Source organism: Anolis sagrei, chromosome 1 (assembly GCF_037176765.1).
Source record: "Anolis sagrei isolate rAnoSag1 chromosome 1, rAnoSag1.mat, whole genome shotgun sequence".
NCBI classification, from domain to species: Eukaryota; Metazoa; Chordata; class Lepidosauria; order Squamata; family Dactyloidae; genus Anolis; species Anolis sagrei.
The window spans coordinates 148799049-148943227 of NC_090021.1; the positions used below are offsets into that span (position 1 = coordinate 148799049).

At 41.5% G+C, this 144179-nt stretch overlaps 3 protein-coding genes across 3 annotated transcripts in view; 1 reads left to right on the forward strand and 2 right to left on the reverse strand.

The window, feature by feature from the left end:
• The window catches only part of MEP1A (meprin A subunit alpha), a 20986-nt gene extending 14561 nt beyond the window's left edge, over positions 1–6425 (forward strand). The window contains exons 11-14 of the mRNA XM_060769985.2: positions 1–267; positions 2689–2862; positions 4498–4690; positions 6278–6425. The exon at positions 1–267 is cut by the window's left edge and continues 207 nt beyond it. Coding sequence (XP_060625968.2) covers positions 1–267; positions 2689–2862; positions 4498–4690; positions 6278–6425 — 782 coding nt within the window. The remainder of the gene's footprint in view (positions 268–2688; positions 2863–4497; positions 4691–6277) is intronic.
• Positions 6426–9988: 3563 nt separating this feature from the next.
• Positions 9989–64200, reverse strand: ADGRF5 (adhesion G protein-coupled receptor F5). The gene is made up of 21 exons (XM_060785283.2): positions 64027–64200; positions 55020–55148; positions 52446–52512; positions 48295–48465; positions 44436–44618; positions 43166–43284; positions 40576–40634; positions 39673–39809; positions 38029–38238; positions 35377–35592; positions 33579–33743; positions 32053–32274; positions 29995–30213; positions 26905–27066; positions 23501–23703; positions 20386–20565; positions 15861–17240; positions 13233–13274; positions 13077–13136; positions 12193–12277; positions 9989–10833 (listed from the first exon to the last, which is right to left on the reverse strand). The coding sequence occupies exons 2-21, from the start codon at positions 55119–55121 to the stop codon at positions 10754–10756; spliced, it is 4062 nt and encodes a 1353-aa protein (XP_060641266.2). The 5' UTR covers positions 55122–55148; positions 64027–64200; the 3' UTR covers positions 9989–10753.
• A 34690-nt stretch (positions 64201–98890) lies between these two features.
• Positions 98891–132825, reverse strand: TNFRSF21 (TNF receptor superfamily member 21). Its single transcript, XM_060785270.2, has 6 exons — positions 132291–132825; positions 121885–122539; positions 119201–119707; positions 114965–115230; positions 102161–102380; positions 98891–100282 (listed from the first exon to the last, which is right to left on the reverse strand). The coding sequence occupies exons 1-6, from the start codon at positions 132333–132335 to the stop codon at positions 100053–100055; spliced, it is 1923 nt and encodes a 640-aa protein (XP_060641253.2). The 5' UTR covers positions 132336–132825; the 3' UTR covers positions 98891–100052.
• Positions 132826–144179: the final 11354 nt, after the last annotated feature.

Sequence of the window (144179 nt, forward strand, 5' to 3'; positions counted from 1 at the left end):
ACTACTCCATGAGCAGTCCCCGGTTTTATAGCCCTGAAGGTTATGGTTATGGCATAAGTTTGGCTCCCAGAGGGCCAAGAGATTCTGCCTTTGCTAACTACACGCGCATTTCTTTTCACTTGATTAGTGGTGAAAATGATGGTATTCTTGAGTGGCCAGCTTTGCACAGACAGGTTACCATCACTCTGCTTGACCAAAACCCCAATGCTAGGAAAAGGATGTCCGCAGAAAGGAGCTTCACAACAGATGCAACACAGGTCTTCCCAGGTATGTAGCAGTCTCTGGACAGGAATGATTAGGGTGACAAGAGGGTAGAGCTTGCTCATTGCTCCAAAGCAGAGTCTTACAGAAGTCTACCTTCTCATTCTTGTTAGATAGCCAAATCTTCATTTCCTGAATTGGTATGAAAGATTCTCCAGGTAATCCCTGGTTCTTGTTGCAGGATTTGCAAGAGAACCTCTTTGGCCATGTTGGAGCTGCGGTTAAGAAGGTTATGTTAGTGCTCTTTCCAACATAGTGTGATTGATTTTTTATCCTTCAGAAGTTTGGTTCCATCTGATGAACGTAGAGGGTGTATGCCATGATTTGTTGTGGCTTAAAAGAATGCTCGAGCATCAAAGTGTTGGATTTCTTGAGCCTTTTTTGTCCACCAGATGTTCTTGAGTTCTCTCGTCTTTTTTTGGACTTCAGCTTTTGCACTCGCTTAGCTCTTTTTCTTAGCAGCACAGTTGGTATCTCTCTGCCATATTTGGAAGTTTTTTCTTTTCTTATAGATTAACTGTTGAATCTCATTATCGTTATCATTTTCATCAAACCAGTCTTGATGTTTCTTAGTTTGGTACCAATGGATTCTTCACAGACTGTGATGATGGAGGTCTTCAGTTTATTCCAATGTTCCTCATCATTTTTAGGGTGTTCGATGGGTGATCCTTGACTGTTGATTGGAGAAGGGCTCATTTAGAGGGTTCTTAAAGGGCTTGGGTGTTCATTTTATGCCTTATCTTTCTTCCTTGGAGTCTGTGTTTGGGGAAGATCTTGATGGCCATTGTGGATCGAATTAACCTGTGGTCTATCCAGCAGTCATCAGCACCTGTCATGGCTCTTGTGAGGAGTAAATTGCTGCAATCTTTGGCACATTTAGTCTAAGAGGTGCCAAGGCTTTTTCTGGGGGTGCTTCTATTATGTCTTAAGCTTGTTTTTCTGGCAGAAAAGTGTGTTTGTGATGACAAAGTTGTGTTCCACACATTTGGTGAGAAGTAGGATGCCATTCAGGTTGCTGTTTCCAACCCCATCTTTTCCTATGGTCCCTGGCCACAAGTCCAAATCTTGTCCAACTGTTGCATTAAAATCTCCCGAAAGGATGATTTTGTCCTCCTTAAGTATCTCCGATAAGATGGTGTCCATCTGGTAATAAACATTTCACCCCATCTAGTGTTTGTGCATAGACGCTTATGATAGTTACCTTCTGGATTTGTCAAGATTAATTTGTAAGGATGAGAGTCATTAGTTAATGCCGATGGGTGCTTCAGACGGATGCTTCACCAGAGACTAAATTTAAGGAAAGACCTAACAGAAGAAATGTCCAAGATGAAAAGAGAAATATCAGTGGAAATTGGAGAAATGAAAAAAGGACTAGATATATTGCGAGAAGAAATGAAAGAATATAAATTGGACAAAGCTAAACTGGAGGAAGCACAGGAAAAGATAAATATCAAAATGGAACTTATAGAAAACAAAAGTCTGAAATTTGAGATGAAGCAAGATATGATGGAACAGCGAGAATTGGAGTACCAGCTAGGATTTAGAAATATTCAAGAGGAAGCCAAGGAAAACATCAGACAAATAATAACACTAATGACAGCAGAAATACTACAAATCCTGGAAGAGGAAGCGGATTCAAATATTGACCGCGTCTACCGCATTTCTACAAGTTACGCTAAAAGAAACAAGGTGGATAGAGATGTAATTGTCCAATTTAGCAGAAAAAGATTTCAAGACAATATTCTGAAATATAACAACCAAAACCCAACATTCTTCAAAGGGAAAAAATAGCAATCCTCAAGGAATATCCCCACGCAACAATATTAAAAGGAAGGAAATATATGTTCCTTACAGAAGAACTTAAAAGGCTCCAGATCAGGTTTCGGTGGGAGAGAAGAGAAGGAATAATAGTCACATATAAAAATGAGAGATACTGGATAACATCTGAGGGAAAGGCCCAAGACTTCTTCAAAAGGATTAAAAAACACCAGGTTGTTTCTGATAGCAAGACCAACTCAGTGTATTCTTCATTCTAGTTCAGCCAATCCCTTCCAGAAGAAGGTATAGTCCCCTTTTTTAAAACTTCGGCTGTCCCCCTCCTGGTCTTTTGAAGTGTTGCTTTATCAATGCTAAAGCATTTCAGCTCTCTTGCAATATAGTCCTGCATTTTAGGTATTTGGCCAAGGCAGACCTGTTTCTTATGGTTGGCTCCATTCTTCTATGATTGGGGACCTAGTTGAAACCTATAGGAAACTTGAAACTTGATAGGAAACTTGAAAGGGCCTTTGGAGTAACTCTGGAGGCCCAAGTCTCCCCTCCTCACCTTCAGATTATGCAACGGCGATGTAAATCATGACCAGTTTTAATCCAATTGCGGGCTTCCAGCTGTTGTATTGACACAAATATATGTTTTGGATCATTTTGCAGAAAAAAATAATTCTTCCAGATGGGGGAAACCCTCTCTTCTTGGCAAGTTTGACGCTTCATGCAACTGCAGTCGGAGTGGAGGCTGGGGATGGAGTAAATTTATCTCACATGCACAGCTAAGGAGAAAGAATTACATGAAAAATGGCAACATTATTATCTTTGCAGAGTTTGAAGGTATGCAAATATCTTTTTTAAATGGACTGAGTTATTTTTCAAATTTTGTTTGCTTCCTCTCTCCGAAATATGCAAAAATCTGCCAGAATGTAACTGCTCCCCCTCCCCATATTGTTGCTAGCCAGAGGGATGGGTATGTACTAGGGGGTTATTGTACAGCTGACAAGAAGGAGGAAGAGTGGAAGTACTCTGGGTTGGAGTTTGGTGATCCATCAGAGCACTTTCAGGATCTTGACTGTTCATTCTCTTTTTTTGTTGAATATATGCATATGTATGTATGATGTGTCTGCATGGAGAGAATCATAACGGCATTTTCAGAATTGAGGTTGAGCCTCCTCTCTAGAGGTTTTCAAAGAGAGGCTGGGTAGCCATCTGTTGAAGGTGCTTTGATTGTGTTTTCCTACATGGGAGAGGGCTAGATCTGTAATCATCATCAACCCATCTTTTGCATAAGAACTGAAGGTAGTTAATACTCTACTTTAAAATACAACCCTTTTAAACACTCAAATTGCAGACTTGAAATCATGATTTATAAATAACTGATCAAATAGAATAAGAAATAATAAAGCTAAACAAAACCAGACAGATATAAAATAACATGTATAAAATAAAATGCTTGTTTTACGAAACACACACACACACACACATATATATATACACACTGCCACCTTAAATGTAAAAGCATGGTGTGACGATGTGTATTTTTATTCCTATAGTTGTGTGTTGTTTGGACAATAGTTAATAATGGTAAGTATGTAGAATTATATTTTCTTAGATGGTGACTAGCTTGGCTTGTCTCTAGCTGAGTTGCCATAGCAACGGGGATGGAGCCAACTGTCACTTAACAGCGCAGCTGTTTGAAAGTGGGCAGTCTGTAAGCCGGTGAGCTACAGAGAAGACTGGTTGTGTAGTGGGAGAATCAGGGAACTGTGGCCTGGGTACCACAGAAGTTGATCCTGTGTGCATGTGGAAATCCAGCAGGAATCCTGTAGTGGTAGAACTACAGGGAGGACTGATTCCTTGGTTAAGAATCAGGGTTTGGCTTGGAGCCAATACAGTTAAATAAGTGAGGTGGCTTATTTGTAGTAAAAGAACGCTTGTAAAAGAAAGAAACATCTTCCTAAAGAAACCTTTTGAAGTCTGTTTAGTACCTAAAGTTATTCAGGAAACCTTATCAATGTAACCAACTAAGTTTGTGCCTCTAGAGAAGTAATAATTGAATCTGTTATACTCCTGTTAAATAAATTTGTTACTGTTTTCCTCAAGCCTTGCCTGATACAGTTTCTTCTAAGTCAAACAGCCCTGCGTAAGAAGTAAGACCAAATCAGGGACATTAAACGCTACGCTATCAAATAAGTAAACCCTTTTTAATTAGCGGTCCCTTTGTAAAACAGTTCCTAAGTTGATATTGATAATTACTGGTCTTCCTCACACATGGGGAAACCTAACTTTTCAGAGAAACCTTATCGATGTCTAAGCTTTACTGTTTTTATTGCTGCTCTTTGTTAACGCATTCAATAAAATTAAATTGTCTGGTTATTTAAAATATGAAATGCATGCTTTCAGTGCATTTTTAAAATTGAAAATGTTTGTCCCACTTGTTTGGATGATCCTCCTTCTTTCTCTTTGAATAAGATTTAACACATCTCAGGAAGACTGAACATGTCCCTCCCCAAACTTGGCCCATCGATGAAAACCCTCCTTTGGGAAAGAAGAAGAGGTCAGCCCACCTGAAAGACTGGCAGCTCCATCCAAGAGAACACTGTGATCCAAACCCATGTCAGAATGGAGGCATCTGTTTAAACAACAATGGAGATGCGATCTGCAGGTATCCAGCATAATTTTTGCTTGCCATTCCCCACTCTCATTTGTATGTCATTATAGTGTAATCAACTCACATGTCCATAGTTTACTGCGACTGTGTTTTTTGTTTATTGTAATGTTACTTTTTTCATGTAATTTTGCTGATGTTGCTTGTTGTTTATGTTTTGGTTTTATTTTGATGTAATATGTTGTTCGGGTGCTTGGTGGTCCCTATGTAGACTTGTCCACAGCTGCATGGTACACGGTAGACTCCTGCAGAAGTGAGAGGACCCGTCTTGTCCTTTGCTGAATGTAATCCGCAAACCAGATCAACAATTGGGTCACACCGTTTACAGAAAATCCTCTCATTTCTGCAGGAGTCTACCATGTACCATGCAGCTGTGGACAAGTCTACATAGGGAGCACCAAACGCAGCATTGCCCAAACACGAATCAAGGAGCATGAAAGGCACTGCAGACTACTTCAACCAGAGAAATCAGCCATAGCTGACCACCTGATGAACCAACCTGGACACAGCATTTTATTTGAGAACGCAGAAATACTGGACCACACCAACAACCACCATGTCAGACTACACAGAGAAGCCATTGAAATCCACAAGCATGTGGACAATTTCAACAGAAAGGAGGAAACCATGAAAATGAACAAAATCTGGCTACCAGTATTAAAAAAATTCTAAAATTACAACAGCACAACAACAGAGAGGAAACAGACAGGGACATCTAATTACCTCTCAACAAAAGTTTGCTCGAGGCACTGTCAGGCCATTATATGCTAATCAAGGTGGTCAGTTGAAACATTCACACCTAGCTCCAGCAGACAAAAGTCCTTTGTCTCACCCTGGTCATTCCAGGGTGAGACATATAAACTAGGGCTGGGCGGTTTCGTTTCGTAATTTCGTAATTCGTTAAAAATTCGTTATTTTTTTTGATAACGAAGCGATTTTGAACCATTCAGGAGCATCTAAAAAACGAAACGATTTTTTCAATTCGTTTCGTAATTGTTTCGTAATTTACGAAATTTAGTAAATATCGAACTTTTTTAAAGAAAAATTTCGGAATTCTTTTAAATATCGAAACGCAAAAAAACCCAAAAAACGAATCGAGTTTAGAAACAAATTTTTCCGTGGTTGCCCAGCCCTAATATAAACCCTTTTTCCTACTTCCAACAGACCTCACTACCTCTGAGGATGCTTGCCATAGATGCAGGCGAAACATCAGGAGAAAATGCCTCTAGACCATGGCCATATAGCCCGAAAAAACCTACAACAACCTAGTGATTCCGGCCATGAAATCCTTCGACAATACACTTTTGAACATCTGTAGAATATTTTGAGCCAGTTTTCTTTCATATCTGTCAAATATGTATATTTTATTATTTTCTTCCATATTTGTTCCCATTGATCTGCCAATATTAGTTGACCATTTGATCATGCATTCTTTTACATTTTCTGTTTCCGTAGCCCAACCTAGTAATTTATTATAAATTTTTGATATTGATTTTTTTGGAATTTAATAAGTTCTTTTCCATTTGCAGATGCAACTTTTCAAAGTGATGGGAGAAGCCACTCACTTTCCCCTTTTCTTTACAGGTGTGCTACAACCAAAATCTTCCTTTACACAGGGGCGAGATGCCAGGTCACCCATGTCAACTGGAACACCCTTGGCTTGCTGCTTGGTGCAACTGCTGGAACCGTTATACTTGCTATAATATCTGTTGCCATTGTCGCTACAAGATGAAGACCTTTTCAGAGTTTTGGTTTCAGTGTGATTTCAGAAATGTCACTTTTCTTACATGAGTTCATGCCTCACCTCTTGCTTCCAAGCTGGATTTTTTTAAAAAAAATGTGAACTGTATGGCCGCCCAGAGATTGTTGATTTACATTACCTTGCCATTGACTCTTCTGGCTAGAACTGATGGAAAGTGCAGCCTAATAATATTCGGAGGACTGTATGATTTCTACTCTTGCTCACATACCTGGGAGCTGGTTATACTTAAAGCAGTGGGACTTACTTCTGAGACCTGTCAGAAGGCCATGAGGAGGGGTGTCCTTTTGTACCCTCCTTTCTCCTAAATTCTTTGCCACCTCTTCTTTGCAAGTGTTGTCCTTACAAAGAAATTTAACAGGAAAAAGGAATAACTGGCGAAAATGCCTTCCAGCTTGCTGTATAAATTACAGGGTGGGTTATATAATAGGGATGGGCAATCCGTGGTTCTAAATGGTTCTGAAGCAGTGGTTCTCAACCTTCCTATGCCGCTACCCCTTAATACAATTCCTCATGTTGTGGTGACCCCAACCCTAAAATTATTTTCGTTGCTACTTCATAACTGGAATTTTGCTACTGTTATGAATCGTCATGTAAATAACTGATAGGCAGGATGTATTTTCATTCTCTGGATCTTGGGAGTTGTAGTTGCTGGGATTTATAGTTCACCTACAATCAAAGAGCATTCTGAACTCCACCAGAGATGGGATTGACCCAAAATTGGCACATAGAATGCCCATGACCAGGAAAAAATAATGAAAGGGTTAGATGAGCATTGGCCTTGAATTTGGGAGTTGTAGTTCACCTATCTCCAGAAAGCACTTTGGAATCAAACAATGATAGATCTGGACTAAACTTGGCACGAATACTCAATATGCCCAAATGTGAACACTGTTAGAGTTTGGGGAAAATAGACCTTGACATTTGGGAGTTGTAGTTGCTGGGATTTATAGTTCACCTACAATCAGAGAGCATTCTGAACCCCACCGATAGAATTGGGCCAGACTTCCCACACAGAACTCCCATGACCAGCAGAAAATACAGTGTATCCTGATGGTCTTTGGCGACCCCTCCGACACCCCATCGCGACCCCTCCAGGGGCCCAACCCCCAGGTTGAGAAACACTGTTCTAAAGTACTTACAAAACGACAGTTCTGCTGATGAACACTAGGGGGCACTGGTGCTTTGCTTCTACTGTGTTGCTAAAGTTCTGGTGGTGAAAATTTCGGAACACTAACAAAACTTTCAAAATTTCATTATTATTTCATTATTGGCCATTTTTATGACAGAACCAATTAGGAACTGCCATTTATAATGAAATTTTGAAAATTTTGTTAGAGTTCTGAAATTTTCACCACCAGAACTTTAGTTTTGTAAGTACTTTAGAACCATTTAGAACCATGGATTGCCCATGCCTATTATATAACTCTGCCTTGAGGATGGGAAAGCACTTGAAATGCTACCCTGCAACTTTCTCCTGTCCAGCAGCCAGGTGCAAATGTGTAATAAATTTGCAACACAATATGCAGTGTACTGTTTACCTTTTCACCCAAAGTCAAAGGAACTGAGCTGTTTAAAAGTAACCAAGGAATCAGGGAGAAAGAACATTTGCAAGAAGATTGGATTCCTTTCTTAATGGATTTCTGGCCTTTTTAGATATCATCTAAAACTGATTCTCATTTTTGAAAAATAGAGTTCATCTGCACCTATACCTCTTGTACATTGCTGGATGTGTTCACTGATGAACACTATGACGTGGGTAGAACCTGCAAGACCTTTCAGGCCACTTGGAGATAAGAACTTTGAACTCACCACACAGGCAGATCAGTGGGCGCTCTCTAATGTCCCATCTGAAGCTGTACCTCATGTTCCAGGTACACCCCCAGTCTGGAACAGGATGAAAGATGTCTACTCCTGGGCGGTGAGTGGACACCTACTCCTTCCCATTGCCAATTAAAGTAACATCTGAGGGCCCTTCCACACAGCCATAGAATCCAGAATATCAAGGCAGAAAATCCCACAATATTTGCTTTGAACTGGATTATCTGAGTCCACACTGGCATATATTCCAGTTCAGAGCAGATAAACTGGGATTTTATTCAGATGTGTGGAAAGGACCTGAATCTCTTCAGTTTGCTCTGTCTCACTTGAGGAATAGAACTACATAAAGCAACCCTTTTTACTACTTTTCTCCCCTTATGTTTTCTATCATTTTGATGGAATCTGCAGAGTTCACTTTACTGACTTCATACTTTCATCCATTTTTAAGAATGCATGTTGTCCCAGAGCCCTATATACTCAATTGGGATTTGATCTTGTTACCTAGGTCATGTTACCACATGACCTAGGAGGAATAAGGGCTCCATAACCCCCGGTGGCACAGTGGGTTAAACTGCTGAGCTGCCAAACTTGCTGACCAAAAGGTTGTAGGTTCGAATCTGGGGACCAGTGTGGGTTTCCACTGTTAGCCCCAGCTTCTGCAAACCTAGCAGTTTGAAAACATGCAAAAGTGAATAGATCAATAGGTACCGCTCCGGTGGGAAGGCAACGGCGCTCCATGCAGTCATGCTGGACACCGGCTCTTCGGCTTAGAAATGGAGATGAGCATCAGCCCCCAGAGTATGACTCGACTGGACTTAATGTCAGGGGAATTACCGACAATTGTTATTGTTCATTCGTTCAGTCGTTTCCAACTCTTCGTGACCTCATGGACCAGCCCACGCCAGAGCTCCCTGTTGGCCGTCACCACCCCCAGCTCCTTCAAGGTCAATCCAGTCACTTCAAGGATGCCATCCATCTTGCCCTGGTTGGATCTTCTCAGTCCAAGGCACTCTCAGAACTTTCCTCCAAGACAACAGTTCAAAAGCATCTATCCTCCTTCGCTCAGCCTTCCCTATGGTCCAGCTCTATGTTTATTTATACCCTGCTTTTGACTACGGGGAATACCATTGCTTTAACTATGCGGATCTTTGTTGCCAGTGTGACTATTTTATCAAGATTGCTCATTGCTCTCCTGTGGTGTTGGAGGAAAGTGCTGAGAGTGCCTTGGACCACCAGAAGATCCAACCAGTCCATACTTCAGGAAATAAAGCCTGACTGCTCATTGGAGGGAAGGATAGTAAAGGCCAAGATGAAGTACTTTGGCCACATCATGAGAAGAAAGGAAAGCTTAGAGAAGACAATGATGCTGGGGAAAATGGAAGGAAAAAGGAAAAAAGGCCAACCAAGGGCAAGATGGATGGTATCTTTGAAGTGACTGGATTGACCTTGAAGGAGCTGGGGGTGGTGACGACTGACAGGGAGCTCTGGCGTAGGCTGGTCCATGAAATCATGAAGAGTCGAAAACGACTGAATGAATGAACAACAACAATAGGTCTATCAATGGGTAGTCTACCTGTTGAAACAACAAGTGTGAACTGTATGCCTCTAGAACATGGCCATATAGCCCGGAAAACCTACAACCCTGTATGTATATAGTTACAAAATTCACATTTCTTTTAAATGAAAAAACAGACCAAATGACCAGAGGGCATTGCTTAGGGCAGGGCACTTTGCAAGCATTTTTTATTAAAGACCATTATAAATATATCTTTATATTAAATAACATTAATTTTAGTAAAGGAGGTGTAACTTGAAAAAACCTGATAGTAAAAAAAATTAAAGTGCTTTTGATTGTATAGTGGACACTTCACATGATTGACACAGCTCTATCACATACAGACATATTGCTCTATATCATAAAAAGAAATTTCACTAATTTTCAGTAGGTTTAGGACCACTTTGGGAAATGAGGATCATGATGTGGAGTGCAGTCTCATACCCTGCCTTGGGAATAATTCCCATGGAATAGAGGTTTATCTCTGAACTGACATACGTAGGATCCAATGGAGGTGCCTTAAACATTAGAAAAACTAAAATGCAAATGCCTCAGCCCAACATGTAAATAATAGTTATAGAAAACCCTATGTCAGTCTGGGCACATATTTTGATATAACTGAAGTAGATATCCCTCACTTATGAACCCTAAGTTAGGATCGCCAGCTGTAATAGACAACTATCAACCCATTTCCTCTATCTGTGGAATGAATGATTACCAACACCTTGGCTCACAGAGGACATCCAACATCTTGCAGCACTGGAGCTCTAACATAAACATGGTACGGAAAGGAGTCACCTGTGCATCATTAGCTATGAAATAATATATTCAGTTAACAAATCATAGTTCAATGGAAAATCAAATGTTTCAATATCGACTTCTTGTTTGTCGCTTGATCTGGATCTTTGAACCCTTATGCATGTGTTCATGTCAACAAAGAATATGCCTTTGAAGTACTTTCAGAAGACGAAGATGTTGGTTCTGTAGAAGAAACTTGATATTTTCCTGCAGAACAAAATAATATTGTATTCAGTTATTGTAAATATAAGGTACGAAATACTTCATATAGAACAATTGTACCTTTCTTCTTTTGGATATTCTAATGCCTGCGTACTAAAATGCCATGGCCAGAGCAAATCAAATTGTAAACAAAATGATATACTGAATAATAAGCTTTAAAAATATTAAAGGTAAAAGGTAAAGGTTTCCCCTTGACATTAAATCTAGTGCAGGGCTGTTGATGACAGGGTGACTTGGAGATCTCTCATTTGTAGGGTCCCTATATGTCAAAGCTGACTTGCTCAAAGTCAATGACAAAAAAAATCTATATAAATAAAAATGAAATGTTCAATGTATTGTCGAACGCTTTCATGGCTTGAATCACTGGGTTGTTGTAGGTTTTTTCAGGCTATATGGCCATGTTCTAGAGGCATTCTCTCATGAATGTTTTGCCTGCATCTATGGCATAGATGCAGGTGAAACGTCAGGAGAAAATACCTCTACAACAACCCAATGTAATGTTCGTTTGTGGGATTAACATAACTCAAAAACCACTGGCTGGATTGACACCAAATTTGGACACAATACACCTATCAGGCTAAAGAGTGGCCATCATTCATAAAAACACTGAAAAAACACTGAAAAACACAGCAGAAGACACTTAAGAGGTAGAGAAGGGAGAAAGGAGAGAAAGAGGTAGAGAAGGGAGAAAGGAGAGAAAGAGGTAGAGAAGGGAGAAAGAGGTAGAGAAGGGAGAAAGGAGAGAAAGAGTTAGAGAAGGGAGAAAGAAGAGAAAGAGAAAAGGGAGAAAGGAGAGAAAGAGGTAGAGAAAGGAGAAAGGGGAGAAAGAGGTAGAGAAGGGAGAAAGGGGAGAAAGAGGTAGAGAAGGGAGAAAGGAGAGAAAGAGGTAGAGAAGGGAGAAAAGAGAGAAAGAGGTAGAGAAGGGAGAAAAGAGAAAAAGAGGTAGAGAAGAGAGAAAGGGGAGAAAGAGGTAGAGAAGGGAGAAAGGGGAGAAAGAGGTAGAGAAGGGAGAAAGGAGAGAAAGAAAAAGGGGAAGAAAAAGGGGAAGAAAGGGAAAAAGAAGAAGAGAAGAAAGGAAGGAAGGAAGGAAGGAAGGAAGGAAGGAAGGAAGGAAGGAAGGAAAGAAAGAAAAAAGGGAGAGAAAGGAGGGAAGGAGGGAAGGAGAGAAAGAAAGAAGGAGAGAAAGAGGGAGGGAAGGTTGGCCACAGCAACACGTGGCAGGCACAGCTCGTAATGTATATAAAGATCCTATGCTCTGTGCATTCGAAAATCCAGTTTATGAGAGAATCTAAAAATTACACAAGGATATTGCATGTAAATCATCTAAGGCTTCGTGTGCCTTACCTGCTTTGCCAAACAAGTTGTTTAAAGTTTTTGAAAAGGGGGAACTGATGGAAAGCATAGGCGCTGACATGCCCTGGGATGTTGACTGCAAGATGAGAAAACGTATCAATAAAAAGTTAGTATTTTCAACAGAACTTGGATTTTGTTATTGTTACTTATATTGTTGATGGAAGTAAGCCACACCCAGATCAATGAGACTTACTTTTAAATATATATCAACGATAACATGATACGTGATTCCAGAAAGCAATACAGAGAAATTGTTCTCATGTTTTTATTTGCAAGATATACTGTGAAAGTACTTCCTCAAAGAAAAGAAAGGGGAATTCTAGAGAAAGAGTTTCATTTCACGCATTGATTTTTTTATTGTGTCTGAACAGACTTGAGTAACTGCAAGTTGCTTCTGGTGTGAGATAATTGACCGTCTGCAGAGACATCCAGGGTACACCTGTGGGAGACTTCTCTCATGTCCCATATGGGAAGCTGGAGCTGACAGATGGGAGCTCCTCCCATCTCACAGATTCAAACAGCTGACCTTCAGGTCAGCAGTTCAGCTGGCACTAGATGCACCACCCGTTGCATCTAGTGAAGGGATGGGAATCACATGGCCCTCCAGACAGTAGGGCACCTCAGTTCCCAGCATTCCTCCCCATGGTCTATAATGGATAAACTACTGGGATTTCAAGTCCAACAACACCTGGAAGGCTATATATTTTTCTTCCCTGCTCTTGTGTGTGTGTGTGTGTGTCAGGAGCGACTTGAGAAACTGCAACTTGCAGTCCCTGCTCATGAAAGGTAGCCTTTGCATGAGAAGTTGACATTTTCTGCAACCAAAATGGAACATTTGGACCCAGCCCTTTTTTCATCTCTATACAGACTTTTACCTTTGTTTGCTGTGAACTCCATCTGGAAAGAGGAACTTTATTCAGCACAGCCTCTCGTACCTACATGGTTGAAACAAGAAGAATTAAATCCATGATCTAGTCCTATTTACAACTTAACTGAATCAAATATAAATTAAAAATTAATTATCATCCTACCTTTCTATCCCAGAGAGTTCCACAGAGGAAAACGAATAATCCCTGAAAAATACTTGCAGGTTAGAATTGCATAAATTATCCTAGATACTCATGTACAAATAAACACATCCTAAAGGCTTTCTAGGATCACTCTAGACAAAGGAAGAACAACATTTCTTAACTCCGACACATGAAAAAGAAAGCAAAAATTGATATCAATGCATCAGTGGAACTAGTCTCAAAAACTTGAGCAAAGGACACAAACTTATTGGAATATAAACTCATTTACACACACAAAGCTGTTCTTCAGGCCAAATGAGAAAACACAACTACTATACATTTGTGATGGATCAGGGCCAATTAAGTGAAAGTGACCAGCGCTCGAGTGATTTTTGAATCTGAAAATTTCTTAGATCATGGAATATATATCATTATATTTCCAGTTAATTTCTCCTCAAAACTGAGGTATACATTACATTTGATAGCACGTTATACTTGAGTGATGCTACAATCTATCATGGAGATTAAGGTCTTTCGTGGAGGCTCTGCTCTCACTCCCGCATCCTTTCACAGGTGCAATTGGTAGGGACAAGAGACAGGGAATGGCTCTGTAGTACGATTTTGGACTGGCTCTGTAGTACGATTTTGGACTGCGTGGTTTTTAAGGGTTGCTGCTAAGATGTTTTTAATCCTTTTGCTTTTAATGTAATTGTCTATTTTAATCGATTGTTTGGTTTATAAGGCATCAAATTCTTGCCAACCGGTAAGCCACTATGAGTCCCCTTCTGGGTGTGAAAGGCAGGGTATAAATGTGATAAACATATAAATACAATCAACATACTGTGGAAATTATATATTCTTGGTGGGGGGAGGAATAACAGTGGCATTGCTAGTGATGCATGAACACTAACTGCTTATATCAGGTTAGTTTAGAAAGATGATGAGTTAGTTCTGAAAGGGTCTTTGAGTGAAATTAGCAAAGCTAAGAAAGGGGCTTTGAATGAAATTAGCAACAAAGGAGAAATGTACCCTTTCTCTATAAAAAAGGAGAAACACGGAAGAAAATGTTTTAAAAAACAAGAGGTGACATGTAGAGGTCATACAAAGTTCGGTTGTGGTTAAGCACAAAGGTTGTGGTTAAGTACTAAGTCTGCAGGTGCAAGAAGGCACTTTCCATCAAGAGGTTGATGGGACAAGAAGAATAAAGGTCAAAGTACTTTCCATGACAAAAAAATATTCTTTTTTACTTGAGGATATATAAAGGTTTACAAAAGCTGGGGGGGGGGGGGCAGTCTGTAGAAGCCTATGCAAAAGTGCTGTCTGTCCGCCTCATGCTAATCAGCTTGAATAAATGGTGTCTTACATAAACCTATTGGACTCTGTGGATTTCTTCAAAAGGGGACCCCACACCCTAAACCCGTGATCCCTTACAGTTCCAGAATTTTGAGGGAAGGATAACAATCCCAGGACTCTAATGGTACATCTACACTGTAGAATTAATGCAGTTTGACATCACTTTAATTGCTATGGCTCAATGCTGTGGAATCCATGGCTATTGCAGTTTTACCAGTGATGGCGCATTACCAAACTATAACTCACTGGATTCCATAGCAGTAAGCCATAGCAGACAAAAGCAGTATTAAACTGCTTTAATTTTACAGCTTCATATAACGTTATCATATTCAAAGGGAGACCCTGTGCAAATCATTTCTTACACCCCCAATAAAACAATGGCATGTGTGCTGGTACAGCTGTACCAGGAGCTCCAATTTTGTTTGCTTTGCATTGAATGTTTGTTATAGACCTAAGTTTCAGGGACTCTGAAGATAGGTGGCTTCTTTTGGCTGCAATCATAGGGCAAGCCACCTGTCAATTATAGTTAGGTTCCCTGGTCCCGCCCCCTTTTGGGTTTTTGGAGAGAATAGGAGCCTTTTTGGGTTCAGTCCTCACTGAGAAGCCTTTCGCACAGGACATAAAACGAAGAGCTCCTGTAGAAAGCTTCGTCTTCTACGGCTTGGCCGGGAGACATACAGCTTTACAGCTTGGCTGGGGAGAAAAGGCTCTACAGCTTGGCCGGGGTTATACAGCCCACAGCTTGGCCGAGGATCATACAGCCTTACAGCTCCTTTGCTGAGGGACTTCAGCCAGCCATCACCTAAACCTGAACTCCTTCTTTTCCCCTGGAAGTCTACAAAGCTCTGCTTGGTAAGGGTCGCTCGCGGAAGCCAGACACAGTTGGTACCGGGTGCAGGGGCTCCACGCCAACAGAGGTAAGTACAGACTGCCCAGATTAGAAGTTAAGGATTTCCCCATTAGTTACAGTTAAGAAGATAGTGCCTGTTCCCTGTGGACAAGATTGAAAGAGCCTATAGACTGTTAAGAATGCTTTAAAGTACCTGTTTGTTTTCATCAATAAAGAACTTTGTTGGACTTACTTTAAGCCTCTACAGAACTTTGTTTTGGGGAGGTCCAAGGGCCTTTAATCTGAGGCAGCCCCAGCGTCCCGTTGGGCACACAGAATTTATGTCCTGTCTACAGTCATATGCACAGGCCCAGCGTGCGACAGCACAGCATGTGCATCCTGATAGATCTCAAGACAACTGAGACATTTTGTCTGCTACATATAAAAAATAGCTGGTATCTACTTACCTGAAAAGCATTGAAAATGGTAAATAATATGTGGAATATGCATGGGCTTCCTGGTATAACTGTGGCAAGACCAAATCCCCATGTAAGTCCTAACAAGGGTGTTAGAACACCAATACTCTTGGCAATCCGATACAAAGATTTCTTTTCTTCGCTTATTGATTTTTCCCCAATGGAACGTCTTGATATTTTCGCTATAACCACGATAGTAACTACAGCATTAATAGCAACAATGACCACAGCCGGAATGACTAAGGCCAAAAGAGCTCTGCTCTCTTCCCAGTTGAGCAAACAGATATCTTTCTTTGTGTAAGTCCCAGACGAAATCGTACTGGCTATTGTGATGACTGCTATAGCCAGAGGGCAAAGGTATCCCAAGCCAAAACCGACACTTTTCATGAGAGTCTTGCTTGCATTATGTAAAATGAAGACCAGGTGGTAGAAGAGCATAAGGCCCAAAGTGAGCATCCAGAAGAAGACACAGAGGTAGAAATAGTGAGTGAAGAAAGTTGCTGCAATGCAGATTGGCCGATCTAATTTATCATTTCTGCTATGTATTATTGCAACAACCAGGAACCAGAGATCTGCAATGAGGAGAGACATTGCAATGTTCAGAATACAAACATGGCGTATGTAAGATATTCTTGTTTTGGTGACTGATTTCCAGACAACAAGTTCAATTCCAATGCAAGCCACCAGGCTCAGTATTGAAATACCCAGGCCAATGTATGTCAAGTAAGTCAGTGGCAGGGCGTCGTTGCACGGGTCCTCATGGCTAGGAGACATCAACACGGAGAATGACGTCAGGTGGTCACAAGTGCAAATGATATTGTCCCCATCCTCTCTGCTTTCACATCCTGCGCTATCCCAGCCGCCTCCATCTGCTGTGAAATTAAAATTCCAAAAGACACACTGTGGATTTCGTAGGGTTTTTTCACGCTTTGTAAACACCATATTGATCTGGAAATCTTCCTTCAGTTTGTTGTTGTCACTCACTACAGTTGAGAGAACCAAACCATTGATTATTGGTCCTTCTGTCTTATTGGACTGGGCAATAATATGGTCCAAAGTTGAGTAAGCCACGCTGATGATGGTGAAAGCTGATGTCTCATTTTCAAGTTTGGGTTCATTGATTAGAACGCCGCCACTAAGCCTTGAGGGTTCTGAAAATGTAAAACTCTTGTTATAGTCTTCTCCTTGATCAACAACTGCTCCTTCAAGTTGAATGTTGCCATAGCTGACTGGAGGAATTGTGTTATTGACAGGCTGGAGGGACCTTGAAAACTGCTCCACTGAATCTAGTAGCTGAGAGCTTCCATTCTTAAAATCATTCCATGTTCCTGTTGGAGTACTCATAATAGTATCTACCGTGGACAAAAAATTCTGCAATAGTGAGAAAACAATCAATCATTACCAAACTTGAATCACAGAATTGGGATAGTATATAAAACATTGGTTCCTTATCAGTATACCCAAATCCACAAAATTCTTACATTTCATGGTTTGGGACCATCCAACCTGCGTGACCGTATCTCTGTTTATGAACCCACGCGCTCACTTCGTTCATCCGGAGAGGCCCTGCTCGTGATCCCGCCAGCGTCACAAGCGCGTTTGGTGGGGATGCGAGACAGAGCCTTTTTTGTGGTGGCCCCCCGACTCTCGAACACCCTCCCAAAAGATCTTAGACAGGCCCCTACATTGGCAGTCTTTAGAAAGAACTTGAAGACCTGGCTGTTCCGATGTGCCTTCCCAGAATAGGAATCTCCAATAACAAGTCCCAGAAGCACTTTACTAGAGCTAAGATTCCTGCACACTGCACTTACCCTATAATCCTTACATATCACCTGTCACATCAGCACTTTTAATCCTGTACCCATTACTCTGGCCCGGCCCAGTTTTATTGTGTTTTGGTGTATTGTTTATTGCTTGTTATTTAATATTGCTTTAATTGTTTTTAATTTGCTTTAGGTGTTGCATTGTTATGTTGTGTTTTGAGGCCTTGGCCTTTGTAAGCCGCATCGAGTCCTTTGGGAGATGCTAGCGGGGTACAAATAAAGTTTATTATTATTATTATTATTATTATTATTATTATTATTATTAAGTACAGATATGAGTTTTAAAGGAACAATTTATTATTGGGTTGTTGTAGGTTTTTTCGGGCTATATGGCCATGTTCTAGAGGCATTCTCTCCTGACGTTTCGCCTGCATCTATAGCAAGTATCCTCAGAGGTAGTGAGGTCTGTTGGAACTAGGAAAATTGGTTTATTTATCTGTGGAATGATCAGGGTGGGACAAAGGACTCCTGTCTGCTGGAGCTAGGTGTGAATGTTTCAAGTGACCACCTTGATTAGCATTTGATAGCCTGGCAGTGCCTGGAGCAATCTTTTGTTGAAAAATGATTAGATGTCCCTGATTGTTTTCCCTCTGCTGTTTTGCTGTTTTAATTTTAGAGTTTTTAAATACTGGTAGCCAGATTTTGATCATTTTCATGGTTTCCTCCTTTCTTTTGAAATTGTCCACATGTTTGTGGATTTCAATGCCTTCTCTGTGTAGTCTGACATGGTGGTTGTGAGAGTGGTCTAGCATTTCTGTGTCCCACGCTGGTCTTTCCACAAATATATAAACCCATTTTCCTAGTTCCAACAAACCTCACTACCTCTGAGGATGCTTGCCATAGATGCAGGCAAAACGTCAGGAGAGTTTTGACTACTGTAAGACCAAAAGATTTGTTGTTGTTGTTATCCTGTCAGTCTGCCAGATTACCCAAAGGCCTGGTCCCATATCCATGTTTTTAATTTCCTTCTAAAAGAGAGGAGGGATGACGATGATCTAATTTCCCTAGGGAGTGAATTCCACAGGCGGGAGGCCACCACCGAGAAGGCCCTGTACCTTCTGCAGGGCCTCTCCAGAAGATCTTAAATTCCTAGGCGGGATGTAGAAGGAGATACGTTTGGACAGGTACGCTGGGTTGGAGCCACATAGGGTTTTATAGGCCAAGACCAACCACAATAACAACAACAAAAACAACAACAAATCTTTATTTATATCCTGCTTTTCTCCCTCAGGGACCCAAAGCAGTTTACAAAGTATTAAAATCATGTAAACAAGAATTCTAATACATCGATAATAAATATGAAACATCATAAAATAACAATTTAAACCAACAAAAATAATACAAAAATAATTGATGTCTTTAATGGACTATTTCTTTCATAGAATCATAGAATCCTAGAGTTGGAAGAGACCTCATGGGCCATCCAGTCCAACCCCCTGCCAAGAAGCAGGAATATTGCATTCAAATCACCCCTGACAGATGGCCATCCAGCCCCTGTTTAAAAGCTTCCAAAGAAGGAGCCTCCACCACACTCCGGGGCTGAGAGTTCCACTGCTGAACGGCTCTCACAGTCAGGAAGTTCTTCCTCATGTTCAGATGGAATCTCCTCTCTTGTAGTTTGATGCCATTGTTCCGCGTCCTAGTCTCCAAGGAAGCAGAAAACAAGCTTGCTCCCTCCTCCCTGTGGCTTCCTCTCACATATTTATACATGGCTATTATGTCTCCTCTCAGCCTTCTCTTCTTCAGGCTAAACATGTCCAGCTCCTTAAGCCACTCCTCATATATCACTGAAAATAATCCTGCCAAGCAGAATGGATCATCAACAATGAGGAGCCTATGCTGAACTGCTAGACATATTTGGTTTTTGGCTCCCACAGCACAAGTGGGCAGAGTGAAGTTTTTGGGGATGCATCCAGCGTTCCTTTAATATACCTGCCATCCTTCCTCAAGTGCCGCCCTGAAACCCCCACCCAAAGTGCACAGCCAGCAATTCGCAGGATTTGCCATTTAAACCAAAGGCCAGTTTTAGACGGGCATTTTCCATGCCTCCTATAAATGGCCCAGGAGATTAAATTATTTTTAAAGGCATTACAATCTCTCCCCCCACCCACCCACCCCCCAATATGGGCATTGGAAAAGAGACGATTAATGTTGGAAACTGGTGTCCTAAATCAGGCATGTGGCGGGGGGGGGGGGGGGGGGGGGGCTTGAGGGGCTTCAGCCCCCCCCCCCGAAATTCTCATGGTGGTTCGCGAAAAGGCCTTACTGGTGCATTACTTAAACTGTTATGTTTATTCATATCATGATCTGATCACCATGCTCAATATATCCCATATGCATGGGGGTATTGGAGTAATGATACAAAAGGTTTGCTAGGCTAGACCCTCTTTCACTCAGACTCACCCCCCCCGAAACTCAGCCCCCCCCCGAAACCCCCCCTGAAAAAAAACTCAGCCCCCCCCCTCCCCCCCGAATTGAAATCCTGGCTACGGGCCTGTCCTAAAGCATACCGAGCAAATAAAACTGTACAAACTTGATTTCTCTTCCATTCTTACATTCCTACCATTTTCTATTTCCAGCTGCAAAAAACCAACCATTTGTTTCCTTATCCCTCTCTTAATATTAATGCTAAGTTTATTTAAGTATAGATGGAAAGAAAACAAAGGCTTTCAGAATATATATTTTTAACTCACCTTCACTGTTGTCTCCTCTGCATTTACGGGAATGGTTGAAACCAAGCTCAAGATTTCAACGACTGCTTTCAGATTTGCAACTGAAGTGTTTACATTTTTCTGCTCCTTTTTGACAGTTGTATTCAGATGTGAAAGGTATGTGGGCAAATTCCTCACTGACTCAGGACTAGACACCAAAGACTAGAGTTAAAATTAAATGCATTAGAAACAGAACAAATTGCAGATAAGATTGATGGTCAGTTAAATATTTAAAACATTTAAAACTTTATGTACAGTGAACAATAACCACAGTGTGTGATTCATCAGCCCCAGGGTGACTAAACACGATGAAGAACTAATCTGGGTTAAACCTAGAGAAAACCCGAATCCTGACTAATCCTGACGAGGCTGGCGAATCATAACACTGGACCTCATCCATATGATGACATCCTTAAACACTGGTCCAGTTGTCTTGACTGTTCCTAGCTCAGGGAACAGTCAAGACAACTGGACCAGTGTTAAAGGACCTCATCACATGAATGAGGTCCATCGTTGTGATTCGCCAGCCTCTATAGTGAATCAGGGCAGCATGGAGAAGGCAGCTGGGCAATCTCAGTGCCCTGACTGCCAGCTGACACCCATCCCATGTGGGAAAGTGCCACCACAAGGGTTGAGTCTGCTAAAGCCTCGTTGTTCCTTACACAACACAGGAAGGCTTCTGTGTTGTCGACAGCAGTGTCCCACCATGCTGCCATCTCAGTTCACCCATGGAGCCCCACCAGAAGTCACCCTTCATCATCTGATGGATGGCATGGTGGGGCTCCATGGATGAACTGAGATGGCAGCATGGTGGGACGCTGCTGTCAACAACACAGAAGCTTTCCTGTGTTGTGTAAGGGTGAATTGGGGCAGAAGCATCCTAGGACACTTTTTTGCCCCATGTGATAAGGCTGTATGTGGAACTGGCCGCAGCTGTCTCAACAGTCATCCTGTACTCTGAGAACACAGGATGGCTGTCCCCTTTCATCCCCTTCCTCTGTGTTGCTGTTGGCCAAAACAGCAACACGGTCATCTACCATACTCTTGGGGGTCGAGCAACCTTCAGGCAGGGCCCATGAATCATGAAGGTGGCTGGGAGGAAGAAGGAGTGGGATTTGGGTGCGGTTGGGCAGTAGAGTCCCTTTCAGGCCCCCAAGCAGACTCAGTCCAGCACCTGATAAACCAGATCAAGCCTGCTTAAATAATCATATAGAAAGGTTCCTTGAATGTGGTTTCTAGAAGTAGATTCTAGAAGATAAAGATAAATAGTATTGTGGTATTGTTTTACTGTAGTCATTTTCTGGCTACACTTCTGGGAGGGCACTTTTACTGGCATGGTCCATATACCTTTTGCAGCCATACAATAGAAAAACATTGAAATGGCACATATTCCTTTTAATTGGCCATTTACAAGGAAGATACAGCTCCCTTGGCACAACAGCTTCACTGTCTACTTGTCTATTTCCAGGCTCAGTGCAAACTGCCTAGATTAAAGCTATCTTCTCACATTATAGTAGGTATGTAATATAAATAAAGTTGTTGTTAGCAATAATGCTGCTTATCAGTCGGGAAGGAGACAGAACTGCTGGATCTTTGTCTCAACTTCAAACCCTGGGAGTGTAAAAGAAGTGCCAGACCAAATTGCTAATGTGCTATTAAGTTCTGAATCCATTTCTGATTCAACACTTAAAGTTCGTAATGGGTATGTAGTTTTGTGCTGATGAATCCTATACAATTATAACATTGTAATTCATCTTCAATAAGACAGGGTCTGCATCCTATAAACAAACAAATTTAAAAAGCACAACTGGATCAAAAGGAATGGGAATTCCTTAAACTATTCATTTTCAATAATAATAATAATAATAATAACAACAACAACAACAACAACAACAACAACAATCATAAGCAAGCCATCAGAACAAATGCAATTAAGGCCAGGATTGTAAAATCTGCTGATGACCCAAAATGCAGACTGTGCAAGGAAGCTGATGAAACTATGGATCATATCCTCAGCTGCTGCAAGAAAATCTCACAGATGGACTACAAACAGAGGCACAACTCTGTGGCCCAAACGATTCACTGGAACTAATGTCACAAGTACCACCTGCTAGTAGTAAAGAACTGGTGGGATCATAAACCTCCAAAGGTAGTGGGAAATGAACACGCAAAAATACTGTGGGACTTCTGAATCCATACTGACAAAGTTTTGGAACACAATACACCAGACTTCACAATTGTGGAAAAGAAAAAAGGTTGGATTATTGATGTCGCCATACCGGGTGACAGTCGCATTGAGGAAAAACAACAGGAAAAACTCAGTCATTACCAAGATCTCAAAATGAAACTGCAAAGGCTCTGGCATAAACCAGTACAGATGTCCCGGTGGTAATCGGCACACTGTGTGCCGTGCTAAAAGATCTGCTGGCATTGGAAACAATAAACATTGACAAAATCACAGTCTGTCAACTGCAAAAGGTCGCCTTACTTGGATCTGTGTGCATCATTCATCTTCAGTAAGACAGGGTTTGCATCCTATAAACAAACATCACACAGTCCTAGACGCTTGGGAAGTGTTCGACTTGTGATATTTTGATATGAAATCCAGCATATAGGTCTTGTTTGCTGTGACATATTATGCTTTTGTGTCAGTAAAATAATAATAATAATAATAATAATAATAATAATAATTTCTTTATTTTTGTACCCCACCTCCATCACCCCAAAGTGACTCAGGGTGGCTTACCTATGGCACAATGTGCCTAGAACAAGGCATAAAATAAACATGCAATACAATACAAGATAAAACCAATAACATATAAAACAATAGTTTAAGCTCAAAACGGCCCCCAATAGCCTATGGTGAGAACTGCCGTACAACATGGCCAACTGTAAACAAGAACAAGGGGATAGGATAGTGCAAGTTGGAGCTAATGAGGGAGGGCATGGGATGAAAGTGCAGTGCTGTGTCATTAATTGCATTGTTCCAGTGCATGCTCGCTTCCAGGCCATGGATATGAAAGTGTTGCCAATACCTCTGGAAAGCAAACAAGCAAGCAAAGAAAAACAGACATCCCAGACCAAGAGATGTTCTTACCTCAGCACTAGTAAGAAGGTCATTAAGTGGGACAGCTAAGCAGTCATTTCTAGCAACAATCCATTTGTTTTGGTGACACCTATAGGTAATTTGTCCTCTGACATGATTGCTCTTCTCCCCCGGTGACTGCAAGCATGGCTTCGTAATCAGAGCACCACTCTCTCCAGTACCAATCTCTGAAGAATTACACGCCACCTTCTTAGCTGCGGAAGAAAAGATGAAGAGAAGATGGGTCTGGTCTCCTGAGATATCCCATAACTTGCTGTGTGTTATAAGCAAGAAGTACACAGAAATGCCTCCAGGTATACACATTATCTAGAGAAGAGAAGGGTTTCAGTGCAAGGGTGGGCATCTTTTTGTCCCTGAAAGCCACATGCCACAAGATGCAAGAGAGGACAGACATAGAGCCCCTTTGCACACACATATTCCCCCACCCCGCCGTGTGCAAGCACGAGAAAGGTTGAATGTCTTCCCATGCTCTGAAATTATTTTTGTGCTGAAATAATCTCTTCTCCAGAACAAATCAAATTTACAATTAAATAATTAAGGCTATAAGAGCCCCTGGTGGCGCAGTGGGTTAAAGCACTGAGCTGCTGAGCTTGTTGATCGAAAGGTCGCAGGTTTGATTCCAGGGAGCGGCGTGAGCTTCCGCTGTCAGCTTTAGCTTCTGCCAACGTAGCAGTTCAAAAACATGCAAATGTGAGTAGATCAATAGGTACCGCTCCGGCGGGAAGGTAACGGCGCTCCATACAGTCATGACCTTGGAGGTGTCTACGGACAACGCTGGCTCTTCGGCTTAGAAATGGAGATGAGCACCACACCCCAGAGTCAGACATGACTGGACTTAATGTCAGGGGACAACCTTTACCTACCTTTACCTATAAGTATGCCTTGTTCTGCATTAATATTAAATATTTATTATCAACTAGCTGTACCCGCCACACGTTGCTGTGGTCAGCCTTCCCTCCCTCTTTCTCTCCTTCTTTCTTTCTCTCCTTCCCTCTTTTTCTTTCCCTTCTTTCTTCCTTCTCTACCTGTTTCTTTTCTCGCTTCCTTTGCTCTTTGGTTCCATCCTTCCTTCTCTCTTTCCTTCCTTCCCTCCCTCTTTCTCTCTTTCGTTCCTTCTCTCCTTCCTTCCCTCTTTCACTTTTTTATTTCCTTCTCTCCTTCTTTCCCTCTTTCTCTCCTCCTTTAATTCCCCCCTCCCAATAAAGTGGACTATCCTTTTCTCTCTATTGCCTCCTAGTGGCCTCCACCCGAATAATGGTACAATACCTCTCATATTAAAAGCAATCAAGTGGTGGTGGTGGGAGGCAGGCATGTAGCTTCACCCCCCCCCCCCAAATTCTCATGGTGGTCCATGAGAAGGCCTTACTGGTGCATTATTTAAACTGTTATGTTTATTCATATCATGATCTGATCACCATACGCAATATATCCCATATGCATGGGGGTATTGGGGTAACGATACAAAAGGTTTGCTAGGGTAGACCCTCTTTCACTCAGACTCAGCCCCCCCCCCCCCCCCGAATCAAAATCCTGGCTACGGGCCTGGTGGGAGGCATGTATTTCAGGGGTAGTAGAAGTCTAGCGTTTGGTGCAGCAGATTCATCTCCCTCTGCTGGTGGCTCCCATGATGCCAGTAGGGTGATGAATCTCCTCTGGGGCTTGGTCTACTCTTTAAAGAAGTTAGCCAAGGTATTAAACCCATTTCAGTGACTGATTTAAGCAAGTTAGTTGGTGTTTTAAGTCCGATCTAAAATCAAGAGCAAACTCAACTGACCCACTAATATGGAAGCCACCAGCCAGCACTGCAACCTGCATTACAAATGAGGAAGACCCAGGAAACAATAGTTTTCCATTGCTTTCTATTGTGGTATACACAGTCACACATACAAAGAAAAAGTAACGAATTCCATGATTTTGCCTGACTTGCATAATTTCCATAATAAGCACATTTGATTGTTGAAAGCTGGAAATCTGGGAAATGGCAATAAAATCACATATAGAGCCCTTCCACACAGCTATATAACCCAGAATATCAAGGCAGATATCTGCTTTATTTATTTACTTATTTATTTCAGGTACTTTTACCCTGCCCTTCTCAGCCCCTGAGGGGGGACTTAGGGCGGCTTACAAAAAAAGGCACAATTCGATGCCTATACAAATTACACATAATGTACGAAAACCATAGTTAAAACAGTTATCACAGTTAAAACAATCAAAACAATCAGTATATAACACATCATATAAAAACTATTCACATGCTCAGCGTTTGTCTTTCCAAGATCCATAATTCCATTCCATTAGCCATTTCCTGACCATTGTCAAAGTCCTTTCTTTATCTTCCCGATTAACCGAATGCCTGGTCCCAAATCCATGTCTTCAGTTTTTTCCTAAAGGAAAGGAGTGATGTCGCCGCTCTAATCTCCCCGGAGACTGAATTCCACAGGTGGGGGCCACCACCGAGAAGGCCCTGCTCCTCGTCCCCACCAACCTCACTTGTGATAAAGGCGGGGTCGAGAGCAGGGCCTCCCCAGAAGATCTTAGACTCCGGGGTGGGATGTAGAGGGAGATCTGTTCGGACAGATACGCTGGGCCAGAGCCGTATAGGGTTTTGTAGGTCAAAACCAGCACTTTGAATTGTGCTCGGAATTGGATCGGCAGCCAGTGGAGCTGACACAACAGGGGGGTGGTATGCTCCCTGTATGACGCTCCAGTGTGCAGTCTGGCTGCCTCCCGTTGGACTAGTTGGAGTTTCCGAACAGTCTTCAAAGGCAACCCCACGTAGAGTGCCTTGCAGTAATCTAAGCGGGATGTAACAAGAGCGTGGACCACCATGGCCAGATCCGACTTCCCAGGGTACGGGCACAGCTGGCACACAAGTTTTAGTTGTACAAAAGCTCTCCCAGCCACCGCCGAGACCTGGGTTTCCAGGCTCAGCGATGAGTCCAGGATCACTCCAAGCTGCGAACCTGCGTCTTCAGGGGGAGTGTAACCCCGTCTAACACAGGCTGTAACCCTATGCCCTGTTCGGCCTTTCAACTGACCAGGAGGACCTCTGTCTTGTCTGGATTCAATTTCAATTTGCTAGCTCTCATCCAGTCCGACACAGCAGCCAAGCACCGATTCAAGGTCTGGACAGCCTCCTTGGTGACAGGTGGAAAGGAGTGACAGATTTGGACATCATCTGCGTAGAGATAACATCTCATTCCGAAACTCCGAATGATCTCCCCCAGCGGCTTCATGTAGATGTTAAATAACATCGGGGACAAGATGTATTCCTTTGAACTGGAATATCTAAGTCCACACTGCCATATATCCCAGTTCAAAGCAGATAATGTAGGATTTAATTCAGCTGTGTAGAAGGGGTCATAATTACTTACCCTTGTTCTCATTCTTACCTGGGACAAGCTTTAGGGTAATTGGTGAACTCTTAACACTATCACCAATTTGGTTGGTGAACTCACAAAACAGCTCAAAACCCCGTCCGAGGGCACTGCAGGAAACATCTGTGTTCACTAGTTTGGTATAGTAGCAGTAGAGGCTGCCTTCTTTTCTAACTTCTGTAGAGGAAAAATAGATTTAGAATAGGGAAATGTCATCCATCCAGGCAGCAAAAAGCATTAGTGGAGGAGATGTAAATTTTGAGACACTCGTGCAAGCTGTGTGTCACCATTCCGATGGGCCAACTTATTGCTTTAATTTTACTTTATGATTTTAATGAACTATTCTGAGGTGAACGACGAATCCGATGCTCTAAAGATCAACACACCATAGAAAGAAATCGTCCATTATTTATTTATTTATTTACTTTATTTACTTTATTTGTATACCGCTGTTCTCAGCCCTTAGGCGACTCACAGTGGTTAACAACAGAACAGCCAAAAATACAAGTACACGGTAAAAAAACAATAACATCATAACACTTAAACAATCCTATATAATTAACAACAATAGCCATTCACTGGCGACTCATCACTGAAAACATGATCCAAATCCGTCATCCATTGTTCCATTCCTATGTTCATTACACTCATTGAGCTAGCTATTCGAACGCCTGCTCGAACAACCAGGTTTTCACTTTTTTGCGGAATACCAATAATGATGGAGCTAGTCTAATATCTGTGGGAAGGGCGTTTCACAGCCGAGGGGCCATCACCGAGAAGGCCCTATCTCTCGTCATTAAAGACATCAATTATTTTTGTATTATTCTTGTTGGTTTAAATTGTTATTTTATGATGTTTTATACTTATTATCGATGTATTAGGATTCTTGTTTACATGATTTTAATACTTTGTAAGCTGCTTTGGGTCCCTGAGGGAGAAAAGCAGGATATAAATAAAGATTTGTTGTTGTTTTTGTTGTTGTTATTGTGGTTGGTCTTGACCTATAAAACCCTATTCCACACCTGGAATGTAAGATCTATGAGCCAGAGCAAACTGGATGTTGTTATTGGTGAGATGTCAAGACTAAAGATAGACATTCTGGGGGTCAGCGAACTGAAATGGACCGGAATGGGCCACTTCACATGAGATGACCACCAGATCTACTACTGCGGACAAGAGGGACTCCGAAGAAAAGGAGTAGCCTTCATAATTAATAAGAAAGTCACTAAAGCAATGCTTGGATGAAACACAAACAATGACAGAATGATCTTACGTCAGGAGAAATGCCTCTAGAACATGGCCCTATAGCCCGAAAAAACCCACAAGAACCTAGAATGATCTTAATTCAAGTACAAGGAAAGCCTTTCAACATTACGGTGATCCAAATATACGCCCCAACCACAGCTGCTGAAGAAGCAGAAGTAAATCAGTTCTATGAGGATATGCACCACCTACTGGATAATACACCAAAACGAAACATTATTTTCATTACAGGAAGTGTCCTGTAATGAAAATAATGTTTCTTTTTGGTGTATTATCCAAAAAGCCAAGGTGGGAAGTCAAAAGACAACTGGGATCACAGGCAAGCGTGGTCTGGGAGAAGAAAATGAAGCGGGACGTAGGCTGACAGAATTTTGCCAGGAACTAATTGCTTGATCCCCATTTGTCTTTTAACTCCTCTTTTGTTATTCCGACTGAATTTATAAGGTCCCCTATCTTTGTTAAACTATTTTTAATTTTTATTTATTATCACTTTTCCATATATGTTCTTTTTATTATCTAATATTCCTATTTTGTTCAATGGGAAATTATTTTGCAATTTTTCCCCAGCATTCTAATGTTGAAGATAGTGAGCTTCCTTTTATTTTCTTTATTTCTTGACTGTTTATCCTTTCCTTTAGACACAAACAGTGCTTCCACCCATATATTGACTTCTCAATTCTTACCCATCTTTTTGCATCATCAAAACCTAATTCTAGTAGTTTTACTAGTTAGCATGTGTAATGAATCCCTTACCTTAGCTGGCTGCCTGAAGTCTAAAGCCTGGCATCCATTTTAGAAAAGGGAGACAGGGAGAAGCCATTTTAGGTAGATTTGCCTGGGGGGGGGGGCGGCGGGGCATGTTCAAGTCTTAGAGGGAAAATCAGGATTGGTCTAGAGGAAAAAAGTGTCTTTTAAACAGAGCCTTGAAGTCCCAGTTTAGTCAGTTGGAGTTAGGGTTTGGAGCTGTTAGAGAGAAGAAGAGTTGGTGTTAGTGAGAGCGAGTTTGGGTTTAGAAAAGAAGATTGGGTTAGTCTTTTGTGAAGTATTCAGAGTAGCTATTGAGTAAATAGCTAGAATACTGTGGAGGAGCAGTACCCAGTTAGTGGACTGTTCATTTCCTAAGGAAGTCTAGTTCAGGGTATTTTTGGCTAGATTCCTAAGGGGTATTTTTGGGAGTTACTTTCAGAGATTCATTTCCTGAAGTAATTTTCTGTGGTGGAACTTTGAAGACTTGTAACCCAGAAGTTTTTAAGATTTTGACTCTAACGCAACCACAAGCTTTTATACCAGAATTTTACTGCAACCATTAAGCATTTGTACCTGAATTATTCAAGCTTGTTCAATAAACGTTCTTGTTCTTTTATTCAACTTATACCAGCCTCAGTGTGAATACCTTTGTGGTCAAAGTATTACTAAAGACAGCTTTACAGAAGAAACTATTGTGGCACAGTGTATGTTACAGAACAAACTCTCAAATATTACCTCAGCCTGATTAATAATAAAATGGTGGCAGCAGAATTTATTTGAAGAATCATTTTAAGTCTCTCTGTTCTAGTGGTTCCCAGTTCCTAACTTTTAAATATATAGCTGATTCATAAATCATTCTCCCTCATCCTTTTGAAGGCTTCATAATTTTGGCTGAGCAGGGGTGGGATTATTTTATATATTTCCCCATCTGATAAATTTAATTAAAAATCCTACATCATTGCTTTATAATTTGGGTGAGCAGCATGTTGTTATTATAGCATGCTTCAAAATAAAATGAAAACAAAAAACAAAAAGACCTCAATGTTCAGGTCCTCAGACATCTGCTTTTCTCTCTCTGACCCAGAGGCTGCTTACCTGCAGGAAAGATCGGAGACCCTTTTGGACCAGAGAATGTTACAATATAGTTTTCCTGTTTCCTGATGCAGCATTTCAGGACTTGGTTCACTGGACAGGAGACAAATGTTTCTATGGGATTTCTCGTGATCTCTTGTTTCAGGGGCAAAGGAAAAACTTGAATTTTCATATGTGCTTGGCTGTTCAAAAAACTTTGGGAAAAGGTGCATTTATAGGTGCCTAAAAACAATGAAAGCATAATATGTAAGTATTAACAAACACCACTGAAATAGTAAATGTAAATAAATGAGGTGCTTCTAAATTCCAGCCACTGAAATCCAGTAAGTGTACCCTGTAGCTGGGGGTCACAACCAAATACAGTGAAGACACCTGCCCTTTTGCTTACTCTGCTGCCCTTTTGTTACTCTGCTGCTGAATATGCATATCCAGTGTGGAATACATCTCACCGTGTTAAAACAGTGGGTGTGGCTCTTAATGAGACATGCCGCATGATTGTAGAATCATAGAATCATAGAGTTGGAAGAGACCTCATGGGCCATCCAGTCCAACCCCTGCCAAGAAGCAGGAATATTGCATTCAAAGCACCCCCAACAGATGGCCATTCAGCCTCTGCTTAAAAGCTTCCAAAGAAGGAGCCTCCACCAAACTCCGGGGCAGAGAGTTCCACTGCTGAACAGCTCTCACAGTCAGGAAGTTCTTCCTAATATTCAGATGGAATCTCCTTTCTTGTAGTTTGAAGCCATTGTTCTGCGTCCTAGTCTCCAGGGCAGCAGAAAACAAGCTTTCTCCCTCCTCCCTGTGACTTCCTCTCACATATTTATACATGGCTATCATATCTCCTCTCAGCCTTTTCTTCTTCAGGCTAAACATGCCCAGCTCCTTAAGCCGCTCCTCATAGGGCTTGTTCTCCAGACCCTTGATCATTTTAGTCGCCCTCCTCTGGATACATTCCAGCTTGTCAATATCTCTCTTCAATTGTGGTGCCCAGAATTGGACACAATATTCCAGGTGTGGTCTAACCAAGGCAGAATAGAGGGGTAGCATGACTTCCCTAGATCTAGACACTATGCTCCTATTGATGCAGGCCAAAATCCCATTGGCTTTTTTTGCCGCCACATCACATTGTTGGTTCATGTTTAACTTGTTGTCCACGAGGACTCCAAGATCTTTCTCACACATACTGCTCTCGAGCCAGGCATTGTCCCTCATTCTGTATCTTTGCATTTCGTTTTTTTTTCTGCCTAAGTGGAGTATCTTGCATTTGTCACTGTTGAACTTCATTTTGTTAGTTTTGGCCCATCTCTCTAATCTGTCAAGATCGTTTTGAATTCTGCTGCTGTCCACTGGAGTATTGGCTATCCCTCCAAGAATGCCTACGCCCTACACCACTGGAGACATTATACTGTGTAGCTGGTATTGCACCACCTGACATCTTTCAGGAAGTAGCAGCCACTAATGAAAGGACCAAGGCAGTGACATCGCCAGCTCATCCTCTGTTTGGATATCAGCCAGCATGGCAATGACTTAAATCAAGAAATAGCTTCCTAAGATTTACAGAGATACTTGCAGGAACACCTCAGCAAGCAAGAGTCCAAAAGTGGCAGGTTAAAACCCAGAACCTCAATCAGTGGCTGATGCCAGATGAGAGACTCCCTCCTGGACACACAGACTTGGAAGGTGCTGAACAGGCTGTGCTCTGGCACAAGATGCAGAGCCAACCTTAAGAAATGGGGCTACAAAGCGGAGTCCACGACATGCGAGTGTGGAGAAGAGCAAACCACAGACCATTTACTACAATGCAGTCTGAGACCCGCCACATGCACAGTGGAGGACCTTCTTATAGCAACACCAGAGGTACTCCAAGTGGCTAGCTTCTGATCAAAGGACATTTAGTGTAATGCTAAGTTTGTAGTTTTGCTATCTATTATACTGTATTCTCAAGTCGCTTCTGACACGATAAATAAATAAATACCCTGTGGCTATCAGTTCAAAATCAATTGTGAAGGCTTTACCTACTGAGTGATTTTTGCTAGTACATATCTTTTTGTTGCTGCTTACCTGCCCAATCCTCATTAGCACTGCCTATATTCAGCACAGATTTAGCACCTCTTGGGGTCTTTCTGGTAGTGAACCACACACGATCTACTTCCTTAATAGAGCTTCCACTTTGGATTTGCCAGGTGACTTTGTCATAGTTGCTCACATCACTGAGACACGTCACTGAAATATGGTGCCCTTTAGACACCTTACCATTTGGGTTGGAAGACATGACCACATTTGCTAGAGAAACAAAAATGAAAAAGGTTGCATTTAGGATGTGTTTGAACAGTATTACAAATACAGCTTAGAAAGGAGCAGCATGGTGTTGATTTTCAAAATATAGATTGGTGCAGAGATGATGTAGTCTTGCACCTTCCATGTTTTGGTTTTTTAATCTCGTATAGCACATTAAAAACATATAAATTGACCATTATCAGTCTGGAAAGAAACCTTGCCGAATCTTGCTTCCCAGCCATTGCTCTGCTCTTAAGAGATTTGCTTGAAGACACTCATTCACACACAAGTAATATTAATATTTCAGAAATGAGATCAGTGTCAGTTCAAGGCAAGGCATTTGGGGGTGGGTCAGTTGGGTCAAAGCCATTGTTGGAAAAAAACATTTACTGGTGATTAATGGTTTCGAAACCAAGCTGAACACTGGTGTCTATATCTAAGAAATGCATATAATACACATACTTATGTGTACATCTGGAAATGGAAGCAAAACTTCCATTAGCCAGGGTGGTCCATGCCTCAGTCACCTCCAGATTGGACTACTGTAATGCACTCTACATGGGGCTACCCTTGAAAACGGCCCGGAAATTTCAATTGGTTCAACGAGCGGCGGCCAGATTGTTAACTGGTGCTCCTTACAGGGAGTGGTCAACCCTCCTGTTTAAGGAGCTCCATTGGCTGCCGTTCATTTTCGGGTCCCAATTCAAGGTGCAGGTGCTTACCTACAAAGCCCTAAACGGTTTGGGACCCGCCTACCTGCATGATCACATCACTATATACGAACCCACGCACCCTCTAGACACCTCCTAGATGATGTGGCCAGCATGACAGCATGGAGCGCTATTTATCTTCCCGTCGAGGTGGTACCTATTGATCTATTCCCATTCGCATGTTTTTGAACTGCTAGGTTGGCAGGAGCTAATAGCAGGAGCTCACCCGTCCCACAGAATCGAACCGCCAACCTTCCAGTCAGTAAGTTCATCAACGCAGCGGTTTAACCCATTGCACCACTGCGGCCCCTACTTATAATTCTATGCAACAGCCTCTACTTTGTTTCATTCTGGATCCATTACTACTCCAGTCCTTAGTAAGAGAATAAAAGGAAATAAGTCTCCATAGGCTTTATAAAGAGTAAAGTTTTGACCTTTGTATAGTATATGGAGCCTTGTCTCCTTTTCTTCTTTCAATGTGATGACGTGCTTTTCAATTCTTGGTTTTGTTCCCACTTCAGTACAGCTAAAGAATACATTTCATTTCAGTTATTAATCACCAACAAGTTAAATTTGGAATAATTCCCAAAGAATACTTACCCACTCGAAAATAAGTCACGCTGATTACTCTATTGTTTCGGGCACCATATGTAGTGTTCAGCTCACATGTATAATCTGTTTTGGACCCAGACTTGTCCGCTGGGCATTGAGACTCATTTGCCTGAAGTATATATGTTGTACAGTTATGAGTGGAAGTGGTACTACCTGCAATAAGAAGAGATGGTTTCAATGCACTAAAGACAGGCAGTGAAATTTTAAGTGCTTCTAAATCCTGATTCACTACATGCCCTCTACATCTCTACTGCCTATCAAGACGCATAATCCATGAAGATCCGTAGTAGAGCACAAGTTTTGGTCATGTAACCCAATGGGACTTATTTCTAAGCGGATTACATACCTACCATGACCAACTTTATACTGGTGGGTTTTTGGAGGGAGGTGAATTAACCCTAGATGATGAGAGTTGTAGTTCACATCCAGCATTCACCCATCTCCAGAGAGCACCGTGTGCATGAGTTTCAGTACCCAGCGGTGCCCGGGTTAGATATTCAATAATGCTATTTATTAGAAATAGTTTTTTATTTCATGGATGGTCCCATTTGAAAATGCATAAGGATGTGGGTAACTACAACTCCTCTCATCATCTCCCATTGCCCCCAAACTAAACAGTAGTGGTCATGATGGATATGTGTGTCAAGTTTAGTCCAGATTCATCATTGGTGGTGCTCTCTGGAGGTGGGAGAACTCTGGATGTGAACTATAATTCTCATCATCTAGGGTTAATTCACCCCCTCCAAAACCCCACCAGTATAAAGTTGGTCATGGTGGGTATGCGCACCAAGGTTGGCTGAGACCCATCATTGGTGGGGTTCACAGTGCTCTCTGGAGGTGGGTGAAAGCTGGATATGAACTACAACTCTCATCATCTAGGGTTAATTCTCCCCCCTCCAAAAACCCACCAGTATGTAAAGTTGGTCGTGATGGGTATGTGCACCAAGGTTGGCTGAGACCCATCATTGGTGGGGTTCACAGTGCTCTCTGGAGGTGGGTGAACACTGGATGTGAACTACAACTCTCATCATCTAGGGTTAATTCACCCCCTCCAAAACCCCACCAGTATAAAGTTGGTCATGGTGGGTATGTGCACCAAGGTTGGCTGAGACCCATCATTGGTGGGGTTCACAGTGCTCTCTGGAGGTCGGTGAACGCTGGATGTGAACCACAACTCTCATCATCTAGGGTTAATTCTCCCCTCCCCCCAAAAAAAACCCACCAGTATGTAAAGTAGGTCATGATGGGTATGTGCACCAAGGTTGGCTGAGACCTATCATTGGTGGGGTTGACAGTGCTCTCTGGAGGTGGGTGAACTCTGGATGTGAACTACAACTCTCATCATCTAGGGTTAATTCACCCCCCTCCAAAAACCCACCAGTATAAAGTTGGTCATGGTGGGTATGTGCACCAAGGTTGGCTGAGACCCATCATTGGTGGGGTTCATGGTGCTCTCTGGAGGTGGGTGAATGCTGGATGTGTAGCGGACTGATGGTGCTAAAATGCATCCTTTCTGTGCTCACCCAATCCAATATTACTATTTATTTGCAAATAGTGATTGGCTGAGCATGTGAGAAATCTCATTGTTTGCTAGAGTGCACTTTGAGTGACGTATTTCATAGCTTCAAAGCACAAGTGAAACCCCTATCTAGTTTCCTTGGTATTCCTTGAAATTAGATATATTTTTGGATCAGTCCCACCAACTTCTGAGACAGTACTTGTAGACATATGTAAAGTGATGAAAAAAGGAAACAATTTTTTTTCAGCTAGCACAATAGAAATTTACCTGAAATATTTATTGATCCATTTGGTTTCCAGTAAAAATTGAATTCTCGGATATCTCGATCAGTGCAGCAACTCAGTTCGTGCCTCTCGCCATTGCATACAATTGAAATATTATCCGATTGTGCAATTTTGATTGGTGAGACAATTATATTCTCTACAGCTTTGTATATTAATGACAAATTCGTTTTCCATTCCATAAAAGAGCAACTATAGTTACCTGCCAAAAGACCACAATGTTGTTAAATATTTTTCATATTTCACTAAAACAGTAGTCCCAAATTGAATACATATTCGCTCTCTGCGCTAATATAGACTTGTCCCAAGAACAGAAAACTGATGTTAAAACCACCACAGCTCCACGGCCCAGGTCAGATCTATAGTGTCTCTCCATTGGATACAGATAAGGATTTCCTGCAGAATGGATCTTTTGTCTAACAGATCTTCAGATCATTAACAAATCATTAGCAGTTACTAATGAGTGATGCTGTAGCAAGATCCAACATAATAGTGAGACCTATTAAGCACAGTACCGGATAATCTGTGGGATTTACATTATTTTCATTTCAAACTAGCCATCCCCTGCCACGCATTGCTGTGGCCCATTCTGTATATATGTTGTTTTGTGTGTGTATATGTGTGTTTGCATATAGGAGTGTGGTTTTGCACATGCGCTGTAATGTATTTTTGGCTTTTTAAGTCTCTTCTGCTGTGTTTTTCAGTGTTTTTATGAGCGATGGTCACTCGTTGGCCTGATAGGTGTATTGTGTCCAAATTTGGTGTCAATTCGTTCAGTGGTTTTTGAGTTATGTTAATCCCACAAACTAACATTACATTTTTATTTATATACTAGCCATCCCCTGCCACGCATTGCTGAGGCCCACATGGGGGTTCTGTGTGGGAGGTTTGGCCCAATTCTAGCGTTGATGGGGTTCAGAATGCTCTTTGATTGTAGGTGAACTATAAATCCCAGCAACTACAACTCCTGAATATCAAGATTCTATTTTCCCCAAACTCCACCAGTGCTCACATTTGGCCATATTGAGTATTCATGTAGAGTTTGGTCCACATCTATCATTGTTTGAGTCTCTGGATGTAGGTGAACTACAACTCCAAAACCAAAGGACATTCCCCTCCAAACCCTTCCAGTATTTTCTGTTGGACATGGGGGGTTCTGTGTGGGAGGTTTGGCCCAATTCTATCATTGGTGGGGTTCAGAATGCTCTTTGATTGTAGGTGAACTATAAATCCCAGCAACTACAACTCTCAAATGACAAAATCAATTTTTTTGAGTGAAGGACATACATTGAGTTGTTAGGTGTCTTGTGTCCAAATTTGGTATTAATTCGTCCAGTGGTTTTTGAGTTATGTTAATCCCACAAACGAACATTACATTTTTATTTATATAGATGGCAAAACACCAGAAAAAAATCCTAAAATAAGGAGTAGTAAAGAAAGAGGCCTTTTAAAAAAGGGACTTACCATATTTTTCAACTGTTAGGCCTCTTCTACACTGCCATATAAAATTCAGACTATCTGCTTTGAACTAGATTATATGGCAGTGTAGACTCGTATAATCCAGTTCAACACAGATAATGTAGATTATCTGCTTTGATAATCTGGGTTATATGGTAGTGTAGAAGGGGCATAAGATGCACTTTCCCCCATATAAAGAGATTTGAAAATGTGGTGTACCTTAGAAAAACAGGTACTATGTGTGTGTGAGAGAGTATATGTGTATATATGTGTGTGTTGTTGTTGTTGTTGTTGTTAGTGCTGAAATTTGTGTGCATCTGATGGTGTCTTAGAATTGAAGAAATATGAACTTTAAACTGGATTATATGGTCAATGGAGATGTGCCCAAGGACATCGGCTTCAAACTTTGGTGGCTACAAACTACAGTGGCTAGCTTCAAACTGTGCTGGCTACAATATGCATGCTGTCAAGGTGTCACCATCCTATATGTATTCTATTTTTACTGTGAAACCATCCAGAGCAATGTGGGGCCCTCCTTACTACTTTAAACAATTACAATTATGGGTTGTTGTAGGTTTTTTCAGGCTATATGGCCATGTTCTAGAGGCATTCTCTCCTGACATTTCGCCTGCATCTATGGCAAGCATCCTCAGAGGTAGTGAGATCTGTTGGAACTAGGAAAATGGGTTTATATATCTGTGGAATGACCAGGGTGGGACAAAGGACTTTTGTCTGCTGGAGCCAGGTGTGAATGTCCCACCCTGGTCATTCCACAGATATATAAACTCATTTTCCTAGTTCCAACAGACCTCACTACCTCTGAGGATGCTTGCCATAGATGCAGGCGAAACGTCAGGAGAAATGCCTCTAGAACATGGCCATATAGCCCAAAAAAACCTACAACAACCCAGATCAGAAAGAAACTTTACTAGCTACTAATGAAAGTTTGTAGCATCACCTGGACACAAGTCTTATCAATCCTGTTGCAGCCCCACCACCATCACCATCCAGGAATGGTGATTCCTGGAACAATGCTGGTCCCTTTCTCCTTACTCATTCCTTCTTCCCTGGTCCTCGGTAGAAAACAATCCAGATATTTAGATTGACACCTGTCCTGGCACTGCACTGCAAATCTTATACCTCTTGACACATATACTTTTCTATTTAGATTTAGAATTACCAGATTCATTCCGCTTAATGCTTGTGATTGTCAGTGTTGACGTTGACTTTCCACTTTTAAATTCATTCAGAACAGAGTGCCGGTTGCTGGAGAGCAAACGCCCCGAAAGAGTCCATGTCACGTTGTTTGTCACTGCGCTCGACTCACAGAACATTCGTACTGTATCCCCCTCAAAAATGTTCTCGGGGGAAACAGAGAAGTTTACATTGCCTGGAGAAAAAATTAAAAAGCACTGCTTAAAATATGAATCATTAAGAATTATTTAGTTTGAGAAATAATCAGAAAAACGTTCGAAAATTGGGCACCATCTGAGCACCATGTTGGGATGGAGTAAAATGGAACTACAAGTCTTTCATCAGTATTGACCATGGTATTCTTCTGGGATGCCTAACTGAGATGGGACTTGGAGGCACTGTTTTTATGACCTCATCATATAGGCTGATTTGCCCATTGTACGTCGCTTCCCCATTCCTTTCTCCATGGAGCCCATACACAACTCACATCTACTTTCAGTCGGACACCATGGTGAAAGGGGAAGTGACGTACGGTGCCACAGCGGTAACACAGGAGACTTCCCATGTTGCCTTTGCTACAATGGGGGGAAACAAGGCAGTGGATGAGGTCGACATTAAGTTGGATAATGCAGGGTACGGGGCAATCCCACGGATTTGCCATGATGCATGGCAAAACCCTCACTTAATGTGATAAGGTACTTACAGTGGTCATATTTCTTCCAGGAGGGGCAAACCCAGAAGGTGGTGCTGGAGGAACTCCTGATTCAAACCCTGGCCATTAGCCTATGGGGTCTCAGTGGGCTCTATTTCATCCCCCATGCTGTTTAACATCTACATGAAACCATGAGGAGAGATAATCTAGAGCAGGGGTCTTCAAATTTTTTAAACAAAGGGCCAGGTCACAGTCCCTCAAACTGTTGGAGGGCTGGGTTATAATTTGAAAAAAGCATGAATGAATTCCTTTGCACACTGCACATACCTTATCTGTAGTGCAAAAAACACCACTTAAAAACAATACAATAATTAAAATGAAGAACAATTTTAACAATATAAGCTTATTAGTATTTCAATGTGAAGTGTGGGCCTGCTTTTAGCTGATGAGATAGGATTGTGGTTGTTGTGTGCTTTCAAGTCATTTCAGACTTAGGTTGACCCTGAGCGAGGACCGGGTAAATTACTTTGGAGGACCGTATCTGGCCCTCCGGCCTTAGTTTGAGGACCCCTGATCTAGAGTTTAATGGTTCAGTGCCATCCATATGCATATGACACCCAGCTCTATCACTCCTTTCCACCCAAAACCAAGGAAACTGTCCTGATCCTGAACTAGTGTTTATTATCAGTAATGGACTAGATGAGAGAAGCTGAAATTTAATCCAGACAAGACAGAGGTGCTCCTGATCAGTCAGAGAGCAGATCAGCGAACAGAGATCCAGCCTACGAAAGGTAGGGTTACACTCTCCCTGAAGACAGAGGTCCACGTCTGGGGCTACTCCTGGACTTAGGGTTGAACCCAGAGGCCCAGGTTTCTGTAGTGGTGCACCAACTGTGCCCATTCCTTGCAACTTTGGATCTGGCCATGATGGAATACAGCTTAGTTACACATTACAGCATGGAGAATTGTAAACATTACCGGGGATTTCCTTTGCAAATGAGTTATTTTTCAGTTTGTAGGAATCGCCTATAGCTTCAGCTACTTTTGCATTGGCCCTTTCAACAGGCATGTCTCCGGTTGATGTTATTTCATAGTGAACCACAATGCTCCCAGGCCTATGGAGATAGAATATCATTTTTTAAAATTATTTCAGAGTTTTATATAGTTATAGTATCTTCAGTCCTAGAGAAAAGAGCAACCACAAGGCACCAGTTCCATTTTTGGCTGTTTCTACCATTCTTTCCCTCATAAAGAAAAAATGACTAACAATGTAAAGGTCTACATTCATCATTATGTAAATGAACTTCTGCTCATCCCATTCCTCCTCCCACAGCTCCGAAGAGACTTATAACAATCCCATTAACTACTGGTATATCTCCTAGCACTCTCATCACCCTGACTTACAACTTCATCACATTAGAGAATTAATCTACTTTAAATCTGGTTTCTGCCTCCTGCAGAATTCTGGGGTTTGTAGTTTAGTGAGGTTGTTAAAGGCTCCTCCTCGGGATGAGCAGTAGGAAAAAGGCAGGTGCCTTATCATGGCTGGAGACCACTACAACATTGGGCGGGGGGTGAGGGGAGGTCAAGATAATGCCATCTTGCATCCCCAGGCCACCTCAACTCAGGAAATGCAGTCAGAAGCAGAAGAGTTGTTGCCGCCAGTTCCAGTTGGGAGTTGGCTCAACTGTCCCCACGCCTGTAAGTCGGGGAGCAGGTGGGGGGGGGACAGGGACCCTGCATTACCATGGGTCTGTCACATGCAGTCTGACCAATTTCTACACCAAACTAGTCAGTATAGATATCCCCCAAGATCAAAACAATGTTCACTTTCGTTAGATCCTCCTAAAGCTTATAAGAGAAGGTAAATGTTTTCAGTACCTGAATCCTGTAACTGTTACAGTTCTGAAGCCTTGTAAAGATCTATAACCTATAGCAAGCTGAAAAATAAGAATATATATTACAAAAAAGGTTTTTTTGCAGTACATTAACACATCAGAAAAGATTGAGCAGTTAATTTTATATCATTCAGTAGGTTATGAATCAGCAATGAGCAGCTGCTAAAGGTTGAAAGGCTGCATTTACGTCTCTGGGACCTCAGTAACCCAAACATACCAGAAATAAAAACCACACAAAATCAACTAGTCCAAAGTTCCTCAAAACAGACAAGAGGAAAGCAGACAACAATCTCCCAAAGGAAACAAGAACACAAAGCATGGAGGCTGCTTCCTTGAAGCCCTAAAACACTGTACTCTCGCGCTAACTCTCCCTCTGACGATAGCTCTTAACTCAAAACACTACTTGTATGTCAAAGTAAAACTTGGGCTGAGCAACAGCTCTTGACTCAAATGCTCTTAAGTTAGGATGCTCTTTAGTAGAGGTTCCATTGTATTCATATTCATTGCATAGGTGAGCCCCCAGCCCCCAGCCCCCGCCCCAAGCCCTTATTGTTTTGAATCAGGAGGTGATTGATTTCTAAATTCCTTAGGTACCAAATGTGACAGAAAAAATATAAGTTCATAGCAGTGTTATAATCCCCAAGTTTTAGAGTTTTTCTATTTTTGGTCTCTTATCTTTCAGTTTATGTAACCGTATTGAGGAACTCTCCACCTCCAAATTTATGTTATTATTCTCATACGCCTGTATTGTAAAATATACCAGGAAGTCATCTTTATTTATATATAATTTACTTTAAAATATTGACAAAGTTAATACTATAGATTCAAAATGCAAGATAAACATCTCAAAGAGACTAATATACCATATTTACATGGTCTACGAAAAAAATACTCAGTCTGTATAAGAATTTGCATAAACAGGTAAATTTTCAACAGTATTTCATTGATACTAGTCGCCGCCTCATAATAATCACACGCCTCCTTTTGGGAAGACAAAATTCATATTTTACCTTTCCTCGTGTAATAGTCGCAAGCTTAATTCACTCACCCAGTGACTGTTCTTTTGCACTATGGTGGTTGACTTAACTGGAAGCTGAGTCAATCTCTGAAGTGATCAAGGAAAGGGGCAAGAAATGAGTTCACTCATTCCGCCCTGCCCACCCACCCCCCTCTGCAACTACATAGCCTTGCCTTGCTTTGGCAAGCCAGAGGGGACATGTAGGCGAATGAGTGGGTTCACCTGAGTGAGTGCAGAAGTCATTGTTATTATGTTTGTGTTTAACTGTTAGAGTATGTATTTGTGTTTGTAACAGTAGCTAAAACTGGAGTCATCTGGTTTGAATCCACAGTGAGCATTGCCAAGGAGACGAGGTTGGCTAGCTCATGAGAGAGGCTGGGGAAGACCGGGGAGAGAGAGAGGCTTGTGTGTGAGTGGCTGGTGTTTTTCAGTCTAGGAGGGCTGAAGAAAGAAACCTGGCCAGATTCTTTAGTCAAAGAAGACTAAAGGAAGCCTAGTTAAGATCCCTAGTTAAGGAAGGACTAGAGATCAGAGATTTGATCGAGGGAAGATCAAATAGAAAGGCTATTTATAGTAATGAAACATTGTTCACTAGAGAGCTTCACCTCAGTGAAAGTTAGCCACAAGCTGTGTTATCTGGAAGAGTGGACTGTATTATAAACCACGTGTTATTCAAAGTTCCATAAGTTATTTAACAGCCTGCAACCATAAGCTTTGTACACAATAAACTTGTTATCTTTTGTTGAAAACCGTCTCATCTCAACAAATCTGCGTCTGTAGAGCGTCTGTACCTCAAATACCTCACGTTGGTGGCAGTTACCTTAATTTACAAATAATAATTGGCCTCCTCCATAATATACCCTTCTACACAATTGAGGCCTGAGGTAAATTCCCTCCATAACATCCACATCTGTACAATTGGTGGCAGCGGTGAGATTAAAAAGTGCCTGAGGTAAAATACCTCCATTATTAGGGTCTGCCGTTGCCAACCTCAGCAACACACAAGCACCTCCTCGCAATTGGTGATAGCGGTGGGTATCTTCAAAGATAAAATCCCTATATCCTGTCCATCATTGTGTTTACATCTTCCCACCTGCCCACCTGCTTGTCCTCTCCAAGCTAAAGAGAAGTATTTGTTGTTCAGAAGGGAGAGGGTAGAGAATAGGTAAACTCACCTGCCCACCAGCCAGTAGCGAAGGGCACCCACTCGCTAGTGTCTCCCCTTCGAGCTGCAGAGGCTCCGTAACATGGAGGGGAAAGGTGGGTGGGCGGATGAACTGTCTCTCCCTTTCACCATTGTGTGGTGTATTTCACCACATTTCACCACATAATAGTTGCCATCAGATAATAGCTGCACTTCTCCCCAAAAGGGTGTGTGTGTGACTATTATGCGGTGAAATACTGTAGTTGGAATCTGACAAAATTCTGAGGGCTTTCCCCATGGATAGCCACAATACTAAATGACTTTAATCCTGGATATCAGTTACCAAAATAAGTAGAAATGCACAACACACTTTCCACACAAACATTATTTTAAGAACCAATTCAAACATACCGCAATTTCCAGACTGTATTTGTATCGGTTAAACAAAACGGAAGATGAATCCCACAGATCATCAGAAAAGGGTTCGTCAAGCTCAAGAGACATTTTTGTTATGTGTGTGGAAGGATTACCTAAGGCAGAAAAGAAGAGGCAATATAGTACCACTAGTAGTAGAAACCAATGCTCAAAAGCGATAACAATGTCAAATATATTAATATTTCAGAATCTAACTTTTTATTTCTATGCTCATGTCTCGATATTTTATTCGTTGCTGATATTTTTCAAGGCAGGGCCTAGTTTGGGGATTGATGTCTGCAAATCTATGTCAAATATAGTAAAAATGGAGGAAAACAATATGGGTCAAGCCTGTTTCGTGAACTGCTATTGGCCCAAGCTCTTTGGAAGCAGGTCAGCAAATCTGTCTGCAAATCAGATGTTAAAACTAACTTCATGTAATTTGACATTCAAAGTACATGCATATGTTACATGCATATCTACAGACAGATGGGCCATTTTAGTGGCACCTCTCAATTTCTTATTTAGTCTGGATTGTTGTAGGTTTTTTCGGGCTATATGGCCATGTTCTAGAGGCATTCTCTCCTGACGTTTCGCCTGCATCTGTGGCAAGCATAGATGCCATAGATGCAGGCGAAACATCAGGAGAGAATGCCTCTAGAACATGGCCACATAGCCCGAAGAAACCTACAACAACCCAGTGATTCCGGCCATGAAAGCCTTCGACAATACATCTGATTTAGTCGTTTTCAAAGAGGAAAGAGTATAGGGCAGGGCTCACTACATGACTTGTGGTATATGGAAGACAGAACAAGAGCCACATTTACCATAATTTGTGTGGAAGAATGTTTTGTTTTGATTGACTAACGTTTAACATTTGCAAGATATACTCTGTATGATAAAATTACTTAGTATGTGACCTTTTTATTTATTTAGTACTGACGACATGCATCATGATTTTCAAAGAATCGGGGGAGAAAAGAAACTGTGATCTACAGAAAAGGAGAACACAGAAAAGGGAGTGAAACAGACACATACTAAATGGAGACAAATATGTGGTTGTTCCAGTTATGCGTATTCCTCATAAGCTATTAGTTATTTTCTGTGCTCACCACCACATAAATAAATATTGTCAGAGAGAAAAAAGAAAGTGATAGGTGCTGCATAACATTAGAAATGGATTAGCCTACAAGTATTGTTCATCCCTGCTTTGAAATGACAGCTATGGAAAAGGGTAGCCACAATGTCCATTTCCACCAGCTCTTACTTGCAGACTGAGGCTGGCAATAGCCCCCCTGTGAAGGCAGCAATGCCAGGCACTTGCAGCTCTGAGTTCCTGCAGCTTTTGCAGATTCAGGACAGGAGGGATATGCTTCGCATGTGTTGGCAGGCCATTCATAACCATGTTCACAGTAGCAATGAGACGTATCAGTGACAGTGGAGTTGCACACTAATGTTAAAAAAAAAACACACAGAGAAGATAAAGCATTATTATTTGCTGAACATGGCTGATTTAATTCATTACATTCATATTACAACAACAACTCTTTGTTTGATGAACCAACCTGGACAAAGCATATTATTTGAGAACACAGAAATGCCGGACCACTCTAACAACCACCATGTCAGGCTACACAGAGAAGCCACTGAAATCCACAAGTGTTTCAACAGAAAGGAAGAAACCATGAAAATGAACAAAATCTGGCTAGCAGTATTAAAAAATTCTAAAATTATAACAGTAAATAAAGAACAAAACTCAAACATAGGGGAACTCCAGACAAGAAATAATCAGGAACAGCTAATCACCTCTCAACAAAGAATTCCCCCAGGCAGGAACAAGCCATACTTAAAAACTGTCAGGCCATCAAATGCTAATCAAGGTGGCCAATTGAAACATTCACACCTAACTCCAACACACAAGAGTTCTTTCTCCCACCCTAGACTTTCCACAGATATATGAACCTAATTTTCCTAGTTTCCAACAGACCTCACAACCTCTGAGGATGCCTGCCATAGCTGCAGGCGAAACGTCAGGAGAGAATGCTTCTAGAACATGGCCACACAGCCCTGATTGTCTATGAATTTATTGCGGTTTACACATAGATAATGGCAAAAATTCAATGCCTTACAACTACAATAGTAAAGCCATACTTTAAACGTAAATCATATTAAAAACAGTACATCATCAAATATCAAAACAGTTATTAAAACCATAAAACAATCTCATCAGTCAAGTTGCCATTCCAGTCCTTGTCCCACTAAAAGCTGCATACATCTATTGTCCAAAGGCCTGGTTCCAGAACCATGATTTTAATTTTTTCTAAAGGTCAGGAGCGAGGGAGCAGATCTTACCTCCTTTGGCGGGGGCCACAGCCGAAAAGGCTCTGCTCCTCGTCCCCGCCAGCCACATTTGCGCTGTTGACGGGAGCGAGAGCAGGGCCTCCCCGGATGATCTTAAATTGCGTGGTGGGACAGAGGGGCAGATGCGTTCGGACAAGTATGCACCATAATCGATAAAAACAAAATTTAAAGCGCACTATATGTTTGTGTGTAAAAAAAATTCTCGGAAGGTCTAAATGCAGCCAAAGGAGACGTAAGCGCAATTGTGGAGCTGGTTTCCAAAAAATACCAAATGAGTAGAATATTCAGGAAAAAAGAAAATATTGAAAAATATTGTGTACAGATCAAAATTATCAAAATGTATCAAATCACTTTGGTAGAGGGCTTGAAAAAATGCATTTTCTAAGCACAAGAGTGCATATCCTCTGCGGGTTTTTTTCCGATTCCTGTAAAATTTGCTCAGATGGATTTGGAACTTTTTGGAAACTGTCTCCACACTTGTATGACTGGGCTCTTCCCTCCCTCCCCAAAACAGGTCACACAACTGCAAATTTCCTTCTGAAAATGAAATAAAAACAACCTATAGTATAATCAGGATTTCCAAGGAACTTATATTTTTTTTATAGCAGAGGGAAAAAATTCCTCAGTGAAACAACCGTAACAATATTTTGGAAAATGGGGTGAATAAATGTGTAAACACAGCCAGTTGTTTCTGGAAGCAGACACTTCCTCCCACAGGATAAATCTCCTGCCGAACTGCTGTAGAAATACCTTCGGCTAGTGCTTATTTCCTGCTCAGAGTTAATTCTCCCAAACACGAAACTACTCCTTAGTAACATCCAGGAGAAATTCTGGCCCTTTGCCCCAAAGTCAGATCATGCACTTAAGAGGAAAGGAAATAGGCTGAAAGATAGGGCTGTGACTTCCTAAAATATTAAAAACCAAGTCAAATTGTTGCCAGGTCAAATTACAACAAACTATCATTATAGGGTTTTTTGATGTTTTTTGTTTGTTTTTTTTGTACCAGCAGACTTCCTTTCTCAGGGCAAGAAAAACACTAGGACCCAGCAAATGATGATAAATGACACTTCTTCTGATGCATACTGGAAAGTGCAAGGGCTTTTCTGTACTATATTGCTTCTCCATAGAGGCATTCTCTGTGCATATTGAAAACGGTAGCCCAAAAGTGATTTATCTGGCACTTGCACCTAGCCAGCTGTTGGACCAATTAGATTTTGGCCCCTTCTCCACTGCCATATAATCCAGATTATATACTTTGAACTGGGTTATATGAGTCCACACTGCCATATAATCCAGCTCAAAGCAGACAATCAGGATATTATATGGAAGTGCAGGTTTGGATTTACACTGCCCTACATCCCAGGATCTGATCTCATGCAATGTAGATTCATATAATCCAGTTCAAAGCAGATAATCCAGGGGCCCTACCACAAAAGTCCTTACTTACTTACTTAGGCGATCCCTCATTGTCCAAGTAGGATAGTCTTCCAGGATCAGTGTGCTGGAGGTGGGTCCATAGGTGACTGTGGAGCCCTATTCTTGATCTGCATCTTCTCCCGCAGTGAGGGCATCAGTTTCCAGGAGGAAGGCAGTCCCGGATGCCTTCCTCTTGGCACGTTTCTCTCTTTTGCCCTCCATTCCTGCCTCTTCGAATTCTACATCACTGCTAGCTACAGCTGACCTCCAGCTGGAGTGCTCAAGGGCCAGGGCTTCCCAGTTCTCAGTGTCTATGCCACAGTTTTTAAGGTTGGCTTTTAAACTTAAAATTTGAACTTAAACCGGAACAGTTTTTGCTAGGCATCACCGACTTTGTTATGGACAATAACTCAAACAAGATCTTCTTCTACCTAATAATAACAACAGCAAGAATCAAGCTGGCTCAGCTGTGGAAATCTCAGGAAATTCCCACAATAGAAGAGTGGACACTGAAAGTCCTGGACATAATGAATATGGACCTACTGACACAAAGAATTTCTCAAAATTACAATACGGGAGATGGTGGTCAGGCATCCGGACAACTTGGCTGGTCCAGCAGAGTTGATAGCAGAGGACCATCGCTTCGATGCTGGTGGTCTTTGCTTCTTCCCGCATGCTGACGCTTGTCCGCTTGTCCTCCCAAGAGATTTGCAGGATTTTCCAGAGGCAGTACTGATGGAATCGTTCCAGGAGTTGCATGTGACATCCGTAGACAGTCCACGTCTCGCAGGCGTATAGCAGGGTTGGGAGGACAATAGCTTTATAAACAAGCACCTTGATAACCCTACGGATATCCCAGTCCTCAAGCACTCTCTGCTTCATTCGGAAAAATGCTGCACTCGCAGAGCTCAGGAGGGGTTGAATTTCAGTGTCAATGTTGACTTTTGTGGAGAGGTGGCTGCCAAGGTAGCAGAAATGATCAACAAGCCCTATATCCCAGAATATCAAGGCCGAAAATCACACAATATCGGCTTTGAACTGGGTTATCTTAGTCCACACATGTAGGATTTCCTGCCATTATATTCTGGGATATAGGGCTGTGTGAAAGGGCCCTAGGATTATATCCCATGACATAAGGCAGTGTAGAAGGGGCCTCTGTGTCCAGGCCACAAATACTAAAAGCCCTATCTCCCAGCGGCATACACATGAAGAATGCCTGCAGGGAAATACAATTGAAAGAGTGTCCTATATCATCTTGGTGAGACTCCTTTGCTTGATTCGGGAATTTCTTTTTTTATAAACAAAACAACAACTAAAGCAAATAAATCTTGTAGTAGTAGATGACCCACCTGTTGTAACATTAATACTTGTTATCTTCATGGCTGGATCAGACACATTTACCAAAAGTGGAAAGTTAAGGCTGTTTAAATAACTCCGGAGTGTCTCCTGAAGTGAGGAATCTGCAAAGCTTATCTCAATCACAAAAGTATGTTCTTCAGTTGAACTATCCAAACCAACAGCTGAAAAACAGTGGCATGTTAGGACATATGACAATCAGCCAAGGGCTTCCAGTTTCTTTCACACTTGCCATTTCTGCGTGTACATACAAGGCAGCCCTAGAATCAGGAATTAGGAAGCTTTGTATGATAATATATTTATAGACCAGCCCCACAGTCTCTTTGTCCAGAGAGAAAATGAATATTCCCCAGAGTGGAAATTGAAACAGATGTACTAAAAGCCAAAGATCAGAGGCCATCAAAAATATATTTAGAATTGCTGGAATAAAAACCAAAGAAAGCTCCTGCACCTTGAATGGTTGTGTAAAAGAGGAACTTTCAGTAGGAGTTTCTTATCACACAACCTAAGGACATTTAATAGAATACCAAGTCTGCAAACTTTATATTTTGTTGGTTGGTTTGTTTATTTTTAATGCAATACAACTGTTTTGGTTTGCTCCTGACACAATAAATAAATAGATCACACAACCAGATAGTAAGAAGCTCCCGCTGAAATTCTCTCTTCTACACAACCATTCAAGATACAGATCCCTTCTACACTGCCATATAATTCAGATTACCAAAGCAGATGATCCACATTATCTGCTTTGAACTGGATTATATGAGTCTACACTGTCAGATAATCCAGTTCAAAAATAATCTGAATTTTGTCGAAGGCTTTCATGGCTGGAATCACTAGGTTCTTGTGGGTTTTTTCGGGCTATAGAGCCATGTTCTAGAGGCATTTCTCCTGACGTTTCGCCTGCATCTATTGCAAGCAGACCTCATACCTCTGAGGATGCTTGCCATAGATGCAGGCGAAACATCAGGAGAAATGCCTCTAGAACATGGCTCTATAGCCCGAAAAAACCCACAAGAACCTAATCTGAATTTTATATGGCAGTGTAGAAGAGATCTGTATCTTGAATTTGTAGTGCAGAAAACACTTTAAAACAATACAATAATTGAAATGAAGAACAATTTTAACAAATATAAACTTATTAGTATTTCAATGGGAAGTGTGGGTCTGCCTTTGGCTGATAAGATAGGATTGCTGTTGTTATTGTGTGCTTTCAAGTCCTTTCAGACTTAGGTTGACCTTGAGCGAGGGCTGGGTAAATGACCTTGGAGGGCCGTATCCGGCCCGCGGGCCTTAGTTTGAGGACCCCTGATCTAAAAGGAACAAAACTGCATTTCCAAAGAGCCACAACAGGCTGGAACTTGTGCGTCATCCCAGCAGCTTCCTCATCTCTACTTGAATTGCATAACACAGTGTTCCCTCACTACTTTGTGGTTCGCTTTTAGTGGACTCGCTGTTTTGCGGATTTTTAAAAAATTAATTTAAAATATACGAAGGGTATTTTTTAAGTAAGGTCCGTTTTGTTGTAGACACTAGTAGTTCGCGCGCATACCGCAACAAGCGCATGCGTCGTGTACCAGCATGCCTCGGGAGCAACTGTGCTCAGTTTCCGCTCTGTAGCTAACCTGTATGGTTCTGTTCTGTGCTTTAAAAATGTTTAAGACTATCAGCTCACCCTCCGCATGTGAGGTTCGCTCAGTGATACGGTTTTTGTCAGCAAGGAACCTGCCTGCTGCAGAAATTCATCGACAGATTTGTGAAGTGAACGGTGATACTGTTATGAGTGAAAGCAAAGTGCGTAAGTGGGTACGACAATTTAAAGATGGCCGTGACAACGTCCATGATGAGGACCGCTCCGGTCGCCCTTCTTTGATTACAGACGATTTGGTAGCTTTTGGTGGCGGCAAGTTTTTATGAAGAAGGTATTTTAAAATTGGTTCAGAGGTATGATAAATGAACAAACTTGGCAACTATGTCGAAAAATAGAGTGAAGTATGTACTTTCTGAAAATAAATTTACTTTTTTGAAATAAACTTTCATTGTGTACTTATGTTCAAACGGACCTTACTTAAAAAAATACCCCTCATATATCACAGTATTTTTGCTGTTTCGGGGGTTTTTGCCACTGCCGCTCTCCAAGGCGTTTTCCCTCCTCAGTCCTCCCTCCCTCCAGCCTTGAAGGGCCTTTCCTTCCTTTTCTTCACTATATTTTAAGTTTATAAAGACTTAAAATAGTGTATAATGATTAAAATAATGTATAAATATTAAAATAAATATAGCGTCCCTACATCACGGTTTTTCACTTATTGTGGGAGGTCCTGGAACGTAACCCCTGCAATAAGTGAGGGAACATTGTACAGGTTGAACATCCTTTATCCAAAATACTTGGGGTTAGACATATTCCATATTTCAGATTCTTTTCATGTTGCAGAATATCTGCACATATATAAGAAGGTACTTTGGGATGGGGACCCAAGTCTTCATACATACCTTGGGTATATAACCTAGAGGTAATCGTATCTAAAATAATTTGAATAATGGTGTTCATGAACAGAGGTGGCCCTAGGTAATTTTCAATGGTAAGCAAACAGTACCCCCCCCCCCCCAAGCAATCACTGATATATATTTTCTGTTTGTCATGGGAGTTCTGTGTGCCATATTTGGTTCATGTGACGGCATGAGTGGCGCCACCTATGTATAGAACTGTTAGTTGTAAGATTTCAACTGTTGTATCATGCTTAATCCTGCCCCTTTTTATCCTGCTTATGTATAATTGTATGGATTGGTTGCTTGTAGCTGTCAATCAGTACTGTCTGGCTCCACCTCTTCCTGCAAGAGGGGAGAACTTCCTTTTTCTTCATTCTGCCATCAGAGTTCGTACCAGATGGACGTGAGTAAAATACTTGATTCTAAAGGACCTTGATTTAAGTTACCTCTTAGCACCAATTCTGAGGTTTTTTACCCCTGGGACTCATGCTTTACATCTAGATCGTCCTGGACAATTATTGAGGAGACCCAGGCGCCTTCAAGCCGGTTCTTTTGGCTCCAGAGGAAGATCCTGAATCTTCAAAACATAGGCCATCTGAACTGGAGTTGTGGTTTGCTCTGGCATTCACAGCCATTGAGGAAGGAGGAAATTTGGTGAGGCTTCTCAGCTTCAAGCCCCTTGGACCCAGGACTAATTGAGACTGTAATGTATATTTTCCTTCACCCCTCTAAAGTTTTCCAGCTCATTGCTTTAAAGAAATGACTTTGTGATCAATAACACTTATTTTGAGCTATTTACAGCGTTTTGGGTGTTTGGGAGTTCCAGTTTCCTATAGGAGGGCAAGAAGCAATCCCTTGGGGGAAAGATGCCACATCCATCTCTCCTTCATTAAGAATAATAGCCCCCAAGAGTGACAGCACAGTTCAATTCCATCATTGGTGGAGTTCAGAATGCTCTTTGATTGTAGGTGAACTATACATCCCAGTAACTACAACTCGCATATGTCAAGGTCTATTTTCCCCCAAGAGCGCCTCAAGAGCGCCCCTGGGCGAACTCAACTATACTGCAAATGCTTACTTTGTGTAATGGGTTGAGCCGCCCCTGTTCATGAAACAAAGTCTGCCTGTACTAAAGCACCAGAAAACAAAGGTATCACTCAGAGCCCTTCACACAGCCACATAACCCAGAATATCAAGGCAGAAAATCCCACAATGTCTGCTTTGAACTGGGTTATTTGAGTCCACACTGCCATATATCCCAGTTCAAAGCAGATAATGTGGGATTTTATTCAGCTATGTGGAAGGGGCCTCTCTCAGCCACCCTTGAGGAAGATTTTGGACCATTTTGGATTTACGACTTCCAGATAAGGGATGCTCAACCTGTTCTCATTACTACTTATGCCCATGATTCAAATCAGCCATTTGCTATTAGAAATCAAATGGCTGTGCAACTAAGGCCCCTTCTACACTGTCATAAAAAATCCAGAATGTTTGCTTTGAACTGGATTATATGGCAATGTAGATGCATATAATCCAGTTCAAAGCAGATAATGTTGATTATTTGCTTTGATAATCTGGACTATATGTAAGTGTAGAAGGGGTCTAAGAATAACTTCCACTTGTAAGACAAATATACTGTTAGGAGCTTCCAACATACCTTGTCTTTTCTGCCTGTAGAACTCTTCTTCTCTGCTCTGTTCTCCTCTGCTAACTTTACTGTGAATCTGAAAAAAAGACATTTCCCCAAAAATATTTAAGATGAATAAAAAGGGGAAGAGTTACAATTTCCACCATAAATTACAACTTTATGCCAGTTGCTGCCAAGCAATATACTGCTGCTAGTGCAAACTTTACTTAATGTTTCTGTTGGGTTTCATCCCTGACTGCACAAGTCTGCAGCCCTCAAGGAGTAGTTAGTCTAGATAGAGTGAGGAATTCCCTCCCCAATTTCCTCAAGCATGCCTATCTTAAGAAGGGGCTTAGAAGGGGGTGTCTTACTCATCATGCATGCCACTATCTCCTTCCCCTTTGAATACTTAGCAATGTGATCTCTTCAGGGAAAATATAACTTCCTCTTTAAAGGTATTTTTATGCCCTGGTGAGGCCATGTGGTCAGTTCTCCATATTGGCCTGCCCTTCTTCCTTTGTCTTCTCTAGAGTAAGGAGGCATCTTGCCATTGTCCGGGCAAGATGTAGTAGATATAACTATTTTAATTATGTTTCCTTTTTCCTTTCCTTAGAACAGTGTTTCTCAACCTGAGGCCAGGACCCCTGGGGGGGGGGGGGTCGCAAGGGGGTGTCAGAAGACTATCGGAATATACAATGTTTTCTGTTGGTTATAGAGGTTCTGTGTGGGAAGTTTGGCCCAATTCTATCATTGATGGGGTTCAGAATGCTCTTTGATTGTAGGTGAACTATAAATTCCAGCAATCCCCGGGACTGTGGCGCAGCTGGTTGAGTGTCAGCTGCATTAAGATCACTCTGACCAAAAGGTCATGAGTTCGAAGCCAGCCCGGGTTGGAGTGGGTTTCCAACCAATTGTGTGTAGCCTGTTGTTGACCTTTGCAACCCGAAAGACAGTTGCATCTGTCAAGTAGGAAAATTAGGTACCACCTTAAAAGTGTGGGGAAGCTAAATTAACTGATTTATGAGGCCATAAAGAAGACTCCAGCAAAGCATTCCAGCGGGGAAGCATGCGGGGAATGCGGAAGTGCTTCATCAGCATTGCAGATGGACGATGAAAGCGACAGCTCCCCTGGCGGCCAGAAAAAGTTAAATAGCCTCTGTGTATGTCTGTATATGTTTGTATGTCAAAAATTGGCATTGAATGTTTGCCATATATGTGTACACTGTAATCCACCCTGAGTCCTCTGCGGGGTGAGAAGGGCGGAATATAAAAGCTGTAAATAAATAAATAAATAAACTACAACTCCCAAATGTCAAGGTTTATTTCCGGATGTGAGGGCGATCTGGCTGCGACATCTGTCACCCCATTGATCGCCAGGGTTGATTCGGCTGATCTGGCTGGCTAGGCGGGTGTCCCCTTCCTCCCTCACCGCTCCATGTGCGTCCCTCCCGAAGCTGCGAGCTCGGTGGAAGAGGACGACGTCCCAGGTATAGAAGGAGTGTACCGAGGTCTCCAGTCTTCGGTCCCGGGTTTACGATAGCTGCGTTCCCCTGCTAGAACCTCCAAACAAGGTTTATTTTCCCCAAACTCCGCCATTTGAACATATTGAGTGTTCATGCCAAGTTTGGTCCAGATTGATTATTGTTTGAGTCCACAGTGCTCTCTGGATGTAGGTGAACTACAACTCCAAAACTCAAGGTCAATGCCCACCAAACCGTTCCAGCATTTTCTGTTGCTCGTGGGAGTTCTATGTGCCAAGTCTGGTTCAATTCCATTGTTGGCGGAGTTCGGAATGCTCTTTGATCGTAGGTGAACTACAAATCCCAGCAACTACAACTCCCAAATGACAAAATCAAACCGCCTCCCCCCCCCCAACCCCACCAGAATTCAAATTTGGGTGTATCAGGTATTTGTGCCAAATTTGGTCCAGTGAATGAAAATACATCCTGCATATCAGAGATTTACATTACGATTCATAACGGTAGCAAAATTACAGTTATGAAATAGCAACAGAAATAATAATTTTATGGTTGGGGGGGTCACCACAGCATGAGGAACTGTATTAAGGGGTCGTGGCATTGGGAAGGTTGAGAAACACTGCCTTAGAAGATAGCTCAGTGAAGCTAGTTAGCTCCAAGAACAGTTCCTATCAAGAATGGATTTCTTTCATCTTTAATAAACATATTATTTTTGATCCTATGAAGCTGTGGCTTTGCAATCCTGTTCTATCCTGGTGAATGGAAGCCAATCCTTGCGCACTACATGTAAGTTTCTGCTGCTTATGAACTGTGCATCTGGCACGCTGCTATATTTTGTGGAATCACCCCCAAGTGAGGGTTATTTTTGAGCGCAACAGCTCCTGATTCCCAACAGTTTTTCTTGTGATTTTGCAACACTTCTCTATATTTGTAAACTGCCCTGAGTCGCCTAAGGACTGAGAAGAGTGGTATACAAATATAGTAAATAAATACATAGATAAATTATTGGAACCATTACACATGGTACATTTGGAAAACAATGGGGGAAAATAACTTCTTGAATTATAAGTAGTTAATGTTGTATACACTTTTAAGTCACCCTGTACTTAAAATGTAAGTTACTCACAGATGAATGAGAGAGTGAACCAAAACGGAAGTCCAGGGAACTCTGCAAAGACCTTCTGGCCATTGTGAGGCTCCAAAATATTATCATCTGCCAGAATAACATTTTTCTGGTGTTTTGTTGCTACCAAACCTACACAAAAAACAAACAATGACATTTTATTTATTTTAAAAGAAATAAACATTTTGTTTCTTCTATAAAGTAGGTCGTAGCAAAAATAAACAAACTTTTTGCATGAGTGTTGGACTAGGACACCATCCCTGCTCCATCACAGAAACTCACAGAGTGACTTTGGGCAAGTCTTGGCTTCAGAGAAAGGCAATAGCTGGTGTCCAACAATAACATCACAGAACAGAGTTTGGAAGAGACCACATGGGCCAAATAGTCCATCCTCCTGCCATGCAGGAAAAGCACAATCAAAGCACCGGACAGATGGCCATCCAGCCTCTGTTTAAAAGCCTCCAAAGAAGGCGCTTCCACCACATGTTGAGGAATAGGATGTCCCTTACCCCACTATGATTTTCCTGTGGCGTGTATCTCATTACGGCCCTTGTATTTTGAATCATCGTTTTTGAGGCAAATGTATTATTTCATATTTTCTTTTCTTGTATAAATCACTCACACTGTTGCATTTTAAACTTACAGCCAGAATCCTGGTGATGTGTTAAGAAGCTGGTAAAAATCCTTATTCATGACAACATCACTACTTTTGGAAGTATTATGGAAGTAGATGGATTGCATCTATGAAAAGTGACAAGAGCACCCAGATGCTTCTCGGACCAGGCCCTAGCTACTGCTTGGCTGCAGGAGTATACAAAAGGAGAAGGTGCAGCCTTCACCCATGTTCAGGTGGTGACCATTGTTCTTCTGAGCTAGCTGCACAAGGGAAGCTGGTTGACCTCAAGGTTGCTATAGATGATCAATGGCTGGGAGATGGAACTGCCATTCCCCTGCCCTTACATACCCAGGAATGAAGGAAGAACAATAAATATGCTGGCATTTTCCAGCCAGTTTTGAAATGCCTGGGACTCCAAACTCTCCAATTCAATTGCCGACTGTAGATGATGGGATTTGTAGTCCAACACATCCAGAAATTGACAGGCTATGCTTTACTTACTTAGCTGATCCCTTGTGGGCCATGTATGATTGCCTTCCAAGTGTAGGGTGTTGTTGGTGGGGCCGTAGGTGACTGTAGAGACCTATTCGTGATCCACATGTTCTTCTGCTGTAAGGACATTGGTTTTGAGGTGGAAGGTGGTCCCAACAAGAGTTGGATTGACGCACCCTCTTGACATATTTCTCCCTTTCACCCTCCATTCACACCTGTTCGAATTCCACAACACTGTTGGTCACAGCTGATCACCAATTAGAACCCTTGAGGGCCAGGGCTTCCCAGTTCTTGGTGTCTATGCCACAGTTTTTAAGATTGGCTTTAAGCCTATCTTTAAATCTCATTCCATTTTCCATTCTTGAGTTTGGAGTATAGTAACTGGTTTTGGAGGCAGATCGGGCATTTGGACACGTGGCCAGTCCAGTGAAGTTGATGGTGAAGGATCATCACTTCAGTGCTGGTGGTCTTTGCTTCTTCCAGCACACTGACCTTAGTCTGCCTCTCTTCCCAAGAGATTTTTAGGATTTGTTGGAGGCAACGCTGATGGAATAATTCCAGAAGTTGAGTGTGACATCTGTAGATGGTCCACATTTCGCAGGCATATAACAGGATTGGGAGGACAATCTATATATATAAGAACCTTAAGGTCATAATTTGGTGGTCAAAAATAGCTAAACCACCGGACGAAATCTCACCACATTTGCCCTGCGAATACCTCTTTCCCCAAGGTATGAACAACAACCCTCAAAACACCAATACGCAACAACACAAACGCACAATACCCGAAAAACACGGAACATGCGCAGAGGCCTTGGGAGGAAAACAATGAGGAAGGACTCCATTTCCCAGCTTCCCCCGCGCCCAAATCTCCCTCCGCATGCACACTGCCGCGGGAGGAATACAATGAGGAAGGACTCCATTTCCCAGCTTCCCCTGTGCCCAAATCTCCCTCCACATGCGCACTGCCGTCTGCCTGCCTCCCTCTACACGAGCCCAGCCTGAGAAAGCCCACCAGACCGATGTAAGCACTCACGCTCGGGGAGGGCATGGGAGCTGCAGGGGGCTGCTGAGGGCAACTGAAACGACACGAAACAGGAGGGAGAGAAAGAGGGAAAGAAGTTGGGAAGGAAAGAAAGGAAGATAGAGAAGGAAGGAAAGAGAGAAGAAGGGAAAGAAGGAGAGAAGGAAAGAAAGAAAGGTAGAGAAGGAAGGAAAGAGAGAAGGAAATAAAAAGTGAAAGAAGGAAGGAAAGAGAGAAGGAACGAAAGAAGGAAGGAAGGAAGGAAGGAAGGAAGGAAGGAAGGAAAGAGACAAGGAAGGATGAAACCAAACATCAAAGGAAGCGAGAAAAGAAACAGGTAGAGAAGGAAGAAAGAAGAAGAGAAAGAAAAAGAGGGAATGAAGGAAAGAGGGAGGGAAGGAAGGAGAGAGAAAAAGAAGGAGGGGAAAGAGGGAGGGAAGGTTTGCCACAACAACGCGTGGTGCGTACAGCTAGTAGCTTTATAAATAAGCATCTTGGTAGCCCTACGAATGTCCCAATCCTCAAACACTGTCTGCTTCAATTGGAAAAATGCTGCACTCGCAGAGCTCAGGCAGTGTTGCATTTCAGTGTCAGTGTTGACTTTCATGGAGGGGTGGTTGCCAAGGTAGCAGAACTTGTCAACATTTTAGCTGTATTTCTGGCATTGCAGAGGGGTTGGCTGGTGCTTGCTGAAAGAGCACTTTGGTTTTCTTAACATTCAGTGAGAGGCCAGGCTTTTTGTATATATATCTACCTGTATATTTGTATTTTATTTTAAGAGGACTAGATGTATGTTGTATGTTATTTGTTGTGTCTGCACTGTCTGTTTTTGATAAGGCCAACTGGTTAATCAATAAAAATTGTTGTTGTTGTTGTTGTTGTTGTTGTTGTATACTTCTGCAAAAGTGTTTAGAGTGGCTTGTAGATCTTCTTCTGGTTTTTTTGGATGAGTCTACATTGCCATGTAATCCAGTTCAAAGCAGATAATCTGGATTTTACATGGCAGTGTATATGAGGCCTCGATTATATGACAGCATAGATGGGGCCTAAGGGTCACTTCCTGTTTGTTAAACCACTTCTTCTGAGCCTAAAATGACATAGTGAGGACACAAATATAGTGAAACTGCCCTTTCTTGGTATTGTCGTGTTATGCTAGATTTGAGACTTTTTGGGGCACTGTTCTAAAGACATGAGTTTTAAATCACCATTCAGCCATAGAAACCCACTGGATGACCTTGGTCAAGTCACACTCTCTCAACCTCAGAGGAAGGCAAAGGCAAAACCCCATGGTAGGTTCACTTTTGGGTTGCTGAAATGAATTTAAGGCACACGACAACAACAAACATGTGAACAAAGGTAATCTAGTAGACATTACTCAGATTTCTGGATGATATACCCTATACAAGATAATTTAGTAAATAAGAAGTAATAGCAGTGCACATCCATCCTGAGATGTAGATTGGGAAGCAGAGGTCCAGAGGTTTAGACTCCTTGTGCAGCTTTGGACAAAAAGGCTGCTGCCCTAATGCTCTGGGAAAAGGATGCTGGAAGCTTCAGTGACTGAATTCTGTTTTTCAAGCCCGGCTGCCTCCCAGATGAAAGGCTCTCTGCCAATGTTTCCCAAGAGGAAACAGGTATTTTCCTGATAAGCCGCAGTTCCTGTAGCTTGACCTGGCCGCCTTCCTGTGCTCGGGAATGTTAACTATGAAAACCAAACACAGGCAGACCCTGAGTTACAAACATCTGATTTACATACAACTCATAGTTAAGAACTGGGGTGAGACAACAGGAATTCCCCTTGGAAGAGTAATCATAGGGAAAAGATGTATCTATGCACTGAAGCTTTATCACCACTCCTCGTTTCCACAACAAGACGAATTATTCTAAATCAAATTGTTACAATACCAGAAAGTGAGGTGAAATCTTCCGAATAGGGGCACAGACAGCAAAACAAACAGCACAGGGGTGTTAACCCATCCCTCTGCTATCCAAGATAAATAAATCCAGCCAAATATATGTATATTTGGCTGGATTTACGCTTTTAAAAGTACCTGGTCTGACTTACATACAAATTCAACTCAAGACCAAACCTACATAATCTCTCTATAATTATTATTATTATTATTATTTTGTCGAAGGCTTTCATGGCTGGAATCACTGGGTTGTTGTAGGTTTTTTCGGGCTATATGGCCATGTTCTAGAGGCATTCTCTCCTGACGTTTTGCCTGCATCAGAGGTAGTGAGGATGCTTGCCATAGATGCAGGCGAAACGTCAGGAGAAATGCCTCTTGAACATGGCCATATAGCCCGAAAAACCTACAACAACCCAATAATTATTTTATTTACTGCATTTCTATCCCACCCTTCTCACCCTGAAGGGGACTCAGAGCGGCCTTACGATTGGCAGCAATTTGATGCCATATCAACAGACATATGATAAAATAAACATATACATTAAACCATAAAATTAAAAAGCAATATAAACATTAAAACCCATTATTAAAACCATGCAATCAAAAGTCACAGTATTTTTTTGTCGTGTCAGGAATGACTTGAGAAACTGCAAGTCGCTTCTGGTGTGAGAGAATTGGCTGTCTGCAAGGACATTGCCAAGGGGACGCCCGGATGTTTTTATGTGTTACGATCCTTGTGGGAGGCTTCTCGGCTTCTCTCATGTTTCTGCACGAGGAGCTGGAGCTGATAGAGGGAGCTCATCTACACTCTCCCTGGATTCAAACCTGCGACTTGTCAGTCTTCAGACCTGCCGGCACAAAGGTTTAACCCACTGCGCCACCGGAGGCTCCAAAGCCATAGTCAAAAGCCATTACAGTCATTATTGCACATTTTCCATCATCACTTATTTCACTGCACTGTTGGCCAAAAGCTTGGTCCCAGCACCATGTTTTTACTTTCTTTCTGAAGATCAGGAGGGAGGGGGCTGATCTAATTTCACAGGGGAGGGGATTCCACAGCTGAGGGGTCACCACTGAGAAGGCCCTGACTCTCGTCTCCACCAACTGCGCTTGCAGAGGATGTGGAACCGAAAGCAGGGCCTCCCCAGATGATTATAACCTCCGAGATGGTCCATAGAGGGAGATGTGTTCAGACAGATAAGCTGGGCTAGAACAGTTTAGGCCGAAACAAGCACTTTGAATTGTGTGGTGTGGCCGACAGGTAGCCAATGAAGCTGGCATAAAAAGGAGGTTGTGTGCTCCCTGTATGCTACTCTGGTGAGAAATCTGGCTGCCGCCTGCTGGTCCACTTGAAGCTTCTGAACAGTCTTCAAAGGCAACCCCACAGAAAGCACATTGCAGTAGTCTATTTAGGATGTAACAAGAGTGTGGACCACTGTGGCCAAGTCTGGTTTCTCAAGGTACAGGCACAACTGGTGCACAAGTGTTATTACTTCGACCCCAGTAACTGCACTTAGATTAGTCTGTCTGCTGAAAGATGCTTACAATAAAAGACTTTAGTCACACATAGTGTGAACCCTTTGAAATCAGGTAGATTACATTACCCATGATTGCTCTGACAATCAAGAAGAATAAATAATATTTCTGATGACAAGAAACCTGAAACATTATATTGCTGTGTCGTCCCCCCACACCACCCACCCAAGGTTTTTTAAATAAAATATTAAAGAACATCTAAATTTTACAGGTGTCTTGGACCATGCCATTTTTAAAAGCACACTGAATCACAACTTTAGAGATAAGAGTTCAGATACTAAGTCATAGACAGCCTTGGGCAAGTCACAATCTCTAAGCCTCAGAGGAAGGCAAAAGCAAACCCCCTCTGCATACATCCTGCCAAGAAAACCCCATGATAGGTTCCGCTTCGGGTTGCTATAAGTCAGAATTGACACATGACAACAACAAAGGTGAACAAAAGTAATCTGGTAGACATTCACTATGATACTGTTCCATTATCTGGGTAGAGGCCACTAGGGGGCAGTAGAGAGAGAAGGATTGTCCAATTTATGGGGGTGGAGGGTGGGTTGAAGGAGTAAAACCATTTCCTCCTGTTTTCCTATTATTCCCCATGCCCAGCCATTTCCCTGTCATGAAATGTCCCCGTTGTGAAATGTCAGGAAAGAATGCTTCTGGAACATGGCCATACAGCCCAGAAAACTCACAGCAACCTATTCTTCGGTACTGTTCCATTATCTGGGTGAAGGCCACTAGGGGGCACTAGAGAGAAGGATTGTCCAATTTATGGGGGTGGAAGGTGGGTTGAAGGAGTAAAACCATGTCCCCGTCATGAAATGTCCCCGTTGTGAAATGTCAGGAGAGAATGCTCCTGGAACATGGCCATACAGCCCAAAAAACACAGCAACCTATTTTTCGGTACTGTTCCGAAGGGTGAAGGCCACCAGGGAGTTCTAGAGAGAAGAAGGGTTGTCCAATTTATGGGGGTGGAGGGTAGGTCAAAGAAGTAAAACAATTTCCTCCTGTTTTCCTATTATCCTGCCCCCCAGCCATGTCTCCATCATGAAATGTCCCCATTGTGAAATGTCAGGAGATGATGCTTCTGGAACATGGCCATACAGCCTAGAAAACACAGCAACCTATTCTTCGGTACTGTTCCATTATCTGGGTGAAGGCCACCAGGGAGTGCTAGAGAGAGAAGAATTGTCCAATTTATGGGGGTGGAGGATAGGTTGAAGGAGTAAAACCATTCCCTCCTGTTTTCCTGTTATCCCGCCCCCCAGCCATGTCCCTGTCATGAAATGTCCCCGTTGTGAAATGTCAGGAGAGAATGCTTCTGGAACATGGCCATACAGCCCAGAAAACTCACAGCAACCTATTCTTCAGTACTGTTCCATTATCTGGGTGAAGGCCACCAGGGGGCGCTAGAAAGAGAAGGATTGTCCAGTTTATGGGGGTGGAGGGTGGGTTGAAGGAGTAAAACCATTTCATCCTGTTTTCCTGTTATTCCCCCCCCCCCCCCCCCCAGCCATGTCTCGATTGTGGAAACAACCCTTTTTTAATGAAATGGGGAGAGGGAAGGGGGAATAATCAGCAAAAATGAGGGAAATGGTTTTTCTCCTTCAATTCCCTCTCCCATGAAATGGACTATCCTCCCCTCCCTATTGAATGTTTGCCATTTTTTTTGGAAACTGCCCTGAATCCCTTTGAGGAGAGAGAGCGGGTTATAAATAAAGCATCATCATCATCTAGCACCCCCTAAAGGCCTCCACCCGAATAATGGACCAGTACCTTTACTTAGATTTGCAGAGGGCTTTTCATAAAGCCGAAACCCATGATTAGTGAGGCTTAAGTTACCCACAATTACTTCGACAATCATTAAGAGTGAATAAATATTACTTTTGATGATATAAAGTCTGAAGTATGTGAAAACATTTCATTAGTGCAGTATTTCTCAACCTGGGGGTCGGGAGCCCTCAAGGGGGTGTCAGAGGGGTCGCCAAAGACCATCACAAAACACAGCATTTTCTGTTGGTTGTTGGGGTTCTGTGTGGGAAGTTGAGCCCAATTCTATCGTTGGTTGAATGTTCTTTTATTGTCGGTAGACTATAAATTCCAGCAACTACAACTCCCAAATGTCAAGGTCAATTTTCCCCCAAACTCTACCAGTCTTCACATTTGGGCATAATGAGTATTCATGCCCTGTTTGGTCCAGATCCATCATTGCTTGAATCCACAGAGCTCTCTGGATGTAGGTGAATTACAACTCCAAAACTCAAGGTCAATGTCCACCAAATCAGTATTTTCTGTTGGTCATGGGCAGAGGTGGCCCTAGATAATTTTCAACGGTAAGCAAACAGTATTTGGGCACCCCCCCCCCCCAACCAATCACTGATATATATTTTCTGTTCGTCGTGGGAGTTCTGTGTGCCATATTTGGTTCAATTCCAGCATTGGTGGAGATCAGAATGCTCTTTGATTGTAGGTGAACTATACATCCCAGTAACTACAACTCGCATATGTCAAGGTCTATTTTCCCCCAAGAGCGCCTCAAGAGCGCCCCTGGGCAAAATCAACTATACTGCAAATGCTTACTTTGCGTAATGGGTTGAGCCGCCCCTGGTCTTGGGAGTTCTGTGTGCCAAGTTTGGTTCAATTCCATTGTTGGTAGAGCTCAGAATGCTTTTTTGATTTAAGGTGAACTATAAATTCCAGCAACTACGACTCCCAAATGACAAAATCAAAATCTCCTCCCAACCGCACCAAATTTGGATGTACTGAGTATTTGTGCCAAATTTGGTCCAATGAATGAAAATACATCCTTCATATCAGATATTTACATTACGATTCATAACAGTAGCAAAATTACAGTATAATGTTATGGTTGGGGGTCACCACAACATGAGGAACTGTATTAAGGGGTCGCAGCATTGGGAAGGATGAGAAACACTGCTTAGTGTGTGTTTTTCCATTTTTTTTAAAAAAATGTATTAAAAAGAGCATCCAAAATCTACAAATAGCAAATATCCTGGAGCATGCTATGTTTTTTTTTTTAAAAAAACCTAGAAGCTAAAACAAACCTAGAAAACTCAAACAAGTCCTACTCTTACATAGCACCATCAAAGTTAATTTTACTCTGTTAGGAAAAGACACAAAACTATTGCATTGCTTTTGCAATCCATCTCCTCTTTTTAAACATAGCATTAATTATATCAAATTCCTGTGGAATGTACTCCATGGAGAAATGTTTATAAAACTGCAATTTCAACGTCTTGCAGCAAAAAACCCTGTTAGAAGAATGTGCTCGTGCCATGTTCATCGTTGAAAATACAACACTCAAGTACTACCCTGATTTTTTGCATTTTCCCAAACATCAGTCCTAACAGAATTACTTTAGGTCTGTATAATATCCTTCCACATATGCAAATGCGAGCTCTCATGCTTCCTTACCTGATCAGTTCTCCCTGGGTGCAGCTTTCCCAGAAAGCTTGGGCATCACTTCTCTGGTGTGCTGCAACACTGCTTGTTTTGTGGCTGAGTGAGAGGAAGTTACACCAAGTGCAACTGAAGTGGGGCGTTTCTGCTGAGACTAAATCAAAGGCTTGACTTCTAATTCATAAAACATGATGAGCTTTATTATCCAGATAAAGCACACCGAGATTTTTTAAAGGAGTTATTTCCTGGTACCATTTATACCAAAATACCATCTTCCCGGCAATCTAACCAACATTTTCATTTCAGTTATCAGAGAGTGGACTAACAAGTTCTACAGGCATTAGTAATGGAATAAGTATGTGCAATGTTTATTTCTCACCAATATTGGAATTGGGGAAACACTTAAGTAAATGTTTTCGTTTTATCTTGTTTATTATTGTACATAGAGTATCTACCAGCTTTTATTTCAGACTATCAAGAAATATGTTAAATTTACTTGAAAACAAAGGCACTGTTCCATTATCCGGATGGAGGCCAAAGGGGGTGGCTAGACAGAGAAGGATACTCCATTTTACGGGGGGTTGGGAGGGTGAAATGAGTAAACCCTTTCCCCTGTTTTCCTGTTATTCCCCCTACCCATGTTGCCAGGCCCGTAGCCAGGATTTCGTTTCGGGGGGGAGGGGGTTGAACTTTTTCAGGGGGGGTTCGGGGGGGCTGAGTTTTGGGGGGGCTGAGTCTGAGTGAAAGAGGGTCTACCCTAGCAAACCTTTTGTATCATTACCCCAATACCCCCATGCATATGGGATATATTGAGTATGGTGATCAGATCATGATATGAATAAACATAACAGTTTAAATAATGCACCAATAAGGCCTTTTCATGAACCACCATGAGAATTTCGGGGGGGGGGCTGAAGTCCCTCAAGCCCCCCCCCCCTCCCCCCCCAGCTACATGCCTGCATGTCACCATCATGGAAACAACCCTTGTTTATGATATAGGAAGGGGGAGGAGGAATTACCTATGAAAACGGGTGATATGGTTTTCCTCCTTCAACTCCCCCCTCCCATAAAATGGACTAGCCTTCTCTCTCTAGCACCCCCTAGTGGCCTCTGCCTCGATAATGATACAGTACCAAAACAACTAATATTTTTGTGACGTTGATTACTAATCATCTAACAACATTATACAAACATTTGTTTACAACAGGTGATATGGTTTTCCTCCTCAACTCCCCCCTCCTATAAAATGGACTATCCTTCTCTCTCTAGCGCCCCCTAGTGGCCTCCGCCCGGATAATGATACAGTACCAAAACAACTAATATTTTTTGACATTGATTACTAATAATCTAACATTATACAAACATTTGTTTACAATGGGCGATATGGTTTTCCTCCTTCAACTCCCCCCTCCTATAAAATGGACTATCCTTCTCTCTCTAGCACCCCCTAGTGGCCTCCGCCCGGATAATGGTACAGTACCAAAACAACTAATATTTTTTGACATTGATTACTAATCATCTAACATTATACAAACATTTGTTTACAACGGGTGATACAGTTTTCCTCCTTCAACTCCCCCCTCCCATAAAATGGACTATCCTTCTCTCTCTAGCACCCCCTAGTGCCCTCCGCCCAGATAATGGTACAGTACCAAAACAAGTAATATTTTTGTGACGTTGATTATTAATCATCTAACATTATACAAACATTTGTTTACAACGGGTGATATGGTTTTCCTCCTTCAACTCTCCCCTCCCATAAAATGGACTATCCTCTCTCTAGTACCCGCTAGTGGCATCCCTGCTGTATGCAGCGACTGTATGAAAGCATTAAGGGCGACGCTGTACAAGTATGGTAGAAGAAAATCCATTCATCAGGAATCATGGACTTAATGCGTTTCCGATGGTGAGGTGAAGGGGCTCCTCACCGGGAAGGTGTAAGTGGTGCCTCACCAGGAAGGAGCAAGCTGCAGGCACGTGGGGTGCCCGGGGTATGGAAAAAAGAGATGAAGTGGCTCTGGGCCCAGAGAAACACAACTCTTTAACCTGTCTGGCCCGCCCTTGTATCCTATTACTGTTCCTCCTCCTCTGCCTCTCAGATCTCGCTCCTGAAGACTGCAGTGAAGTGGTGCAGGTGCGCATGTGCGAGATCTGAGAGGCAGGGGAGAAGGTAGAGTAATAGAAAAATTACCATATTGAAATCAAATCTGATGCTTTTAAAAAATTTAATTTGGTGTATGTTGGAAGAGGGGTAGTCTTATACGGCGAGTATATCCCAAACTCTATATTTTAACTGAAAAAGTTGGGGGTCGTCTTATACGCCCAGTTGTCTTATATGCCTGAATATATGGTAACAGGACTTTACAGAACAGCAACTCAAGCTAGCAAACAATTGCATGGTAAGACAGCTATGTTTGGAGTGATCTACAGTTGCTTTCATGCCTTCCTTTTATACCCCAGTAGGAGGAGCAAGAAGGCAAACGTAAGAGAGCTCTGAAAGGGGGAAGAGGAAGAGAGCAGTGATGTCACTGCTTTTAGGTTTTTAAACTAATATTTCAAAAACTATTCAAGATAATCACATGGGGTAAAAAACAAATGAAACTACATAATAAAATCTGTAATTGTTTTCAACTTTCACAAAAAAATGTTGAATAGAATCAGAGATACAGCATTTTTAAATATCGCTTTCAGAAGACCCATGGTCTTAGCATTAAATAAATATTGAAGATCTGTTATACATATATTCCCGCTTTAAATTGGAATATCGAAAAATTGAGATCTATGACCCACACATATTATTACATTTTTAGAAACAATATAAAAATACCTTTCTTCTGATACCAGTTATTCAAAAAATAGTTGATAATTTGGGAGAAATTAAAGTATAAACTTTGAAAACAAGCACAAACATCATAAACATGGTAACATCATAAATTGTATTTAAACTTTAATTTTTTCTTACGGAGTTTAATCTGGTGACTCCAATTCTGATATCAGTTTCAATGGCCTATGTCGTCTTAATTTAGAAAATGTTGATTAAACATCTGTGACATCAAAACTTGGCCACTTCCACTATGTCAGCAATTGCTATTATTGCAATGTAAGCAGGTGGAAAGATAGGTAATGATAGTGTGAAAAAAAATATGAAAATTTGGTTGAGACAATGCTTGCAGTTCTGGAGGAACTCTTAATTTTTGCTTCTCATAAACTTAGCATAGGGATTTGGTTAGCCAATTAAAATAAATGAGTAAAACAGGATTTTTTTTAACTTGAATTTTTTTTAGGTGGCATTTGAACTTTGGCTAGGGGCTTGATTCCTGTTCATCCCCCTCTCCTTCACACACACTTGGAAAGGTGGAGTCAATAGACATGTTATAAAGGATTACCAGTTGGACAATAACATGTGGATTTTTCCCAGCCCCTCCAATTAGCAGGGAAATTAAATGATGCCAACAGAAGTTTCCTTAGCACCTTGTCACAGCATGGGGAGGGGAAAGACCTTATATCTGAACACAAAGCAGAGGTGAAGCCAGCAGGAAGCTGGTAGGCTGGATGGAAACTACCCAGGAGTTATATGAGATGGGTAATTCCCTATACCTCTACCAGACGAGGAAGTTGGAAGCCCCTCCAGTCAATCTGGGGGGTCCTTCAGATACTCCCCTCCACATCAAAGAAGGCATTCCCTAGCTTGGGGACCTGGCACTGCAACCCTCATCTAATGACCAATCAAGACCAAACTTGGTACACAGAGCCCCCATCCCTGTTTGGAGGAGGATGGATGATGGATGATGGGAGTTGCAGTACCTTTACTCACTTCCTGAAACCACAGTGACACGCATCCAAATACCAATAAAGGCCAAACTTGGCACAGAGAGCCCCCATGGCCAACTCAACATTCTGATGCGGTTGGGGGGGGGCAGATAATGGATGATGAGATTTGCAGTACCTTAACTCACTTTCTGAGACCACTGCGACCCTCATCCAATGACTGATCAAGACCAAACTTGGCAAACAGAGCCCCCATGACCCACTCTACATTCTGGTGCACTTTTGAGGAGGACAGACCATGGATGATGGGACTTCAAGTACCTCCACTCCCTTCCCAAGACTGCTGCAACCCTCATCTAATGACTGATCAAGACCAAACTTGGCACACAGAGCCCCCTTGATCGACCCTACATCCCAGTGCTGTTTGAAGGAGGACAGACAATAGATGATGGGACTTGCAGTACCTTCACTCCCTTCCTGAAACCACAGCGACACTCATCCAAATACCAATAAAAACCAAACTTGGCACAGAGCGCCCCCATGGCCAACTCAATATTCTGGTGAGGTTTGGGGGAGAACAGACTATGGATGATGGGACTTCAAGTACCTCCACTCACTTCCCAAGACTTCTGCAACACTCATCTAATGACCAATCAAGACCAAACTTGGCACACAGAGCCCCCATGACCCACTCTCCATCCTGGTGCAGTTAGGAGGAGGATGGACCACAGATGATGGGACTCACAGTACCTTCACTAACTTCCTGAGACCACTGCGAGGCATATAAATAACTGCTAAAGACCAACCTTGATACATAATTCCTTCCTCAAATACAGATAGAGATGGGGCTTGATCATAATTTTAAAAAATATTTTTATTTCCTGTTCTGTGGAAGTTCCTTCAATAAATAATGAAGAATTGGGATCCCTCTGTGACACACACAAAGCATTCTGGATTATTGTGGTGCCTGTTATTATTGTGCTGTTATTCATTGCTCTAGTAAATGACCATGTAAGAACGACACAAAAGGCTATCAAGTAGACTGCATGTCAGACACAGTGTTTACAATAACCTTTAAGAAACAAAAGCTTTTCCAAAGTAATCAGATAATGGGAGAGTCTGTGAAATAGAGAGAATACAGCAACTTAATAAAAATAGCAACAACAAGGAGTAAAGAGCCAGCTTTGTACTGATAAGGCTTTAACAGTTTAAAGGGGTCATACTATTGAAGTAATCACAAATGAAAATAAGTACACAATGTTTACAATCAAAATATGCAAAAAGGCAAAGAAAATGTGTATAAAACATGTTTCTCTTCATCCAAAATTAACTCAATATTGATATGTTGAAACATCAAAATATATGAAGTTAACATCGAGTTTAAATCCACACCCTTCAATAAATCAAACTTCAAACTGAAATTCCAATTCTTTCTTAAATCCAGACAAGTCCAAATTCAAGTTTCTGTTTCAACGAAATGTTAAATTCAAATTCAAAGTCAGAACCATTCAAATTCCTGTTTTGGGATTCATATAGTTGGAGCCCACTAATACATTTTGGATTTTTGTGGAAGAGTTTGCTCAGTTTTTTTTCCCTTTCACCAAAACCTTTTTATCTTTCCTGCACAATTGTCAACTAGTGTTTCTACATTACTTAAATTCTCATATTCGAAATTAAGCTTGCCCTACAAGAAGATGGATTATCTCAATCATAGTCTGTGGAACCTTCTGAAAAGGGTTGCCATCTACATCTTGAGGTCCCTTCATATGTTGTGGAAATGTAAGACAAGACCCAGTGTGTACCCTTTGGGTCTTTCCTGTACAGTAGAGATGCCATGTGTATTTCAACTGTATTCATAAGACTATGGATCTCTGAGCACAGTGGTTCTCAACCTGTGGATCACCAGGTATTTTGGCCTACAACTCCCAGAAATCCCAGCCAGTTTATCAGCTGTTAGGATTTCTGGGAGTTGAAGGCCAAAACATCTGGGGACCCACAAGTTGAGAACCACTGCTGTTTCTTGTTGTGTTGTTATATGCCTTCAAGACATTTTCAGCTTATGGTGACTAACAAGAACCTATCATGGAATTTTCCTCACAAAATTTGTTCAAAGGTGACTTGCCCTTGCCTGACTCAGAGGCTGAGAGAGTGTGACTTGCCCAATGTCACACAGTGGGTTTCCATATTATTATTTTCATGTCAGGAGCGACTTGAGAAACTGCAAGTCGCTTCTGGTGTGAGAGAATTAGCTGCCTGCAATGACGTTGCCCAGGGACACCTGGATGTTTTGATGTTTTACCATCCTTGTGGGAGGCTTCTCTCATGTCCCTGCATGGGGAGTCGGAGCTATCAGAGGGAGCTCATCTGCGCTCTCCCCAGATTCGAACCTTCGACCTGTTGGTCTTCAGTCCTGCCAGCACAAGGGTTTGACTGGTGGGCTCCTAGTGGGCTTCCATGCTGAATAGGGATCAGAATCCTTGTCTCCAGAGTTATAGTGCAATGCTCAAATCACTACGTCATGCAGGATTATGTATGATAATGGAGCCCCCGGTGATGCAGTGGGTTAAACCCCTGTGCCGGCAGGACTGAAGGTCACAGGTTCGAATTCAGGGAGAGGCGGATGAGCTCCCTCTATCAGCTCCAGCTCCTCATGCGGGGACATGAGAGAAGCTTCCCAGAAGGATGATAAAAACATCAAATCATCCAGGCGTCCCATGGACAACGTCCTTGCAGACGGCCAATTCTCTCACACCAGAAGCGACTTGCAGTTTCTCAAGTCACTTCTGACACGACAACAAAAAAAGTATGGTAATGACCTCATCAGACAGATATAGGGCTCTGTTTCCATACGCTGCAGAAACAGGGCCAAACGGGAGTCCCACAGAAGCCATCACATGACATAAGAGTACTTATGGTAGGACTCTTTTTGGCTTCCTTTCCGCAGTGCATGGAATCTGAGTCTTACAACCATCTTCAAGAGGCAGGTATTACCTGACTCCAAACAGCTTTAAGATGGTAGAAAGTGGGTGAAAGGCGGGTAAGGGTGTGGGATGGCTGGCCATCCCCAAAGATGGGATGGAATGGGTTAAGATAACAGTAATTGACTGTAAAAGCCATGTAACCATAATTGACTGTAATACCACTTCAGACAAGGTTTTAGGAGATTGATAGGCTTCTCTTAGGTCTGCAAGGTGAGCAATACCATGAGAAGGGACTTGTTGGTTTCATTGTGTGACATTAAACCCCAGGTTTTCATCTCCCTACTCCCAAATGGCACCAGAACTCAGAATGCAATTCCTTGTCCTTATCCAAAAGGCAGGGATTGGGGGGAATAATGCATGTGAGCCCATTGTGTCATTTGGAGCAAGGTTGCAAGCAAAGCACCAGCATCATCAGTCCTCTTGCTATCAAAGTAGCCATAGATTTGTTGTCGAAGGCTTTCATGGCCAGAATCACTGTGTTGCTGTGAGTTTTCTGGGCTGTATGACCATATTCCAGAAGCATTCTCTCCTGATGTTTCGCCCACATCTATGGCAAGCCTTGATTGTTTCATGTCTGGAATACCTCTGTTTTCTGAGTGTTTTAAAATTGTTTTTATTATTATCGACACAGGTAGAGTAGTGTCACAATCAATCCCCATTATTAAATATTGACTTACATTATAAATACGTATCATATATTGTTTTCCTAGAGATCTTATCCAACCCAACTTTACCTCGCCCTTATGTCTAACGATTTTATACCCCTCACCTCTTCCCCCCACCCCCTCCCTCAGGGAACAGTATTTATCTTATTTCAGATATTAGTTTAATTGAACAATCGTAAAAAGAGAATGGTTCAGCACTTTATATCTTTCTTTTCCTTCCAACTTTTTCTATCAGTCTTTCCCATTTCTGAACCCATGTTGTGTATTTGGCTCTTCTTTCATAGATATAATCCTAAAGCATATATTCTGCTAAATAATCATACCATTTTAACCTCCCACTTTCTATGATCTTTCCACCCCAAAGCCACAGTTGCATGGGCAGCTACTATCATGTATGGCCATGTTCCAGAAGCATTCTCTCCTGATGTTTCGCCCACATCTATGGCAAGTCTTGTTTCATGTCTGGAATACCTCTGTTTTCTGAGTGTCATTCTTTATTTACTGTCCTGCTTTTGGAGTTTTTTTTAATACTGGTAGCCAGATTTTGTTTATTTTCATGGTTTCCTCCTTTCTGTTGAAAAGAGGAATTCTAAATATGAAACAATCAGGGCCAACTAACACCTCCCAACAAAGAATTCGCCCAGGCAGGAAACAGCCAGGCTTTGAAACTGCAAGGGGTAAATGGGGAAAGGATGCTTAAACATAGCAACATTCAGGTGTTCTCCTAAACCAGGAATTAAGAACTCTCCGCAGTTCAGGAGCCACATTGAGCTCCCAGAAGACTATGGAGAGCAGTATCTCCTATAAAAAAACAAAAAACCACCAAAAATTCAAAGTTGTTTTGCCCCCAGTATCCTTCAAGTGGACATGGGGCACTTTGCCAAAATTGTGGCCTCTTATAGACTGTTTTAGGACCACCAAAGGTCTTGTTTACAATGCAAATCCATTCACTTCAACTTCGGAATTGCTGTTAGAGAAACAATCAGATTGGTCTCTTTGACTTTACAAGAGCCCATTAATGGGTTCAGGTTTGACCCTTGAAATTTTATGTATGAGAAACGGATGATGTGACCACCCCAGGTGGGTGGTGTCTACACGTAACCACCGGTAGGTAACTGGACGCTCACTGAGACTCCCTTGTCCTCACACTTGGGAAAGCAACTCCCTCCACTGAAATTATTTGAATTATTGGAGAACAATTTGGAACCATCAGCTGAATGGTGAACACGAAGGTCTTGAGGCAGAGATGGCTGGGTGCTTGGCTAAGAATGTCAGTCCTAGAAAGTTTAATGGCAGGATGCTTCTAGCTCATTTCAGCTTGTTAACCTTTTAAAAGGCCCTTTCCTGGTATTGTCCAAAAAGTTGCTGAAAAGACATCAAGGCAGCCAGGCTTGGCAAGCACTGCAGGAAGTTGCCACAGAGGTCATGCAGGTGTAGGCAGCTTGCCATTTACATAACAGCAGCCCAGGTCAGTCGTTTCCTTGGCAAAATATTAATGCTGCTACACCCAGCAACCATGTTTCCACAGGACAAAATAGCGTGCTGTGTCTGACACGTAAAAGAGAAACAACAACACAGAGAGCTTATGTCTTCCGTTGGGAGACAGTTTCACTTGTTAGACCATCTCTTTTGATGGCTGAAGAAAGAAAGAAAGAAAAAGTCGACATAAGGTGTTTACTTTTTACAAGTATAGTAATCCAGTATATGTTGTTGCCAAGGAAGGAAAAGGGGGAAAGACACTACTCGCTCTGTGCCAAAGGCAGTGGACTGGAGCATAATTGTCATGAATAGGGGAAACTGAGAAAATTGTTGGCAACAGGGAGAAAGAAGCAGGGCTGAGAACAAGAACTGCCCTATTAAATAAGAATCATAGAGTATAGCTTGGATCCAGCTAAAATATACTTATGCCTATTGCTACGTTTTTGGAATTAATGGTTTCACTCACTAGTCTGATGTATCTGGATTTGATAGGAGTGGCCTCATGGAGAATTTAAAAATATTTCTATGGCCAACCTCTTTTTCCAGTCCTGTGAATTTCTGGGACTTTGTTGTTCATTTGTTCAGTCGTTTCCGACTCTTTGTGACCTCATGGACCAGCCCACGCCAGAGCTCCCTGTCGGCCGTCACCACCCCCAGCTCCTTCAAGGTCAAGCCAGTCACTTCAAGGATCCCATCCATCCATCTTGCCCTTGGTCAGACCCTCTTCCTCTTTCCTTCCATTTCCCCAGCATAATTGTCTTCTCTAAGCTTTCCTTTCTTCTCATGATGTGGCCAAAGTACTTCATCTTTGCCTCTACTATTCTTCCCTCCAATGAGCAGTCGGGCATTATTTCCTGGAGTATGGCTGGTTGGATCTTCTCACTGTCCAAGGCTCTCTCAGAACTTTCCTCCAACACCACAGTTCAAAAGCATCTATCTTTCTTCGCTCAGCCTTCGCTATGGTCCAGCTCTCACATCCGTAGGTGACTAGCTTTGACTTTTTAAATCCAGGGAAGGGAGCGTTGCTTCTCTCCGCATCCTAGGAATTTCCAGTACTGAGGATAGTCTCTCAATTCCTCTTGTACTTCTGGGCAGTCCCATGGATGATGAGTTGAATGGCAGAGTGGCCCTTTGCCACAAAGATTTCTCCCTGCCCTTCCTTCCCCCAGTACATTCCCTTACATTATTTATTTATTTATTTATTTAGAGTTTTTATACCCCGTCTTCTCACCTCCGGGGAGGGACTCAGGCCGGCTAACAACATAAAATTCAGTTCAATAAGAAAAAACATTATAGGTCATCAATATAAAATACATTAAAATACACTTCATACAATTCATACAAATTACAGCAAAAATCAGTTCGTCCAAAAGAATCACAAATTCATCGCCATCTGCCAGAAAGGTCAGTAGTTATTGACTCAGTCATCATTCTGCGAAGCAGTATCCCAAAGCTATGTTTTTACCTGCTTTCTAAACGTCAGGAGGGAAGAGGCAGATCTAATCTGCCTCTTCCAAAGCCGAGGGAGTTCCAAAGCTGAGGGAGTTCCAAAGCCGAGGGGCCACCACCGAAAAGGCCCTGTCCCTTGTCCCCACCAAACGCAATTGCGAAGGCGGTGGGACCGAGAGCAGGGCCCCTCCAGAAGATCTTAACAACCTTGATGGTTCATAGGGGAGAATCCGTTCGGACAGGTAAGTAGGGCCAGAGTCATTTAGGGATTTATAGGTCAACACCAGCACTTTGAATTGTGCTCTGAAGCTGATTGGCAGCCAGTGGAGCTGGCGCAACAGAGGAGTAGTATGCTCCCTGTACCCCGCTCCCGTTAGTAATCTGGCTGCCGCTCGTTGTACTAGTTGTAGCTTCCGGGCAGTCTTCAGAGGCAACCCCACGTAAAGAGCGTTGCAGTAGTCTATACAGGATGTAACCAGAGCATGTACCACCATGGCCAAGTCAGACTTCCCAAGGTATGGGTGCAGCTGGCGCATAAGTTTTAATTGTGCAAAAGCTCCCATGACCACCGCCGAGACCTGGGGTTCCAGGCTCAGCGATGAATCCAGGATCACTCCCAAGCTGCATTACATTACATACACTGGTCTGAATGTTTCCTCCCTCCACTTTGTTTTACAGTTATAATGCTAAAATGGCATAGCGCTTTAGCAACTTCTGACACGATTATACAAAATCATAATATGTGAGAGAGGAAACATGCCTCTGAGGGAGGAGTATGTGTTCAGGGGGGAAAGGATGGAGAGGAAAGGAATTATTGCCCACACTTCAGGCCTGTAGTGAGGGGGTGGTTTTAGGGGTTCAAACCTCTCCCGAAATGTTTCAGATTTTTTTAAAAAAAACCTGGTTTACTCATGAATTTTAACTGGTTAACCAAATCCCCCGCCCCAACATTTTTCAGTTAACTGTTAACCAAATCCCCGAGCTAAGTCTATGAGATGCAAAAAAATTAAGAGTCCCTCCAGAACTTTAAGCACTATCTCAAGCAAATATTGACAATTTACTCACACTGTCATTACTTGCAGCAATAGCCGATGTAGTGAAGCAACCAAGTTGCGGCGGGGGGGGGGGGGGGTGTGAATGCTCTCATTAAGGAGGCCAGTCTTGGTGGAGGTGGTTGACAGGGGCGGAACTGCAGGGTATTGAAGGCTGCTCTGCCCCCTGCTGTGCTCTTTGCTTCAGCGTGAGCTAGAAGGCAGGGTTCAACCTCCCCCCCCCCCCCCCGAAATTTTAACCCCCCCCCCCTGAAATTTTCAACCCCCCCCCCCCAAAATTGTCAACCCTCCCCGATTTTTTTTTCTGGCTACAGCCCTGCCACACTTCAAGTATAATAAAACACCAGGGTGACTGGATGTGGAATATGACATCCAGAAATAGAGTAAACTGACATTTACTGGAACTGTTGGCCAATCTGGAATATCAAGGTGCTTCACTGAGGGTTCAATCGGGATCACAGAGTTGGAAGGGAATGCAAAAGCCATATAGTCCTCTGCCATTCTAGAATACAAAAATCAATGGACTTTTAAGATATACCCATCCAATCGATCTATCCTCCTGTGGGAAGGAGTTCCACAAGGAAAGAGCAGCCACTGGGAAGGCTCCCTCCCATACACTCATCAAACAAGCATATATTAGTGATGGGGCCATATGAAAGTTCTCCCAAGGATCTTTTCACTTAAGTACACGAATATAGTGAGATCAGGTCCTTCAAGATCCAAGCTGTACAGAGCTCTATAAGTCATGACTAGTACTTTAAGTTGTGCCCAGAAATGAACTGGTAGTCAGTGAAGCTATTAGGAGCTCCCGGTGGCACAGTGGGTTCGAATCCAGGGAGAGGCGGATGAGCTCCCTCTATCAGCTCCAGCTCCTCATGCGGGGACATGAGAGTAGCCTCCCACAAGGATGATAAAAACATCAAATCATCCGGGCGTCCCCTGGGCAACGTCCTTGCAGACGGCCAATTCTCGGCCCTCGCTCAGGGTCAACCTAAGTTTGAAACTACTTGAAAGCACACAACAACAACAACAACAACAACAATCCTATCTCATCAGCCAAAAGCAGGCCCACACTTCCCATTGAAATACAAATAAATTTATATTTGTTAAAATTGTTCATCATTTTTAATTATTGTATTGTTTTAAAGTGTTTTTTTTTTTTGCAAAACATATAAGATATGTGCAGTGTGCATAGGAATTCATTCATGCTTTTTTCAAATTATAATCCGGCCCTCCAACAGTTTGAGGGATTGTGACCTGGCCCTCTGTTTTAAAAGTTTGTGGACCCCTGAACTATTCCATAAGCAGATTGGAGGGTGGGGGAGGAGTCTGTCCTTTCAGTTTAGAGGAATGGGTTAAAGAAAAAGGAACTTAAGTATAGTTTCAGCCAAATTCCTTTGTGTTTTAACAATCAGAGGAAGCTCTGCCTTGTTCAAGGAATTTCCCACGCCTCTGACACAGACAGCTCTGTTAAACTCATATGAGATATGTTTACCAAAAAACTAAACAACTAACATTCCTGGGGACATGATCTAGGTATAATAGAGAGATTTGAAGGGGATTTGTTTCATTTCATTATTTCATAATGAAAAGAAACTAAGGTAGAACTTCCTTGAAACGGTCTCTTGGTAGTGGTAGGGAATATAATCTTAATAATAATAATAATAGCCGTATTGTTTAGAATGTAAACAAAAATGCCACACACCACAATCTACATAAAAACATATAAGCACAATACAATAAAAAGAAAAACACCAATATCAACTTCAAATTACCCACTACAAACTAACCAACAAGCCCTATCAAATAATTTAAAAACTGACATGCTACCTTCCAAGTCAATGACATAAATGCAATAATATCACTCACTTCCTTTATTGTTTCCAATACAAAAATTAATATTCAAAACCCATAATTTTTGAAAATGGTCAAAAGAGTTCTAAATGCAATAGATAACTTGTTCATTTCTGCTGTTCCCAAAAACTTTAATATTTAATTATTGGTATAGCCACGTTTCCCCATTTCTGAGCAAAAAGTAGTTTTACTATGATAGTCAAATAACACTTTAGTTGAACCTTTAGTATGTTCATCTATCAACCTCAATAATAACAATTCTAGCTTCAACCTAATCTTGATCTTAAAAGATTTCTTGAATCTTGAGTCACATTTCTAGCAAATATTCTTAGTTCCTATTTACATCTTAGGGTGCTTCCAGATAGCCCTTTATCCCAGGAACATTTGAGTTTTAAAAACGCGAATGTTCCCGGGTCCCCATCCACACACACTCCAGAAAGCGCATGCTTTCTGGGGTGGGTGTCCAGATGTTCTCCCGGAACTTTCCGGGAGAACACCCTGACACTCTAACCCCCTTCCCAAAGCTTCCATTTGCATGGTCCTGGAGCTCCTTGTACGTAGAAATGACGTGCCAGGAGAAGAGGAGGACCAGGAGTGATTTTCCTCCTCCCCCTTCTTCTGGCACCAGGGGCGGCTCAACCCATTACGCAAAGTAAGCATTTGCAGTATAGTTGATTTTGCCCAGGGGCACTCTTGAGGCGCTCTTGGGGAAAAATAGACCTTGACATATGCGAGTTGTAGTTACTGGGATGTATAGTTCACTTACAACCAAAGAGCATTCTGAACTCCACCAATGATGGAATTGAACCAAATATGGCACACAGAACTCCTACGACAAACAGAAATATATATCAGTGATTGGCTTGGGGGGAGGGAGCACCAAAATACTGTTTGCTTACTCTTGAAAATTACCTAGGGCCGCCTTTGCCTGGCGCATCATTCCTACATGCCATGAGAGCTCCAGCACCATACAAATGGAGGACAGGTAAGTTCTTTTATTTTTTAAAGGGCTCTTGGGGGCTTTCGGGGAGGGGTTGTGTTATCTCAGTTTTCTGGGCTAATTTAGCCCAGAAAACCACGGGACTGCTGTCTGGATTGCCCCTCAAAAGCCCAGAACTTTTGAGGGAGCAGTCCAGACAGCAGAAGTAGTGGGTTTATCCTGTACCTTCCAAGGGTTTTCCCGATTTGTGGTGAATTAATTTGTGTTTCTCAGGCATGTCATCTGGACAGCCCCCTTTTAATTGCGGGAACTTCCACATTAAAGGGGCTGCCTGGATGGGCCTTTAAATAGTCTTGTTGGTGTCATATATTGATACATCATTTTATTTTTAAAATGTTTAAGAACATAATATGAAAATTTCTTCAATCTATCTGACCACATTTTCCCATTGCTCTAATTCAAAACTGTATCAAAATTTCTATATCTCAAAAACATTTCATAATTTTTATTATTTTGAATGTTCATCCTCAGAACAGAGTTAATATATTATCCAGTTAGTTTTTTTCTTTCACAAAACCCAATTGTTTTATCAATTTTAAATCTTTCCAATTGTTTATAACAATATAGTTAGAATTCATATCCACCTCCTCTCACTGCTTCTTGCGTTTTAATTCTGTTCTGATCATTGCGCTTGCCTGCAGCACCTCTAGAGTAGAAACAGCTTCAAAGCCTTCTTAAAAGGTGTGCGCCTGCCTGTAGCAGCTCTCCTAGAAACAGCTTTCAGAAGCCTCCTTTAAATGCCTTGGAAAATGTGGCATAGAGCAGGCCCAGAAGAGAAAGCACACGCGCTCACCTGCAGTACCTCTCCTCTAGAGTAGAAACAGATTTAAGAAGCCTCCTTAAAGCACGCACGTTTGACCACAGCACCTCTATACAGTAGAAACAAGTAAGAAGCCTCCTTAAAGTGCACACGCCTGCCTGCAGCACCTTTCTTCTGGAGTAGAAACAGATTTAAGAAGCCTCCTTAAAGCATGCACGCTTGACCGCAGCACCTCTCTAGAGTAGAAACAGGTAAGAAGCCTCCTTAAAGTGCACACACCTGCCTGCAGCGCCTTTCCTCTAGAGTAGAGATTTAAGAAGCCTCCTTAAAGCATGCACGCTTGACCGCAGCACCTCTCTAGAGTAGAAACAAGTAAGAAGCCTCCTTAAAGTGCACACGCCTGCCTGCAGCACCTTTCCTCTGGAGTAGAAACAGATTTAAGAAGCCTCCTTAAAGCACGCACGCTTGACCGCAGCACCTCTCTAGAGTAGAAACAGGTAAGAAGCCTCCTTAAAGTACACACACCTGCCTGCAGCGCCTTTCCTCGGGAGTAGAAACAGATTTAAGAAGCCTCCTTAAAGCACGCACGCTTGACCGCAGCACCTCTCTAGAGTAGAAACAGGTAAGAAGCCTCCTTAAAGTACACACACCTGCCTGCAGCGCCTTTCCTCTAGAGTAGAAACAGATTTAAGAAGCCTCCTTAAAGCACGCACGCTTGACTGCAGCACCTCTCTAGAGTAGAAACAGGTAAGAAGCCTCCTTAAAGTGGACACGCCTGCCTGCAGCGCCTTTCCTCTAGAGTAGAAACAGCTTAAATCTTTACAATGATGGGAAGGGCAGCCTAGGAACCACCCTCCTCTTAATGGGTCAGATAGAAAAGAAATCTTTTCGTATTCCAAAACAAAACAGATATCTGCCCTCCCGAATTCGGGATGCTCCCAAAAAACAGTTCAAGCTCCCCATCAAAATCTGGGATACCAAAACGGATCAAGATTTATCCAGAATGAACAAGGCTACTCCTAAACACCATTAACTTGTAAGACAGAGGGAAATCCTAAGGAACTTTGCCATAGAAATTTATTCTAAAAACGACTCCATGAGTCAAAAAGGTTGGGAATCACATGTCTAGAGTGTCTATGCTATGTACATCCAGTTTCTGCCTCCTGCAGAATTTTGAGGTTTGTAATCTTGGGAGGGACCTTTCACCTGCTCAACCAAAGCAGTGCTGGATCTCACTAAACTACAAACACCAGAATTCTGCAGGAATCAGCCACATAAATTTAAAGTTTAGCTTAAATCCTATCGATATACACTCCATAGACACTCCAGTTAAACAAATATGTCCAAAAAAAGGAAAAGATACTGGGGTTTGAAAACAAATTTGAAAGATTAAACATAGTTTGGCATAGTTTGGCCTGCGGGATCTAATTTGAGTAACTTAACTTACTTTTCTGTAAAACGTATTGTTCTGTTATGTGCAAGATACACAGAAATCAGTTAGCAGCCATCTCTACAACCGAAAACAACTCCGCTCATCAATCATATCAGCGGAACCAGATAAGCTAAAACTGAAATGCCAATTCTCCAGATATGTTGCATGCCTACCACCTACTGGCTGAAGCTGTTGGTTACTTGTAGCAAATCATCATTTTGCAAGGCTTGTAGAGATTTGTTGTGATCAAAACCAAGCTGTACCCTACAGGTATAGCTAAAACGTTTTATCCTTCAACTACCAACTTACATGAGTAGGTGGCATTATGTGCTTTTGGCAGGTACAGACGAAGTATGAACCTCCGGGGGCTTTTGGACTAGTTCTCATTAGCCCTAGCCAACAAAGGCAATTATAGGGATTGCAATTGAAGAACATCTATTTCGCTAGACTTTAGCATCCCTGGCATGGTAACGTCAGTTGTGGTTAATAGTGGCTTCACCTGTATGGTTGTTACAGGCAGAATGGTGGACCTAAGTCCCTGTTTTGCCTGGCCACTAGAGGAGACCCTGGCATATGAGCAAATGAATCTACTTTCCACAAAGTACCGTATATTCTGGTGTATAAGACTACTTTTTAACCCAAGAAAATCTTCTCAAAAGTCAGGAGTCATCTTATACGCAGGAGTAGTCTTATAGACAGGAGTAGTCTTCTACGCGGGAGTCGTCTTATACACGGGAGTCGTCTTATAGAGTGAGTGCTGAAACTTCCAATCAGATTGAGAATCTGTGGTTGCCACATATGGTGGGGAAAGCTCAAAAATGACAATGGCCACGTCCCTGCCGTATGCAGCGACTATATGAAAGCATTAAGGGCGACGCTGTACAGGTACGGTAGAAGAAAATCCATTCATCAGGATTCGTGGACTTAATGCAGTTCCGATGTTGAGGTGAAGGGGCACCTCACCAGGAAGGTGTAAAGTGAAGGATGGAGCAAGCTGCAGGCTTCCAGGGCGCCCGGGGTATGGAAAAAAGAAATAAAGTGACTCTGGGCCCAGAGAAACTCATCTCTTTTACCGTCTGGCCCACCCTTGTATCCTCTTACCATACCTCCTCCTCTGCCTCTCAGATCTCGCTCCTGAAGACTGCAATGAAGCTGTCAGGTGCGCATGTGCGAGATCTGAGAGGCAGAGAAGGAGGTATAGTAATAGAAAAGTTACCATATTGAAATCAAATCTGAAGCTTTTAAAAAATTTATTTGGTGTGCGTAGGAAGAGGGGTAGCCTTATACGGCGGGTATATCCCGAACTCTATATTTTAACTGGAAAAGTTGGGGGTCGTCTTATACGCCCAGTCGTCTTATATGTCGGAATATACGGTAATCAAATCTATCCCAAAGAGTTTGATGGAACCTTGTAGGTGATCTAGTTCAAACCTGTGCTATAGGAAGAGGTTTTTTTTAAAGCATTTTACTTTCAAGTAACCATATGGACAATACCAAGAAGACCTCACATGAGTCAGTAGATAGATCCTCAGAGGGAGTAACTCATCTGCCTATTGACCTTACTAGGACAAGCTGCAGCAGCTAGGAGAGGATGTAGTAACACTCTCGCAACCCTAAAAGACCTGAACTGGGCAGGAAGGTAAGCAAACAGTGAAGCATGGTTTTACACGTAAACTGGCCAGGAACAGCAAGCAGCTGTCCAGCAAGTATTCCTATGATGGCTGTGCCAGGAGCTACTGCAGGCAGCCAGACAGATGTCCAGGCAAACCAAGCAGCCCCAAGAGCTTTCTGGGTACTGAGTAAGAGTCCAGGTCACTGAGTTTACTTAATTCCCTGCTCCTAGCTGCGCTTCATGGGACTTTTCCTGGCACATTGTGCAGACCAGTGGGAGTTTCCAGCCTGTTTGCTCAGAGATTCCTCTTTCCCTGGGCAAAGAGGAAGTGGTCTGAGGATAATCTTAGGGGAAGTGGGTGCAATTGTGCAGGGAGGGACTGAGGCTCATTGCCATGAGTCTGGCAAAGACCCAAATTTGCCAAGGCTTTTGGAGAGCCAATGAGGATGCCTTCCACATACTTCTCAGTCTTTGGTGCAAACCTCTCTTCTTTTTTTAAGTAGTGACATTCCTTTGAAGAACAGGCACGCTCTCTATTGGGTTATCGTCAAATGACCCACCAAAATATTTGTTATCTTCTAATACTGGATTATTCTTTTTCTAAATATCACCTTGCTGAGCTGCTGGAATGGATCACAGAGTTTCATGCTACATACACGAGAGAGTGTATCCATCTCATAACGCAGGCCAATTAGTCCATCATACACTGCTTCCCCTCCACTTTCAGCACAGAGCCCTTCCCACGAGACATGTCAACTCTGTGCCGCGGCAACCAGAGGCGGCCCTAGGTAATTTTCAACGGTAAGCAAACAGTATTTTGGCACCCCCCCCCCCAACCAATCACTGATATATATTTTCTGTTCGTCGTGGGAGTTCTGTGTGCCATATTTGGTTCAATTCCATCATTGGTGGAGTTCAGAATGCTCTTTGATTGTTGGTGAACTATACATCCCAGTAACTACAACTCACATATGTCAAGGTCTATTCCCCCCCCCCCCCCCCGACCTGAGGGGGAAATAAAAGAGGCGAAAGAGAGGCTGGAGAGAGAAAGAAAGAAAGAAAGAAAGAAAGGGAAATCTCCCCGCTAAAGACGCCAGGAAGACAGACCGAAGGAATAGGGGAACCTCGATTCTTGTCTCTATCTATTTTAGGACACTTTTACACTTTCTTTTCTGACTTTTCCTACCCTCACATCCACCCACCCCCTAACTACCTCAGCCTACTCTTTCACCCACTATCCTCCTCTATCTTTCTAATCTCTGATCTGCTTATACTGTTCTATTTTTAACTCTATTGAACTCTTTTAATTATATGTATATAAAAATGTGAATAAAGATTATTTTTTTAAAAAAAGGTCTATTTCCCCCCAAGAGTGCCTCAAGAGCGCCCTTGGGCAAAGTCAACTATACTGCGAATGCTTACTTTGCGTAATGGGTTGAGCCGCCCCTGGCAGCAACACATTAACCTTCCAATGTTGCTTTCCCAGTGATGGGAGGAAGCCGAACAGCGATGCTTCCTCTCATGGAATGTGGGGCAAGTTAAGACGGGTGATGTGGGGCATGGAGTGATGGGTTCTCCATGCCCTTTGTTGGGAGCCCATGGATTCACCATGATGTGGGGAGAATCCATGGGCCTTTACGATGAGGTCGTAAGACCAGTGTTTAGCAAGTTGGGGAGAAAATGGATGGTGAGAACATGAATGAAATGACACACAGAAAGTTGCCCCAAAACCCCAAAGATGTTAGAACAAGTGTCCTTCATTTTATTTTTGGTATTTATCCAGAGTGTTTGAAGAACTGAGTTCTTGGATTAGGCATTTTGAATGTGCTCCCCAGGTGGACAGCTGGTCTTAATAGGAAAGAGTGATTTTCGTGCTGTTAAGAGCAAAAGCAACCAAGTGTTCATTTATTTCTCTCCAAAATCCAAAGGAGTTTAAACTCTGAAAACTGCCTTAAAAAGCTTGATATCAAGAGGAGTGGTTCAAGGCAGTATTTGCAAACAGGAAATGGCTATCAAGGACACTCACAGACTGAAAATCAGCTCAGGAAATTGGTGGTAATGGGAACATGAAAAGGACAAGGCAATTCAGCACACACTTTTCTTTGCTACTGCAGGCCAGCAGGAAGCCTGGATTCAGCCTAGAAGGAGAAAACTTTAGCCACTTGATGAAGCCATGTTACTTGGTTAGTGAGTTGAATCGGATCTCTGAGCTAGAAATGCAGGTCGAAACTACAAATCACCTCCATATAGCGTCAAAATGAGGGTTTTAAAAATGAGGCAAAAAATCCTGGGATCTGACAGCACGTCCACATACAGATTTGTCAGTCCCATTAAATGGTCCCCCACCATCCTCACACCTTCCTTTGAAGTGGATCAAGACAGAGGGCAGACAGGGGACATCTAGCAGAAGATTTTTTTAAAGAATATCTCCGAGATACATTGGACCTTATACGGGCACATGCAGAGATCCCAATATACACACAAGCAAATTTCTTATCTCTCTCTCTTCACTCGACTGTTAATTTAAGCTCTGTTTAATATTATAAGAAAGAAAAGAATGATTGCAGAGAGTTCTCATTGCTTTCCAGTTGTGCTTCCCTTTAGCCACCTTTGTGTCCATGGCTCCAGTTTTTGACAGCTCTATTGGCTGTTGCAGATTTTTAAAACACGTGTGCTGGAGTAGTCCACACGGGGGGTTGGGGTGGGAAGGAAGTCATGTATTTTGCATGACTGTAGGGATATAGTCATACGAATGTGCACATTTTTGGGGTGGAATTGGGTTTTAAGTGCACCTTTTAAACATGTGTTTTTCATCTATTAACCCGATTCTGCCCACACTTTCCCCAAATGTCATTTAGCTGCCACCACCCTTTTTATCCCATTACTTCTGGGTTTTACTGCATGTGTAGAAGATCCTACATCTCAAGGATCTAGTGGCACAGATGCAGAGATTGAGAAAACTATTTTGCTGTGTGATTTCAAGTTGCTTCCAACTTACAATGACCCAGGATGGGATCCGTTCAGAGAATTGCCTTTGACTTCTTCTGAGGCCAAAATAGTTTGACTCGGAGGGTTTTCATGGCCGAGCATGGATTTGAGCAGACTCACCTCCCTCCATAGTCCGCTTCCCCCTCCTGAGCTCAGGTAGAGGGGGCTGCTTCCCCAGTTCTGATCAACACTTGAAATGGCAGTGGCCGTGGCGATGGAGGTGCCTTAAAGAGACAATACCCCTCTAACAGCCTTGCAGGCAAGGAGGAGGATTCACCTTATATAAGTTGCTTCAATGCAACCTGAGCCCTGCCACAAGCACAATGGAGGACCTTCTCACAGCGACACCAGAGGCACTCCAAGTGGCCAGCTTCTGGTCAAAGCACATTTAGCATAATACCAAAGTTTTGGTATTGTGTGTGAATCATATCTATCTATATCTATGGCTGGAAGGCTCTTTGTCACGAGGGCTTTGATTACATTTTTCTGCCCTGGTGAAGAGAGTTGGACTGGGTGGCCTTAAGTATTTTCTGTTGGTCAAGGGGGTTCTGTGTGGGAAATTTGCCCCGATTCTCTCGTTCGTGGGGTTCAGAATGCTCTTTGATTGTAGGTGAACTGTGAATCCCAGTGACTACAACTCCCAAAGGTCAAGGTGTATTTCCCCCAAACTGCATCTGTGTTTATATTTGGGCATATGGAGTATTCGTGCCAAGTTTGGTCCAGATCCATCATTGTTTGAATCCACAGTGCTCTCTGGATGTAAGTGAACTACAACTCCAAAACCAAAGGACACTGCCCGCCAAACCCTTCCAGTATTTTCTGTTGGTCATGGGGGTTCTGTATGCCAAGTTTGGTCCAATTCCATCATTGGTGGGGTTCAGAATGCTCTTTGATTGTAGGTAAACTATAAATCCCAGCAACTACAACTCCCAAATGACAAATTCATATTTTTTGAGTGGAGAACATACATTGGGTGGTTAGGTGTATCGTGTCCAAATTTGGTGCCAATTCATCCAGGGGTTTTTGAGTTCTGTGAATACCACAAACGAACATTACATTTTTATTTATATAGATTGACCCATAGCTGCTGCATTTCCCACCCTCAGTTTATACTTGAGTCAATAAGTTTTCCCAGGTTTTTTGGGGTAAAATTAGGTGCCTTGGCTTATATTCGGGCCGGCCAGGGGTGGCTCAACCCATTACGCAAAGTAAGCATTTGCAGTATAGTTGATTTTGCCCAGGGGCACCTTTGAGGCACTCTTGGGGGAAAATAGATCTTGGCATATGCGAGTTGTAGTTACTGGGATGTATAGTTCACCTACAATCAAAGAGCATTCTGAACTCCACCAATGATGGAATTGAACCAAATATGGCACACATAACTCCCACAATGAACAGAAAATATATATCAGTGATTGGTTGGGGGGGGGGGGGGGGCAAAATACTGTTTGCTTACCGTTGAAAATTACCTAGGGCTGCCTCTGGGGCCGGCTTATACTTGAGTATATACGGTAATTTAGCCCAAAAAAAGCTGCACATTAGACTTGAGCAGATTCTAGGGTACCCTGGACCCTCTTTCCTTCTTCTGGTTATCAGTCCTACCCCCACTGTGAGTGATGTAAACGGATATTTCTAGGCATACTCCAACTCTTCTCAAGTTTCCAGCCCATCTCTGTAACTTTCCACTCCCTCTTTTTACTTAAGAGAATGTAGTTAGGCTACCTAGGATTAGAAACTCCTTTTCTCTATTAGTCATGGAGTTCTCTTAGTAAATATTACTTTTAACTTTTGCTGGTGTACTTTGCTCCTTGAATGGCATTTCACACTTTCTCAGCTGTTAAGTTGTTTACAGTATATAGTGTGCCACAAAGCCATTGTGGGCAGACAGCATGGCTGCTTGGAAGCTCTGTGCCACTCCGCACTAGCCTGGGAATGAATGCCTCCACTGCTATCCTATATCAGTTTAAGTAAGTGTGTTTACATTGTCTCTGCAAGTCTTCACTCACAAGGCTTGCAAAGAAACTGTAAATGTGTTCACTTAAAAATGGCTTAGGGCCACAAGTGCTGGAAACCTATGCCATTTGCAATCTCTCTGGGGGCACTAAGAGTTCAGTGTCAATGGTATTTCCTGCTTCAAGTTGTTTAAGATCCCCTTTCTATCATGACAACCCACCATAACGTTCATTTTAACCATCAGGGATCGGATTGAGACCCTTTGCATGTTACTACTTCTGCTCCATGTCATGAAATATGTGCTCATTTTCACAATGTTTAGGCTGGTTCAGAAAAAGTCAAATTTCCTATCAACAGGCCACACGTCTGTCCTATAACCGACAAATGCTATGTCAACAAAGACCCTAGATGCCCATATTCCAAACCCCGATCACTGTGTCAACATGCACTCATTTATTTTTTATCTTTTGGTTAGGTTCAGTCCAACGGGAGCAAACAAACTGCTTTTTCTAGGGCAACGGCAATGGAAAAACCTTGCTGTCAGGCAAAAGAAAACTGTATTTCTTGGCACCTGTGTGTCCCTACAAACAAGATTTTTCACTTTCCAGGCATTGCCTTGTTTATTATGAACGGAGCATTCATTTCCTCAATGAGGCAGTCACATTTTCCCCCTCAAGGCAGCGTTTTACTACCAGTCTCTCAGTTATTATACAGCTCCGCATGTTCAGTGGAAAGACTTTGGCTGCCCTAACAAATATTAGCATTACTAGCAGACTACAAAATTAGACTCAAACTGAATGGTTTAGGATTGAGAAGTCTAACTTTCTTCTTAGGCCCCTTCTACATTGCCATATAATCCAGATTTTCAAAGCAGATAATCCACATTATCTGCTTTGAACTGGATTATATGAATCTACACTGCCATATAATCCAGTTCAAAGCAGATAAATTGGCAGTGTATGTAAGGTCTTAGAAGCAGAATTCTTGGACCCAAAGAGGACACTCCTAATGAAGACACATGGAGAATTAGAGCCATGTTCGGTTACTGCCCTTCAGCTGATAGGGCCATCTAGCAACTGGACAATCTCAATAACTTCTAGGATCTCCTATGATAGGGACTAGAATCATAGAATCAAAGAGTTGGAAGAGACCTCATGGGCCATCCAGTCCAACTCCCTGCCAAGAAGCAGGAATATTGCATTCAAATCACCCCTGACAAATGGCCATCCAGCCTCTGCTTAAAAGCTTCCAAAGAAGGAGCCTCCACCACACTCCGGGGCAGAGAGTTCCACTGCTGAACAGCTCTCAGAGTCAGGAAGTTCTTCCTCGTGTTCAGATGGAATCTCCTCTCTTGTAGTTTGAAGCCATTGTTCCGCGTCCTAGTCTCCAGGGAAGCAGAAAACAAGCTTGCTCCCTCCTCCCTGTGACGTCCTCTCACATATTTATACATAGCTATCATATCTCCTCTCAGCCTTCTCTTCTTCAGGCTAAACATATCCAGCACCTTAAGCCGCTCCTCATAGGGCTTGTTCTCCAGACTCTTGATCATTTTAGTCGCCCTCCTCTGGACACATTCCAGCTTGTCAATATCTCTCTTCAATTGTGGTGCCCAGAATTGGACGCAATATTCCAGGTGTGGTCTAACCAAGGCAGAACAGAGGGGTAGCATGACTTCCCTAGATCTGGACACTATGCTCCTATTGATGCAGGCCAAAATCCCATTGGCTTTTTTTTGCCACTACATCACATTGTTGGCTCGTGTTTAACTTGTTGTCCACGAGGACTCCAAGATCTTTTTCACACGTACTGCTCTCGAGCCAGGCATTGTCCCCCATTCTGTCTCTTTGCATTTCGCTTTTTCACCTAAGTGGAGTATCTTGCATTTGTCCCTGTTGAACTTCATTTTGTTAGTTTTGGCCCATCTCTCTAATCTGTCAAGATCGTTTTGAATCCTGCTCCTGTCCTCTGGAGTATTGGCTATCCCTCCCAATTTGGTGTCGTCTGCAAACTTGATGATCCTGCCTTCTAGCCCTTCATCTAAGTCATTAATAAAGATGTTGAACAGGACCGGGCCCAGGATGCAACCCTGCTTGCGGCACTCCACTTGTCACTTCTTTCCAGGATGAAGAGGAAGCATTGGGGAGAATCACCCTCTGGGTTCGTCAACTAGTCAACAAGGCCATGGAATACAAGTTTGCATGAAAAGATATGGGTTCATTAGCCAATATCAATACATCTGGCTGGATGGGCATCGTGCACCAGCATTACTTTGGTTGCCATGATGTGATGCGACGTGCTCCCTATTCTTTAACTGTCAACAAGAAGAGTGGAAATACAAGCAACTGTATAGAAAGGCATCTCCACAGGGGGGCTCTATTGCAAAACAATTCACATAGAATATTGATATCCTGGATTGACCTCAACTGCAAAACTTAACATATGTTTAGGATGCTTCAGTTGTGCATTCCTGCATGGCATGGGGTTGAACTATATTTACCAGTCATACAACTCTGTCACTCTATTTTCAGTATTCACTTTTGTTATTTAATTACGTTTGGAATACCTACTGATTATCCAACTGGATTTTTTCCTGCTCGTTGGCAAAATGTGTTAGATTTAACAATTGTATGGTGGATTAAAATCCAGTGCAAGATTAACTGTCAAATAAATTGAACTGGAGAGGTCGGACTAAGCCACCAACACCACCATCATCCACATAAAAGTTGTAAGATTACGAAGTTCCAATCACAACAACAACAACAACAACTTTATTCTGGTCTCCCACCATCATCATAGAATCATAGAATCAAAGAGTTGGAAGAGACCTCATGAGCCATCCAGTCCAACCCCCTGCCAAGAAGCAGGAATATTGCATTCAAATCACACCTGACAGATGGCCATCCAGCCCCTGTTTAAAAGCTGCTAAAGGAGCCTCCACCACACTCTGGGGCAGAGAGTTCCACTGCTGAACGGCTCTCACAGTCAGGAAGTTCTTCCTCATGTTCAGATGGAATCCCCTCTCTTGTAGTTTGAAACCATTGTTCCGCGTCCTAGTCTCCAAGGAAGCAGAAAACAAGCTTGCTCCCTCCTCCCTGTGGCTTCCTCTCACATATTTATACATGGCTATCATATCTCCTCTCAGCCTTCTCTTCTTCAGGCTAAACATGCCCAGCTCCTTAAGCCGCCCCTCATAGGGCTTGTTCTCCAGACCATTGATCATTTTAGTCGCCCATTTTAGTCTAGGATTTGGGGTGGCTTACACATGGCACAAAGTGCCAAAAACAGAACATGAAATGAAACACAATTAAACTACAAGTCTTATGTGTTGGTCTGTCTCCTGTTCCCAATTGTGCAAAAAAGTCCTTTTTTTGCTGATCCAACCTCTGCATGTTCCATTTTGCATTCCTGAAATGTTGTTTTGTCTCATGCTTCTGGATGCTTCTTGCTGAAACAATGTTAGATCATTGGGGTCCCTTCTACACTAATAATAATAATAATAATAATAATAATACTTTATTTATATACTGCTTCATCTCCGTCAGGTTCCCAGGTAACATCACAAAACATACAAAGTAAAAACAACATAACCATAAGATTAACAAAACAAAATATAGCATAGAAATTGTCGCCATAACACACATATATTAAAAGTAATCCTGCTTGTTCAAGGCAATTTAAAATTTTTAAAGGCCGGGACAAGATTTGTGCAAGTCTAGGAGGCCCGGAAATTAAGTGCAATGCTATGGCAAGCAACAATAATATTTGGTACGGTCTGTGGCTGTTCATTCCGGGGCCATATAAAATCCAGCTTACCTGCTTTGAATTATATGGCAGTGTAGACTCATATAATCCAGTTCAAAACAGATAATGTGGATTGTCTGCTTTGATAATCTGGATTATATGGCCATGTAGAAGGAGCCTGAGACAAGCCTGTGAAGTTTTTCCTGGCACATCGTCGTCGTCGTCATCATCATCATCATCAGTGATCTCTCATGTCCAAGTATGATTGCTTTCCAAGTGTAGGGTCTTGGCAGTGGGTCCGTGGATGACTGCAGAGACCTGTTCTTGATCTACATGTCCTTTCATAGTGAGGACATTGATTTCCAAATGGAAGGCAGTCCCAACAAGGGTTGGCTTGACACACCTTCCTCTTCGTGCATTTCTCCCTTTCTCCCTCCATTCATGCCTTTTCGAATCCGACAGCACTGTTGGTAACAGCTGACCTCCAGTTAGAGTGCTTGAGGGCCAAGTTCCCAGTTCTCTGTGTCTATGCCACAATTTTTAAGGTTGGCTTTAATCCCATCTTTAAATCTCTTTTCCTGTCCACCAACATTTTGTTTTCCATTCTTGAGTTGAGTGTAGAGTAACTGCTTTGGGAGACAGTGATTGAGCATTTGGACAATATGGCCAGTTCAGCAGTGTTGATGGCGGAGGATCATCGCTTCAGTGCTGGTGGTCTTTGCTTTTTCCAGAATGCTGACATTTGTCCACCTGTCTTCCCAAGAGATTTGCAGGATTTTTCAGAGTCAAAGCTGATGGAATCGTTCCAGGAGTTGAGAGTGACATTTGTACACACAAAAACAAGACAAAGCCTTACTTAACTAAAATCAGAAATCATTCTGAGAAAGCAGAACCTGGGATTTTGACAAAGAATACCATTAGCTTGAAGTATGGGCTGCAGCTCCAAAAAAAAAAAATCCCTGTTGTGTCCACTGAGATCTTTGCCAAAGAAATCTCTTCCTTTCCACTTTTCAGCATCGGGACTGTGGTGCAGCTGTCTGAGTATCAGCTGCATTAAGATCACTTCTGACCAAAAGGTCATGAGTTCGAAGCCAGCCCGGGTCAGAGTGAGCTTCCGACCAATTGTGTAGCTTGTTGTCGACTTTTGGTGGCCAGAAAAGTTAAATAGCCTCTGACATCTGTCTGTATCTGTTGTGTGTCTTTGGCATTGGATATTTGCCATATATGTGTACATTGTAATCCGCCCTGAGTCCCCTGCGGGGTGAGAAGGGTGGAAGATAAATACTGTAAATAAATAAATAAATAAACTAGAATTAATGTTTTTCAGTTTTTCTTCCAGAAGGTTCCAACTCAACCCAGGAAGTATTATTGCTAGCCTGCATCTATTTTTGAAGAGTACTTTTTCTGTGTATTTGGAACTCCCCCATCGATCTCCTTTTCTTTACAGTGAGAACAAGCTCTATGAGGAGTGGCATGTTTAGCATGAAGAAGAGGAGGCTGAGAGGAGACATGATAGCCATGTATAAATACGTGAGAGGAAGTCATAGGGAGGAGGGAGCAAGCTTGTTTTCTGCTGCCCTAGAGACTAGGATGCGGAACAATGACTTCAAACTATAAGAAAGGAGATTCCATCTGAACATTAGGAACTGTGAGAGCTGTTCAGCAGTGGAACTCTCTGCCCCGGAGTGTGGTGGAGACTAATTCTTGGAGGCTTTTAAACAGAGGCTGGATGGCCACCTGTCAGGGGTGCTTTGAATGCAATTTTTCTGCTTCTTGGATGGCAATTTTTCTGCTTCTTGGATGGCCCATGAGGTCTCTTCCAACTCTAGGATTCAATGATTCAGTGTGGGCAAGAGGGAGAGTTTTTTGCCCACCTCTCCCCTCTTTTTGTAAACCTTTCTTTTCCCCTTTCTCCTAATTGTGGCACCACAGCTCCTGCCACCTCCAGGAATCTGAATCAAGTTCTCTACAACTACAAGAAAGGAGATCCCATCTGAACATGAGGAAGAACTTCCTGACTGTGAGAGCCGTTCAGCAGTGGAACTCTCTGCCCCAGAGTGTGGTGGAGGCTCCTTCTTTGGAGGCTTTTAAACAGAGGCTGGATGGCCATCTGTCAGGGGTGCTTTGAATGCAATATTCCTGCTTCTTGGCAGGGGGCTGGCCTGGATGTCCCATGAGGTCTCTTCCAACTCTATGATTCTATGATTCTACAATGTATTTATCAACAGCCTGTCTTGGAACTGCCTTGATCGGTACTGTTCCATTATTTGGGTGGAGACCACAAGGGGGTGATAGAGAGAGGACAATCCATTTTACGGGGATGGTGGGTTGAAGGAGCAAAACTATATTCCCCTATTTTCTTATTATCCCCCCTCCCCCCAATGTCACTGTCATGGAAACAACCCATGAAATGGAGAGAGAGGGAGGAAGAATAACCAGTGAAGATGGGGGGAATGGCCTTCATCCTTCAACTTCCCCCTCCCCATAAAATGGACTATCCTTCTCTGTCTAGCACCCCCTTTTGGCCTCCGCCCAGATAATAGAACAGTACCTTTGGTCTTTGTGAGTTTGCTTCTTTGAGTTACTACCTCCACATTCTAAAACAAATGTATTATTACTGTGTGTGTGTGGAATAATAATAATAATAATAATAATAATAATAATAATAATAATCTTTATTTATACCCCGCCACTATCTCCCCAATGGGGACTCGGAACGGCTTACATGGGGTCAAGCCCGGACAACATAGGAAGGGGGAATATTGTATGTACTGAGTTTCCATTATAACAACGCTACTTTAGAAGGCTACCGATCACAACTGCCAGTCTAAATTTCCCTGTTAAAATGGGGATCCCGGTGAAATATTCTAACTGTTGCATGTCTAGTTGCAAGGAAACGATTCTCCACAAAAATTATAGGGCAGACTGTAATAGGCAAGTTTGCCTTTGATATTTTTGTTGCCAGAGTTTAATATGATGCCCCTGAGAACACCCTGACCTGCCAAGTACTCCCAGAAAAGCAATCCTACGACACGACAGAACTAGGGCAGCAATCTACAAATATGTCTCTTGAACAGCTGCTGGTGGTGCTGGTTTCTCTTGGTACACATATATAACGATTAAGGGCCCTTCTGCACAGCCATCTAACCCCGAATATCAAGGCAGATAATCCACAATATCTGCTTTGAACCCGGTTATCTGAGTCTACCATATATTCCAGTTCAGTGTGGATTTTATACAGCTGTGTGGAAGGGGCCTTAGGCTTATCCTCTATGGCAGTGGTTCTCAACCTGTGGGTCCCCAGGTATTTTGGCCTACAACTCCAAGAAATCTCAGCCAGTATACCAGCTGTTAGGATTTTTGGGAGTTGAAGGCCAAAATATCTGGAGACCTACAGGTTGAGAACCACTGTTCTATGGGGAACGGGTGCAGAATTGGTAGAGAAACATGATTAGCCTGAAGAAACAAAAGATTGTTACAATTAGAAGCGGATGGTTTGAAATTTGGGACACATGCTTGTCTTTGATATGATAAAATAAAAGACGATTCAAACTTTAATGATCACGTCATAAGGATTTTGCGACAGTGGAATAAATATAAGTACAAATTTTATTCAAAGATGTCACTACGGTGTTCTCCACATGAAGACGTGTTTAGAACAGACATTTCTTTGGAAGGAAATTCGGCCCAATCTACATTGATTTATAAGATTATCTGCTTTGAACTGGATTATATGGCAGTGTAGACTCAAATAATCCAGTACAAAGCAAATAAAGTGGATTATCTGCTTTTATAATCTAGACTAGCTGTCCCCTGCCACGCGTTGCTGTGGCCCAGTCTGGTGATCTGGAAAATAAAGTACTGAGAAAGTGTTGGTTTCTAATATATGTAATTTCTTTATGTTTGTGGAGAAACAGTATTTCTTGCTGTTCCTTTGTCAGTGCTGATGTGGTGTCTGGTTTGCTTACTCAGGAACATGCAACATATAATTGTCCATCTTTAGGGGTCCCTTTCAAATCTATGATACTATATCTGTGTGTGTGTGAATCATATATGTATCTATATCTATGGCTGGAAGGCTCTTTGTCAGGAGGGCTTTGGTTACAGTTTCTGCCCTGGTGAAGAGAGTTGGACTGGGTGGCCTTAAGTATTTTCTGTTGGTCATGGGAGTTCTGTGTGGGAAGTTTGGTCCAATTCTGTTGTTGGTGGGGTTCAGAATGCTCTTTGATTGTAGGTGAACTATAAATCCCAGTAACTACAACTCCCAAATGTCAAGGTCTATTTCCCCCAAACTTGAGCATATGGAGTATTTGTGCCAAGTTGCTCTAGATCCTTCATTGTTTAAGTCCATAGTGCTCTCTGGATGTAGGTGAACTACAACTCCAAAACTCAAGGTCAATACCCACCAAACCCTTCTAGTGTTTTCTGTTGGTCATGGGAGTCCTGTGCACTAAATAGTTTAAATTCCATCGTTGGTGGAGTCCAGAATGCTCTTTGTTTGTAGGTGAACTATAAATCCCAGCAACTACAACTCCCAAATGACAAAATCATTTTTTTAAAAATGATGGTAATTCCTTGGGTTAGTAGGTGTCTTGTGGCCAAATTTGGCAGCAATTCGTCCAGCGGATTTTGAGTTATGTCACTCAAAATGAACAGAGCATTTAGATATAGATAGGTAGGTAGGTAGATAGATAGATAGATAGATAGATAGATAGATAGATAGATAGAGTGGACCCCCCCCCCCCCCCACACACACACACACACCTTGCTGGATTCTCACCTTGTTGTGGTAAGGGGGCTTCTGTGTTCCAGTGAATTTATGAGCAAAGATGTTGAGTCATGTAATCCCAGAGGGGTCTACGATGGCAGTGTTGTCATAGTGGAGGAACCAGACCAAAAACACACACACACAATCTGAAGCCCTCAACAGCAGAGCAGGAGGATGATACATGTTACAACAGCTGCGAAGGTGGAAGAAGGCTGCAACTGATGAGAGGCTGCCAGTTTTAGGTTAACCATGCAATTGGGTCAAAACTTTCTCTGTGAAGACTGTGTGTTGAAAACACATAAAACAAAAAAGGTCCCATGGCAATCAGTGAGAGGTGAAGGGAGCAGAAATGTGAAATCTGGAAGCTCCCTAGCCACAGACTGTCACATGGGAATCAGTTGTGCTAACTCATGATCTGAGGCAGTTGAGCAATTCGGCAGCTCTATCCACATCTGAGCAGCCCTATTTAGGATCCACTCTGTTCACCCCCCATAAGGGGAGAGAGCTAGAAAAGGTCCCCTAAAAATAGTCTGTCTGCCTCTCTTATTTATCCCTGCCTGCCACATCCAGAGGGGTCACCATCTTGTGGTCAAAAAAAGACAAATGCAAAAGATAAACCTCACAACATCTGAGGATGTTTACCACAGATGCAGGTGAAACGTCAGGAGAGAATGCTTCTAGAACATGGCCATACAGTCTGAAAAACCTATAACAACCCAGTGATTCCAGCCATGAAAGCCTGCGACAATAAATTAAGACAAATGAACTTTGGAACATACATTGTTGAATAATACAGGCAATGAATGTCCTGAACGTAGGACTGCAAGGAACCTGAGACATTTTAACATCAATATCGCAGCAATCTAAGAGAACCGAAGAGCAAGAGAGGGACAACTGAAGGAAGAAAAAGGAGGCTATACCTTATTCTGGAAGGGACTGCCTGACAAAACAACAAATACATGGAGTCAGCTTTGCTATCAGAAATGACCTGGTGAAGCATCTGTCTGAGGCACCCATCAGCATTAATGAACAACTCTCGTCACTCCGAATCTTGTCAAAAACCAGTAGACAAATATCATAAGTGCCTATGCACCAACACTAGATGCTGATGAAGACATCAAGGAAAAATTCTAATGTCAGCTGGATACCATCATATCTGAGACACCTAAGGAAGATGCAAGAGTAGAGTGAAATTTCAACCTGTGGCCAGGAACTATAGGAAAAGACGGGACTAGAAACAGCATCTCGAATAGCATCCTACTTCTCACCAAATGTGCCGAACACAACCTTGTCATCACCAACACAAAGAAAAATAAGTTTAAGACATCACAAAAGAGCATTGGCAGCCAGAGACCACCGTGATGTGCTTCTCACAAGAGCCATGACAAGTGATGAATGCTAGACAAACCACTGATTAATTTGATTCATAATAGCCATCAAGATTGCTCCCAAACGTAGATTTCAAGAAAGACAGATAAGGCGTAAAAGGAACACGTAACACATTTCTCCCTGTTAAAATCATTTTTTCTCCTTACAGCCCCCCTCTCTAATTATTGTCAATCTGGATTCTGATTCTGTCTTTGGGTTTTTAGCTGCCCCTCTTAATTTTGTGCAAATCTGATAAGCATGCCTTTCTATTCCCATCATCCAAGTCACTGATAAAGATGTTGGACAGCATTGAGCCCAGGGCAGAACCCTGTGGCATCACACTGGTCATTTCTCTCCAAGATAAATAGAAGCCATGGCTAAGCACTCTCTAGGAAGCCTGAATTCATTCTGCACTTTAGATTTTCTGACATGATAAACTAAGACTTTGTACATTTCTTGAGAAAACACAGCTCACTGGAAAAGGCAAACAGTAGGGAAAGCGGAATACCTTGTTACAGATGGATAGACTAAATCAAAGAAGCAACCAAGGGCCTGTTGTTGATAGTGTGACCCTAAGTCAAAGTTGACTTGACAGTTAACAATGAATCCTGATTTTTTAAAAGGGGCTTGTTTGAAGATATGAGCCATTGCTAATTAGAAGACTAATATGAGACTGCTTATAATGAAAAAGGGTTTTTTTGTGATGATCTAGTGGTTTCTTATATATTTGGCTAAGCAGGAAAACCTTTTGCAGCTCCTCTTAAGAAAACATCCAAGACCAGATCAGGACAATCTAATCATGCTTGTTGTTGTTCATTTGTTCAGTCGTTTCTGACTCTTCGTGACTTCATGGCCCAGTCCATGCCAGAGCTCCCTGTCGGTCTTCACCACCCCCAGCTCCTTCAAGGTCAATCCAGTCACTTCAAGGATACCATCCATCCATTTCGCCCTTGGTCGCCCCCTCTTCCTTTTTCCTTCCATTTTCCCCAGCATCATTGTCTTCTCTAAGCTTTCCTTTCTTCTCATGATGTGGCCAAAGTACTTCATCTTGGCCTCCACTATCCTTCCCTCCAATGAACAGTCAGGCTTTATTTCCTGAAGTATGGACTGGTTGGATCTTCTCACTGTACAAGGCACTCTCAGAACTTTCCTCCAACACCACAGTTCAAAAGCATCTATCTTCCTTTGCTCAGCCTTTCTTATGGTCCAGCTCTCACATCCGTAGGTGACTACGGGGAATACCATTGCTTTAACTATGTGGATATTTGTTGCCAGAGTGATGTCTCTACTCTTCATTATTTTATCAAGATTGGTCATTGCTCTTCTCCCAAGAAGTAAGCGTCTCCTGATTTCCTGGCCACAGTCTGCATCTGCAGTAATCTTTGCACCTAGAAATACAAAGTCTGTCACGGCCTCCAAGTTTTCTCCCTCTATTTCCCAGTTTCAATAATTCTTGTTGCCATAATCTTGGTTTTTTTTTTTTATATGTTTAACTGCAACCCAGCTTTTGCACTTTCTTCTTTCACCTTGATAAGAAGGCTCCTCAGCTCCTCCTTGCTTTCGGCCATCAAAGTGGTGTCATCTGCATATCTAAGGTTGTAAATGTTTCTTATTGGATAAAGATAAATTTGTCTCATTCCAAATGTCAAGGTTTACCATTCAAGTGACTGCATTAACGTTAAAGCCTATAACGTCTGTGACAAACAAAACTGGTAGACCAGATATTCCAGTATGGGTTTTAGGATTGGCAGATAATGGTTTTGATTCGGTTTAGGACTTTTTGCACTTTGAACTACACCTTTCATATTTCTGCATTATCTGAAGGTGAATCAGAATATGAATGATTCAGGCCAGATCATGCAAGGTAATTTCTCTGAATACTATCCATTTGTGTGCATTTAATACTGGAGTAACGGCAACTCTTACCAAGTGTATAACTTGAAACCTACTGATTCAAACCTGTGTCCGGAACTATTTTTCAATAAATGATTGAGGTTATGACAGAGATATTAACACATAGCAAACACCTATTATTTATTAATAAATTAGTACACCAGAAGGCAAGTTCTTCCAAAATCCTAGCATCACCACCTCACAGCACGGAAGCAAATGCCGTTTTGTGACATCATCTCCCAAATAAGCATTACTGTAGACCAGTTGTTCCTCGAGCATGGTAGTTGCGAATATAATAGAGGCAAGTTTCTTACAATGCAGCATTTTAATAAAAAGTGAAGTGTGTTTGGAGGAGGAAATGCTAAGACCAAGTGAAGTCTTTGAAACATACCTATTGGTCACATCTGTATAAAAAATGCACCCACCCACGCAACCACACATACACACAAAAACAATGTTAAAGCACAGATCAGTAAACCTTATAGAAGGATCAATGTGGCACCACCAGGGTTCGTCGCTTTCCAGAGTCCAGCTCCAGGTGCTACTCCAAACTGACCAAAATTACCAAGCTTTCTGAGATCCTAAAATGGCAAGGCAATATATTCCATTGTGTTGAGGGTACAGAATTACATTCAGCTGCAGACCAAAATGTCTTATTATCTTGAAGGCTGGAGAAGTTACAGTCAAAATGCCTCTGCTTTAGAGCAGCACAGGTCACTACCGTTATCTGCTTTGTCAAGAAGACAACCATACAATAAATAGCTATGCTAGTAAATTGTCAATACATGTGAATCAGTTTTTTTTTAAAGTTCTCTTGAGAAAAAGCCCGACCATAACAACAATGAACAAGACAGGAAATAAAAATTAAAAATACCTGAAGTGAAAAGTGGAGGGGAGGGTCATGTTATTTTTTTTCTTTTTAAAAATAATAATAATAAAAACAACTCAAAATTGTTCTGACCAAATTATGGTTAAGTACAAATTTGAAATCAACAGATAAAAAATTAACAGAAGACTTGTGTTTTTAAGCAATTAAAATAAAAGATTTGAATGAGAAATTAAAAGGTTGTAATGAGGAGGGAAAAGCTTTTAATTCAGGAATAAAGATGACAGGGTGCAAAGGTTTGCAAACTCCTGTCCCCACCAGCGTAAAACCTAGAAGAAAATACTGGCCATGGTTCTACAAAATATCCTGCCTGCTCATTGCCTTTAGCAAGTGCCAAGCAAGTACAAGCGGCAGCCAGAGTGTGGGTGAAGAGTGCACTTGGTGACCATGGTCTAAAGCAAGTCGGGGAGGTGGCTATAGACTGAATCCAGGAGTGTCTGACTTGCTTCTTGGCTTTTGACCCCAGCAATTTCAAAAAGCTGATCCAGCTTGTCCTCTGCCTGTGGAATTTCTTCAATAGCATGCAGCTCATCAGGGTTCAGAATGTGAAGCATGTCATCAAAGATGGGCTGCAGGTCACATGGATCCAGGCGCACCTGGCGCAGCACCGTGTCTTTCTTTTCTGTTAAAAGAGGGAATTTTACCGTTAATTAAAAGCTTTCCAAAGACTTTTACTTCCTCTGACACATTCAAACTGAAACCTCAACTAAAAGTCAAATTATAAACTACTCTAATCAGAATAAGCTGCATTTATTATGTCAAGTCCACCCAACTCAACCATAAACATCCTATGTAAATCCTACCCATTACATAATGAGTTTCCTCCCATTCCTGTTGTCAACTACTAACATGGCATGCAAGTGGGGAAACCCAAACATAATGGGGCAGATGCACACAGTAATTATGTCCAGTTGATAGTCTTCTTGATCCCAATGCAATATCTAAAGTGATTCTCAGATCTAGTTCAAAGCTACCTGTGTCCAGATCACTTCCACCATTGTCGTAAGGTTAGATACATATGCTCAGGGATGAGTTTTGTAAGCAGGAGTTTCTTTATGTCCAGTGCAACCCTGCTCATAGATGCAATTCCTACCAGATACTGCACCTACCAGATACTCCTTAGCACACACCACTGGAGGACATCTGTATGCAATTACTTCACAGATATGACTGAAAAAGTAATGCAATCCGGAATCTAATAAAATACTCTGAACAGAAAATAAAGCCTGAAGAGACATCTAACAGCTTCATTCCAGACTTTCTGGAAAGCCACATCATCCTATATGGGCCTGTTTTGCTTTTGAGATTTTTAGGGGCAGATTTCTGCTCAGTCTCACCACCCTCACAGACATGTTGGTGGGGACATAAAGGAAGGCCTTCTTAATAGCTGCTCATAGACTGTGAAACTTTACTCTCCTTCTTTTGGCAGGCCAAGATTTTTTATGTAAACACATTTTTGGCCACTGACTTGAATCTTCCAGTTTTGATAGCTGTATTTTTTCTTAATCATTGTTATGATCTGAATTCTTTTAAATTGTTCTTGAATCTGAACTTATAAAATATGATTATTTATTTAATATAAGAGCTAATTTAACTGTTTTAACTGTTCTTTACTATTTTGATTGTTAAATGTATTGTGTTTTAATGTACTCTATCCTCTAAATTACCTTATGTTCTGCATAGCAGAAAGGCAGAATATAAATAAACAAACCTCTTTCTCATTTGTTAAAGATTAAAGACATGTTCTGACCAGCTACTTCTTTTAAATCTAGCTTTCATCCCTAACTCAGAATTTAGAATTGCTGGCTTGTTCTATGTCACCACTGCACAAGTTGAGCCACAAAAACAGTAGATCAGTGGTTCTCAACTTGGGGTCCCCAGATGTTTTTGGCCTACAACTCCCAGAAATCCCAGCCAATTTACCAGCTGTTAGGTTTTCTGGGAGTTGAAGGCCAAAAACATCTGGGGACCCACAGGTTGAGAACCACTGCAGTAGACAGACATGTGCCCAAAGCATGCTGTAACCTGGGCTAAGGTTTCTTCAGAAGGACACACATGCATAGATACCAAAACAACATTCTTCCTCTCTCACTTCTACATTTTTTATTTTAAAAAAAGGAAGAGTCAGCTCAGTATTGCAGCTGTCATGGTAAACCTGGGCAACCCATGTTGACGTTTATATCAGTTTCAACGTATTCGTCTGTAACTGACTTTCCAGGTGTGCCATGATCAGGGGAGCAATCATATATGTTGCCCTGAGCATCACCAAAGATAGATAAACTAAAATAATTTAAGATGTTTGGACTGTATCACGCCTTTCGTAAAAACAAGAATCATAAACAATGATTCTTAAGAAACTAATGCTGTGTTTTAATGGCAAAGTGGAAGTTTGCACTCCTATAAAAAAATTTCATTGACCACTAAACTAAATTAATTAATGGGACAATGAAAAACAACTTTTTAATATTAAAGTGCATTTCATACTGCTGAAAAATGATACCTTTGGTAATAAAGGAGCCTGTTCGGCTAAGAGCAGAAGAACCACTGGAAGTTGAATCACAGCGTAGAAGAGGTTCTGACTCATCCACAAAGAAACACTTGTTCTTCTCCAAGGGCGACGGCTCTACAGGGATGATGGCTGAATCTGGTTTTGGATCTGGACTCGGAGTGGGACTTTGGGGGCCAGGACTTACAGGGAGAGCCAACTTGTCATTTTCAAGCTGAAAGAGAAAGACCCAAAATGCATCAGGATACAACAATTTAGGAAAACACTAACCACATTTGTGTCTAGAATTAAATGACAGCATACTGTAAAATTTTGGTAATATTGTCAATACTTGTTGTAGAAAACATGTGATTGCTTCATAGAGACCTCAGTGCAACAGTAATTAATGCAAACAGATTAGAATTAAGAAAACAGAACACTTGAGAGGGGGGATGGGACTATGCATCCTAGAGTTTTGAACTGCAAAGGGTAAACCATTTTTTTAACCAATATCCATTTATTTTTTTGAAAACAAGGGAAGTTCTTTTTCTCCACTAGTCCAGTATTCTCATCTTTGGAGGAACACTTTCTAGGTAGATAGAGTACTTGTCCATTTAATACACAAATAAGATCAACAATAAGTAATGTCATGTTTTGGTAACTACTTTGTAAACAGAGTATTAGAATGAAATTAATGGCTTTTTTTCAAAAACATATTAAGAAAATGGTTAGAATTATTCATAAAACTTGTACTTGATAGAATTTCCTTCTATGATTATATTAATAACTCACAATGCTTTTCATAATTTCAAGGGTCTTAAAATATTTTTCAATGTATAAAAGTTCCTGAAAGGAATTTTGCTCTGTAAATTACTAATTTTAATTCCCTTTGCTAGTGAGCAATGAGTCTTAACAGTTATTGTTGTACTCCTTTAGCATAAAACACCGATTAGCAGAGAGCATATTATATAAAAGAAATATTACATCAGGAAACTTAATTTTTTAAAGTAGTTTAGAACCTTACGCAACTATATTTGGGTAAAATACTAAAATGGATTGATGAATTCATAGCACCACCAACTTCTTAATAGCTGGCAATAATTCAGATATCACAGCTGGAATCCTGTATGGGAGTTACATATGTGTAAACACTTTAGTTGCAATGCTAAGCAGTTAATACTGCACCCACCCACTCCAGGTATTGGGAAGCGGCTGCTCTGATTTCCCATTACTTAGGAAGCAATTTAACTACTAATGCCATCCTCTCCTGTTAGTGATCTTCAGTGTGATGGCAGAATCATGGTCCCTGTTGCAATTTCCCCTCAAGCTGGGTATTGCTCATATGGGGGAGGTGGGAAAGCTTGCCAACCGCTTCTCAAACAACTGGGAAGCATATCCTGGCTGATACCCAGGAAGTGACCATTGGGGACTTTCATTGTCCCTACATATCCTGTAAACCAAGAGCAACATAGGGATCATGAATATGTAATAGTCACGAACATGCAACTCTGAGTAGCACATTCATAACTGCCAAAGAGGATTTGAGCTATATATTTTTCTAGGACACTGTGCTTCATGTTGCTTGTGGGGTAACAATGAACACAGAAAAAGTGAGCTTCAGAACACGCATAGCTTCCACTCAACTATGATACAGAAACATAAAATCATGGGACATGACGTTCATTTCCCTGCTCAATGTAAGAACTTCAACTAGAGCTTTCCCAGCAGGTCCCGTTTCTTTTTATAAATATCCAGAGAAGGAGACCATTCTCCTACCTCTCTAGACCACAGATCCTTAAATTATGGGCTGGGACCCCAAACGGGGTCGCCATAACTGTATGTTGGGGTCATATTACCTTTGTGCACATGATGCTGAGGAATAAAATATTATTCGTTGGTAGGGTATGACTCTTATAGTATGATAAACTCAAAGATAATGTAGAATCATTTTGTGAAAAAGGCCATATTGAATCTAGGTAACAATGAACACAGAAAAAGTGAGTTCCAGAATTTGTTTTACACCCATAGCTTCCACTCAACCATTTCTCAAAAACTGAAACCCCTTATACACTTTTTATGGCAATAAAATGCCTTGGCAATTTTTGGTTTCAGAAGTGACCGAAACATGGAGATTTTGCTGAGGGAGGCATAAATAATTTTATGTATATATAACTGCCATCCCGGTCTTGTATCATTTGGAAACTTGATAAGTGTTCCCTCTTATCTCCCCTCTAAGTGATGGAGACACTCTAGATGAATATCTCCTTCCAGTTTGCAGCACAGCCATTGATGATGGCCCTTTTCCAACCAATTATGAATCTGACAGTATTTCCATCTATTCCATATCTAATCAGTTTGCTAATCAAAATATTAGTGATCCTTATCAAATGCTTGCCTGAAATCCAGATAAATAATGTATACATCATTCCCACATCTGATAAAAAAGATATAAGATTAATTTCACAGGATGTGCCTTGCCAAAAGTTGGCTCCTATTGATCACTGAACTGTCATCAATATACTTGCAGACAGACTCATATATAATCATATATAATTTTGTTTTGGTTTTTATTGAGGTCAGACTGACAGGTCCACAGCTTCATGGATCTTCAGTTTTGGCTTTTTAGAAGAGAGGGACATTGTCACTCCAGTTCTCCATACCACACCTGTTCTCCAAGATCTCTAAAAAATGATGGCACATGCTTCTGCAAGTGAGTCAGCAAGATCCTTCAGTACTTTGGGATGTACATGGTTAATCTAGTTCTACAAACCGGGTTAACAAGGTGGTTCATGATTTTTACCGGTTGTATGTTATATGTGCACCCTGGAGTGCTTTGTAAACTGCTTCGAGTCCCTTCGGGGAGATGGTGACAGGATATAAATAAAGTTTTATTATTATTAACTCATTTTTCATTCTGATTTGCAATTTGGATTCCTTGCCAAAGTATCTGCTGTTGCATAGAAGCACACAGTCTGTTTTTGTTTGTTTGTTTTTTGGAGAGAAGGAGCACTGCAGCAAAACAGATTTTGAGCACTGTACCTTTTTGGTGTGGTTTATTAACATTGTACTATCTCTGCTGAGTAGCAATCCCACAATTTCATTGGTTATTTACCACTTGGTCCAAATTTACTTGAAAAAAAAAAAAGAAGCTTCCTGATGCTTCCTGCTCACTAACCCAGATTCAGTCCATTTTGAGAATACATGAGTGGAGGTGGAAAGTAAAATGTTTTTCCTTCTCTGGGTTGTCCCCTTCAACCACCTGATTTATGTTGGTGAAGGAGTGCACAGCTTCACTCCTTCTGCATGACACAAAAGCACAAACTGATCTCTTGGCATCGTCCTTACCACGGCGTGCTTTTGTGTCCTTTTGCATGACACAAAAGCACAAACTGATCTCTTGGCATTGTCCTTACCACTGTGAAACATTGCAAAGGTTTTTTCCCCATTAGATTTTTTTTTACCTAATGAAATTCTTACTTTTCAAATTCTGAAACTATGACAAAGAATTTTAAGGAATCATATAAGATCCAGAAAACAAGTACAGTGAGACCTCAACTTCCAAGCATTCCAACATATGTACTTTTCGACTTCTGAGCCATCACTCAGCCTGAATTTCGTTTTAACTTCTGAGTGCCATTTTAACCTACGAGCAGTACAGAGGTTGCACTTGTATCAGAGGGAAAGCTCATGCAAGCACTCTGCATTCCTCCACCTGCCCCCCCCCCCCCCCGTATCCATCTCACCCCTCCTGCAACAGCTCAGCTGGCCTACCTGTCCTCTCTCTTTCTCTCTCGCTCCATCCGCCTCCCTTTCACCCTTTGTACCCTAGCGGCGGTAGCGGGCCTGGTCTCCTCTCTCTCCATCCACCTCTCTCTGCCTCCTCACGCTCTCATGGTGGCGGTGGAGCTGCTCTCTTTCTCTCTCTCCGTCTACCTCTCTCTTCCTCCTATGTGTAGTTGAGACCACGTAGCAGGAAAATTTATGAGGTTAAGTATTTAAAATCTATTGATTTAAAATCATTGGACTGTCGGCATTATGTTGGCTTTGAGTTTGTCTCTTTCAATTTGTTTAACTTTCTTAACACTGATTTAAGGTATCAGTTAAAGGATGATATAAAATATTTCAATAATTAAAAACACGAAGACTGCACCACTCCCTTGTTAGTTTAGATGAAAAATAAACTGCTCTAAATTTAATCGCTAATCCTAATTTGAACAGCCGCAGTGAATCTAAGCAATTTAACTAAGTGGGGCTAGGGACACAAAAAGTTGATTTTTCCTTTTTTATTTTCTCATGTGAATGTGCAGGTTCTGTCTTGCTGTTGCTACCTCAAATGTGCTTCCTTGCCACAGTGGCTGGAAGGAACCATGCAAGTTTATTTGTTTAAATTCTCTTTTATAATGTGTAATTGTTTTTATACATTTGTTATTTATAAAGTACATTTCCTTATTTAAAAACATGTGCCAAAAATCGGGGAGAGGGAGGTAGTCGAAGGGGGCAGAATGGATGGATAGTATTTCAATGGGAAAATTTGCTTTGAGATAAGAGCATTTTGACTTAAGAGCTCAGACAGAGAACAAATTAAACTAACTATCACTGTATGTGTAATTCAGGCAGAGGGCTTTTTTTTTTGTCGTGTCAGGAGCGACTGCTGGTGTGAGAGAATTGGCCGTCTGCAAGGACGTTGCCCAGGGGATGCCAGGATTATTTGATGTTTTTATCATCCTTGTGGGAGGCTTCTCTCATGTCCCTGCATGAGTAGCTGGAGCTAATAGAGGGAGCTCATCCGCCTCTCCCCGGATTCGAACCTTCGACCTGTCGGTCTTTAGTCCTGCTGGCACAGGGCTTTAACCCACTGCGCCACCGGGAGCTCCAACAGGCAGGGGGCTGTAATGATATGAAAATCCTAATACATGATCCTTCGAAAGAATAATATCTCACAGAAGCTATACATTTGCTTAGAGATTATTAAATAGCTCTTCCAATGCATTCCAGAAATGCCCCCCGCCTCACAAAATCCTTGCTTTTAAAGATATGCTGCTTTCTATGTGTGTATTGAAAGAAATAGACACAGTGGGGATAAAAACAACATATGGCTGTGAGCGATTTACCATCACTAAAATGAAAAGATGGCCTGAGTCTCTTAGGGCACCCTTCTCTTGGTGCCCTGCCAAGTGCTCTTACGTCAGCCAGCCGCTCTTCTGCTGCAGCCAGAGGTCTGTGCTGACTCACTGGGTGCCTCCTTGCCTGGGGGGGAAAGGAGTGGGCAAGAGGTGGGGGAGAGGGGAGGAGAAGCTTCTGGAAAGCAGAAGAACAAAGGAACAAATGACTCATCCCCCCTCCCTTTGTACACATGGAGGGCCTAGCCGGTTAATTAGATTCACAATTTGCACAAAGCAGCATTCATGTTAAGTCTGGAGACTCAAGTGAACTCAACTGTGCACATGCAGCCCGCACATGCCAAAAAGGAAGAAAATGCAAAAGCTGTTTGAATGCTGGCATTAGGGAGCCACATGTTTTTCTCTTGTACTGTTCTCTATTTGTACAAATAATGGAAAATTGGTCTATAACATATTAAGTGAAAGGATGGGTTTAAAAGTAGAAGAAAGGAATCACATTGCTTAAAACTCCCTTTGCTGGTGGAGACTGAGTGGGGTCTCTTGTTTTGCTGCTGCTTTGTCCAATATTTGGCAATGACTCCCCAAAGTTTCAGGCAGGGGTCTTTTCTAGCCAGGTCCTTACAACTGAAAGTGTGTGTGTGTGTGTGTGTGTGGAGGGGGCAGACATGAATTTTCCATACTTAAATCACTGTTCTCTGGGTCTCTCCCTGAAATGATCTTCAATTTATCCATGAATCATAAAAAATCCATAAGAAAATTGAGAAATGTTTGGTCAGGTGGTCTACTAATGTAGGACATAATATACATTTGTGGGGATGAGAAAAGATGAGGATTGAAGATATTACTACTTGTTACAATTTAAGAAAACAAAGTTTTAAAAAATTATGTACCAGTGCCACCTGTTACCAGACAGTAGCAAAATGCATAAAGGAGCTAGCAACAAATGCTGGAAATGGGCCAACGAGGTTGGCACCTTTTCTCATGTGTGATAAAACTGCCATAAATCTAAGAAGCTATTGATAAGTTCAAGAATTCAGAGATTTTTGAAAAAAAGAAGACCTGGTCTCAGACTGGAAGCATTCTTTTTTTATTTTTGTATTTATACAGAAAAAGGGGATATGGACATTTTGGCACATGGTGACAGCAGCACAAATAGTCTACATCAAATGTTGAAAAGTATTAAAGAGCCCATCTGAGGAGTAATAGATATTTATTATTTATTTATTTACTTCATTTCTACCCCTGCCTTTCTCGACCTGAGAGGGGACTCAAGGGGGATTACAAATCCAGCAAAAAATCAATGCAGCACAGGTAAACAATAAAACACGTCTCATAAAAATATAAGCAATTACAACAATCTATCATTGTTATAGCCCATCTGAGGAGTAAAAGATTAGTAAATTACTAGACATTGCAGAGAGGGACAAGTTAAGGCAGCTGGTGAAGAAAATATATACAATAAAAAGCTGATGGTAATGAATAGGGGTGTGAGCAACGTAAAAAAAACACCTTTGTTCGTCTTAAGAAAAATCATGTGACCCCCATTTTGATTCTAAAGTGTTTCTAAAATGGCAGACGCGGTCTGTGATGAAAATATTACAGAGTACTGAAAATGTCATTAGTTTTTCATAAAGTTATTCGCCCATTTATGCCAATGGAGACACTAACTGTGCTCTTTCCTTTCTCAGTTTTAGGGCTATTGCGATGAAACGTGCTACAATTGTAGCACTTATTTACCATTCTAAGCCAGCCCACCCAAGTTTCAAAATGTTTTACTCAGCCACTGATTTTTGGGGAATCTTTAAAGTTTTGACAAAAACCTTTTTTAAATGTCTCTGTATGACCACAACATACCATAGAACTTAAGGATTTTCCTCCCAGTCCAGAAAAGATTTACTATCAGTCCTCTTTGCAGATTCAATTATTTATTGAAACTCTAAACTTTGTGGCTGGCTGCTGATACAGATGAACAATATTTATTATTTATTTATTTACATCATTTCTACCCCTGCTTTTCTCGACCTGAGAAGGGACTCAAAGAGGATTACAAATCCGGCAAAAATTCAATGCCGCACAGGTAAAGAATAAAACACATCTCATAAAAATATAAACAATCCAAGAATATAAGCAATTATAAAAATCTATCAGATTAAAACCACATATAAAACTCTGAGTCATGATCTCATGTCCAAATCTTTTTCCAAAATCCATAGCCCATTATTCAAGCTGTTGAAATTTCATTCTGTAGTTTCCTATTCACCAAACGCCTGCGTAAAAAGCCAGGTCTTAAGTTTCTTTCTAAAAACCAGGAAGTATGGCGCCTGTCTGGTGTCATTGGGGAGGGAGTTCCACAGCCAATAGCTCTCCCATACCTCACTGGGGCTTTCTGATGCAAGGAGAATTCTGGGAAATGTAGTTTAGGACAATGCCTTACATTCTATTTTATACTAACAATAGTCCAGCCCCCCCCCCCCCCCAAACAGTTTGAGGGACCATGAACCAGCCCTCTGCTTAGAAAGTCTGAGGACCCCTGGTGTAAGACATCAACAAAGTATAAAACTATATGTTTTCCTGACAATTGGGAAATCATATTTTTAAAGTAGGAAGGGGGGGAGGGGCAACTACAGGAAGTAGTTTTTGTAACTATGCTGGCGGGTGGGGGGAGAGATTGGATTTGTTCAGGTATTAATATTGTTCACTTTCTTCTTATGTCTTGCTTAGCTATGTGATGTTGGTTGATGCATCCTAAATTAATTTTATACAGTAAAACAATTTTAAAATCCATAATTTCAGTCTCCAAAACTGCTCTTAATTTATGCATAAGGTTGACTTACACACAAGGGTATACAGTACTGTTCTTGATGAGCTAGAAGACAAAGTAATCACACATCAAAACTCTCTGTACTCCAAGAACCTATTAAAATTCTGTGTGGAGAAGACAGAAAAGTCTTAAACTCAGCTAATGCTTGAGATTAGTGACCTAATTCTGCTATTTTCTAATATAACACAGACTCTCCACTGCTAGTAATGGATGACTGCAGTCTTGTTAAATAAAAGGAGGAGAGACAGCTTTCCAGCTGACACAGTTGTTTGAGACAATCATGCACACACAGGAGGCCATATTTAACCATTCAGCCATGCAGAGAATTTGTGTTAAAGTGAGGCTGCTTCACAAATATAACCAATTTTCATGGGCTTTTAATTGTCCAGCTTGATGCTCTGTCTTCTCTTTTATTTGTGCCAAATACGATATTTACAAGGAATTTACTTTTTAAAACAATGTTGTTAACAGGAATATGATCACATGTTGAGTTCACCAAGCATGCTGGATCTTCCAACAATGTGAGAATGGAAATATGTCATTGACAAAGTAATAAAGAAGAAATGAACAAAATGTCTCGATTTGTTATGATAATCTTTCAGATCCATCTCCTTATTTGAAGGCGTATTCTGAAGGTGGGCCTGGTTCTGTCTTTGTCTCTAAAATGGCTTTTATAGTTGTAGCAAAGGTGGTATTCAAAGACTTTTTGGCTAATCATTCCTACACTATTTCTGACTAAGTGAAGCTGTAGGAAATCAAAATGGCAGCTGCCCAATACCACGCATTAGAGAGAAAAAAGTAAAGGCAAGTTGGGAGCAAGGCAGGCAAAAACACTGGACCTAACTCATACTCCAGCAGCAATCCAGATATTCGTGTGATAACACAAGTCTGCCAGTCGGGATCACAATACAATTATTAAGAGGTCCAGACACAATAGAATATTATAAGAATCAAAATACACATTGCTTCTCATGTCTTTAAAAATACTTGCAAATCCCTTATTCTGTCTCCCAGGAGAATACAGGTATTTTTTCAAAAGTGGCCATCAGTCACTCATTTCTCTGCGCTGCACACTACCTTTGCTAGTTTAAGATGTAAACAAGAAAGCAGTATGTGGAGGGAAATGAAAAAATGCTCTCTCACTCTCGATACATATATTCTCAAATGTTTTAACTTTTTGTTACAAATGTAATTATAAACTAATGAATTCTAAGAAGTCTATCATTTTGACAATTTATGAGAGGGGAAAGAATAAAAATTAAAAAGAAGACAACAGGAAAACAAAAAAGGTAATCATTTATTTTGAGCTTAATCTCTTCCACCATGTCAAAGGCAGAATGAACTACTTGTTGGCTTCATGAAATTTTGCCTGATCAGGCTTACCTTTTGGGCTAACACTATGTGCATCCTTCTTCAGATCCTTCATTTATATAACCTCCACAAATATCCACAAACTGATGGTTTTCCTGGATCCCTGTCCCTTTACATCTGTTTCTTCCTCAACTTGCTGTATTTTTCACACACTACAGTATCACATAAAGGTCTTAATGTCAGGTTACAAGAGGGATATAGTAATATTTCCAATTACAATTCTGCAGGCACCAGGAACCACTCAGATTTTAAGACTCTCGGTGGTCTGGTCCTCCAAGGGAAACCTGTTCCATATGGCTTTTTGAGCTTTTAAGAATGCTGCCAAAAGCTTATTTTAGAATTTCAGCAGACTGACTAGCTCACCTATTTGAAAAATAAAAAGGATTGGGAATTTTAAACTAGTGTCGATTGTTGTTTTTTACAACTGTGTGAAGACAATGTGTAAAATCTGTCTGTTAACGGTTAACAGTAATTTTTGTAAGCTGCTTTAAGAAACTGATGTCTGGAACTGAAATACATATTAAAATGTTAAGATAAAAAAAAAACCAGCCAAAAACAGCTATCTAAGCAGTGGGATTTTTTAATATTGCTCTACAAAGATTAAGTCAGTCAGCCAGCCAGCTGCATTAAACGGTTTGTTTTCTTCAGTTATGACAGTCATGCAGTAATAATGACCAGAAGCCAGATTGCACAAGAAAAAAAATCTGCTGATTATGCATCTACTGCAAACAAAACACTGGAGAGCTGTCATGCAATGCAGCTGACTCCCCCAAAGTGTCAAAGAACCAGGCAATGATATAGATCTGGAATGAATGGGTTTAGACAAGTGATGGTTCAGAGGAGGTACAAGGCCCACTGATTCTCTTTCAAGCCAATGACTGACATGAATATCTTGCATGGTTCTGCACCTTCACCAGAATTCTTCACTGAGGCACCGCAGTGACAAATCCATTCCAAACTATAATATTCCTCAGGTACAGTGCAGCAAATCTCTATTAGATTAATAGCTCTTGTAAAATAAATGTTGCTGCTTAACCACCAGAACAGCTACATAAAAGTATCATACAAGAAATGCATCTGTCAGAACCAAAGCTGCATGAATGTGCTCCATTACATTTCTGTTTTAAGGAAATGCAAGTTTTGCAATCTGCAAAAACATTCACACTCTTGTTCTGTAAAATGTTTCTCCTTGCCATCACAGGAAGGGGAAAAGTATTGAAGGTTAACCATGTGACCGATATAAAATGTATACAATTTTATCTCTCTATCTCAGTGGTTCCCAACCTTTTTTTGACCAGGGACCACTTGATCAGGGACCACTCTCCAACATTAGTACCAAAAGAGTTACGAATCAGTTTTTGATCATCTTTAGATTTGGTTTTGTTATTTGGGATGCTGATTCAAAAAATCGCATTGGATAGACAACATCAGCTCTAGTTTCTGATTCAGAACATATCCCATCCAGTAGTCTCCATCTGCTTTCCCACAGAAAACAATATTTAATAAGACTCGGCACCTTAAGAAGGTTTTGCAAGACCAGTTGCTCTCATTGCAACGGTGTAGTAATGGTGAGGCTGTGTACCATATTTTAGTTTTTGCGGACCACAGGTGGACCACGGACCACAGGTTGGGAACCACTGCTCTATCTTCAGCTGACACAATGAAAGCACAGTACTGAAACCAGAAGGGCTAGTCACTTCCTTTCCTGATCTACCACTAAGAAATGTTGATATTTTAGTGAACATACCAAACAAAGTCTACAGCAGTGGTTCTCAACTTGTGGGTCCCCAGGTGTTTTGGCCTACAACTCCTAGAAATCCCAGACAGTTTACCAGCTGTTAGGATTTCTGGGAGTTGAAGACCAAATATCTGGGGACCCACAGATTGAGAACCACTGGTCTACAGTCATCACCAAGTTCTATAAAAATGCTAAGAGCCAAAATACAGATTACACCTTTGCTATATAGTTTTGGCCTTGACTGTATTGTATTTTTAATCTGGAAAAAAACAGAGTTCCTGAGAAGGTTCATGTCCATGACATCAGAAACTTGGAGCTTAAACCCTTTGCCAATACTGTGTGGTGCTGACCTGATCTGAAATCCCCGCACTATTTGTGAAATAAACAAACAAAAGTTAGTATTTAGACTAGAACTGTTTGACGCTCAGTTACAGAACCAAAACGTACAGAGAGACAGTGTGATGACACACATCTAGATATGGCAATGGAACATGAAGCTTGTTGACAAGTCTGTAATGCAAACATTTCTATAGCTTTGTCTGTTGAGCTTGCAAACGTATATGTCACATGATTAAGGGAAGAATGGAAAATGTCTTTCCCTTTCTGATACTTAAAATTAGACTAAGTGTAACACATAACACTGTAGGACAAAGCTATTCATTATTTAAAGAAACCAGAAACCATGCCTGATGAGCAGATGGTTACGATAAAGTTACACCTGAGAATCTTGAACCCACCAAAACCAGGGAAAGTGAATTTCAGGCCACAAAAAACAACAGAGCTATCCCAGTATAAACAAACACTCTGGACAATTATATTATTAGCTTGATGTGAAATATTGCAACTTCTTCCAAAGCATATCCATAAAAGCAAAGAGGAAAAGAGAGCAAAACTCTGCAAAGAATCACCAGAAAAAGTGAAACCGTTGCCATACAGACAACAACTTCAAGGGTAGAGCCTTTTGAGACAGCAGATTTTCAATAAACAAAAACTGTGAATGCCAGAGAGGGCATTTAAAAATAAAACAGTCCTACTTCCTGTAACAGTAGCAGAGGTGAGACAGATTTGGTAAAATAAGCAGAAAAGCACTTCTGCTGAATCTTTTGTTACTCCAGAATAACAAATGAATAGCTACTCAGTACTACCAAAAGCATGTTGTAATAAGTGTCGCTATAATACCAAGATTGGTAGATATGATTGTAAAGCCCTCCTTCCCAGTTTAACCCGGCTTTGAACTGGCCAATTATTCAGAGTAACCTTAATCTTCCTTATGCACTCAGATTTCATTGATAACTAATGGTATCATCCCAGCTTTCCTTCTTTGTTACGAAAGCAGCAAAAGATGGGAAACAGGAGAGAGGGCATATTAACAGATGTAGCCAAGACTGGAAAAAGGTTAAAAAGATAGTTACTGTTTCTCTACTTTTTCCACCTTCCCTGTGTTTTATTAGTAGTACTATCCAGTATGGTAACTGTAACAAGTACAAGGATGTAACTTCAGTGACTGGCAAAGAACAAGACATTTACAGATATCTGCACCGTATTTCTTCACAAACATGAGGAGTGATCCACTTATTCATAATTTCATGAGCTCATTATAAACACAAAGAGGTGAGTGAAAATACACCAACATTCATTGGGGAATAGCTCTTTCACAATAAAGCAAGTTTTATTATACTCTCGTGCTTCAGGTAATATGCCTGTAATAGAATGCAAGCAACAGAGACATTAAACATAATTCACATATCAATTAATGTATGAATCATTACCTGTATCGTATCCTCCATCAGCCCCCTGATCTTCTCCACCACATCAGTGCGCCTGTGCTGGCGGAGGGCACTGATCAGCTGGGCGAGGCTGGCTTCAGGGCCTCTGATGGTCCAGTGCTGTAATGCAGCATAGGCCCTCTCATGATCTGCAGAGTATCCATTGGCAAAAGCAGCCACCTCCCGCTCGCTTGCATTGCACAGGAATTGATAGATATCCTGCCACTGGCTTCCAATCTGAGCTGCCACCAGCTTCAGAATATCAATTCCTATTTGATAAAAGAACTATAGATGAAATACACAAATAAACTGCACCCCTGTGCTTTCCCAAAGGTCAAATGCTTACAAAATATACTCAAACTATGTAGTATTGTAATCTGAATTCCCCACATGGTGTTTCAAAGGTAATTCTTCCATCTTGATATTTCTTTGACTAAAAGATTAACTGAATAGCAAACATGAATTCCTCAGATTTTTAATGCTGAACAGAGGATGCCCAAACCACTTCTCCAAAGGTCTATTCCATATGCTGCATGTGGGATGCTACCTGTAACTTTTCCAGACTGTGAAGGCATCACTTCCCCATGCAATATGGATATGTTTATTAAATGAACCATTGGGCTAAGCAACCTTGGTTTATTTTCTATAGCTCTCAAACTTTAGCTATTTTAAGGGTGGAGGTCACTTGCCTTAGCAGCAGTACATGTCAGAAGAATCATAGTATTATTGGTCACATGCTGAACATAACTCAACAGTGTGATGCAGAAGCAGATAAAGCAAGTAATATTTTAACCTGCATTAATAGACCTGTAGTTTCCAAGAAAAGGGAAGTAATAAGGGGACACGGAAACAGCCTCTCCAAAGACTGAATAAATATAGTTTGGCATTCCCTGGGCATTATTTCTTGTAAACACCTAATACAGGGTGAGGCAGCATAACTTCCTTTTTTCAAAACTTAATAAAACCCATTGTATGAATCAGATTTTTTTAATAATGTAGGTGCATACCTAAAGTTTTGTTTTACGTAGTTTTGAAGATCAAATTAGGTAAATGACGACCCCCATTCTCCTTTCTCCATACACTGAGTAAACCGATTTCTGGCATTTGTCATTACTCTTGCCTGTATAGCAGGCATTATGTTGGCAATTTCTTCCTAGATGTTGGTCTTCAAATCTTGTAGGATCCTTGAACGGTTCACAGAAACACGGGATTTAAAAAAAAACCCATAGAAAAAAATCACAAGGGGCCAAATCTGGAGAGCGGGCCGGCCACTCCAAATCTGCTCGAAAAGTAGGCCTCAACGGCAAAAGCACGCTCCTCACTGTTCCAACGCATGATGGCGACTAAACTGTGTCATGACAAAACTTTATACTCCGGCCTCTCGAATGAGACCACTAGCGCTCCGCTATGTCTTCAACCAACTGAATGGCACGCATTTTAAAAAATGAAGTTTTGCTGCCTCACTCTGTATTTCCAACCCAAAATCATTGCTTTACAATATGCAATGCTTTTGATACAAAATATGTAAAAGTCTGCTTTAGTCACTAGCACCTCTGAATCTTCTCTTCTTTCTAATCCATTCCTCACAGGGATGCATGATTTTTAGACCTTTAACCATTCTGGGCATCCTTCTTGTGACACATTCTAGCCTGAACATATCCTTTTGAATTACAGTTGCCAAAAATGATACAGTACTCCAGATATTGTCTGGCCAAAGCAGAAAAGAGTGAGACTATTACTTCCTTTGAGGTGTACTCCTCTTATTGATGCAGCCTAGAAACACAATGGGTTTTTAGCTGTTGAATCTTCAGCTTGTGATCTATCAAGGCTCCTGGGTCCATTTGACACATACTGTTGTCAAGCCAGATGTCACCCATTCCATATCTAAAAATCTCATGTTTTCTGTCTAAGTGAAAGACCTTACGTTTCTACTTGTTGACATTAATTTTGATAGTTTTGGCCCAGCTCTCCAATCAGTTATGGCCATTTTAGATTTTTGATCAAGTTCTCTGAAATATTAGCTATCCCCCCGCCCCCAATTTGGTGTCATCTGCAATTTTGATAAGGAAGTTCTCTATTACGTTGTCATTGATGCTACTATTAAGTGGATTTGGAGTTGATTAAATGGCCATACTAAAAGCTGACCAAGAAACTAATCAGGTGTCCTGGGCCCAGTGCTATTCACAATCTTTAATAGGATGGATGTGATAGTGTAGTGGCAACCCACCTCTTGACTGTACTGGGTTTTAATCCTCTTTCTACTCATTCTTGGAGGAACTCCAGGAGCAAGGAACAGAAACTGCAAGGAAGTTCTACTTCTTACATTTACACAAGCAGCTACTCAAAAGATATACTCAGACACTCTGTTGGTGGATGTTTATCTCAATGTCAAAATTGTTAGAGTATCTAAGTCTTTGAAACATGTGCTTCTCAATAGTCAGGTGTAAAGCAGGGGCCAGTACAGGTCCAGATGGAGTACTTTGCTCCATGGAAAGCAGGTTTGATCTCAATGGAAGTGGAAGATACCCCCTCCTTTGTACAGACCTTCAACAGGAGTTTGGGGACTTTATGATTGACCAGCCATGCAAACAGGTCAACTCATTATTAACTGGAAAACATCTGAGTGGAAGCTCAAAACCGCCTGCTCCAGATTGGCTGAAGCAATCTGCTTTGGAACAGAGAACACCTTGGCTTCACTAGACAGGAAATGGGATCCCCCTTGGTTCATGGAGGAGTAAGACACAGAAATTAATAGCAGAAAGTCAGGAAGATTCAGTATCCTTAGCTCTCTTTCTCTTTTTTGAATATGAACAGCAAGTTTTGAAGCTGGCCATTCCACTGAATACCACCTAGAGAGAATGAGGAAGCTTTTAGTAAGGAATACTTCAGTGCTACGTGCGTGGAATAGCCAGATATTGGGGTCTACAAAGATACTTTATACTGGGAGTTCAATGAGGAAAGTCTGAATGACAGATGTATTCCTCTACCCTAAGATGATTCTTCTAAAGGAGAGTCTACAATTGGCAGTATGGCTCCTGTTGTCCTGTGGATTAAAGGTGAGAGCACACTCCAATGTTATGCCCCGGCTGTCCTTTTTAGTTACTCTCCTTCCATAAGAAGTACAGCATTTAAAGGATGATGAATAGTAAAATGGATCAGCCAAGGCCTATCCAATCTAAGTTCAGGACCAGAAACACAGTTGAAGCCAAGATGCATGTAAGATGAAAAACTATCTGAGGAATAAACAAAGCAAAACACTAAAAGAAGAGGGAGAAACCAAACCAATTTGTACTGTTTCAAGAAAAATCAAACTGAAATGACATTTGCAAATGCTTTCTAACTATGCTACTGCTGAGACAGACAAAAAGAAACTGAGACTTTAGGCAGAAAGCAAATTAGACTGAGAGAAATACTGTGCAGGCACAGATGACCCATTTTTGTGAGTCACAAGGATGAAAAAGAGCTTTTAGCGAGTTTCATATCCAAAACTATCAATACCGACACATAAAATCAAACAACCAAGTCAGGTAAGCCTTGCAAAAGTAAATGAAAACACTGAAACTTTCTAGAGATCATCTGAAAACTTCCTCCAAAGCACATCCAGTGTTTATTTTGCCTGTTGCAGGCAGGCACACATGGATACAGTAGGTATGGCTAGAGTAGAACATTTATTTTCAACCCTTAAGCTTCACTGCATTGTTGAATGCAAACATACTGCTACAATGCAACGCTAAAAATCTGTGCTTCTCTACCTGCCTTCTTTCACCATGCTGCATGTGCTGATGCTGCCAAAAACCCTTTGACATAGACAAAGGATGAGGAAAAGTATGATTACTTTGTAAAAAGGAGATTCTTTTACCAGAGGGTTTGTTAACTGATGTATAATTAGAATAGGATAATTTAAAAGATGCAGCATTTTTAACGTTCCAGACTAACATGTCTCATTTCTAATATTCAAGAGTGCCTTGTCATCCAAGTTGGAAAACTTTGAAAAGGAAAAGAAACCCTCTTCAGCTGTTTCATGAAGGATCCCAAGCTATTATGAAGACAGACAAGATAATAAATCCCATGACAGTTTTGCAAAAAAGAAAAAGTCCTATGGAACCTTCGATACAAACACTAGCACTACAATAAAGCTGGCTTGAAATCATCATAGCATGGCCCTTTTACGTTATATACAAGAACTAAGTTCAGTTGTGAACAGAATTCTCTGGAAATCTTTTGACCACAGTTACTCACCATGTCCATTGCAATAGTAGATCCATTTCTCCTTGTTTGAGATTGGGGTAGTAGATTTTCTCAAAACAGCCTTTTCCACAATTGCATTGGGGTCTTGCCTTGGTCCTTTCTTTAGAGTTCGTGAACTCTTCCGGACACTACACACAACTATGACCACCAGAACGAGAAGCAACAGGAGAACAATCATCCATGGCAAGTGCTCATTGATATCAAAATGCTTATGACTTGCCTGCCTTGGGGACCCTCTTTTAGGGGGCTTATATGGAATGCTGGATTTTACACTGCTACTCATTTCCAGTGCTGGCAGTTCTTTTAGGATGGAAGGGGGGTGCTTGTGGTAATGGATCTGCTGGTGGTTTAAACGCTTGGGATCCTGCAAAGCTGTCATATTGGCAGGTGCTGTTTCATTCTTTGAGGTGTCATTGTAAGTAACTGTTGGTGCCATCGCATCTGCGTATATGCTTGGGGAAGGAGCAGCAGCAATGTTGGAAGCTGAAGAGTTCACACCTAATAGAGCAAATACAGTATTAGACAAGAAACAGAAGGCAGTGAAACTATGAGCTCTCAGTATAATTCTAGTCCATATGGCCTTAAATCTTACTGGCTATTAAAGCATGTGGTTTAAAGAGGCAATTAAGGTTGTGTTATGGAGCTACTGAGTGCATATAAACATAGGAAGCATAGTAGCTCCAGCTCTTTGTGGTGTATATACATATTATTTCTGTGGTATACAGAGTTCAGGAGAAGCCTGAACTGTCAGGCAGTGCTGCAAAAACAGGGTGGCCACAATTTCTATCAGCAGTTGGGATATCACAATCAAATTCTTATTTATCATACACATATCCTGACACAAGGAATCTGACAGATTGTTAACTACCAGTATTTATAAAAAGGAGAACATATTCATATGAAACACAGAAGTAGAGATCAAACCAATCTCAAAATTAGTGAATGTCAGAGTTTTAGATCATGAGGAAAAATATATAAAAAGTGACAAGTGTTTGGACATTTGTCTGCTAACACAATCTAAAAATTCAAAAACAATCTTCAGCATAATTGTATTTTTCTTCTAGATATGAAAATTTCAACCCTTAGGAATTTGATATGGAGAAATTTAGCACAATTCATTAAACATAAATTGATTTTCAAAATAGAATTCTACATATGAACAGCATAGAGTCTATGCAGCTCCTGAGAGAGATGTCTGAGAAAGAATAATTTCAAGAAACATAGATTTCAACTGGCCAGCAAATTATCTTGATTTAACAATCCCATTTTTTTCCCTGTGGGACTGTCTAAAGCAGTGGTTCTCACATGGTTGTGAGGTGGCAATTGAAAGTCCTTTGTGTGATGCCATCTTTCATAATTAGACTTTTTAAAAATCCCAAATGTTATATTGCCATTTACAGAAATGTTCTTTAAACTAAATGAATATTTAAAAGGTATTCAGTAATTAAATGATAATGCAACTTTTTGGCCACCCCGTATTGGTTAGTTTGAAATTATTTGCTCTTAGAATGTTATAAAATAAATTGCCTATGCTCCTGATTAAGCATTGTAAAAAACAGTTTCTGTTGGGCCTACAGGAATCTTGTGGCTTGAAGTCTTTGACCTCCAGGCCAAGACAGAAGATCCCACCTCACTCCCTAGTTAAGAGTGTGTGTACTCCATTCTATGGATGAAAGACCTTTCTGCTTTATCACTGGAAGACAGACAGATAGACTAAGCAGATATCATCCAGCAAATAAGGGAAGCTGTACTATGGAAGAATACACTGGTGAGATGTGGGGCATCATTACTCAAACAACCTTCTAAGTCATGCTGATGACCTAAATGGTGAGGATGTGGGTTACAAAAGTAACTTAAGTGGCAATTGGGGAAAGAACAAATATTTAATAATGAGGTATAGATCTCCAATACTAAAGAGATACTGTGAGCATATACACATTCTGAAGGTATTACTATTTTAAAGACAGATCATCAGCTATTATTAGTATTACAATTACTTAAAATCATGAAAGTAAACAGATGAGGGAGAAAGGAGCAATAGCATGTGTACATATATAATGTGTATTAAAAATTCAAAAGCAATTAAAATCATCCCCCGACTTAATTCGAGACTATACTCCTCATCCTTCTGAAAACAAACAGGTGGGGAAAGTGAGTAGACTAACATATCCCTTGGTGTCCTCCTGACCCCATTGCCAGATTGACAGGACATCAAGAGGAGAAATGATTGGGGAAAGCTAGCATACAGTGTTGCCATCACAGCAATTTCTATTTGATTCTAACATTGCAACCGTATGCAGATCTATATAAAAATGCCACTAAATTAAATTAAATGTACTCTCAAAATAGTGTTCAAAGGACTTTAAATGTAACATCTTTACATGTGGATATCAGTGGTAGTTTAATTTTAATTGGATTTATCATTCTATGCTAAATATACAGAGGAATAAAACAGGTAGAAAAAAACCCTGACCACAGGTGTCAAAATTGTCTCATTGACAGGCTGAGGAGAAAGAGTCTCAGGCAAATTGAGGTGGAACCTAACAGTCTTCTCTTTAGAAAGAAATCCAATTGCAGTTGTTACTTTGCAAGGCCCATCCTTCAAACTTCAGAATTGACACCTATGACAGTATCATGTGCTCCAGCACCACTTTTTGCCAATGCTCTATACTCACCTTTGGAAAGAAGAGTAGTAGAGTAAATCTTGTTTTGTTGTTCATCTGTTTCTGGACTGGACAGAAGTCCAGCTGCATTCTGGAAACCTGACCGAAGTCCACAGATGTTGTCTCTCTCTTTTGTTCCTGGCTTTATAAGCTCCATATTTTTTTGTAAGCAGTTTGTGAATGCTTTGCATCTCAATACACTAGAAGGCACAGCAGAGAAAGTGCCACTAGGGCATGGTTTGCACTTGATGTCTTCAGTTTGAGTTCCTTTCTTTTTTAAGCCCCATCCAACTTGGCACACTGAGTAAGGGGTGCAGGTGGTGCCATTGAGAAATTGACCAGCTGGACAGGTGCATTCACGGTCAGTCAAAGCAGTGCAATGTGTTCTTTCAACCATCGGCAACACACAAGGGTTTCTGCACACATGACATCTCTCTATCCCATTTTCATGCTTGGTGAAGGTCCCACTGGAACAAGGGTTGCACTCTCTTAAGGTTGTCATTGTACAGTGCTTAAATACATAAGTTCCCGCAGGACACTTGTCGCAAGTCAGCTGTGTATCAGTGGCACGGTCATAGTGGCTGTATGTGCCAGAAGAGAGGTTTATGGCATTCTGTTCAGATGTCAACTCTGACTGGGCGTCAATGGTACCAAGGAACAGAAACCCCTGAAAAAGATGTACAAATTTAGATCAAATACAAATCATACATGACAAATCTACTTATTAGCCAGCAGCCATCCTGAGTCCCTCTGCAGAGGTTGAGATAGGACGGGATATAAAAGTCTGAAATAAATAAATAATAATAAATAATAACAGCTAATTCAGTTCAGATCTTTTGTGTTATCGACATCTCTTGCCTATGGACCAATCTACAAGGGGTTAAACAAGGTTCAAAATGCTTCCAGGTATAGCAATTGAGAGTAGGGAAGGGGGAGACTTGTTTTCAGGTCCAAAAAGAACGATGGCAGATGAGGGCCTAAGCCTCAAAACAAATCACACTCTTCCCCCCACCCAGCCCTATTCCATTGCAACACAAATTCCTTCCACCTTCTTTTCCATTATTTTATTGTTGTTTCTTCTGCTCTGACACCGGTCTCAAAAAAGCCATTTTCTCTTCCCCTTCCATTCTCTCTCTTTTTCTCTGTCAATATAACTCCACTCCATCTTCCAGATTAGTCTGTCTAACAATAAAGAGATGGATTTCCCCTAATACTAATGTTTCTTTTCATGGCCTTCCTATTTTTCTGGTCTTCCTTTTATGCTGCTTCTGACAACCCTCCAAAAACTCTAATGAATTCCAATATACCTGGATAACTCAACATGATGGCTTGAAGATACATACATAAACATAGTAGCCTTAGTACTAAAGCTGCTAAGCTCAGAACTGGAATAGACCTTATTAACACATCTATACCATTTTGCAAGACACTAGCAACAGAGTCCTCCCTTGTCTTTTTAATGTTTGTTTTAAGGCACTTTGTACTATCTGTAAGCTGCCCCGAATCCCTTTGGGGAGATAGTGGTGGGATATAAGAATAAAGTTGTTGTTGTTGTTGTTATTATTATTATCATCATCATCAAAAATTTGTCCTTTTGGATTTTCTCTATTGCATCTAAAATAGTCACTCAACAGTAATGAATAGACACAGAAAAATTCCCCTCTTTTAACTGTTCGCTTACTATATCTTTCTGGGAAAAATCCAAAGTGTCTTCAATACATAAACTTTCTTTTAAATAAAAAAAAGGTCTATGGGAGACAAAAAAAAGATAACCAAACTTGTGGCCTGAACAGATCCTGAATCTATATTCTAGGGAAAATTAACACCACATTCCAAACCAGAGATTCTCAAATCTTCTGCTTTTAGGATTTGCTATTGAGATCCTTGGGATCTATTTTGGTTGGTTCGACTCTTCAGGAGACAGATTTTGATACTATCAGTTGTCAATTAATTTTATAAGAGTATCAAATTGGAAATAGTTTGACTTGTTGACGCAGTGCTTTTCCTTGTAGGAGCCCTATAGTTCAGTTACTTTAACTAAAGATATTGATTCTGGAGATATTATAGGTCAACTTGGATATTTTATTTTGTGCAGGTGAGCATACCCGGCCTCAAAAAAATCAGAATAGCCTTTATTCTGATATAAGCAACCCTTCAAGCAAAATTATACAGCCCTCAAAACTGATCAAACTGTACCTCCACCTTTGAGGGAAACCATGACTGTATCTTCTTTTTACAGGTATTCCAAAATCTCTCCCCTCGTCCCAAATCTAAACCTAAAACATCTCAGCATTTTGGATAAGAGAGACTCAACCTGTACATGACCCTCAAAATAGTCTTATATCTATCACTTCTGGCTTTCTCTGTCCACCTGTAACCTTCAACTACCACCACTAATCAGTTCCCCTAGTTCCCTTGGTTGCTGGGAAAAATAGGTTGTTGCAGCACTGCAATTCTCCTTAAAATGAGCTAAGTCCTTGGCCCACATTTTAAGAAACGCTGATCGAAAAAAGGCCTTGAACAACACTACTAAATAAAGCAAGTCCTCTCATCTACCTCCCAAGGGTCTTAACTCCAAAACTATTGCTAGGCAACAGCTGGAAACAAAATGTTGCTGTAACCCAACAGAGGAGGTTTGTATTGAACTAATGCACTGAACAATTTAGTAACTCTGTGAGGTAAAATAGGTTGGGAAACAGCATTTTAAGCAAAAACAATGTGCTACAGCTCTACTAGGGCAAAGCACATAATAGACATTGCTTTTTATCTGACACAATCTGTTCCCTCACAGAACTCTACAAACACACAAAATAATAAAGTCTGATACCAGTTTCATGTTGGGGATGGGATATCAATCAATTTGTTGGAAGTCAAACGTTTAACCTTTATAAGTTATTTATTATCTTTTCTACCTCAAAGCTGGTACTCACAGCATGTCCTCTCATGTGATGCCTAGTTTCAAATTATTACAATCAGCTCTTGTATGAATAAAGATTGATGAACCAATGCCTTTTCTCATTGATTTCAGATTGTGATGGTAAACAATAATCCAGCTACCTTGCTCTTTACACATAATGCAACTTCACCCCTATAATGGGGTTCATACTTGGATCAAGTCAAGATGTGGGTTGAAGATTTTCCAGAAAATATTCTAGAAAGTCTTCTGCTAGATTTGTCTGTGGAAGATTTTTCACACACACTAATTCATTTTTACCCCATGGAGTTGCTAAATCATACTGCAATTGTGTTAGATGGAGTACGTATAGGATACAAACTTGTAGTTTTCAAACACAAACAGACTCAACTTTTACTAGAAAGGTAAAGGTTTCCCCTTGACTTTAAGTCTAGTCGTGTCCAGCTCTGGGGGGTGGTGCTCATCTCCATTTCTAAACTGAAGAGCCAGCGTTGTCAGTAGACACCTCCTAGGTCATGTGCCCAGCGTGACTACATGGAGCCCCATTACCTTCCTGTTGAAGCGGTACCCACTGATCTACTTACATTTGTGTGTTTTCAAACTGGTAGGTTGACAGAAGCTGGGGCTTACAGCAGGAGCTCATCCTGTTCCTCAAATTTGAACCGCCAACCTTTCAGTCAGCAAGTTCAGCAGCTCAGCGGTTTAACCCGCTGCACCACCAGGAGCTCCTTCTCCATACAAAATGTCTTAACAAATTAACTCACTGTTAAGCTTGCTTCTATATCACAAAATATTTTGCTTTTCAATAGTTACAAATAGACAAGACAATTTGTGGCATATTCACACACCCATAAACTTTTTCTCAATTAACAATGGAGTTGGTAAGTATTGCAATGAAGAGTTGAATATAACCAAATGGGAGTCAAAGGGTTTATGTATCAGGTGCAGTTGTCTTTTAGACATGTGGTGTTGTTGTTGTTTTTTTTAAAAAAAATAGTGTTCTTTCAGATCCAGTTGCTTTTTGTGGTTGTCGTTAAAGGAAACATATGCTGTTTTCTTTGATGTTGGTGCTGCTATGTACTTTTATTTTCAACTATGCTGTCAGTAAGTCAAATCTATCTTGAGGTTTTTTTGGCAATGTTTGTTCAGAAAGGGGTTTCCATTGCCTCCTTGTTGAAGTTTATCCAGTGGATATTCATGGCCAAGCAAGGGTTCAAACTCTGGTCTCACAGAGTCCCTGTTCAACACTCAAAACCAACTAAACAATGCTGGTACTCTTTGGATTGTTACAAATATTCCAATAAAATAGTTTCTCCATAAGGACTTTATTGTGTTTGAATATACATGTTAAATCATAAAACATTATTTGAAACACTGGAAAATTTCCCAGTTCTATATTTCCCGGAAAACTCATATAGCTGAAATGAAGCAAAGAACAATTTACATTATGCATTTTCCTAATTTGCCTGCTGCTCTGACACTCCCTTTTCTTTATTCTCTTAAAACTGCTGAGTCAAAGAAAATTTAGAGAAATAAAATCTCAAAATAAAGTACAGTAGCAACAATTATGAAATACACATGAAATATCACAAGAATGCCACAAATATATTTTCCTAATTCTGTAATAACAGTCCTAGGCTCGCTGCTTACATTGCTGGCTGGAGAAGCCTGTATTACTATATTTCTTGCTGCTCTGCAGATGTTTGCAGTTCTAACAGTCAGGCAGTCATTTGAGAGCAGGTTTGCTACACTGCCAATCTTTCCCCACAGCCAACCCTTCTTGAATAGGAACTAAGTTGACCAGGAAACTATTCTGGTTAGTTCTCCACTACTTTTCAGTCACTAATCTTACATTTTCCGAAGGGATACAAGATTAACAAATTGAGACTACAAAGAATTAAGATATAACTGTTTTGTATGACAATGGATTATAAACACATGTTGTTTTTCCAAGTAAAGAGAAGTAAAACAATTCCATGGAGAACAGAAGCAGATTTCTTTGAGAGTCCTAACTAGACATCTTTTTGTGCACCTGACAATGGTTTAGTTGAAAAGACTGCACTCCTCAGTCAAAAGAAATTAATTCCAGTGTACACAGATTAGTTTGGTACTTTTTCTACTGTCTTGTCCTGCCAATTTCGTACTTTTAGGAGGGAGTGGCAACCTATCAAGCTTGAAATATAAAGGAAGCATTATACTACAAAATCACAACCCCACCATTATTAGGACTGTCTTTAATTGGGCTCTAGTAACTGGTTGATGTTTTAATCTTTCTTTTTACCAACTGAACATTGTCTGTGGCTATGGTAGAGGCAATAAATAAATGCCTTGAACAACATTTTTTTAATATTCTGTCTTTGAATATTCTTGCAAGTGTTGTTCTTTCTGGAAAGTGATTTACCCATCTCTAGTCAGGTCAGAATATTGTCTTCGTCTCTTAGAATTGGTTCATATATTTCTAGAAACATTTAAACATAGAAATATATATGGAGAAACAACATTAATATCCTCAATTAGAAGACAAGAATGAAGGTTTTAAAAATGACAAGTAGAAAGATAAGGGGCAGGGAGAGGCTTCAATACAGCAGGGATGTGGAGTGTGTGCCTTGTGGTTTACCTACCACCATAGGATCATTTACAAAAGAGTTCTCAAGTCTGAAAAGACTATTGGATAGGGCACTCCTATGGCATCAAGCAACAGTTACACAGGAAAAAGTCTTATTTGGTGGCTGCTCCAGTTATTTGTACTAGAAATGGAGATGCAATTACCAGTGCGTGTTTGTAGGCTTCCCTGTAAAGCAGAGAGAGACAAAGAGATGGAGAAAACATAGGGTTCTGCCAATAATACAACACAGAGATTGTTTGTATTAAGAGTAAATAAATCCTGTTGCTAGGAGATAATGCCCCTCCCTCCCTGGAAGTCATGCCTCCCCCTTCTCACAAAAGCATGAGATTTCTCTTCATTTTATGTGCATAGAACTTGAAAGGCTGTATTTTCATGAGCCAGGCATGAGAGACTATTCTGCTCTCACCTGAGTCAGCAGGCTTTGCAGAAAGATGCAGGAGCAAGTGAGTCACAGCTTCTTTGGCCAGCTTCTCTCTCTAGACTGCTGAGCTGTAGGGGCTATTTGAGGACACTAAGAAGGGAAATGGTTGGTGGACCCCACACAATCTCATGAAAAATACTCAATGTTCTCTAAACATCTTAAGGTCAGTTAATGTATTGTTTAAAAGTATATGCTACAACTGACAATAGATTAATAGTCTACCTCTCTAAGTCCTAGACTGGTTAGGTAGAAACCAACAAGTCTGAGAGTCAGGCATATCCTCCTTTCACTTTGCACAATTATTCCTTCCCTATAATGATTATAATTATCATCATCACTATCTACTATTCATGGCATTTGAAGAAAACAAGTTTGCTATCCAAAATCGCAAAACATGATGGCAGCCTTTAGTTTGACATTACTTTTGAATCATTTCTGTGCACTATTCAGCTGAACAATGCTGACTCAAATTGGTTTTGTGCCAAGGGATATAATTTAGCAAAGTATACATGTGCCAATTCAATGTTCCAACTATATTGTATAGGAATTCTTTGAAACAGGGTAACTTTAAAAATGACTTGATAAGCTACAACAGCTATGTCTTTGGGGCTGAGTACTTTAAGTCACAAACACATTTTTGTATTGACTAGAAATGAAGTGGTCTTCAAGAGTTTTTCCCATATACCAGAACCAGCTAGGATTAGGGACACTTTTCTCAACAAGTGCTACACAAAATCCTTGGAAAAGACAAAAATAATTTACAGTACAACCTTCCATTCACAGAGAATGCATTTTCATGGATATGCAAACCCACAAATAAAGTGATCCCTGTTGAAATGTAGGACTTCTGGCTCAAGTCATGCTTGAGGATTTCGAAAATAGCTAGAGCGGACATATTTGTTAGACACAGATAAATGATATCACGGATTCCTGCCTCACTGATATGGGGGTTGTACAACATGTTTGGGAAATAACACTTAAGGATATTTTGTTCCAGAAATATAGTCAGCTTTTGTGAGTATCATTTTTGCAGACTTGATTAAGCAATATGTTCTCTAAGGCAGTGGTTCTCAACCTGTGGGTCCCCATGTGATTTCTATAAATCCCAGAAATCCCAGCCAGTTACCAGCTGTTAGGAAGGCCAAAACATCTGGGAACCTACAGGTTGAGAACCACTGCTCTAAGAAGTCTCCACCAGAAGTCAACAATAGAATTGCATTGCAGCACCTAGAGATTCCTAGAAAGAGCACCTTCTCTAGGAACTCTAGTGGTTGGTTTTCCATTTTCACAGGGGCCCTGCACCCCTAACACCTGCAGATATGGGGGGCTGACTCTAATATCAGATCACAAATGAACATGTTTCGTTTTACAAGGGGAACTATGGGGAACAGTGATACAAATGATAACCAGGCTTTATGTTGTCCTTGAAAAATGCTGAGCATATAAATGTCATAACAAGACAACAGTTCACCGAGTGAGCTATGCAAGTGCAGCTACCACCAGATATTTCTAGAGAATCAACAAAATGCCATCATTGCTGACAACACAAATGAGAAGACCAAGATAGTCATTTTATGCTTTGTCATACTGGCCTCCTGAAAAAAATGAATACTGTTGATCTTAATAATGGGTTTTAAAATGTATTTCTCGCCAATATCAACCCATTAATATTTGCAAAGAAAGGACACTTCAATCTGAGCTAGGAAAAGATCCTGCCTGAACCAATGAAGTTACTGGCAGTGCAGCAAACAGTACTGAGGTCTGTGGACAAATACATTTGACAATACGCTGCACCAGAATCAATGTTGATAAACAGTGTTGGAAAGAAGCAAAGGAGGAGGCAGCCGGCAAAGCCACCCGTCAACATCTTAGGCTCTTTCCACACAGCTGAATAAAATCCCATATTATCTGCTTTGAACTGGAATATATGGCAGTGTGGACTCAGATAACGCAGTTCAAAGCAGATATCGAGAGGTATTTTGCTTTGATATTCTGGGATATAGGGCTAGGTGGAAAGGCCCTTAAATGTAATAAACGAACAATTAAGTCTGGGGCAGTGATTATATGGTTATTATGGGGTTTGAGAGATTTACATTCTAGTCCCACTAAGCCATGAAATTGACTGAGGCCTGTTCTACACTGCCATATAAAACCCAGATGATTGGCTTTGAACTGGATTATATGGCAGTGTAAACTCAGATAATCCAGTTCAAAGCAGATAATGTAGATTATCTGATCTGAAAATTGGGATTATATGTCAGTGTAGAAGGAGCCAAATTAATCTTGACCCAGTCATGCCCTTTTGACCGGATCTACTGTTGCTATGATGAAACAGGATACCAAGATAACTAATAAACAGTAAAAAATGAGTCAATAGTATTGTGCAAGCTCTTTCTGGGCACATTTACACTGACATTAATACAGTTTGGAACCAGACTGGAGCCCCTCTTCCACATAGCTGAATGAAATCCCAAATTTTCCGCTTTGAACTGGAAAATACAGCAGTGTGAATCCTGATAACCCAGTTCAAAGCATATATTCTGGGATTTTCTGCCTTGATATTCTGGGTTGTATGGCTGTGTGGAAGGACCCTGAGAGGAACCAGTTTCACTGCATGGATGATTAGTTTGCTAGGTCTGGAATTTATTCATAAAATTGACATTTTAGAACAACAGGGAAAAAATAGATGTGATACCAAACAGGCACCAGCACCACCTTCAGCACCACCTCCTGGGATCGCCTCTCCAGGAAGGAACAGAGGCCCCTTCCACACAGCTTAATAAAATCCCCAATTTTCTGCTTTGAACTGGAATATATAACAGTGTAGACCAGGGATCCTCAAACTAACGCCCGTGGGCCAGATACGGCCCTCCAAGGTCATTTACCTGGCTCTCGCTCAGGGTCAATATAAGTCTGAAACGACTTGAAAACACACAACAACAACAACAACAACAATCCTGTCTCATCAGCCAAAAGCAGGCCCACACTTCTCATTGAAATACTAATACGTTTCTATTTTTTAAAAATTGTTCTTCATTTTAATGAGTGTATTGTTTTAAAGTGTTTTTTGCACTACAAATAAGATATGTGTAGTGAGCATAGGAATTAATTCATGTTTTTTTTTTCCAAATTATAATCTGGTCCTCCAATAGTTTGAGGGACTGTGACCTGGCCCTCTGTTTAAAATGTTTGAGGACCCCTGGTGTAGACTCAGATAAACAAGTTCAAAACAGATATTGTGGGATTTCCTGCCCTGATATCCTAGGATATAGGGCTGCGTGGAAGGAGCCTTCCTGTAAATACCTCCTAAGTCATGTGGCCAGGATGACTGCATGGAGTGACATTACCTTCCCGGTGAAGCGGTACCAATTGATCTACTCAAATTTGCATGTTTTCAAACTGCTAGGTTGGCAGAAGCTGGGGGTCACTCTACTCCCAGGATGTGAAGCGCCAACCTTTCGGTCAGCAAGTTCAGCAGCTCAGTGGTTTAACCTGCGCCAACAGGGGGCTCCTATATCCCAGAATGTCAAGGCAGAAAACTCCACAATATCTGCTTTGAACTGGGTTATCTGAGCTGACACTGCCATAGATTCCAGTTCAAAGCAGATGTGGGATTTTATTCAGCTGCGTGGAGGGAGCCTCAGATCTTGTGGGTTCTTCTGCCTTGATAGTCTGGGGGCCCTTCCACACAGCCCTATATCCCAGAATATCAAGGCAGAAAACCCCACATAACTTCCTGACTGTGAGAGCTGTTCAGCAGTGGAACTCTCCGCCCCAGAGTGTGGTGGAGGCTCCTTCTTTGGAAGCTTTTAAACAGAGGCTGGATGGCCATCTGTCAGGGTTACTTTGAATGCAATATTCATGCTTCTTGGCAGGGGGTTGGACTGGATGGCCTATGAGGTCTCTTCCAACTCTAGGATTCTATTATTGTTTGCGTGTGGACTCAAGATAATCCAGTTCAAAGCAGATATTCTGGAATATAGGGCTGTGTGGAAGGGTCCTGAGGCTGAAAAAAATATCTGCTTTGAACTGGAATGTATGGCAGTGTGGACTCAGATAACCCAGTTCAAAGCAGATATTGTGAGATTTTCTGCCTTGGTATTCTGGGATATAGGGCTGTGTGGAAGGGCCCTGGGTGATATGGCTGTGTGGAAGGGCCCTGTGAACCCTCTAAGGTCCAAACTTGGCACACAGACCTATCATGACCAAGCTTGACTACTGGTGGGGTCTGCCCTAGGATGTGGAGAGTTCTAGTTTCTTATACAAAATGAAAGGATGGGCTTATAGTTGTGGCAAGGCCCCTGTTGTCTCCTGGCAACCACAAACGGGCTTCCCTGAGCGAGGCCTCAGCAAGGCGTCGCCCCCCTCCCCGCTCTTCCTTTCTTCCTTTCAGTACCCCTCTGCCCATGTGCAGAGTGGCCTCCCTCCCTGCCTGCCTGCCTTTCCCGCAGACTCACCAGGAGAAGGCCCCAGAGGGTGGCGAAGGCGGGGTGCGGCCCCATGACGGCGGCGGCGGTGTCCCTTCGCGCGGGGGCCCCGGGTCGGGAGGCGAGAAGGCCATCTACCAGACCCCGCGCCGCCCCATGGCCTCGGCTTGCTTCGTTGCGCGCGGGCGCTATCTGTCGGAGACGCGCGCGTGTGTGTGTGGTGAGGGGCTCTCTTTCGCGCTCTCTTTCTCTCTCAGCGGGGGCGCGCGGCCACCGTCCGCGCGGGGCTGCGGGGCCAGCCGTCCACGCGGCGGGGCGCGAGGGCTGCGCGCGACAAGAGGAGGAGGAGGAGGAAGAAGAAGAGGCAAGGCGGCCGGCTTCCCATCGCGAGGCACCTCCCTGGCTCTCCTGCCTTTCCTCAGGCCGGCCGGCTTCGGAATGAGAGAAGGGAGCGCCCAAGTGGGCGGGGCCTCCTCTTGTTGCGTTACGTCGCTCTGCTGGCTCCCTCCCCTCTTTGTGGGACGAATGGTCGCTCCCAAAAGGGTGCTAAGGGAGGGAGCGCCCAAGATGCGCTAGATATTGGGGGGGGGGGGGGTGGCGAGGGAAAGAGGGGCGTGGCCTATGAGGCGGACGCATCCAGCTTGGCCTTCATCACAGGGATTCAGAGGCGCGCGCAGCGAGCGCGGGGCGTCGCGCGGGAGGCTCCTCTTCGCCCCACACAAATGGTTATGACTGTACCCACAGTTATGACCCCGCCAGGCCTCTCCATTCGGGGCTTTGTATGGCCTCTAGTTCTCTGCCGGACAATGAGTCCATAAACTGGTATAAAGAAGGTTTTTAGAAGCATGTCAGGCTATCCATTTTAACTGTGGTTTTTGAAAAGGGGGCACTAGAGAGAGAAGGATAGTCCATTTTATTTGGGGAGGGGGTGGTGGAAGGAGTTAAGCCAGACCTAGGCCAACTTGGGCCTGCCAGGTGTTTTGGACTTCATCTCCCACCATTCCTAACGCCACAGTTCCAAACACCTGGAGGGCCCAAGTTTGCCCAGGCCTGACTTAAATCCCCCTGCCCTTAATTGAAGTTTTAGCCCAATTGTTTTTTTGGTCCTTTTGAGTTCCCCCACTTAGAAACACATTCTCCCTCAGAAACATATTCTACCCACCTCATCCAGGGTTTTATCAAATTTTATCAATTTCACTTTTAATATATCTGACCCGCCCACTGTCTTATTTCTTTTTATGTCATTTTAATAATAATAATATGAGGGGTATTTTTTAAGTAAGGTCCATTTGAACATAAGTACACAACGAAAGTTTATTTCAAAAAAGTAAATTTATTTTCAGAAAGTACATACTTCACTCTATTTTTTGACATAGTTGCCAAGTTTGTTCAAACACTTATCATACCTCTGAACCAATTTTAAAATACCCTCTTCATAAAAACTTGCCGCCTGCTCCGATAACCAAGAGTTTACTGTAATCAAAGAAGGGCGACCGGAGCGGTCCTCATCATGGACGTTGTCACGGCCATCTTTGAATTGTTGTACCCACTTACACACTTTGCTTTCACTCATAACAGTATCACTGTACACTTAACAAATCTGTCGATGAATTTCTGCAGCAGGCAGGTTCCTTGCTGACAAAAACCGTATCACTGAGCGAACCTCACATGCAGAGGGTGAGTTGATAGTCTTAAACATTTTTAAAGCACAGAACAGAACCGTACAGGTTAGCTACAGAGCGGAAACTGAGCACAGTTGTTCCCGAGGCATGTGCTCGTTGTGGTATGCGTGCAAACTACTAGTGTCTACAACAAAATGGACCTTACTTAAAAAATACCCCTCGTACATAAATAAACTTTATTTAATACCCCGCCACCATCTCCCCAATGGGGACTCAGGGCAGCTTACATGAGGCCAAGCCCAACACCATATTACAATAAAGTAAAACCAAAACACAATAGCAACACTGTAAAATACATATAACATATGAGTACAAAAAAACCCCCACTATAAAGCAAAATCATACACAGTGAAATAACAATGTGCTGGCCACATGTGCAAGATAAAAACTAAAATACTAAAATCAGGATGAGATGGATGGAGCAGATTGTTTGTGAAGGAGAAACTCATAAAGGAACGGGGTCATAAAAATAGACCTTCATAAAGGTGGGGAAATATACTCTGGGGACAAAAACCGTTGAGGGGGAGCAACTGTGTATGATTGTATGGCTACTCTCCAAAATCCTGTTTATTTTATTTCGTTATGTATTTATTTTGATGATATTTTGTTTCTTTGTAGTTTATTTGCTATATTTGTATTTGTTTTGTTACAATTTTGGGCCTGGCCTCGTGTTAGATGTCCCTGAGTCCCGGTTGGGAAGATGGTGGTGGGGTATAAATCAAGATTATTATTATTATTATTATTATTATTAGAAACACAACAAGATGAGTCCACAACAGACACTCTGCTGGCTGTTGTAGTGGATCACACATCGGACACTTCCCAAGTGTCTAGGGTTGTGTGATGTATCAGCGAATAATGCATGCATATCCCAGTAGGGTGGCCTTTTGTAGTCGGCAGATGGTAATTTTGTCAGCGCCAATAGTGTTTAAGTGCAGGCCAAGGTCTTGAGGCACTGCACCCAGTGTGTTGATCACTACTGGGACCACCTTTACTGACTTGTGCCAGAGTCTTTGCAGTTCTATCTTTAAATCCTCATATTGTGTCAGCTTTTCCAGTTGTTTTTCTTCAATCCTGCTGTCACCTGGAACTGCAACATCGACAATCCACACTTGGTTTTTTAACATGATTGTGAAGTCAGAAGTATTGTTATTATTTATTGTTTATTATTCTTCTTATTAAACAATTTCCCCCTGTTTTCCTGTTATCCCTCCCCCCACCCATGTCCCCATCCTAGAAACAACCTTCACTAATGAAATGGGGAGGGGGGAATAACTAGTGAAAAACAGTGGAAATAATAATAATACTTTATTTGTAGGCCACCCTATCTCCTCAAGGGGACTCAGGAGAGAAATTGTTTTTCTCCTTCCAACTCCCCCCTTGTAAAATGGACTATCCTCTCTCTCTAGCGCCCCCTAGTGGCCTCTGCCAACGTTATGGACCAGTACCTTACAATCATGCATACCAGGGGGTGGCTGTGCATTTTAACTGATTTCTTATTTTTAATTCTGTTTGAATATGTGTGTATTTGCAGACTCAGTTGTACTGAAAGGTTTTTAATGTAAGCCGCTTGGAGTTTCTTTGTTGGAGAGAAAACCAGGGTATAAATAAACAATAATAATAAAGTGTTGTCAAAGATACACCAAGAAAATTCAACAAAAGCTATGCTTAGCAAATAAATAAATAAATAAATAAATGATATTTTTAACCCATCCTCTCTCTCACAAAGACACTCAGGATGGCTTCTGAAGACAAAAGAATTGCATACATTCTTTTATCTCTTTTTTGTCTTCTTTATTTTCAAAATTATTGCGAATAGTGCTACATAAAATTATACAAACATTCAAAACTTTTTTTCCATTAGTAACACATATTTACATCATTTCTCCTCTTCCTCCTTCCCCTCCCTGGGAAAAATTTACAAATTTTCCTGTACTTATTATGATTGTCCGATCATGAAGATAATCTTGTTTAATTCCTTATATTTATCTTTCCCCTTTATTCTGTAAATTAAGCCTTTCCATTTTGCCTCCCATAACTTTCTGATTTGGCTCATCCTATAGTATCTAAAAATTCCATACATTCAATGTCATCTACAATGTTAAATAACAATAAAACAAAACAAACAACAATTAATAAAGAGCTGTTAAAATCCAATAAAACAATCTAAGCTAAGACATGTAGTTAATTGACCTCATAAATACCCAAAGGACTGATAAAATCTGTATAAAAATTTAAAATCTGACAGTATAAAAAACATGACTCTCCAATAAGTTAAGGTAGTAAAATCACTTTCAGCAAACAATTAAGAGGAACTTTGATTGTGCATTTCCTGTATGGCAGTGGGTTGGACTGAATGGTCCATGTGATTTCTTCCAACTGTGATACGTACTATGATTCTCACTATGGTTTTAATGTTATTCTACACTTTGTTATGCTCATATCAGAGTGTGGTCAAGATGCCAAAAGCTATTTATTGACAGGTTACAAGAGGCTGCTGGCCAATCAGGAGAGAGAGGGGGAATTTTCAAAACTGAACAGTGGTGGTGAATAGAAGCTTATGTATATAAAAATGTCTGTTTATGATCATGCCTTACACTTGTACCCTACAAGCATCCATGCTGTACAAGTGTCCCTTTTGTGCCATTGGAATAAAGTCTCTGTCATTTGCCTTCGTCTTGGTGAGGTCTTCAATGACTTGCCATTCACAGTTAGCGAGCTTGCCAGGCATTTTTCCGGACTTAGAAAACTACATTTCAGCATCATATTTATCAAGAGATGCTTGTAATATGTACTCTTCTCTGAAGTTTCAAGGCAGTCTAACAATTTTGTTTTTTTAAAAAAATCCCTGTCTTGCAGATAGTACTTTATTGGTTAATAGACAGTAGAAAATTAAGCATTTCTTTGTTCTAGTCCTCTGCATTCTGAAAGGCCCTACCTACTTAAGCTCATCCAGTCTAAATATAAACAGTCATTTATGGCTTCCTCCAGTCTTTGATTGTCCCAGCCAAATGTCTGAACAAATGGTATTGTCCAAACCCTTTGTGTTTCAGTATAGCTTTTACCACAACTGTTGTGTGTCCCATGTTGGCATTTATGGCATAAATGCCAACTTATCTTCCTCTAAGATGGGGGGTTCTCAAACGTATTCAGCTGTAGAGCCCTTTTTGAAGCAAAAGTTTATTATGGAGCCCCAATAAATGTGTGTGTGTGTGTGTAAGTGTGTGTGTGTGTGCGTATGTGTATATATATATATATATATATATATATATATATATAGTGTATCTATCAGGCATGGGCCAGGCCAGTGGGAAATAGATGGAGAGTGTTTGTGTGAACTAATTAACACAGTGCAAAAAATAATAATAATAACTCAATATTTAAAATGAAGAACAATTTTAACCAACATAAACTTAACAGTACTTCCGTGGAAGAACCCCAGGGCAATCCAGTCCAACCCCCTTCTGCTGTGCAGGAAAAGCACAATCAAAGCACCCCCAACAGATGGACATCCATCCCTTGTAGTAGTAGTAATAATAATAATAATAATAATAATAATAATAATAATAGCAGAGACCCAGAAGAAATTGGGAACTTGCGGAGACCCTAAGCACCTTTCACGGAGCCCAAGGGCTCACTGGAGCACAGTCTGAGAACCACTGCTCTAAGAAGCATAAAAGTGCATTAATATTTTCTCTCAGCAGCAACTATTATGCTGACAGAAACTGGCCCCCATGACTTGTTAAGATTTGAACCCAGAGGTCTCCGCACGGTGTCTTCTACCTGCACAAGTCCTTCTGTGGTTGAATGTGCTTTACCTCTTTTACCACTGGCAGGAAGTGTCATCACCCTGACTAAGATGAAGCCTTGATTTAGTCTAGTTTTATCTTCCATAGCTACTAAATCTATATATATAAATTTGTTAGGGGCATCCAACGGAGAAACAAAACTCAACCCCCCCCCCCAACGAAACTTAACCAAAATTCCCATGCCCATAACACAACCCACAAGGTACAAACATATCTACTCAAAATGAAAAACAACACAACAACACACTCACAAAACGGCAAAACAACAAAACTCAAAAATCCCCCAACGAAACTTAACCAAAATTCCCGTGCCCATAACACAACCCACAAGGTACAAACATATCTACTCAAAATGAAAAACAACACAACAACACACTCACAAAATGGCAAAAGACCAAAACTCAAAAATACCCCAACGAAACTTAACCAAAATTCCCATGCTCATAACACAACCCACAAGGTACAAACATATCTACTCAAAATGAAAAACAACACAACAACACACTCAAAACGGCAAAAAAACAAAACTCAAAAAAAAAACCCAACGAAACTTAACCAAAATTCCCATGCCTATAACACAACCCACAAGGTACAAACATATCTACTCAAAATGAAAAACAACACAACAACACACTCACAAAACGGCAAAACAACTGAACATGTGCATTGGCGCCCAGCCGCAAGTTCCCTGGCGCGCGCACATAGCCTTCCGGCCAACGTTCCCTTTGCGGAAACCATGCCCACTCCAAGCCCCGCCGCGCCGCTTCGCGCACACACACACACACACAACCCCACACTCCATCACTCCCCCCGCCGCCGCACACACACACACGCAACCCCACACTCCATCACTCCCCCCGCCGCCGCACGCACACACGCAACCCCACTCCCCCCGCCGCCGCACACACACACGCAACCCCACGCTCCATCACTCCCCCCGCTGCCGCACGCGCACACGCAACCCCACTCCCCCCGCTGCCGCACACACACACGCAACCCCATGCTCCATCACTCCTCCCGCCGCCGCATACACACACGCAACCCCACGCTCCATCACTCCCCCGCCCCAATCATACCACCTTTTACTTCACGCCACCTCCAAACCCCACCCCGCCCCTTCCCGCCCTGTCAAAATCTAGGAAAGACAGGAAGGAAGGAAAGAAGGACGAAAGAGAAAGGGAGGTAAAGAAAAAGGGGGAAGGAAGGAAAGTTAGAGAAAGAAGGAAGAAGAAAAGGAAAGAAAAGGAAAGATGGAAGGAAAGAAAAGAGAGACAGCAGAAAAGAAAGAAAAAGGGGGAAGGAAGGAAAGAGATAGAGAAAGAAGAGGAGAAGGAAAGATGGGAGGGAAGGAAGGAGGGAAAGAAGGAGAGAAAGAGGGAAGATTGGCCACAGCAACACGTGGCGGGTAAAGGTTGTTATTTCTATTATTATTATTATTATGCTATTGTTCCTATGAGACCCTGGGGGAATGGGAGAGGTGTCAGGTCCCAGAGGCAATGCATTGCATTATTGTTATTGTTATGATGGTGGTAAAATAAAAGGAAATAACAAGTGAAAGAAGGAAGCAAACAGGGAGGGAAGAAAGGCAAAGGAAGAAAGGGGGAGGGAATGAAGGAAAGAGAGAAGGATGAAACCAAGTAGTGAAAGAAAGAAAGAGGCAGAGAAGGAAGAAAGGAGAGAAAGGGGGAGGAAAAGGGGGAAGGAATAGGTAGGGACCTCTCTTTCATAATAGTCCAGATATCTACCTCAACTTTGATAAGTTTTACTATAGGCCACAGCAACGCGTGGCAGGGCACAGCTAGTACCTTATAAAAATAAATGGTGTTGTGGATATTTATAACAGCAACATTGATTAGAAGGTTAGGGTATTTAATATGTTTTGTAACCATTACAATACCTCTGAAAAGGAAACCCACATTGTCAACCTCAACTATCTTGTATCCAGATGGAGGATATGGGTTTAGTAAAGTTCATACGAATCTGAATTAAACCTTTACTGAAATAAAAGTAATGTTTATGTGGTTCAAAAGATCAAGAATTTCACCAAATATATCAAACTAGCTGCCCCCTGCCACACGTTGCTGTGGCCCAGTCTGTTGCTCTGGAAAATAAAGTAATGAGAAAGTGTTGGTTTCTAATATATATAATTTCTTTATGCTTGTGGGTAAACAGTATTCCTTGCTGTTTCTTTATCAGTGTTAATGTGGAGATTGTCTGGTTTGCTTATTCTGGAACATGTGACATATAATTGTCCTTCTTTAGGGGTCTCTTTCAAATCTATGATACTATATCTGTGTGTGTGTGAATCATATCTATCTCTATCTATCTATCTATCTATCTATCTATCTATCTATATCTATGGCTGGATGGCTCTTTATCGGGAGGGCTTTGATTACATTTTCTTGCCCTGGTGAAGGGAGTTGGATTGGATGGCCTTAAGTATTTTCTGTTGGTCATGGGGGTTCTGTATGGGAAGTTTGCCCCAATTCTGTCGTTGGTGGGGTTCAGAATGCTCTTTGATTGTAGCTGAACTGTGAATCCCAGTGACTACAACTCCTAAATGTCAAGGTCTATTTCCCCCAAACTCCATCTGTGTTCATATTTGGGCGTGTTGAGTATTCGTGCCAAGTTTGGTCCAGATCCATCATTGTTTGAGTCCACAGTTCTCTCTGGATGTAGGGGAACTACAACTCCCAAACTCAAGGTCAATGCCCACCAAACCCAGTATTTTCTGTTGGTCATGGGAGTCCTGTGTGCCAAGTTTGGTTCAATTCCATCGTTGATGGAGTTCAGAATGCTCTTTGATTGTAAGTGAACTATAAATCCCAGCAACTACAACTCCCAAATGACAAAATCATAATTTTTTGAGTGATGGTCACTCCTTGTGTTGTGAGACATTTTGTTGCCAAATTTGGTATGATTTTGTGAATTGGTTCTTTTGTTTTTAAGGAACTCATTATGCACAGAGCATTTTTATATATAGAGATTATTATGGTGGAAAGTTGTCAGCAGTAGTTTGATAATTAGATACATTACAATTGTTCTAGAGTTCAGGAGGACTTACTTCTGTGTAAGAGATTAAAGGAGGGCAGCTGGACACAGCTCCCTTCTTTTGAAATATAATGTTTAACCAAAGAATAGGCCATGAAGAACAATAGATAAAATGCCTCATGTACAACCCGCGTGATTAAGGAAACAAAGTATGAAGAGTCAAGTAGTTCAGAAATGAGTCACCCTTTAGAAAAGGTCTGGGAGACTGGAGCAGTAGTAGCCCATATAATGTGGCATAAACTGAGCAAATAATTCAAACTAATAAAGTTTGGAACTTGCTGAACAGAATCTTTAGTGAAGATTCATGTTGTTTTTATCGCAAAGCATTGTGTGCTAGTAGCAGGAGTTACTTCTCCACCTGGTTCGCATTCTTGCAGTAATGGGATCTTCTGTCACATTTTCTGCTGGTTATTTTACCCTCCCAAAGAGGTAAATTAACATTAATCAATTGAAAACGAACTAGGGCACTTCAGTTTGTGTGCCCTATTTCAGATCTCTAGGATTTATGGTCTTCAATCCATGAAAGACACAAATACTCTTTCTCTGTCCACTAATCCAAGTAAGTAACAAAATACCAGACTGATGAGAACTGCAATCTGTCCAACCCTACTTTATAACTAGCATGATCTGTGTACATGAAAATTGTTGTGATGTGCCGTAATCTCTCTCAATCGCCCTTCTAAAATACCAGTCAGCTGAAACTCTCTAGGATATTTCTAAACTTTTAGGAGATGTCTTGCTTTCAGTTGTATTGGATGAGCAACAGAAAAAGAGATAACAAACAGGGGGAGTGTGGGAGCTTGAATTGGGATCACACCTGATATCAAAGGCTTGTGTTCTTTTTATTATTAAGCTATATACTTGTTTTCCTTGCTGAAGGGATTACTTAACTTTTATGTGAAACAAAGGGCTATTGTGCATTGTTCAATCAGCATCTATTGTTCAGGTACAGTTGAAAATTGCTTCACACAGACAAGATGTTTTTGTGTTCTGAAAGCAAGGTTACTTTAGGTTGATTTTGAGTTGCTGTTGATAAGATTATCCAGAATTGTAAGAAAAGAGCTGTTTTAACTCTGGAAGTATGTTTAAGAAAATGTTTGTAAAAGAAAATGCAAGTAAGGTATATCCCTTAATTTTCTATTAAACATACATTGAAGTACATTTAGTTATATAGGGAACGGTTGTTGTTGTTGTAGCAGAAGTGATAACATGATCTAGGTTTTCAGCTCCCTCCCTAAAAACCTGTGATTTATTTAAGATAACTTATCTTTCTGCCATGCGATAAGTATCCCATGGGTTCCAAGAATGAGTATTGTGTAATAAAATAAGCTGTGGAGTGGGGAGAAAGCAATATGTGATGTTATTGTATGTGGTGTGTTTTGTAATGTTTAATGTTTTATCAGGGGAGGGCCAATTTTGAAGTTTTATACTGTTTTTTAATCAATGTCGTTGAATTGTTGCTAATGCTATGAGTCCTCTTCAGGGTTGAGAAGGGTGGTATACAAATACTGCTAAATAAATAAATAAAAGCAGTAGTGATTGGGAAAGTTACTTTTTTGTGTCAGGAGCGACTTGAGAAACTGCAAGTCGCTTCTGGTTTGAGAGGATTAGCTGTCTGCAAGGATGTTGCCCAGGAGACACCCGATGTTTGATGTTTTACCATCCTTGTGGGAGGCTTCTCTCCCTGCATGGAGAGCTGGAACTGACAGAGGGAGCTCAACCCGCTCTTCCTAGATTTGAACCACTGACCTATCGGTACGCTGGGAGCTCTGGGAAAGTTACTGCACAACTGTAGTTACTTCATATAGAAATAACTATACACACTCCAAAGAGAAAGAGTGGGTGAGAGAAAAATAAATGTGGCAGCACCTTTAAGACTACTTGGTTTTTTATTTTAGTGCTTTCATTAGTGCAGTTATTGTTATTGTGTGCTTTCAAGCCATTTCCAGCATATGGTGACCGTAGCACGGGGGTTTCTTGGCAAGTTTTGTTCAATTGCCTTCTTCAAAGGCAAAGAGTCTGTGACTTCCCCAAGGTCACCCACTGGGTTTCATGACTGAGCATGGATTTCAACTTGGTCTCCAGAATCATAGTCTAACACAACTCCATGCTGCCTCCCTCCAGAGGCAGTACACATGGCAAAAGTGAACTTCAAGTAACCACAGCCAGGTAGCAATCATAATAGTGCTCTCTTAAAATGGAATACAATGAATCTATATCCACCACTCTGACCACTTCCCCACACTGTCTATTCATGCATTTAGTGCATTTAGCCATGCTTTGCTGCATTTGTCCTAGTAGAAACTGCTTTTCAATAGCAGCTGTAGGCCCACTCTGTTTGACAGAGAAAATTACACTCCAATAATTTTTCTAGCGGAAACATTGCTGTCCTATTTCTTAGGGGTATAAACATCATGCTTGAGCTGCTTATGCTTAAATGTGGGTTACTGAGTGAAACACAAGATACGTGTGGAAAAATTTCTGCTTGGTTTTGTTTGATTCTCTTCGCTTAACATTGTTTTTACAACTAACATATAAATAGCCATGATATATTTATAATTGTATGTATGTGTGTGTGTATATAATTGTAAGCAATAAAGAAAGGTAAATTGGTATACCTGTATAGTGAGTAGCTAAACTGGTGAAGTGATGTGAATATTTGAGAAACCGTACCTCCCTATATGAGTCTTCCCATGATCTAAGATCTGCAGAGAGAGGCTTTCAGTCCCACCATCATCTCAGGCACATCTGGCAAAGACCTGAAAGAGAGCCTTCTTGGTGGCTGCTCCTAAGTTATTGAATTCCATTTTCCTTTTTATTTTAAGGAAGTGCTGTGGTTTTAGTGTATGCAGGAGAGACAACTTTTTATAGAGACTGTACTATGTTAAGTTTTAAGCATTTTAGCACTCTTCTAGAGTGTTTTTAATGCTGCTTTTAACTGTTAACTTGTGCCTTTTTACAGAAATTTAGTTTAATTGTATTTTAAATTTCTGTCTGAACAGTTTTTAAAATTGTATCTTACTTTCAAAATGTACATCTTCCTAGATGCCATGTGGGAGAAAGGTGGGCCATAAATCAAACAAACAATACCATACAATCCTAAATCAAGTTTTCAATTAGTACAGGGAGGAAAACTGGACCGCAGCTTGAATATCCTCACTTTACAGAGTTATATATCAAACATAATTTTTAAAACCATTTTTTCTTCTTCAGGAATTTTCTCTTTAGAAATGTACAGAATGACATAAAAGAAAACTCTTCTGGAAAAATACATATCTTTCCTCCAAGAGTTTTGTATCCCTGTGTACTTAAGCCTCCAAGCCTGCTGCCTAGCTCTGTTCTCTGCTCTGTGCCAGTTGCAATTGGCGTGGTTTCTC

What these genes read in the sequence shown, in the direction of transcription:
- ADGRF5 (XM_060785283.2), bottom strand. Translation starts at nt 55,121, where the DNA reads ATGTTATTCTGGCAGATGATAATATTTTGGAGCCTCACAATGGCCAGA. An exon ending in GTTCACTCTCTCATTCATCT is followed by an intron (nt 52,513 to 55,019) that starts GTGAGTAACTTA and finishes TCTTTTTTTCAG; the next exon opens with ATTCACAGTAAAGTTAGCAG. An exon ending in AATACAGTCTGGAAATTGCG is followed by an intron (nt 40,635 to 43,165) that starts GTATGTTTGAAT and finishes CTTATTTTTCAG; the next exon opens with CTTGCTATAGGTTATAGATC.
- TNFRSF21 (XM_060785270.2), bottom strand. Translation starts at nt 132,335, where the DNA reads ATGGGGCCGCACCCCGCCTTCGCCACCCTCTGGGGCCTTCTCCTG. An exon ending in TACTACTCTTCTTTCCAAAG is followed by an intron (nt 119,708 to 121,884) that starts GTGAGTATAGAG and finishes TTGCTCTATTAG; the next exon opens with GTGTGAACTCTTCAGCTTCC. An exon ending in CTACTATTGCAATGGACATG is followed by an intron (nt 115,231 to 119,200) that starts GTGAGTAACTGT and finishes TTTATCAAATAG; the next exon opens with GAATTGATATTCTGAAGCTG.